The 119,649-nt window shown below is 45.5% G+C and overlaps 8 protein-coding genes and 1 long non-coding RNA gene across 20 annotated transcripts; 3 read left to right on the top strand and 6 right to left on the bottom strand.

The window, feature by feature from the left end:
• Positions 1–990: 990 nt before the first annotated feature.
• Positions 991–6,156, bottom strand: MLLT11 (MLLT11 transcription factor 7 cofactor). The gene is made up of 2 exons (XM_007178020.3): positions 5,971–6,156; positions 991–2,305 (listed from the first exon to the last, which is right to left on the bottom strand). Exon 2 carries the CDS (start codon positions 2,297–2,299, stop codon positions 2,027–2,029), a length of 273 nt encoding a protein of 90 aa, XP_007178082.1. The 5' UTR covers positions 2,300–2,305; positions 5,971–6,156; the 3' UTR covers positions 991–2,026.
• Positions 6,157–6,820: 664 nt separating this feature from the next.
• CDC42SE1 (CDC42 small effector 1) lies at positions 6,821–14,645 on the top strand. 2 transcript variants are annotated; one of them, XM_007178021.3, is made up of 5 exons: positions 6,821–7,006; positions 10,166–10,482; positions 11,012–11,122; positions 11,839–11,927; positions 12,203–14,645. In XM_007178021.3, exons 2-4 carry the CDS (start codon positions 10,429–10,431, stop codon positions 11,911–11,913), a joined length of 240 nt encoding a protein of 79 aa, XP_007178083.2. In that variant the 5' UTR covers positions 6,821–7,006; positions 10,166–10,428; the 3' UTR covers positions 11,914–11,927; positions 12,203–14,645. The 2 variants fall into 2 exon arrangements, with proteins under 2 accessions (XP_007178083.2, XP_007178084.2); XM_007178022.3 differs by lacking the exon at positions 6,821–7,006 and adding an exon at positions 7,034–7,184.
• A 441-nt stretch (positions 14,646–15,086) lies between these two features.
• On the bottom strand, positions 15,087–17,156 carry C1H1orf56 (chromosome 1 C1orf56 homolog). Its single transcript, XM_007178014.2, has 2 exons — positions 16,144–17,156; positions 15,087–15,199 (listed from the first exon to the last, which is right to left on the bottom strand). Exons 1-2 carry the CDS (start codon positions 17,149–17,151, stop codon positions 15,179–15,181), a joined length of 1,029 nt encoding a protein of 342 aa, XP_007178076.1. The 5' UTR covers positions 17,152–17,156; the 3' UTR covers positions 15,087–15,178.
• Positions 17,157–17,931: 775 nt separating this feature from the next.
• Positions 17,932–25,351, bottom strand: BNIPL (BCL2 interacting protein like). 3 transcript variants are annotated; one of them, XM_007178015.2, is made up of 10 exons: positions 24,768–25,351; positions 23,863–23,958; positions 23,593–23,657; positions 23,157–23,381; positions 20,433–20,615; positions 20,150–20,252; positions 19,854–19,985; positions 18,817–18,903; positions 18,529–18,627; positions 17,932–18,067 (listed from the first exon to the last, which is right to left on the bottom strand). In XM_007178015.2, the coding sequence occupies exons 1-10, from the start codon at positions 24,809–24,811 to the stop codon at positions 18,031–18,033; spliced, it is 1,071 nt and encodes a 356-aa protein (XP_007178077.2). In that variant the 5' UTR covers positions 24,812–25,351; the 3' UTR covers positions 17,932–18,030. The 3 variants fall into 3 exon arrangements, with proteins under 3 accessions (XP_007178077.2, XP_007178078.2, XP_057404960.1); XM_007178016.3 differs by having other exon boundaries at positions 23,863–23,969; positions 24,768–24,905; XM_057548977.1 differs by lacking the exon at positions 18,817–18,903.
• A 96-nt stretch (positions 25,352–25,447) lies between these two features.
• On the bottom strand, positions 25,448–50,479 carry PRUNE1 (prune exopolyphosphatase 1). 3 transcript variants are annotated; one of them, XM_007178017.3, is made up of 9 exons: positions 50,354–50,479; positions 48,941–49,858; positions 42,367–42,459; positions 41,308–41,510; positions 39,474–39,658; positions 38,573–38,731; positions 37,078–37,172; positions 34,618–34,776; positions 25,448–27,321 (listed from the first exon to the last, which is right to left on the bottom strand). In XM_007178017.3, exons 2-9 carry the CDS (start codon positions 48,977–48,979, stop codon positions 26,893–26,895), a joined length of 1,362 nt encoding a protein of 453 aa, XP_007178079.1. In that variant the 5' UTR covers positions 48,980–49,858; positions 50,354–50,479; the 3' UTR covers positions 25,448–26,892. The 3 variants fall into 3 exon arrangements, with proteins under 3 accessions (XP_007178079.1, XP_007178080.1, XP_028021213.1); XM_007178018.3 differs by lacking the exon at positions 34,618–34,776; XM_028165412.2 differs by lacking the exons at positions 38,573–38,731; positions 39,474–39,658; positions 42,367–42,459; positions 48,941–49,858; positions 50,354–50,479 and having other exon boundaries at positions 41,308–41,383.
• Positions 50,480–50,813: 334 nt separating this feature from the next.
• MINDY1 (MINDY lysine 48 deubiquitinase 1) lies at positions 50,814–59,247 on the top strand. The gene is made up of 10 exons (XM_007178019.3): positions 50,814–50,953; positions 53,147–53,957; positions 54,316–54,373; positions 54,770–54,834; positions 55,450–55,608; positions 55,944–56,046; positions 56,410–56,552; positions 57,627–57,818; positions 58,302–58,451; positions 58,727–59,247. The coding sequence occupies exons 2-10, from the start codon at positions 53,505–53,507 to the stop codon at positions 58,805–58,807; spliced, it is 1,404 nt and encodes a 467-aa protein (XP_007178081.2). The 5' UTR covers positions 50,814–50,953; positions 53,147–53,504; the 3' UTR covers positions 58,808–59,247.
• An 89-nt stretch (positions 59,248–59,336) lies between these two features.
• On the bottom strand, positions 59,337–65,377 carry LOC103010778 (uncharacterized). The gene is made up of 4 exons (XR_450607.2): positions 65,139–65,377; positions 64,926–65,012; positions 60,457–60,578; positions 59,337–60,230 (listed from the first exon to the last, which is right to left on the bottom strand). It is a non-coding gene; the product is annotated as an uncharacterized LOC103010778 (long non-coding RNA).
• Positions 65,378–72,092: 6,715 nt separating this feature from the next.
• On the top strand, positions 72,093–80,876 carry CERS2 (ceramide synthase 2). The gene is made up of 11 exons (XM_057550480.1): positions 72,093–72,245; positions 76,958–77,131; positions 77,560–77,677; positions 77,870–77,988; positions 78,216–78,273; positions 78,378–78,428; positions 78,665–78,757; positions 78,944–79,072; positions 79,299–79,405; positions 79,543–79,696; positions 79,876–80,876. The coding sequence occupies exons 2-11, from the start codon at positions 76,959–76,961 to the stop codon at positions 80,014–80,016; spliced, it is 1,143 nt and encodes a 380-aa protein (XP_057406463.1). The 5' UTR covers positions 72,093–72,245; position 76,958; the 3' UTR covers positions 80,017–80,876.
• A 73-nt stretch (positions 80,877–80,949) lies between these two features.
• On the bottom strand, positions 80,950–110,790 carry SETDB1 (SET domain bifurcated histone lysine methyltransferase 1). 7 transcript variants are annotated; one of them, XM_007178011.2, is made up of 22 exons: positions 110,652–110,790; positions 109,249–109,519; positions 108,402–108,553; positions 97,987–98,021; positions 96,944–97,043; positions 96,058–96,183; positions 95,689–95,890; positions 94,931–95,004; positions 93,801–93,991; positions 92,883–93,012; positions 92,038–92,203; positions 91,796–91,954; positions 90,541–91,164; positions 89,968–90,084; positions 85,446–85,615; positions 84,257–84,885; positions 83,418–83,446; positions 83,172–83,304; positions 82,732–82,897; positions 82,173–82,384; positions 81,837–81,925; positions 80,950–81,647 (listed from the first exon to the last, which is right to left on the bottom strand). In XM_007178011.2, exons 2-22 carry the CDS (start codon positions 109,506–109,508, stop codon positions 81,530–81,532), a joined length of 3,882 nt encoding a protein of 1,293 aa, XP_007178073.1. In that variant the 5' UTR covers positions 109,509–109,519; positions 110,652–110,790; the 3' UTR covers positions 80,950–81,529. The 7 variants fall into 7 exon arrangements, with proteins under 7 accessions (XP_007178073.1, XP_007178072.1, XP_007178075.1 ...); XM_007178010.3 differs by lacking the exon at positions 110,652–110,790 and adding an exon at positions 110,440–110,598; XM_007178013.3 differs by lacking the exon at positions 110,652–110,790 and adding an exon at positions 110,440–110,598 and having other exon boundaries at positions 91,796–91,951.
• Between the last annotated feature and the right edge of the window lie 8,859 nt (positions 110,791–119,649).

The raw sequence follows: 119,649 nt of genomic DNA, 5'->3' as shown, positions 1-119,649 counted from the left end.
TAAAGGACAGCGAGAAGTCGGGAAGGAAGACCTTCAAAAACAAGTAAAAATAGAGGACGTATCACTGCTCCACTCTTTATTCGATTTTGCCTTTTGTCGTTGATGGTGGGCCTTTCAAAGTCTACGGGGAAGATTTACATGAATCCTCCTTCTCTGGATTTCTTTCTTTTTTTGTAATTTATTTTATTGTAGTTGATTTACGATGTTGTGTTAATTTCTGCTGTACAGCAAAGTGATTCAATTGTACATATATATTTTTTATATTCTTTTCTATTCTGGTTTATCACAGGATATTGAATATAGTTCCCTGTGCTATACAGTGGGACCTTGTTGTTTATCCATTCTATATATAATAGTTTGCATCTGCTAATCCCAAACTACTAATCCACCCCTTTTCTGAATTTCTCTAGATCCTGTTCATGTACTTTAAAGGACTTACAGCATACTGCCCAAATTGGTATTTGCAGCTTCCCTTTTTGAGGGTCAAAATCATTGTCTCATTCTTGTTTGTAACCTCTCTGTTGTCCGACTCTGTCTCATATAGTAAGCACCCATAAACTACTTGTAAATTAGTACAAATAGTTTTTTTTTTTTTTTTAATGAGGTGAGTTATAAGTAAGCAGATAATGTATTTGGGTTAATTCGTTTATTTTGTTAGGCACCCAGGCTGAGATAATTCAGTGCAGATTTAATGCCATAGGTGCCTTATGAGGCATCTGGAATTGTTACCTCAAATACGTTGGTAGTCAGTGGGCAAGCACAAGAGTGGTTGGTTACAGCTTTCTCCCAAAATACTTTAAATAATTTTAAGCTGATTTCACCCTTGTTATCTATCTGTTCAACCTGAAATTCATCATTTTAATGTATAAAGGCTACTCAAACCCTCCTCAAAGTTGAATATTAGATAAAATATATAAGCTGAACTTGGAAGCAAGGCTAATTTTTGAGATCTATACTGCTTCCTTGTGAAGAGAGAAAACTAGAATCCAGTCCTGGGATTGAATGTCTTTATTAAAGAAGTGATTAAGTGGCAGCACAAATCAGCAGCAATAATTTCGGAAGGAATGGAGACAAGGTGTAGGGTCAGAGTTGATTGTTCATTTCATGGTATCAAGGTAGCTGAAGAACTGTGCCTGAGGCCCATTTGATCATTATTCTACATTGCAAATGCAGGAGGGCAAAACTCAAATACTAAGGACCAAACCCTACTACGCCTTTTAGAAACTGAATAAAACCCTACAAATTATCATAATAGTTAGCAGGATTGCCTCTTAAGATTTGAAATCCCAGTGGTTTTCCCTCAGCTAGAGTTTTCAGCCCACAGGAGCAAAATTGTAAAGTAAGCTTGAAGAAGGAAAAACCCTTTTGAGAGAGCATAGCTATTTCTGAAATGATTCAGTGCTTTCCCCTATTGTCATCTCCCAAGATGTATTATTTCCCCTTGTTTTAAACCTTTATCCCCAATTTCTCTGAGAAAAAGAGTGTATTACAAGAAGGAGCAGGATCGCCTTAGCCTTTTAGAGATCCTACAGTCTTATAGCAGATAATCTCAAACTAAAACTTACAGGGTTTTCATCAACCCTTGAAGAAATATTTGTGTTTACTGGCCTGGAGCAAGAAATTAGGAAGGTTTGAGCAATCTCTGAAGCTGATTAAAATGAAGTAAAAAAAAAAATCAGTCCTCCATTTTGCACTCCATACTACTCTCTGGTGCCCTCCTCGGACCTGTTTTCTGGAATTAATATCTGGGGGGAGGAAAGGAACCCCTGTGACCCAATACTCCATTGCTTGAACCCTTTACTTTGTGGCTTGATGGTTTTTGAGAGAAACTGATATGAAAGAAAAATAGGTAGATAAATTAAATAAATAAATAAATAAATAAATAAATCACAACTCTGGCAGATTCATCAGCACCACCTCAACACAATAGAGGGGAGAGAGCAATACTGATAGGGTAAAAGGGTGGAAAGGAGGGGCTTGAAAGGGCAGGAAAGGAGGGCAAGGTGGTGGGAGAGAGGTCTTGGGCTTAGAGCAAGTCCAATTCAAAGGAGTGGATGCTGGCAATGGGAGCTCTCCAGAAGTTGAAGGTGCTGTACTCGAGGAGGGCATCGCCTTCAGGGTTCTTCTCCTGCTGTGCTCCGGCTGCTTGCCCCGTCGTTTTGCCAACGCTGCTGTCCTTGATCTTGTAGGTGGACGTATCTGACAGACCCAGGCCTTCCAGCTCCGACAGATCCAGTTCTGGAATGGGCATCCTCCAGAAAAGAAAGGAGCTGTACTGGCTACTCACAGGGTCCCTCATAACTTCCTAGAAAGAAACCACTTATCAGTCTTCATGGTATTGCCACCTCTTTGCGGCCCATGGCCTTTCCTTACTGAGAAACTTTACATCCCCATTTGCCTCTGTACATAATCCAAGTTCCCTAGGACAAGCTTCAGGAATCTTCCTCTATTACCATTTTCTACCATTTCCTAACTCCTCCCCATCTTGGAATGACTTATTTACTGCCTACTGCTTGGGTCTGGTTTTCAAGGCCTTCCAGAATCTGGCCCCATTCTTCCTAGCAGTAGTACGTTCTCTGCTACAGCTATGCTTATTCCTGTCTTTCTTAACTCTCTCCACTCTCCACCTTAAAATACTATCCAAGTTTCAAGACTCCATTCAAGTCCCTAGAGGAATCTTTCCCCTGAACTCTTATTATATTTCATATTCTTGATTTCTTCCTGCCTTTGGTTTAATAGGTCATGGTACCTCTGAAAAGAGTTTCCATGATTTTTCTACTTTCTGTTTTCCTCCCTGCTTTCTAAACCCTACTGTAAACTCACCTCTTCCTGGACATCCTTAAACTTACTCAGCTCCATCTACCCTATTTCTTCCAGTATCTCCCACAATGCCTGTAGAGTTTTACCTGACTATATCAGTTTGGGGTTACAGATCACTGTTACATGTCTTGTATAGGGATAATCTTATCTCCTTCAAGAAACTGAGAGTTTCCCCAAGGGTAAAAACCAGTCTACTTTGTACCTTCTTCACAAGTGCTGGGCTTTAAACACAAAAAACACTCAAGGCTGCTGACTAATTTTCCCTTAGTATTTAATACAATGAATACCTTGCCACTCTCATTTATAACCCCACAGATAAACCTTAACAGCCTATCTATTTCTCTCTAGCCTACCTCCCCTTCAGAACAAAATGCAGGTGCTAAAAGAATTTTCCTATGCCATAACAGGATCGCTTCTCTGACCCAGTGCTAGAATACACCTGATGATAGAGCAAATGGATTGGAAATTTCGGGTAAGGAAAGTAAAGTTTAGATTCGAAGGAGAAAATCTTTTAACAGAATTAGATACTTTTCCATGTTTTAATGAGTACTTCTCTCACCTTTCCTGCCCGTTCCACCCACACCCTGAACTTAGACTATTATACCTCCCTGCAGCCTCCACCCTGCTGCTTACTAACCAAGGGAAGGGGCAAGAAGCATTAGTTGAAATGTTCCCAAAGGAGCAGAAAGAACATTCCACTGCCTCCAAAAATAGAACCCCCATTTCACAAGGCCTTCCTCCAACAGAGTCCATTGGCTCTCGCCAGGCCTTGAGACTCCTAAATAGTGGCCTTAAATAGGTTCCACAATGCACCCATATAATGTGGCAGAAAAAGTAGGCCTTAATCTAGAATTCAGTTATGTGTGAGTGTAGGGGCTTTAGGAATGGTAAGTGGGTAGACTAGGATGTTTTTAATGTTAGAGTTACTCTTTTTCTTCTTAGGTTCAAGCTCCAAAATAAACCCTGGGAACTGAGCATTACTCAGCAGACAAGCTGCTTAAAAGGAGGATAATTCGGGGGCTGGAAAAGGGTGGGGGAGCATGTTGAAAAGGTGAGGTCATCATCCTATGATATTCAGCCCTGATCATCTCCACAGTAATTTGCAGAGGCAAGTGCACAGAAAGCTACAAAAAATGTTGTTCCTATCAACCAGCCAACCCTGGCTTAGTCTGGGACTGTAGAGATTGTAAGAAGCAAACCTTAGGCGTCAGCAGCATTACTGACTTCTTCCCATGGGGATTTTTTTAAACTAACAGTACTAGTTGTTTCCCAATCTAGCTGGCTTCTTTTATATCCCCTCCCTTACCAGTCCCCTCCAGAGTGAGCTTAGTATAATGCTGGGCACATAATAGGCTCTTTAAAAAATAGAATCATAGGGGGGGAAAAAAAGCATAGAATTTTAAAACTAGAAAACACCTTAGAAATTATCCAGTCAGTTTGGATAGGGTCTCATAATTTCCAGTCTGATTCTTTTTTGATGTGTTGTACATAGATAGTTGCCTGCAGCTTTTTATAATCCTATACCAATATTCTCAAAACTTGCAAGAATTTTTAGTTCCTGAAGAACAGATATTCAGTGGGTTAAGTGTGATTCTGATATGAATGGTGAAAATGCAAAAGGCAGAAGAGAGGAAGATAGGATCTGAGAAAGGGAAAAAGCTCTTTGACAAACTGACTCCTTTTCTTCAAGCAGTATATGTATAAAAACAGTCCAAACAATTCTGAGTGTCTGGAAGAGCTTCTCTTGCAATTAAAAAAGGTAAAGGAAATTGTACAAAATATTAACTTAAAAGGCCCAAAATCTCTAGCCATGCCATTGATTCAGAGACATGTACAGAGTACCAAATGCATTTCGGAAAGGCACTCAATCAAGTATATACAGCATTTAAAATCAAGTCAAGAACATTGACTGCACCGAAAATTGACGCTAAAATACCCGAACATTTTAAATTTAACATAGTATGGATTTAATTCCCAAATACCCAAATTTTGCACAGGGTCCCTTTTCAGCTAGCTTTCTCTTCCCCAAATATTTTCTACCCATAGCTCATCTCTCTTTATATCTCTCATTTACTTATCTTAAAGGGCTTGGACAGTGCCTTGTACCACAATATATGTTCAATAAATGCTTCCCACTATCCTTCATTTTAAATTATTCAGGTATTTTAGGCAAAGGTAATTTCTAAATATCACTGTCTAGTCTTAGAGATACACAATTAGCAAATACATAGCATAAAGTGGCTCTCTCTGAGCCACACAGACACGCCCAGATACCCTTTGTCCAGATCCTCAGTGGGACTCTAGGGCCTACCCAACAGGGCCTTGCTGTGTCATGCTGCCACTGTAGAGGGGAGGACAAGGGATGGTGGTGGAGGGGAATGGAACCTCTCTGGCATCTCATTATATGTGTCTCATTCTGCTGCAAATAAGCATTCCTTTTCCAGAATCTGCCCCCATACCTAGCTCTTGTGGACTGTACTGCTTTCAATATGGGATCAGGCAGTTCTCCAGCACAGAAGCCCTTACCTTCCTACCTCAAACTGCCTCTTTCTTTGGAGAAAAGGTTTGGGAATGGGAGAAGGAGACTGTTAAAAGAAAGATCAGGATTAATCTCAATATTATCTCAATATTATCGCGTATCTCTCCCTCCAAACTCCTTCCTATGGAGACAAATAAGTTTGGGGTGAGGGTAGACACATCAGTGGAACACAACAGAAAACATTTGAAAATACAGGGAAGTAGAGGCTAGAGTGGTACAGTAGGACTAGAGATTCATCAAAAACCTGGAAGAACAAATTGACAGCTTGAAAAGGAAGATGTAGATTACTAAACTGAAGATAATAAAATTAATAATTTTATTATCTTCAGGACAATAAGTTATAGGCAAACTGACAATTGAAATAAGGAGATAAATGCTGAGAAATAACTACATGTAAATTGTTAGAAATTAATATCTGTGTAAAGGATTATAAGGCATGGATGGAGATCTTAGCAAAGATGTAAAACGGTGAACAAATAACTACCTATTGTTCACAGCGCCTTCGCTTCTCTTGAACTGTCCCCCAACCCCATCCTCATTTGGGGTCTTCAACCTAACTAGAAGCACCTACTATCTTTTCAGCCCCTTGCCGCCGCCCCGGTTTCGTTTACCTGTTATCAGTGAATTATTAGCTTGTTCCAAAGATGGAGGGAGTACTTCGGGGGCTCCGACGTCTGCTCTGGGCTGGAGAACAAGAAAGCTGTTGGGGCTTTGACGGCTTTGTCTTCTCACTCCCTCCCTGTTCGGTGACTGAGTCAGTCTGCTCAGCCTCCCCCTGCAATGCAGCCCCTCCTAAGAATGGCGGAAGGACTCCCCGCCCCCTCCCGGCCTGACTCGGCTAATTCAAATGATAGGTTCCAGAACACTTGAGGGAGGGAGACAGGACTAAAGCATCTCCGTAGGCTTATTGGTCTGATTCCCGAGCTCTTCCAGCTCCCCCGTGCAGACTGAGGGTGTAATGAATGAGTAGTTAATTGTCCTCTAATTTTAGATGTATGGATTAAAAGTCTTGACTCTAGACAACGTGGAGAAGAGGAGTGTCCCTTTATTCCCCAATTTAAGGATTTCAGGTTACCCGAAGTGTTTTTGAGACCACAAAAATTTTCCCTCCGTCCCTCCCGATTTGCCTTCCCACCCTCACAATGGGTAAATAAACCTAGCCCTATTGCATTTGCGGTAGGGCACAGGAACATCGGGGATGCGTGTGCTTCTGCCAATCTCTGAACTCGGTGGGGGTCGGAGGATTTGGGGGCTCCGCTTCCTTTCGCCCCGCAACGCCTGACGCGCAAACGGAACGCACGATTCTGGAGGGTCCAGCTTGGGTGCCAGGCCTTCCTCGAGGGTCCGCTTTCCCGGGTTTTCCCGGCAGGGGCGGCGGCCCTCGGGGGCTTCCGAGGCCCCTCCCACGTCCCTCCGTTGTGCAGCGCCACCTCAGTCCAGAGCGGGGCTGTGCGCCCGGCTCCCAGCCGGACGGGTTTCGTAATCGCGTCGCGGCCGTTTCCGCCCTCAGCCAGCCGCACCTCTGCCGCTCCGCCCTCGGCTCCCCCACCGCGCCGAGGAGCGAGCCCGGGAACCCCACGCTGGCGGGCACCGAGCGGGAGCCCCCCACCAGCTGGCGCCGGACGCCTGGATGCCGGAGCAGAGCAGGTGAGGCCTCGGGCTCGGTCCCTCGGCCCGTGCGCCCCGCCTGCCCAGTCAGGCGGAGACGCACCGGATGCTGGGGGTGGGGGAGGAGGGCGTCCACGGCTGTCGAGATGCTGGGTCGGTGGCGAAAGGGGTGCGCCGGCTGAGGAGCCGTCCCTGTCCGAGCTCCGGCGGTGCGCAGGTGAGGCCGGTGAAGAGCAGAAGGGAAGACGGGTCTGGAGTGTTGGGGGGGAGACGGGAGGTGGGAAGAAGGTCTTTTTTGAGACTCACCAACCTCGGTGCTGGCGTGTGCCAGCAAACTGAAGCAGAGCTGGTCCGGGAAGGTCTAAATCTGAGACAAGCAGCCACGCCAGACAGTGACAGAGTCGGAAGGATTCACAGAGAGGCCCAATGTTAGTTCAGCCTTGGGAGGAGCAGAGAATTTCTGGGTAGAGTCCGGGGGTGGGCAGAAATGGAGCCTATGTGACTGAACCTATTGGGCAGGGGGAGCTGAGGGCCTAGCCCTGTTTCCTCTTAAGCCTCCACAGGACCTTGCCTGGGGAAGGGCACGGTCGGTGCTGGGGCAAATGCCTGTCACTTGACTGAAAGTTGGGGGCCACCCCCACTTCTCTAGAGCCCCGCAGCAGCCCTCATGTCTGGAGGTCTCCATAGGGGACCAGCTGCAGCCCTGGGCTCATAGCCAGAATTGCCCGCTCCATTTTCTCAATTCTCTTTCTCTTTCTCTCCAGCTGCTTCTTGTGAAGGCTTGTCAGGCAGCGGGTAGGAGGCCTTGGGGCTGGAGTCAGCGGGACCGGGAAAACCGGTTTGGGGCTAGAACAGGACCAGGGAACTACCTCTGTACATCCTTCCTCCCTGGAACCTTTCTCCCATCCATTCTCCTGCTCACTCCCCAATAGTTTTAAAGCTCTTAAGCTCTACTGTGACCTTGGTGTCTTTTCCAGCTCTGTATTTCACCCTTCCTACTTGGGACTCAGGCCCAGGTCACAGCACTACTTGGCTGTCAGGGTATGGCCTTATACGATCTAATCCTGACCCCTCCTACTGTTTACCCAGCCCTTCTCCTTCATTGTGGAGTTGAAATAGTGTGTAGTGGGTTCAGGTGCCTCTTCTTCCTGGGCTGACCACTTGAGGACTTCATTTTTCCTCAACCCACTCTTCTCTAGATATTTTAAAGGAGAGTGGCAGCCAATCACTCTTACTTCCTTTTCTGGCCTGTTCCCCTCCCCCCTCACCACCACCACCACCACCACCACATTCACCCTGCCCAGTCTTCTCCTCACGCTGACCCCACCCCCAGGTTTCAGAGACCCTTATGTCCTGTGTCCTAGGGAATGGAATTTCCTGGTCACTTCTCATCATCATTGGTCATTTCATGCCAAGTCCCACACACACACTTTCCCTCCACCCAGCCCTGGCCAGGTCCCTGGAAAAGGAACAGAAACGTCCTTGTTCCCTCCACTGCCCCTTTCCCTCTCTCCTCCTCCCCCTCTTCTCTCCTTTTCCCTCCCACCATCCACTTCTGTTCACTCAGCTTTGAGCAAGGAGGGTGTTGGGGGAGAGTCCAGTCTCAGTACAGCGTGTCTTGGTAGTGTTGGGGGTTTCCTCTGATTCTTCATTGTTTTCTTCATCCCCTCCCACCCCCACCCCCAACCCTTACCACCCAACACCACCACCATCACGACAAACCCTGTGACTGACTGACTTCCCCACTGACCACAGCTCCCCTCTCTGGACAGCCGTGTTCTGACTTCCGCCCTGTCTCATTACTCCTCCCCTCCAGTGGTGGGAAGGGAAGTAAGAGAAAGCCTGGACTCTCGGGTCCTTCCATCCCTCAGAAGCTGTGTCACAGTGTTTGTGTGATCTCATCTCAAGGCTGAGAAAAAACCCTCTCAGTTCTTAGATCAGCGTAGGGTGCCAGAGCATCAGGGTTCCAATCTTGGAGGGAGGGGAGATTCCTATTCAGGCTAAAGTGTAAGGTGCATGAAACTGCCCTGTTTGGAATCTTTGAGGTTGGTTGTATTATAGGACTAGGGGAATGCAGTGAAAATAGAGGAAACCTATATGTGCCCTACCCTGGCTGGCAGTAATGAAGAGGGGAGGAAGTTCTTCCTTGGACACAAATGCTGTTGGGAAGTTCCTCATGTCTGGTTGGCTGATGAAGATTGGGGGTGGAAGTGGTAAGGAGGGAAGAGAGAACAGGTCACAGCATGAGGGGAGGAGGGAGGGAGGGAGGCCCAGGCCCTATGGGGTGTGAGACAGAGCAGAGTGGCACGACAGGACATGTGAAGAGGGTGGGGAGGCTGGAAGAAGATTCCTCATGGGACAGAAGATACCTGGCACGTGTACCCACAACCTGTGCACAGATGATCTCCACAAGACACACACATGGTGATAGGGTCATGCCACATATGTGCAAACAGAGGTGCACACAGAGGAGTGCATTGATACAGAACACAGATAAAACAGTGTAGGCAGCCCTCAGGAAGGATCTCAAGGTCAAGTAATAAAGAAACTGCTAAATGGCTTCTGGGAGGGGTTGGATCTCAGTTGAGGGAAATGAGGAGGAACAAGGGCAGGGAACGGAGAGGGAAGAAATTCCTCACTGTGGAAAGTCTTAGGTTCCAACCTGCTGCAGTTGGTCACCTAGGACCTAGGTAGTCAAGGCCTCTCTTGGTCTTAAAGAAAATCTAGGTGTTCAGAGTAAGGTAAGGAAAAAGGGAGGGTCAGGGGTGGAGGCCTTGTTTGTGAGAACAAAAAACCACCATTTCCTCTTCAAAGTCGCTTAAATGCCCCTCCCCTTCTGCCTTAAACCAAGGGAGAAGGGAGGTGGAGCTTGTAGCACCCCCAAACTTTGCTCATTTCTGCCAGTATCATTTAGTCCCCTCCCATCCTCTCTTCCTAGCTTCAAGCCCCCTTCCTCTCCCCTCCGTGGGTACCAGCAGCTACTGTTCCTTAACCCTTTGGTGCCCTTTTGGTTCTTTGCCTTTCTCTGAGAGTCAGACTTCGAGGTTCTTATGTTTGGAGAAGGTTAGTGTTGGTTGTAGGACTAGGGCCTTTACAGGGGAGCAAGAAGATATGGGCTCCTCAGGAGCCTTCTCAAAGAGTGGGGGAGTGGAGATTTCTCATTAACTTTTCTTCTCTCTTTACTTTCTGCTCATCCAGGGTTCCAGGTCTGTGGAAGACATAACCTTGTACCTGCTTGCCCACGCCACTCTCCGACCTTGCTAGTCTCTCAGGGTCTGAGACACTGACCTTCAGCGCTCAGCTTAAGGGCTCCGAGGACTCCACTTCTCTATTCCTGTCCAGCTGAGTAAACCCAGGGTGTTGTTACACCTGAGGGGAGTGAGGAGTGGGCGGTCAAGGCACCAGAGCAAGAGCCCTCTGGGGCCTTAGGCAGAGGCGTGAAACTGGAACCATCGGGGAACATGAGTGAATTTTGGCACAAACTGGGCTGCTGTGTGGTAGAGAAACCCCAGCCGGTAAGTCTCCCCCACCCCACCCCACCACACAGAAACCAGTTACTGTATACTGGGACGTAGATACGTCATTCTAGGATCCGCCGTCTAAAAAGCACACTTCTTGCCTCCTTCTCTGTCAGGATAGCTGCTGTGGCCTGGCAGGTGTGTACATGGAATGAAGGGGACTGGGTGAGGGAGGAAGTGAACAGTCCTAGCTATCACTTCTTTTTCCCGTCCATTTTGAGTTGGATGGGGGTTGTAGGTGGAGCTTAATACCTGTCAGTTTTCCCCACTGTTTCCTCATCAGCCAGAGGTGACTTTGACATGTCCTTTCTTTGTCCAGTGTTCACTCTGCAGGCCACTGCCCTTACCACCCTGCCTGTGTCCTCTCTCTGTTTATGTTGTTCTAACCTTGCCTTTCATACCCTAGTGATTTCCCTGTTATAATGCTGTATCCCCTTTCCCACCAGGCCCTTAGCTCTTCCCTTAGTGGTTTTCAACTCTTTTCCCTTTCTCCACTGTGACGTAACTCCCTGTCTTCTCCAATCAGAAGAAGAAGAGGAGACGGATTGACCGGACCATGATTGGGGAACCAATGAATTTTGTCCACCTGACTCACATTGGCTCTGGGGAGATGGGTGCCGGAGATGGACTTGGCATGGTAACAAGGGAATGGGGAGAGGTTGATATGAGGTTGTGGCCTAGAACTGTGCCCTTTTTTGAAAGTTTAAGCTGAGGGCATAACAGAATACTCGATGGGAAGCAAGAAGCTAGGATTCTAGTCCTGGTCACAGGCTGCATAAATCTGAGATCTGACATTTCAAGTCTCTGGCCTAGGCTCCCTCATCTTTACAATTAGCAGATTGTTCTTCATTGGATGGAGGATATATATGTCTTAATAGTTACTTGGAGGGCTTTTTTCCAAAAACCATAACCCTTCCTTCTATTAATTAAGAACTGCTGTCTCAGCGCCACAGTAAGTCATATTGTGGTTGGGAGTGTTGGGACAGGGAAGAGGCTGAGCACCTCTATCCTAAGTAATGTTTAATATGCATTTCTGCTCTCAAAATAAGGGAAATGGGCTTGGAGGTAGTGAAGGAATCTTTTCACCAGTTATGAAACACAGATAAATATGGGAGAGTCCTTTGTGAGAGGATCTTACTAGTAAAAGACCCACTTTGTCTCATCCTCATGAAGGTCATTGTGAAGGGAGGCATTGAGACTTCCCTTGGAGGAATAGAGATTAGTTTTAACCTTTTCAGATTGATTTTATTGTCAAGGAGATGGGGTCAACCTCTTCCCCGGAGGGCACAGGGGAGCTCTTTTACCATGCCATATGAAGATTTAGGAGAGGGTCTCACATGTGCTTTTTCACAGACAGGTGCAGTTCAGGAGCAGATGAGATCCAAGGGAAACCGAGACAGACCGTGGAGCAATTCTAGGGGCTTGTAGCTCCAATACGACTGGTGAGTGATTAGAGAAACCCATCCAACACCTCCAGCCCCCTGCCTCAGAACCGTGATCCTCTGCAAGAATGGGAAGTGAAGGGAGGAAGAAAGAATTAGAATGGAAGAGTCAAAAATGTAGGATCCAGAAAAGCAGAGAGAAAGGGATGTGCAGACAGATAGAAATAGAAAAAAAGAGTGCACTGTGGAAATAGTTAAGTGTGAACCAGGTGGTACCCTCTCCCTAAGGTTTTCTTCGAGGCTAATCTTCCTTCTTCTTTTTTTCCTTTAATCAGGTTCTGCTGTGTGTCCAGCCTTCACCCTGTCCAGCCCAGAAGAGATGCTGGCCCTACCAGTTTCCCTCCTAGAATCAGTAACCCCAGGGCCCCTCTTTTCCCTATCTGTCTAATAGTGCCTCAAATGGCTTGGGGGCTGGACTCCCTCTACTCCCTCTGGCTGTAGCCCCTCCTGGAGATGGGGTCAAGGCAGCAGGACTGACCAAGTGACTACTGGTTGGCCAGAAGGAGCTCAGCTGAAGCCCTGGACACTATCAGATCTGAGATAGGAGTTTTCTGGGAACTTGGAATGAGTTCCCTTCTCCTGAATGACGGTCTAGGTGCCATATGTTTTTAAACCCTTAACCTGGAACTCCTTAAATGTGGTGGGTAGGTGAGATTACCAAAGCTGAAGCCGGCTTTGCTAAGAAGCTCCCTACCTCCCTGCCCTTCTCTTTCGTCCTGGAATGAACTGAAGCAGACGTCAAGCAGGGTCTGGGAGGGCGACCACTGGCTAGTCTACTTTTTCTCTTTAGATCTCAGACTTGAAACTCAGTCCCTCTGTATCTCTCTGCCGATACCAGGGTCTTTCTCTAGGTAGGCCTCTAACCCTATGTTTCTGTAGCATTGCTGGCTCCCTAAGATCTTTCCTTTTTTTTTTAAATTAATTAAAAATTCAATTTAAGATGAGTTCTCTTAATTACCCCCATCCTGCTACTACCTCTATCCTTAACCCCATCCCTGTCAGGAGCCTTATTGTTTCCCACTGGATAAGAGTTAAGAGGTGGGTCTTAACCTGAAGTCTTGGGGATCTGCCCTCTGCCCACCTCCCTGCTGGCCTAGAGAGCAGGAAGAGGGATCTTGGAGAGAAACCCAGAATGCAGCAAAACTAGGAGTTATGTCTCAGGGTAGACTTACTGATCACTGAGAATGGGAGTGGTGGTGAAATAAATAGGTTGAAAACAATCATCCTTGAGTGATCTTAAGATTCTCCGGCATGAGAGCCGGAAGACCTCTAGAGCAAGTTTTCTCAAACTAGGCACTTTTGACATTTTGGGCTGGATAATTCTTGGTAGTGAGGGACTGTCCTGTGCATTATAGGATGTTTAGCAGCATACCTGGCCCACCCTAGTTATAACAACAACAAATGTCCCCACATATGGCCAAATGTCTCCGAGGGGGCAAAATCACCCCCAGTTGAGAGCCACTGTGCTATAGAGTCGAGATATTTTTCTCTCAGATGATTTCCACGTGTTCATCCTAAGCCTGAGTCATGGATGAACTAGGGCCCTGTGTAAAGTAGGCTCAATAAGGCTGCACGTAATCTCCAAACACTTCTTTATTGTGTTGCTTGTGCTTGCATGGGTTCATGTCTCTGTGATGGACGTGTACTGTGCTTCTCCATCCTTATGCTCTCTGGAGGAGGGGTTCCTGCAATGTGGAGACATGAACAGGGTATCGGGGGATTGGGGAAGGAAGGGAGTGAAAAACAGTAGAGCCATAGATACCCCAGCTTATCCTCCCCAAATTTTAAGCTCTGTTTCTGTGCCCTAGTCCTAGAACCAGACACAAATAAGACTCAGGGAGTTTTGTCTGAAGACCAGGTCCCACTGCCCACCTGGCTGAAGAGTCTGCTTTAGGTGGGAAAATAATGTAGGAGTAGGGTCTTCAGGCATTTTCAGTTTTCTCAGGTGTTTTGTTCTGGCCCCTTTCTTGCAGGGTGATTAGGAGGGCAGAACAGATGAGCTCCTGCCTGCTCTGAGATGAGAAGGCGGGGGTCTCATTAGCTCAGTAACAGGAAGAATCCTGTTTAATGGTAGTGGGGGTCAGGAATGTGAGAACTAAGATCCACTCTGCTGATTCCACCATCCATCCAGTTTGCCCCCACCTATAGTGACTGAGGTTCTAATTTCAGTGTATTTCCTGCAGATTTTTTTTTTAGTGTTTAAGCTTGGTTATAGAGATACATTCCCAATGTACTCAATTCCAGTCTAGCTAGTTGCTCTGAAAGTAGCTCATCTTGTTGGCCTAAAGTAGCTGAATAGCCTGAGGGTTATACTAGATCTAAAGGGTTAACAGGATAGGGCAGAAAGATGGGGGAACTCCTGGAATCTCCGGTCACCCTGATCTTGAGCCTTATTGTACTGCCTATTCTTTTCTTTTTGGCCACGCCACGCGGCACGCGGGATCTTAGTTCCCAGGCCAGGGATGGAACCCACACCCCCTGCAGTGGAAGCAGGAGTCTCAACCACTGGACGGCCAGGGAAGTCCCTCTACTGCCTATTCTTTAGACACAATCTTTTCTTTGGTGCTCTCTCACCTTTAGCTACCTTCTCTAATGTGTATGCTACCATCACTTTAACAATATTTAGAGTGATGGGAATGGGTTTGAGAGTCATAATTTATATTAAAAATTGTTGGACTTCTAAATACATTTTCAAATAAAAAAAGTTTAAGCAAAATAGTCCCAGAGTAATCACTACAGGTGTGTGTTGGGTTAAAGGGTAGACGTGGTTAATGAAGGCAACTCCTAGAAAGTGGCTGTCATGGAATTTTGTGCCAACCTTGCCCTTTCTGAGGAGAGAAGGCCAAGTGTCATGAAGGCAAGGAGAAGATAACCATCACCTCCCAAGGGCTCAACTCATTGTTCTTCCTGTTCCTTTTTCTTGGCATTCATCTGAGATTTTTCAAGTCTTTAAAGAAGTACTTGTTTAAAAACAACTTTGGAAATGAAGAAGATGAGCAATATCAACATTTTTATCCTGGGGGACAGTGGAAGGGACCAAGCCAGATGCTGCTAGTACACAGTTCAGTCTTAAGGTTCAAGAGATTTATGGTCTCCCCTCCCTCAGGTACCTCTGTAGAAAGACACAAGACCAAAAAATGTTTTTTTTTCTAGTTTTGTTTTTCTGTACTAAAAATATCCAGTGGGTGCTGGGATTGAAAGGGGAAGAGAGGTTGAGATGCTGACACCTCCTCTTGTGGTTGAAGTGGCCATTACCTCTGATTTCTGTTTATCTGGGTAAGGAAACAAAATAGAGAAAAGGGAAAATATAACCACATCCATATTCTTTTCCCCTCCTTGCCTCATCTCCCTCTCCCCACAAACCCTCATTCCCTTAACACTGCTGCCCACTATTTATGCTTCTTTTTTATATTGAATAATGGTATTAGACACAGCAAGGAGAGAGACAAAAACAGAAACTGACAGAATGACCAAGTATATATTTTATTGTCCTTCTCCTTTCCCCAAAGGTCCTGTCATCCTGAGACCTTGAGAATATTTTATCAGGTCGATCAGGAACTTTGGTAGCTCTTTTGGTGTAGTAGAGGACTATCCTTCCCTGAGAATTCTTAAGTTTCTGGGAATAATCCCAGGAGGACAGTTCTTTGGGTTAGTAGTGGTTAAGAGCATTGGCACTAAAAAAAAAAAAAAAAAAAAAAAGAGCATTGGCACTAGTGTCAAACAAACCTGGTTTAAATCCTGCTGTGACCACTACTTACTAACTTTGTAAACCCCCTGTTTCTTCATCTGTAAAGTGGTAATAATAATACCATAGAGTTGTTGTGAGGACTGATCCAGGTAGAGTGCACATAAGACCTCAGATATTGGCAGCTGTTACTGTTAAGCTGCGTTAATAAGCTGAAAACTACGAAATCTTCCACATCCATCAACTATCTCCACATCAAGAGTTCTTTATATATCTACAATCTTAACAGTTTGGTCAGTAATCATCTAATGACCTACATGTTGCCTAATTGCCAAACAGCAGTTGCTCAAGAAATGATAGGTGGAATCAATGGCTAACAATAATGTGAATAACCAATGCATTTTATGAATCAATAACCAAACATAAGCAACAGTTCACGCAGACACACTGGCTGGCTTAGCAACAGGGTTCTGGATATCAGGACTTTTCAGATGCCTTAACAAAGATGCTGGCTCATCACTAGACACTTACTGGTTGCATCTCTGTGAACACTGTAGACAGACTGTTCCAAATATCCTCCAGCCCAGTCCTGACCCTTTTCCAAAAAGCAAGGGCTGGGTTGGGCCTGAGACTGGGGATGAAGGGGGTGGGTCTGAGTCGGCTGACTAGTGGGGGAAAGGGAGTAGCGGTGGTGGCCCTGGTGGTGGTCTGAGTGGTGCAGCTGGTGTCAGGACAGAGACCTGCATCGAGGGGGCACTCCTCCCGCTCGCGGTTGCAGGGGCATTGGTGGTAGGTGCAAGGCCGGTGCTCAGTGCGGAGTTGGCTCAGCGCCCCAACTCGCAGGCGCCCCGAAAGGCCACGCAGTTTCCCGGCCCGGGTCCGGCTCATGGTGCCGGACTTGCAGTGGCAGTGCCACGGGCCCCAGGGCATCAGCACCAGCCGCAGATCCTCGGGAGCTGGCATGGCTGTGGGCGAGGGCGGTGGCCACTGGTTCCGGGTGGACCGTGCTGTTGACCACTGGTTCAGGGTAGTGTCGGAGAGCAGCTGGTCCACGTTAGCCTTCCAGGTGGAGGGCCGCTGGCTTGAACTCATCCTGATTTCGGAATACTGGTCATTCGCTGTAAACCCTGGGCTAGGCCCCCCAGGTGTACTGGAAGTCGTATTGTGAGTCTCCAACTCGGTGTTATTCTTTCTGGCGTAAATCACAACCCCCTCTTCCAAAGACCCATCCTCCTCCGCCGACAAACGCGACCGGCTACCTGTGGACACCGTGGAGGCCAAGAGCTCGGCAGCGGCCGGGCCTGCCAAGCTGTCGGCCACGGCCACGACGTCGTCCTCATCCTCCATTGTTACCCTCATCTTCTGGGAAACAACGCTCCGGGTGCTCCGGGCGGTGGTCCGGTAGCTGCGGGTCATAGGGCCCCCGAAGCGGAGACTGTTCCGCGGCATCGCGGTCGAAGTCAGGCCTTCGGCCCCCGCCGCCCGGGGCCCCAGACTCAGCAGCAGGGCCCAAAGCAGCGCGCCGGCGGCGGGGACCATGGGGCTGGACGGTGTGGGGCTGGGAGGGAGGCCAGTGAGGAAGGCCGGGGCTCCTACCTTCTCTCCCTCCCTTCGGCTCTCGACCCACCGGGTCGTTAGAACCGAGGCCCGCGGGGGAGGGGAGGGGGGCTCTGACGCTTGCGCCACGCCCCTCCCCCAGGCCCTCTCCCCGAGGGTCAGCTCCGGCAGGCACAGGGGCTCAGCTGAAAATCCCAGGGAACCTCTGCAGCAAGAACTCCTGTGCCAGAACCGACAGACGGATTGTGATGTAAGGGGCTGGGGAAAGAGTAGTACACTTCCTCGGCGCGGCGCTTGAATCTCTCATCGCAGTTTATTAATCGCTACGGATCTGAATTTACTAAAGAGGACAAAATACAGGTTTTGAAAATGCCCCTCCCCAGGCTCACAGGCAGCAGATGAGACTACTGAAGGAAAGAGGGAAACAGAATGGTTCTTCATCATTTAGGGCACTGACTCCTGGCTCCCAGCAGGAGCCCTGCCCTCCCCATCCACCCCTCACCTTCACAGACTGCTAGAATACCCCAGGTGGAAAGGATCTCAGACTCAAAGAGAGGAGGTTATTTGCCCAAGGTTCTACAGCTAAAGCAGCACAGCTTTGCACTGTCCTATATAAAATGCCACAACATGCACCCCTCCAGCTGAAATGAAAGTCACCCAGCACATCAGGTTCCCAACCTCAGAGCCCTGCTTTGAAGTCAGGGTCATGGAAGGAACGACATCCCATTGAGATGTGAAGATCCAGTGGTACTGGGATTGAGGATGAGTTGATTTACAAAACAGCTCAGATGTTTCAGGGTTTAGGGTGTAAGCAGATCAATATCTTTGCTTGGTTCTTAAGCTCATTATTCCAGTCCTATGCTAGGTCCCTCCTGAGCCATGGAGATCCTGGTCCAGCCTAGGAGAAAGAGAGGGAAAAAAAGTGGTATAGGAGCAGACTGGGTTTTACTCAGGGGTTTAAGGAGAGAAGCCAGGTGAACTGGAAGAGGTAGATTAGATGCTTGGGTCGGTCATCATGTAGGATCCTTTGCTCTCTAGCAACCCTCCCCCACTGGATATTCTCTCCTATTCACTGCCAATATATCCCTTCTTAATTTCTAGGGCTGGTCTGAATTTCCTCTAAATTCTGTGCTGTGATTACTCCTTTATTCCTTGATGCACTTGTAGGATTAATTTTTTTCATTTGTTCTTGTTGGATACAGTAGTGTCCTGCATGTATGGAGTCTTCCCAGATACACTGAAGCCTCTGAAAGCAGAGCCTCTGTCTTTTAGTTCCTTTGTTCCAACAAGGCATTAAGAAAGTGGGAGTTGGCTCTTACACATCCCATCCCAAACTTTTATCCTTAAGCCAGGACTCACCGTCTGACAGCTTCTGGGATGTGGACCTGATCCAAGGAGATGAGTTGGGCCAGCTCTCCAAGGCTGTTCAGAAAACGGATCTTCCGTGTGAACTTGGAACTAAAAAGAGAGGATCAACCAAGTGTGTTTTATATGGGGAAGAGGGCTCCTGGAGATCCTTACAAAGGGAAACATAATAAGTAGAGAGTGGTTAAGGCTAGAAAGAGTCAGGGTGGGGCAAGAAGTTCTTAATCTTGATTGTGAAAATGGGGAGAGCGGAAACGGGGTCTTTGTCCCCCAAGCTAGTACCTGATGAAGGGCCGAAGCAGTGTCAGGAATGCCTTCACATACCATGTAGCATGGACAACCACCAGGGCATGCAGGTTTTTCCGGAGCCTGAAGAACATGAGACCATTCCACTCTCCTTCCACCTTCATGCCTGAAGATCAGGTGGAGCTACCTTCTGTACTTTAACTTCCTTCCCTTCTTCTCTAATTTCTAGATTTCTCTGATAGTTGGGTCGAATCCCCATTCCTTTAACTACAATCTCAGCTCCATCCATCTTGCTTAGCCTCCTCATTTTTAGGAAACTCTCCTCTTGGAATACCTTAGCCTGGCCTTCTCTACCCCACTTCTTTCCTGTGCCCTACGCTCCCGTAGTTCCTTTTGTATACTCCTCCATCCCTCCATGATCAGGTGAAGACCAATGAGGAGAAAAAAAAAGGAACAAGAAGAGAAAAGTGAGCAAATGGAAGATGGAGGGAAGAAAGGAAACAAGAAAAGGGATATCAAGGAAAAAAGGCATAAGGGTCAGGGATGAAGGCAGACAAGAAAAGAAGACAATGGAGATGTGAAAAGTGAAATAAATGGCAAGACTATGAGAAAAGGAAGGGCTGCCTTCCATGTGCCAGGCAATGCGCCATGTTGATTTGATTCAAATACTCAGTGGCAAAGGTATTATCATTGACATTTTACAGAGAAGGAAACTGAGTCCCAGAAAGTTACGTGACTTGTCCACAGTCATAAAGGTAGTAAGTGATAAAGGCAAGATTTGAAACTAGATTTCCATGACTCCAAGAGAGGACAGAAGATAGGAGAGGCTTGGAGAGGGGTATAGAGGGACAAAGAAAAGTGGAAGAGGGAGTTCCCTGGTGGCCAAGTGGTTAGGATTCCGAACTTTCACTGACAGGGCCCCGGTTCAATCCCTGGTCAGGGAGCTGAGATCCTGCAAACCACATGGCGCGGTCAAAAAAAAAGTGGAAGAGATTGAATGGAAGAAAGTATGGAAAGATGGAAAAGAAAAAGATAAGATAGAGCGTGGTAGCCCTCTTATCCTAGAGGCTCACCGCCGATCCAGGGTGTGGTAACACTGGCGTATCCAGCTCAGAGGTGGAACTTGGGCCCTACTTGTGCCTCCACTCAGGTGAACAAGCAGATAATTTTCAGCTATCAGCAGCTCCAGAGTACCCACCATATACCTGGGGAGATGAAATTGTCAGGGAAGGTATGCGTTTGGGGTTGTGGGGAGTGAGAGGCACATTACTGTAGACTCTACAATCAGTTACTGATCAGAGAAGAGGTTTCTTTTGAATGTTTCCCTCTCTAACATCCACTCTGGAGCACTTTAAGCCTTCCACCTCACCTAAACAAGTGTTCCATGACATAGGTGTAGTCGGGGATGCTGCTTCTGGGTAGATAACAGGAAGCAAAGAGGATGACAACATTGAGGCCATCACCATGGTAGCCTGGGGAGGAGAAGGGGAAAACTCATTCAGTCAACAAATAAGTATTGATGGACAGTACATCTGTTTAGGTTGAGAGACTCTGAGGGTCTCTAGAAGTTGCAGGAAGGATTCTGAACCCATAACTGAATTTCCAGCTTTGGCATTTTACTTAAGAAGTCACAGTTCTTACCCCTCCATTACCTCCATGAGATAGGACTTTCTTATAGGGCTCAATGACGGTCATGTCCACTCGCTGCTCCCGCTGTCCTGTTCGGAACACCCTCCAGCAATGACCGTCTTCTCCAGCCACATCCCACATACAACCCTGGCCCAGCCTTTCAGCTGCCTCACTGGCCCCCAGGCCCTCTGCCTGGGGCAGCTCATCTAAAAAAGAGGGATGGGGAAGGATCAACAAGGCAGAATACATACCTTCAGTATCTTGTAAGTTCCTCAGATTCTTAGAGTTTATTACCTCAACATCTAATTCCTCATTTTTTACCCATGACTCTAGCCCTAGTTTGTCCAATCAACACAACCCCTTGCTGGTTTCTCTTTCCTGTGACTCATTATCTTCACTTTTTCACTAGACAATGGCCTGGAGGTAACCTTACACTATGGTAGGTTGATGGCCCTTGCCATTTTTCCAGATTCTTTCTGCCCATGCTTTTCCTTCCTTGGGTGAGCTCGTTTATTCCCATGTCTTCAATTACTGCCAGTAAGGCGATGATTCCTTTCTAACCCAGACTTCTCTCCTACCACCAGACCCATATCCCTAAATGCCTAGAATGGACATCACTATTTTGTGTTTCTCTGTCACCTCCAAGTCACCAGACTCCAAGTGCAACTCAAACTCATTCTCTTCCTCCTCTCTCTCATATTCTTTCTTGATGAATGACACCATCCATCTAGTTTCCTGAGAGAGAAAACTCTTTGTCATCAGAGACTCTTTCTTCTCTACCAGCCGTCAAGCCAACAGGACCCCAGATCCTCCTCCATCTATCTCCATTATATCCTTTTATCATTCTTTCCACTATTAGTGTCCCGGTACAGGTTCTGAGCCTTTCTCATCTGGCCTTAGTACTAGCCTCCTAACTCGTCTCCCTGCCTCTTGTCTGTTTTCCTCCATTCTACCCTTTACACCACTGCTGGAGCAAGGTTTCTTTTCTTCTCTCCCTTTTTCACTCAAATGGCAATATACATAAAATACAATATACTATACTCACTAATTTTGCATGATCTTTCCATAGCAATAAAAAGAACTGCTGCATCTTAAAAAACAGTGCCTAGTATTTAGTATTCCATGGTATGGATGTACTGTAATATTGTAGAACTAACATCCTATTTATGGACCTTTAGGTTGTTTTCAATCTTTTGAAAGCCATCAAATCTGATCATGTTAGTCCCTTGATTAAAACCATTCAAGGGACTCCCCATTGCCTACAGGATAAAATCTAAACTCAATGTGGCAGCAAGGACCTCCATGATTTAACCCTTGCCTACTTAACAGTCTTTTGTCATTCTCTCTTCACCTCCCAGCCACAGAATATATATTATATTCTGTGATATAATAATATATATTTTGGTTTTGTTCCTGGCTTCTAAAACAGATCCTGATGATAAAGGTAAAAGAGGTATCTTTTCCTATTCATAGCAAGCCCCTTTCAACCACAGAAGTTTATATTAATGAGGTGACTTTGGAAAACTTCTGTGGATGAGTGGCTGGTTGCCAGGCCAACCAACCACATGATTAGAGGTTTGGAACTTTTACCCTCTGACCTCTGAGGAGGGGAGAGAGACTGGAGGTTGTGCTAAATCACTAATGGTCAGTGATTCAATCAATCATACCTACATATGAAGCCTCCATAAAAAAACCCTAACTGAAGGGGTTCTGAGAGGTTCTGTGTTGGTGAACACATGGAGGTGCTGGGAGGGTGGTGCACCCATGGAGCTCCACACCCCCTTTCACATGACTTGTCCTATGTATTGCTTCCTGCTGGCTGTTCCTGATCTGTATCCTCTTATAATAAACCTGTAATCTAGTAAGTAAACTGTTTCCCCAAGTTCTGTGAGCTGTTTTAGCACATTATCAAACCTGAGGAGGGGGTGGCAGGCACCTCTGATTTATCACCTGTCGGTCAGAAGCACAGGTGACAACCTGGACGTGGGATTGGTGTCTGAAGTCTGGGGCAGTCTTGTGGGTGAGCCCTTAACCTGTGGTGTCTGTGCTAACTCCAGTTAAGTGTCATGACTGAATTGTAGGACACCCAATTTGTGTCTGGAGAGTTGGAGAATTGGTTGGTGTGGGGAAAACCCATACATTTGGTGTCAAAAGTGCTGTGAGTAGAGAAGGAACAAAGTTTTCCTTAATACCTAAATAGTCATACTTAATACTCTGAATTCCCCACCATGCCATGCTATTGCCCAATTTGCTTCTTCCACCTAGAATGCCTCTCCAACTACCTGATAAGCTCAGAATGGCATCCTCTGTGAAGTCTTTTTTAACACCTCTCAGGTGGAACTGACCTTTGCCTTCTCCCTGCTTACACTGTACCCTATACACATGTAGATCATAACCTTTAACTGCATTTATTTGTATATGTGTTTATTTCATACTAAACAGAGAATTCCCTGAGGGTAGGGATTATCTTATTCATCTTTATAACTCAGTTCTAGCTCAATGATAGCAATATAACAGTTATTCAATAAAATTTCCCTCAATAAATGAAGTACCCCCTTCTCCCCCTATACTGACTACTCTCACATTGGACCAATAAGCTCTACCTTTCCATTCTGAGGAAATTTTGCTGGTCTTACCTCTTGGTCCCCACCTTATTAGTTCTAACTTCAGTCCCATTAAATCCATCCTGAGCTTTTTTAACACTGGCCTCTACTTCTACCAGCTCAGTCTTCAGCTTTCTTTCCCACCTTCCCGTTCAAATTCATGTCCACTGTCCAGCTGCTCCGAGTCTGAAGGTGTCTCCAACTCGTCTACCTCCAGGTCAGAACTGCCATCAGGAGAGGAAGGTACAGAGTGGGTGGGAGAAGCTCCGTTATCTCCAGGCCCCTTAGTCAGATTCAGTCGCAACTCTGGGGCACAAAGACGCTTACGCATGAGGCGCTGGCCACACGGGGCTAAAGTGCTGGGGGTTCCTGGGTTTGGAGGAGGGAAAAAAAAAGAAGAGAAAGATGGGTTTGTGTTGGTGGGGGATGTTAGAATTCCTGTCTATGTAAGTGATAATATGGGGTGAATTCTAAAGAAGGACTAACACGGGACATTTGGGAAGTAGAACCGCAAAGGGATAGGGTGGCATAACCCTTCGCTGGACCAGAATCAGGGAGGCCTGGGTTCTAATTTACGTACCTGCCTGTGAGTCTCTTTCAGGATTATGAGGATCTCCAGAAGGGTCAGCCTCTTCAGGAAGCAATCTAGAGGGGAAAAGATGAAAAGGGGGAAGAAATATAGGCTAAAGGCATTAAGCTGGTATCAACTTATCAATTCCATCTCCCCGCCATGATGTTATCACCTCTTCTTTCTTTTCCCCACCTCCTTCCTTCAAGTCCCAGTTTACCATCGCTGCCCTCCATTTGTGACCAGCCCTCCCTTTTCCCAGCCTCGCTCATACTTCCTCACCTAGGGAATTCTTCATCCTGCCAGTCTTCCTTCAGCTCCAGTTCCTCAAGTCTCAAGGATGCTCCTAGTACAGCTGTTTCTGCATTCTCCCCGACCCTATAGATAGTCTCCCAGAAAAAAAGATTATTATGAGACAAACCAGGCAGTGTCTTAAGGGAACTGGAATGAAGAGCAGTAATGAAGGTACAGAGCAGAGGGCAGGCCTTAAAAAGAAGTCAGATCTCATCTCCTAGATGTTTCTACCACCTTCACCACTTGTTAGAAAGCCATCACCCCTAGTTGGGTTTAGGAGCAGAGCAGGCATGGAAGGTAAAGCTAATTATTTTTACCTGTTGGCAGTTGCTCCACCTGCACAGTAGGGGTGAGAGGTATTTCACATTACATTTGGCTGGAACCTGACAGACCTGCCCAGCTGTCACTGGGCAAAGTTGGGGAAGATGTCACCTAGTCAGGCCTGCCTTTCCTCCACCACACTAGGGAGTGGTGAGGGGAAACCATGGCGGAGGGGTAGGGGAAGAAGGTAAGGAGGAAGAGAGATTTGCTGGGAAGGAGAACCTGGACCTTAACTTAGTTCTGGGTCAGCTTTCCTGATGGCCATTCTGGAGGGTGGGTATTAGAAAGCGGAAAACGGGGCAGATTTATCAAAAACAAAACATAGAAACTTCCTTAAAAAAAAAAAAAAAGCAATAGGGAATTATCCTGGAATCCCTTGTTCCCTAATTCCCATACCTCACTGATATTTCCTACCTAAAGCCACCTCCATCCCTTCTCTGCAAATTAATTCTCTTACAGTCTTATCTCCTCTAGGAACCCGAGATTTGACTTGGAAAGAGCTGGATGGTGGGAAAGTCCCTTAAGACTATTCACTCCTTGTTTCCAATCAAGTTAGCCAGCGTCTTCCTTACCTGAGATCTAATGTCTTTTCTCCTTCCTCTTGTACAGTTCCCATCTTCAGAAGTCTTCCTGTCGCCTTTAAACACTTGGAGTTGTCGGGGAGCCGGATGTCTCAGCTCCCCAACAGGTCTGTATCCCCTTTTTCCGTCTCAGCTGTTGTTGCTCTTGCCTCCAAGGAGGAGGGAAGGGTGGAAGGGAGGTAAGTAACCTCACCTTCAAACAGGTTTTGCCACCTCCCTTCCCAAGAAGCAGGTTTGCACAAAAGAGAAACCATGCCTATTGGGGCGGGTTCTGGGGAGGAGACTACATATTCTAAAGCGGCTAGTCTTGGGTGAGTCGAGGAAGGCAATTTTCTAGACTCCTTAAAACCTTCTGGAAGCTGCTTTAAAAAAAAAAAAAGTAATGGTAGCAACCATTTTAGTTGTAAGACTATCGTGGGCCTACTTCTCAAGCATAAGCAAAATCAAGGACACAGAAGTATGTTATAAAGAGGGTTCTGGAAGAAACAAACTAAAGGAAAGGCTGAGGATGAGGGGAGACATAAGACTGTTGCTCCTTATTCCCAAAAAGAGTCAACAGAAGGAAGACAGTAAGTACAGCAGAAAGAAGGGAAATGAATCTTGAGGAGGTTAAAACAATTATCAGAGGGAAAGGCCTGATTATAGTTGTAAAAAGAGACAATAAGGCCCCAAACAGGAAAAAAGTATTTAATACTTTAACAAAATGCAAAATAAAAGTACCCAAGTTACACAACATAAATTCCTTTGGTTCAGTAATCACGCCACTATTTTACCTTCCAATGGCTACAAACATCCCCTCAAAGTGAAGTCAGTTTCCCTCATATTAAGACATCATGCCAAAACCATCACATACCCCACTGTTCAGCGAAACTGTTGAAAACTTACAGGGAACAGAGCTGTGGGGTAGGAAAAGGGGGAACAGGTTGGTCTGAAGAGAAAAGGGAGACTCTACACATGCAGAACAAGTCAGTGGGAGGGAGCTCTTTGCTGGGTCACTATGGTATGAATCATACCCCTGTACATGCTACATGAGGCTGAGTACCTTGGTACAATCACAAATAAACAGACAATTCAGTGACCCTGAGCATTCCCAGGGAAACAGAAACAAACAAACAAACAAAAAACCAGAGAAGCGGAGGCAAGAAAGGACGGTGTGGCAACAGGCAGATCACAGAAACCAGGGAACATCAGTTTTGCAGACGGGGAAATGAGATCTAGAGGAGTGAGTGTCTGGACAAAAGACACACAGTTTATGGCACTCGGTATGAACTCCATGTTTCCTTCTACTATGCTCAAGGAGAAAATTAGATGGATAAGAAATCGACAGAGCCGGGGGTCTCATTGTAGTTCTACTGTCTTTTGCGAAGAGTGCCCATGAGGTCTTAAGGCTTTCCCAGGTGTCTCCTGAACTCTCAAGAACAAGGGGTCTTCTGGGTCTCTTCAGGGTCCCTGTGGCTCCGACACAGAGGGATCCAAAGAAACTGAGAGCCAGGCCAGCTGATCAGGACAGAAGATAATAGCCTCCAATCTGCTCCCAAACAATCCTGAAACAGTCACAATAAGCTCAGAATAGAAATTTAGCAAACTGGGAATCAGACACCATCACCTAACTGGGGGCAGAAAGAGGAGTCATGGAGGTGAAAATCAACTAAAGGCTAAAAACTGGAAGAAGCTAAAAGTAGGTATTGTGTTCAATAAATACTTGAATTCATAAGAAAATAAATGAACACTGGAGACAATGAATGTTTGGTTCCATAAGAAATACTGGTTCTGTTAAAAAGCCTGACTTAGGGCACTTTTGGGGTATACATTCTTTCTGTGCCACTCTGCTGGAACTGTGTATGTTATTACATCATGACCCTGGCAAATGGAATAGAGGAGAGTCAGTGCAGATTTAAGGAGTTAAATTAAATAATAAAATTTGTTTGATTGGTAGAGACTGTGGGGAAAAGGTAGAAAGCCAGCTCAGCTTTCTTTTACTTCTTTCTCCTCCTAGGTTTATGATAACAGCATACCAGATCCTGGAACAATGAAGACAAAATTGCTGAAACATCTCAAAACATGCATTCAGGGTGGTTCTAGCAATCTCTCTCACTTGCCCCTCCCCTCCCAACAGTCATTTCTTGGACCGGGAGGCAGTGGTAGATTCTGACAGCGAGATCTGACTACATTTCTCAAAGATGACCTCGGCTGAGAATTTCGGCAGCCCCTGATCCAGAGGGCACTCATCCACCAGGCTGTTCATGGGCGTGGGGGGCAGTGGAGGCTCCTCCTCATCTTGACTCAGTCCAGGAATCAGGGAGTTACCTGCCCTGTCCAATTCCTTGTCTACCTGCTCCCTGGACACACCCTCTGTCTCAGGCTGTCCTGAAGGGATGTTCGTGGAGTCAAAATATGCTGACAGGGCTTCCTGGAGCAGAGGCAGAAGTTTCTTTCGAGAGACCTGGGTGTTGCCTTGAAGATAGGCTTGGAGGTTAGGGTGGATGCTTGGGGCAGGGGTCAGCTTCAGGGACGGAGAGTGGGAGCGTTCCAGGACTCCACAGACCTAAAAAGGAGACAAGATGGGGAGGTGGTACATAAGGTGGTGAAGCAAAAAGCTGAGACTTCTAAGAGACTTCTCTTATAGAGGAGAAAAAATATATTTTTTTAATTAAGTCATTCAGGGTTGTTTTATTGCTTACAACAAAGGCACATCAGCTAATACACATAGTATTTTAGAAACAGAAGAAACATTTGAGATGATATATTTCATTTTATTAATAAGTAGACCAAAGCCCAGAGAGATTAAGTGCCTTGAATGTAGATGATGGTAGAGTCTGAACCAGAACCTGGGACTCCCAGCTCCTAGGATACTGTTATTTCCAAGGGTATTCCTGTGCTCAAAAACTTGAACTCTATCCTTAGCTGAAATGGGACAAGCATCTACTATACTGAGGTCAGGAGAACAATACAGGCAGAAAGAATAAATAGATCAAGTGGGGGTGGGAAGTATGCCAGGCATCATGCCACGTCTGGCCATTTTCAAATATTAATTTCCTCATTTAATCCTCACAACTACCTTACAGGTTGGTATTACTATTACCTTCATTTACAGGTAGGGAAACTGAGGATTAGATTAGGTAACTTGCCGAAGGTCAAGTTTTTTTTTTTTTTGAATTTTATTTTTTTTTTATACAGCAGGTTCTTGTTAATTATCTATTTTATACATATTAGTGTATATATGTCAATCCCAATCTCCCAATTCATCCCACCACCACCTCGCCCCCGCTGTCCCCCCTTGGTGTCCATACGTTTGTTCTCTACATCTGTGTCTCTATTTCTGCCTTGCAAACCAGTTCATCTGTACCATTTTTCTAGATTCCACATATATGTGTTAACATACGGTATTTGTTTTTCTCTTTCTGACTTACTTCACTCTGTATGACAGTCTCTAGGTCCATCCGTGTCTCTACAAATGACCCAGTTTTGTTCCTTTTTATGGCTGAGTAATATTCCATTGTATATATGTATCACATCTTCTGTATCCATTCATCTGTCGATGGACACAGGTTGCTTCCATGACCTGGCTATTGTAAGTAGTGCTGCAATGAACACTGGGGTGCATGTGTCTTTTTGAATTATGGTTTTCTCTGGGTATATGCTCAGTAGTGGAATTGCTGGGTCATATGGTAATTCTATGTTTAGTTTTTTAAGGAACCTCCATACTGTTCTCCATAGTGGCTGTATCAATTTACATTCCTACCAACAGTGTAGGAGGATTACCTTTTCTCCACACCCTCTCCAGCATTTGTTGTTTGTAGATTTTCTGATGATGCCCATTCTAACCGGTGTGAGGTAATACCTCATTGTAGTTTTGATCTGCATTTCTCTAACGATTAGTGATGTTGAGCAGGTTTTCATGTGCTTCTTGGCCATCTGTATGTCTTCTTTGAAGAAATGTCTATTTAGGTCTTCTGCCCATTTTTGGATTGGGTTATTTTTTTAATATTGAGCTGCATGAGCTGTTTATATATTTTGGAGATTAATCCTTTGTCCGTTGATTAGTTTACAAATATTTTCTCCCATTCTGAGGGTTGTCTTTTCATCTTGTTTATAGTTTCCTTTGCTGTGCAAAAGCTTTTAAGTTTCATTAGGTCCTATTTGTTTATTTTTGTTTTTATTTCCATTACTCTAGGAGGTGGGTCAGAAAAAGATCTTGCTGTGATTTATGTCAAAGAGTGTTTTTCCTATGTTTCCCTCTAAGAGTTTTATAGTGTCCGGTCTTACATTCAGGTCTTTAATACATTTGGAGTTTATTTTTGTGTATGGTGCTAGGATGTGTTCTAATTTCATTGTTTTACATGTAGCTGTCCAGTTTTCCCAGCACCACTTATTAAAGAGACTGTCTTTTCTCCATTGTATATCCGTGCCCCCTTTGTCATAGATTAGTTGACCGTAGGTGCTCAGGTTTATCTCTGGGATTTCTATCCTGTTCCATTGATCTATATTTGTTTTTGTGCCAGTACCATATTGTCCTGATTACTATAGCTTTGTAGTATAGTCTGAAGTCAGGGAGTCTGATTCCTCCAGCTCCACTTTTTTCCCTCAAGATCGCTTTGGCTATTTGGGGTCTTTTGGGTCTCCATAGAAATTTTAAGATTTTTTGTTCTAGTTCTGTAAAAAATGCCATTGGTAATTTGATAGGGATCGCATTGAATCTGTATATTGCTTTGGGTAGAATAGTCAATTTCACAATATTGATTCTTCCAATCCAAGAACATCGTATATCTCTCCATCTGTTTGTGTCATTGTTGATTTCTTTCATCTGTGTCTTATAGTTTTCTGAGTACAGGTCTTTTCCCTCCTCAGGTAGGTTTATTCCTAGGTATTTTATTCTTTTTGTTGCAATGGTGAATGGGACTGTTTCCTTAATTTCTCTTTCTGATCTATCATTGTTAATGTATAGGAATGCAAGAGATTTCTGTGCATTAATTTAGTATCCTGCAACTTTATCAAATTCATTGATTAGCTCTAGTAGTTTTCTGGTGGCATCTTTAGGATTTTCTATGTATACTATCATGTCGTCTGCAAACAGTGACAGGTTTACTTCTTCTTTTCCAATTTGTATTCCTTTTATTTCTTTTTCTTCTCTGATTGCCATGGCTAGGGCTTCCAAAACTATGTTGAATAATAGTGGCGAGAGTGGACGTCCTTGTCTTGTTCCTGATCTTAGAGGAAATGCTTCCAGTTTTTCACCATTGAGAATGATGTTTGCTGTGGGTTTGTCATATATGGCCTTTATTATGTTGAGGTAGGTTCCCTCTATGCCCACTTTCTGGAGAGTTTTTTATCATAAATCGGTGTTGAATTTTGTCAAAAACTTTTTCTGCATCTACTGAGATGATCGTATGGTTTTTATTCTTCAATTTGTTAATATGGTATATCACATTGATTGATTTGCGTATACTGAAGAATCCTTGCATCCCTGGGATAAATCCCACTTGATCATGGTGTATGAGCTTTTTAATGTGTTGTTGGATTCTGTTTGCTAGTATTTTGTTGAGGATTTTTGCATCTATATTCATCAGTGATATTGGTGTGTAATTTTCTTTTTTTGTAGCATCTTTGTCTGCTTTTGGAATCAGGGTGATGGTGGCCTCATAGAATGAGTTTGGGAGTGTTCCTTCCTCTGCAATTTTTGGGAAGAGTTTGAGAAGGATGGGTGTTAGTTCTTCTCTAAATGTTTGATAGAATTCACCTGTGAAGCCATCTGGTCCTGGACTTTTGTTTGTTGTAAGATTTTTAATCACAGTTTCAATTTCATTACTTCTGATTGGTCTGTTCATATTTTCTATTTCTTCCTGGTTCAGTCTCGGAAGGCTACATCTTTCTAAGAATTTGTCCATTTCTTCCAGGTTGTCCATTTTATTGGCGCAGAGTTGCCTGTAGTAGTCTCTTATGATGCTTTGTATTTCTGCGATGTCCGCTGTAACCTCTTTTTCATTTCTAATTTTATTTTTTTAAATTTATTTAATTTATTTATTTTTGGCTGCGTTGGATCTTCGTTGCTGCATGTGGGCTTTCTCTAGTTGCAGCAAGTGGGGGCTACTCTTCGTTGTGGTGCGTGGGCTTCTCATTGTGGTGGCTTCTCTTGTTGCAAAGCACAGGCTCTAGGCGCGTGGGCTTCAGTAGTTGTGGCACATGGGTTCAGTAATTGTGGCTTGTGGCCTCTAGAGCACAGGCTCAGCAGTTGTGGTGCACGGGCTTAGTTGCTCTGTGGTATGTGGGATCTTCCTGGAGCAGGGATCAAACCCTGCACTGGCAGATGGATTCTTTTTTTATTTTTTATTTATTTTTTCTTATTAGTCGTCCATTTTATACACATCAATGTATACATGTCAATCCCAATCTCCCAATTCATCACACCACAACCCCCACCCCCCCGCCGCTTTCCCCCCATGGTGTCCACACGTTTTTTCTCTACCTCTGTGTCTCAATTTCTGCTCTGCAAACCAGTTCATCTGTACCATTTTCTACAGTCCACATATATGCGTTAATACATGATATTTGTTTTTCTCTTTCTGACTTACTTCACTCTGTATGACAGTCTCCAGATGCATCTACGTCTCTACAAATGACCCAATTTCGTTCCTTTTTATGGCTGAGTAATATTCCATTGTATATATGTGCCACATCTTCTTTATCCATTCGTCTGTCGGTGGGCATTTATGGCAGGTGGATTCTTAACCACTGCTCCACCAGGGAAGTCCCTCATTTCTAATTTTATTGATTTGAGTCCTCTTCCTCTTTTTCTTGATGAGTCTGGCTAAAGGTTTATCAATTTTATTTTCTCAAAGAACCAGCTTTTAGTTTTATTGATCTTTGCTATTGTTTTCTTTGTTTTTATTTCATTTATTTCTGCTCTGATCTTTTTCTTTCCTTCTACTAACTTTGGGTTTTGCTTGTTCTTCTTTCTCTAGCTCCTTTAGGTGTAAGGTTAGATTGTTTACTTGAGATTTTTCTTGTTTCTTGAGGTAGTATTGTATTGCTATAAACTTCCCTCTTAGAACTGCTTTTGCTGCATCCCACAGGTTTTGGATCGTCGTGTTTTCATTGTCATTTGTATCTAGGTATTTTTTGATTTCCTCCTTGATTTCTTCAGTGATCTCTTGGTTATTTAGTAACGTATTGTTAAGCCTCCATGTGTTTGTGTTTTTTACATTTTTTTCCCTGTAACTTATTTCTAATGTCATACTGTTGTGGTCGGAAAAGATGCTTGATATGATTTCAATTTTCTTAAATTTACCGAGGCTTGATTTGTAACTCAAGGTGTGATCTATCCTGGAGAATGTTCTGTGTGCACTTAAGAAGGAAGTATAATCTGCTGTTTTCGAATGGAATGTCCTATAAATATCAATTAAATCTATCTGGTCTATTGTGTCATTTAAAGCTGTGTTTCCTTATTAATTTTCTGTCTGGATGATCTGTCCATTGGTGTAAGGGAGGTGTTAAAGTCGCCCACTATTATTGTGTTACTGTCGATTTTCTCTTTTAGAGCTGTTAGCATTTGCCTTATGTATTTAGGTGCTCCTATGTTGGGTGCATATATATCTATAATTGTTTTATCTTCTTCTTAGATTGATCCCTTGATCACTATGTAGTGTTCTTCCTTGTCTCTTGTAACATTCTTTATTTTAAAGTCTATTTTATCTGATATGAGTATTGCTACTCCAGCTTTCTTTTGATTTCCATTTGCATGGAATATCTTTTTCCATCCCCTCACTTTCAGTCTGTATGTGTCCCTAGGTCTGAAATGGGTCTCTTGTAGACAGCATATATATGGGTCTTGTTTTTGTATCCATTCAGCGAGCCTGTGTCTTTTGGTTGGAGCATTTAATCCATTCACATTTAAGGTAATTATTGATATGTATGTTCCTATTACCATTTTCTTAATTGTTTTGGGTTTGTTTCTGTAGGTCTTTTTCCTCTCTTGTGTTTCTCACCTAGAGAAATTCCTTTAGCGTTTGTTGTAGAGCTGGTTTGGTGGTGCTGAATTCTCTTAGCTTTTGCTTGTCTGTAAAGCTTTTGATTTCTCCATCGAATCTGAATGAGATCCTTGCCGGATAGAGTAATCTTGGTTGTACGTTCTTCCCTTTCATCATTTTAAATACATCGTGCCACTGCCTTGTTGCTTGTGGAGTTTCTGCTGAGAAATCAGCTGTTAAGCTTACGGGAGTTCCCTTGTATATTATTTGTCGTTTTTCCCTTGTTGTGTTTAATAGTTTTTCTTTGTCTTTAATTCTTGTCAGTTTGATTATTATGTGTCGCCAAAGGTCAAGTTTGAATGAAACAAAGCTGATATTTGAACTCAGGTCTGTCATCAGAGCTGGTGTTCTAAATTACTATATTATACTATTCCTAACAAAGGAGGATGAGAGGAAATGGTAGGGCAGACCGTGAAAAGAGGACTACCATTTCCCAGCACAGAGGCAGCCCGGGCAATGGTAGAGTTATCAGATACCTACAGAGTTCCAGAGGGACCATGGTGGGGAGAAGGAGGGGAGATTTCGGAAGGTGGGGAGAGGTACTTCTTACAGTCAAAGCACCCTTTCCTTCATGACATGATTAGTAAGAGAACATTGTGCCCAGCAATGAACCTTACATATGATATTATGTTTAATGATTACATCACACTAATTAGTAGGTGGTAATATGACATTTACAGAATCAGAAGTCAACTGACTTGCCTTTGGTCAAAGAGCAAGTAAGTGGCAAATCTGGGACAGAAAAGCCTATCTATCTGCCTTTATTAATTTATTTATTTATATTCATTTTTGGCTGTGTTGGGTCTTCGTTTCTGTGCGAGGGCTTTCCCCAGTTGCGGCGAGCGGGGGCCACTCTTCATCGCGGTGCGCGGGCCTCTCTCTGTCGCGGCCTCTCTTGTTGCGGAGCACAGGCTCCAGACGCGCAGGCTCAGTAGTTGTGGCTCACGGGCTTAGCTGCTCCGCGGCATGTGGGATCCTCCCAGACCAGGGCTCGAACCCGTGTCCCCCGCATTGGCAGGCAGATTCTTAACCACTGCGCCACCAGGGAAGCCCTCTATCTGCCTTTAAAAGCTGTAGTTCTTTCCACAATGCCAAACTACTTTCCACTGAATGAAATTACATTTGCTTCCTGGAGGAGAAGATAAAGGCAAAGAGAGGTGGGAAGGGGCAGACATACCTTTTATGCACAAAAAAGATTATCCAGCTGTATTCAGACCAGTCTGCAGCAGTCCTCACTGCTAAGAAATCCGAAGAATCCCTGGACTGCCTTAAGTCCACTTTTAAATTCTTCCCTGGGCTTATCAGTAACCAACAGAGGAAAAGAAAGGGGAGGAGGTGGGAAAGGTGGCCAAATGGAAGATCAGGGAAAAAAAAACAAACCTGCTCCTAGACCACTTCTCTACAGAGTTAGCACAAACTGGTTAAGTAGTAGAAAAGGTTTCTCGTCTGTTTCCGATTTTCAAGGCAATAAGGTAAAAAGAAAGGAATTGATTTTCAGGGGTGAGGAATTAATGATTAAACCAAGAATCAAGTTTTAACTCCAGATTTATAACACATCCTTTTAACCTGAGTTCAATTCCTTCTAAGTAGGAATTGTGTCTCCAGTTCTCTTTGGAATCTCCCTTTCTCAACAAGAGTACGATTAAGGATATTCACACATAGAGCGAATGGAAAAAAGCGGGTAGTGGAGATTCTGGAAACAGATCAAGGACCTCTGGATAAATACAAGAACGAAGGAGAGGTCTTTACAGCACAGGACAGTGCGTATAGGCAGAACTCTGTAGGGTCCTGAGGCTGGAGAAGGGACAGGGACTCACCGTCACTCGGAGTGCTGCGTGGGGACAGAAAACTGCCAACTGCCGCACTGGCTCATTGTAAGTGTTGAAAAAGATAGTCATGGCGACCAGGGCATCGTAGCTGTGAGCCTGGCAGAAGGCATGGAGATCTGCAATGAGGCCAGACCTCTGCAGAAAGGCCTAAAACAGAAGAAATGGACAGGGATGAGGGCTGCCGCTGGATCCTCATTATCACCCTCAACAGAAGATGCTTATGAAGGGTTTCTTTGCATGTTAACCTGGGACTTGTACTCCATAAAAAAGATATCTAATGTTTACTCTGTGCTATTTATGTGCTAGAAGGCAATATATAGAATGAGGAGAATGAGCCTTTCTATGAGGCCATTCTATGAGCCTCACAGAGTGAGGCTTCGGGTTCAGACAGAATTGGTTTGAAAATCAGCTCTGTTACCTATCAGCTATATGATCAAGGATCCCTGGACTTAAGTTTCCTCATCTGTAAAATGAGGATAAATCATTTACCAAACTTGATTGTTTTAAGAATTAAAAAATGATAATGGGGGCTTCCCTGGTGGTGCAGTGGTTGAGAATCTGCCTGCCAATGCAGGGCACACGGGTTCGAGCCCTGGTCTGGGAGGATCCCACGTGCCGCGGAGCAACTGTGCCCGTGAGCCACAATTACTGGGCCTGCGCGTCTGGAGCCTGTGCTCCGCAACAAGAGAGGCCGCGATAGTGAGAGGGCCTGTGAGCCACAATTACTGAGCCTGCGCGTCTGGAGCCTGTGCTCCGCAACAAGAGAGGCCTCGATAGTGAGAGGCCCGCGCACCGAGATGAGGAGTGGCCCCCGCTCGCCGCAACTAGAGAAAGCCCTCGCGCAGAAACGAAGACCCAACACAGCCATAAATAAATAAATTAAAAAAAAAAAAGATAATGTACGCAATGTGCCTGGTATGTCCAAGGCTATCCTGCTCTTGCAATCAATCAAGCAAGGTCTTTACCTTGAGGGTATTTTTATTCTAAAACAGAACAAGGGCGCATACAAATAAGTACAGACACATGACAACTGCATCCTTGGCTCTTCATTCTTTGTCTATCTATCTATATTCTTCTCCAAAATCTCACGCAGTATTTCCTCCAATGAATAATACTACCAGCTGCTTTAGATCAGGGCTTTTCTTTACCCTTAGCATTTCTAATGAGTCAACTTGTACTATGATTATGGTACTTGGCAAGCCTTTTGTGTTCTTATGTTTGGTTACCAAACTAGGTTATAAGTAGCAAGGGAAGAGGCCATGCTATTCTGTTTCAGTTAATTATTTAGTAAAAATTTTTACATGTTATTTAGGAGAAAGCTGTGCAGTCTATGAGAGTACGTGTTCAGATCAGTTGAATGATTTAAACCAATAAGATATGGAACCAGGTATTAAAATACCACTATCAGGGTTATAGTCACTCACCCATTTGACAAAATTCACTGAGCATCCACTATGTGCCAGGCATTGTCAAAGGTACTGGAGATACAGCAGAAACAAAAGAAATAGGGTCTCTGCTCTGGTGGAGCTGATAAACTAGCAGAGGAATATAGACAATAAACAAGGAAACCATGAAACATGATTATTTCAGTGTGCTAAGTGCTATGAAGAAAACAAAATGGGAATTCCCTGGCAGTCCGGTGGTTAGGACTCAGTACTTCCACTGCAGGGGGCCCAGGTTCAATCCCTGGTTAGGGAACTAAGATCCCACAAGCTGCATGTACAAAAAAAGAAGTAGTATTTAGAGATTTTTGAGCACGGAGGATATTACTTTAGTTAGGGTGGTCAGGAAAAACCTCTTAAAAGAGAAGACACCTGAGCTAAGTCCTGAATGAAAAGAGGGAGCCAGCTCTGCAAAAGGAATGCAAAGGCTCTGAGTTGAGAGCTAAGAGTGAACTTAATGGTTCTGAAAAACAGAAAGAAAACTGGGGTGGCTACAGTACTGTGAGTGTAGGAATGGGGCTGGAATGAAGAAGAAGTCAGAGAAAAGGACAAAGGCCTGATAAAGGAGGGCCCTATAAACCACTGTAAGGCCTTTAGATTTTATTAGAAGTGCAATGAAAAGGCAGTAAAGGGAGGGGGCCAATAGGATCTGACATATCTTTTTTTTTATCTCAGTTCCCCGACCAGGGACTGAACCCAGGCCACAGCAGTGAAAGCGTTGAGTCCTAACCACTAGACCACCAGGTTACTCCCCTGGATCTGACATGTCTTAAAGAGAGCACTCTGGCTGCTGTGGGGAGAACAGTTTGCAGGGGTCAAAAGTGGAGGCAGGGAAACCAGCATGGGCACCATTACAGTGGTGCAGTGAGAGACGATGGACTGTGGAGTAGAGATGGAGAAAAGGAGGGGTAAGATACATTTTGGAGGTGAGCCAGAAGTGAGGGGCAAGGTTACATACAAAACTAAAGGTTTTCTCTCTCCACCCACACCTACATCTTGCTCTTACCTCCAAATCCATATATATTGCACTAATGGCCACCTTAGTGCCTTGTCTGGAGATGGTCTTCTGGTCCTTTCTCAGCATCTGCTCTGTGGTCAGTCCTAGAAAGTGGATGTGAGACTAAGGGTGAAACAAAAGAACCAAGAGAACCCAGGGTCCCAAGACCAGGAAGGTGAGGACACCAAGACAGGTCAAGGAAGAGGAAAATCACAGCCTCTCTTTGGGGCAATGAACAGGGCTAGTAACTCAGGATGTAATTATATAATAGAAATTTATTTATTCATTTAAAATAATATTTATTTATTTATTTTGGCTGCACCGGGTCTTAGTTGTGGCATGCAGGATCTTCATTGTGGCATGCATGTGGGATCTAGTTCCCCGACCAGGGATCGAACCCGGGCCTCCTGCATTGGGAGCGTGGAGTCTTACCCACTGAACCACCAGGGAAGTCCCAATAGAAATTTACTCTAAATAAAAAATTACTTTCGAGGGCTTCCCTGGTGGCGCAGTGGTTGAGAATCTGCCTGCCAATGCAGGGGACACGGGTTCGAGCCCTGGTCTGGGAAGATCCCACATGCCGCGGAGCAACTGGGCCCGTGAGCCACAACTACTGAGCCTGCGCGTCTGGAGCCTGTGCTCCGCAACAAGAGAGGCCGCGATAGTGAGAGGCCCGCGCAGCGCGATGAAGAGTGGCCCCCACTTGCCGCAACTAGAGAAAGCCCTCGCACAGAAACTTAGACCCACCACAGCCAAAAATAAATATAAAAAAAAAAAAAAATTACTTTCGATTACTGGGTCACAATAGGTACCTTTAGAGCAAGGGACTCTGGGGAGAAGGGTAAATGGAAGAAGAGAGGCTTTTATTCCTGATTTTCCCCATTCTGTGTTGCTTTACTTTTCTAAAAGTACAAGTGGGACCTCTCTTTTTTTTTTTTTTACGTCAACAGGCGGTAGCTGGGTAACAAATCATGGAAGTTTTTTTGTTCTCTTCCTTCGTCCTTTGTATATTCACCCTAAATGTTTCTTCTGCTTCCCTAACTATTTATCTAGATCTCACTCTGATAATTCAGTAGAGTTGGCCCTCTGTATCCACAGGCTTCACATTCACGGATAAGGAGGGCCGACTGTATTCATTATACTATGCCATTTTACGTAAGGGGCTTGAGTATCCGAGGATTTTGGTATCTGTGGGGGATCCTGGAACCAATTCTCTGCAGATACCAAGGGACGACTGTATTCCCTCAGCATACTTTATTTATATGTCTATATTCTCTAATTAGACTGGAAACCTCTGAGACTCTTAATATATTCCTTCTCATCCACCCAATAGCCAGGATAGAACAATCCAGTAAATGACTGATTAATTCATGATCAGACTCACACACTACCTAGCTTCTTTCTGGTATAAAGCTTAAATCATTATGAACGCTCTGAAATTGTTTTGATGGTATACAAGAACATAATGAACAAGGCTTTTGTCCACCAGTTTAACACTTCATACCTGATACATCAAACTTTGCTTTTTGCAGAGAATCAAAGATATCGTTTCTGTTGGGCAGATCTGGGAAGAGGGCCTCTAGTTTCTCCACATACTGGTTGTCCTTTAGGGTTGCCTTTCCAATTTTAAGGTCCATGTTCACACAGTCCAGGATGATTGCTCCTGTGGAGAAGGAGGATGGCAGAACTCAAATCCTGTGGCCTCCATGCCTGACAACTAGAACACACATAACCCTCAAATCAAATGGACACAACACCAAAGGAGACTGTATGGCAACTCACTGAAGACAAAACAAACTGGGACAATGTCCTGAGTAAGACAGCCCAAATCCAAACTAAAATGTAGGCAGGGAAATGGGGAAAAGGTAGAAAGGAAGTGTAAATATCTCAATTCTTGGAGATTTTGAAACCTAGTCAGAGAGAGATGACCTCTCTTCCATAGGCCAAATTCCAGCTGGAAGAGATAGTCTAATCCAATTCTCTCTCTCTTTCTCTTTCTTTTTTTTTTTTACAAATGGAGAAAATAAGAACAAAAAAGGTTAAGAGATTTGCTCAAGGTCATATAACTACTTCCTGGGCAGAAATGGTATTAGAATTCATTTCCTGCTTCTTTGGCTAGTCCTCTTTCCATTATACAATGCTACTAATAGGCAGCTTCTAGGTCTGCTGTTCTGTGCTTCCTTTCTGCTTTCTCCAACAAAGTATTCCACAGGCCTTCAAAGGACAAAGTATCCCACAGCCTTTTTAATGCCTAACTGCCCCCTGAAAGAATCCCCTCCCTCATATCTACTAAATGGCTTTGAGAGGGTGTGGTCAGGCTGGAAGAGTCTAGACTTCTCCACTTTCCCTTCTCTGGCATGGGAATAAAGGAACTAATCAGGTCCCAACCCCCAAGCCACCCTCACCATGAAGAAGGGCTGCAGTTTGCCTGTCCAAGATCTCTGGTGCCCTCTGCAGGATTCTCTCGGCCACCAGGGTAGCGCAGGACCCCACCAGCTCAACTGAAACATGGCAGGGAGGGCAGTGTTTCTGATCGATGGGCCGATGGTCTAGCACCTCTGCTACTGCCTCCTCTAAGGCTGCGTCACTTCTGTGTGGGAAAGGGGGGAGGTGTGGGGGAAAAGAGAAAGAAAGATAGGTAAGGGCACTCCAGCTGCACCTCACTCATGAAGAAAACAGACATCTTAGGCAGACACTTAGACCTTTGATCACTTCTACCTCTGCCTCACTGCTCTCAGTTCTTCTCTTAAATATTATAACTGAAGCCATCTTTAAACATCGAATAGGTGAATTTGACGAAGTATCTGCTACCAGTATCTCACCCACATATTTGATATCCTTTAGGGTTGTCTTTCCAGTTGACACCTGGACACCCAACATCTAAATCTCTCCTGTTCCCTCAATTCACTTAATATCCAAATTTCACGCAGGTCACCTGTGGCTTCTGGCTCAATTCCCATCCATTCCCTCCTTTCCAACCCTCTGCTTCTGCCTTATTCTTGGCCCTCAACCTCTCTCATCTGAACTACTCCAATAGTTCCTTAACCAAACACCTCTTCCAGTGCCCTCCTAAACTGTCCTCCATAAGACTACCTGAAAGATCATTTGAAAAATGCAAATTTGGTTCTGCTAGGATCTGGAATAAATAGAATTAACAATAGTTCCCCACTGCTCAAAATAAAGTCTAATCTCCTTGGCAAGGCCTACAAGATCTCCATGATCTGGCCCCTGCCTACTTCTCTAGTCTTATCTTTTGTATGTCCTACTCCTCCCTCATATTTTATGTTCCAGTTATGCAAAACAAATCTCAGTTCTCCCAACTCACCATGCTATTTCATACCTGCCTGCGTTTTGCTTTTCTTAACTACCTCAACTCCTCATTCACCAAGCAAATACCTAGTCTTTCAAGACTGAGATCAAGGATCAACTCCATTAGGAAACCTTTCCTGACACTCCCCTCTACTCTCCTCTCGCATATTTAACCACTCCATCCTGCATGTAACTACTGTCCCCTAGAGTGACGGTCACCACTTACCTCTAACACCCATTACAATGACCTGTTTACCTAGTTCCCTCCTCTGACTGACAGCTTCTTGAGAACAGAGATTCTACCTCACCTTCGTCCTCTAAATAGAAATTTATTAATGAGCGAGTGGATAGATGGGTTAGTACCCTTAGGATGTCCTCTGTCAATGTCCTGCTATAACCAGTGTGCTTAAGAAAAAATATTCATATTACTATTAGCAGGAGCCAGACACACTTGGGAAGGTCTTGTACTTGTATTGCTTTGTTGGCAGTTTTTTTCCAGTCCTAAATTAGGGATGGGATTATCATAGATGTGTACGTTTGTTAAATAGCATTAAAGAGATATTGCTTTATGGAGGAAATGATATTGCTAACTTTTTAAAAGTTAAAAATGCAGTTGTAACCATTATTCAAAGGTTTCTATTGTAATAAATCTGCCATGAAATCTTAAAACAATGATACCAAAGGTAGATTTACAATATTTCTGAGTTATCCTTTAGTTTGAACTCTCCATGTTTCTATTTCTTTTTATTACTTGTATAACTAGAGAACTGACAATATTTTGTATTGTCTTTCTATATCTGATATCACCCATCAACAATGCTTAGCCTGTGAGATCCTGTGAGAAAACATTCTTTCTTCTACCCTTTAAAAACCTCACTCATCACAGCCCAGGGCACATGGTAAGTATCAGCTTAACTTTCTTCCACTTACTTGGGTAAGACATGATGGTCAACAAGGATGAGGGTGAGCTGGCCAGCCTGCTGCAATGCATGGAGGTCAATCTCATCCCGGAAAATCAAGAGGGACTCTGGAATGTGAGTCTTCTGAAGGAAGAAGACATTGTCACCTCGTAGAGGTAGCTCAGAACGTTTTATATTTAAAACTGGCACAAAGACTTCTTCAGCCTCAGTTGTCTAGAGAGGAAAGTGAAAAGAAGGTATGGCTATGTTATGTAATAGGACAGGAAAAGTCACAAGACTATTGGGACCAAGGGAGACATGATCTTGGGTAAGTTACTGCCTTCCTCAAAGCCGCAGTTACCCAGTCTTATCAAAATAAAAGGATGACTCTTGCCCTCTCTCCTTCTTAGCAATAGCATGAAGGTCAACAAGACAACTCATGGAAAAGACCTACTTCTAGATGCTGGAGAGAAGGCAGTATCAGTCCTCCAGAGCTGACATGGGCATGAGGAACATACACAGACCACTGATACCCATAAGGAATTCAATAATTAACTGTTTGAATATATTTTTTTTTAATTTATTTACTTATTTATTTATTTTGGCTGTGTTGGGTCTTCGTTTCTGTGCGAGGGCTTTCTCCAGTTGCGGCAATTGGGGGCCACTCTTCATCGCGGTGCGCGGGCCTCTCACTATCGCGGCCTCTCTTGTTGCGGAGCACAGGCTCCAGACGCGCAGGCTCAGTAATTGTGGCTCACGGGCCTAGTCGCTCCGCGGCATGTGGGATCTTCCCAGACCAGGGCTCGAACCCGTGTCCCCTGCATTGGCAGGCAGATTCTCAACCACTGCGCCACCAGGGAAGCCCCTGAATATTGTTTTATAGTTTACAAATTCTTCAAAATACATTTGTTCATTTGATCCTCACAGCAACACTGCAAAATATTACCATTTCAGATTTTATAGGTGGTGACAGGAGACTCAGCAAAGTTAAGGGATCTGACTTACCCAAGGCTAAATGCTGTTAAGTAGCAGAGCTGGGTCTTGAATCCAAATCTTTTCATTTTAAGGCACTCTGTTCCTAGGTACTCACCTTTGCCAGATAAAAAGCCAGGGCGAGAGCTGACACCATGGAGTCCAAGTCACAGGCTTCATTTCCCAGCACAACATGTATGGGTCGGGACTCCTAGAGAGGCAGGGCAGTGGGAAATTAACAGAAGCATCTCTATCCATTTCCTGTTACCTTATACTCATGTAGGGCTGCACACACATCCTCTCACTGATCTCCACAGAGGAGGTAGGTCATATAGTCTTATGGGTCCTCATTTCATGGATAAGGATATTAGCTAAGAGGGCATAAGTGTTTTAGCTAAGCTTTAAGCATTCCACGCATATCTAGTTAGTGGAAAAGTGCTCCTTCCTCTCTACTACACTGTCTCCTTGAATGTTAACTTTCAGAAGAACAGCAGTAAATCATTCTCTGATTCTTATGCTTCTTTGGGCACTTGGGGAGAAGTCAAAAGTAAAGCATCTGGGGTAGCTGATGTATTCAAACCATATCAACCCTGGTTTGTACTTTTCCCCCATTTTTAAAATAGGGAAAAGAATCCTTGTACTTCTAAATCATGAGAATAGGTGAACAGACTTTGAAAATAAAGGTAAAAATAAGATCTAGTCCATTATTTAGATATCTAGTCCATGAAAACTCCCCCTACCCAGAGGAGCTTCAACCATAACCAGATATAAACAACACTCTCACACCCAAGAAACAGACACTTTCTGCAGCAGGTTCAGATTAAAGCAAGAACAGTTGCTGCTGCTGCTGGAACTTTTATTTTTAAAGCTTTGGAAAGTTTCTGCTGATAAGAACTCTGAGGAGGGAGGCATATCTGTCGTTATTATTAATCTTGTTCCCTTGCATCTCCCTACCAGAATTTTAAATAAAATTCATTAAAACCTAAAGGTGCCCACAATAGCAAAGAGAGGGGTTTTGTTTTGAAATATCTATTGAGTGTGCCATGTATTAAAAAATTTTTTTTCGGCTGCGTTGGGTCTCTGTTGCTGTGTGAGGGCTTCCTCTAGGTGCGGCAAGCAGGGGCTACTCTTCATTGCGGTGCTTGGGCTTCTCATTGTGGTGGCTTCTCTAGTCGTGGAGCACGGGCTCTAGGCGCACGGGCTCAGTAGTTGTGGCGCGCGGGCTCCAGAGCGCAGGCTCAGTAGTTGTGGCGCGCGGGCTCTAGAGCCCAGGCTCAGTAGTTGTGGCGCAAGGGCTTTGTTGCTCCGCGGCATGTGGGGTCTTCCCGGACCAGGAATTGAACCCGTGTCCCCTGCATTGGCAGGCGGATTCTTAACCACTGCACCGCCAGGGAAGTCCCCCATGTACTGTTCTAATATTTTTACATGCATTAGCTAATCATTTAATCCTCAAAACAACCCAAGGGGTAGGCACTGTAAGAATTATTATTTCATCCCCAGTAGAAGCATTTGGCCAGGTGGAATGAGACTATACAGTCCATGGCTCAGCTTAGGCACAAGGATTCTATCTTACCAGTTTACTTCTGAATTTCTATCTCAGCCTACTCCTGAAAGAGAGGAAGGAATAAGAGAGACAAAAGTGACACACTAGTTTCTTGATTTCAGCACGGGGCTGCTGTCCTGTGCATTGCAGGGTGTGTGGCAGCATCCCCCAAACTCCACCCACTAGATGCTAGCAGCACCTCCAGTCATGACAATCAAAAATGTCTCCAGACTTTGCCAAATATTCCCTGCGGCGCAAAGTCACCCCCAGTTGAGAACTACTGGGTTACAGAAAGGTGAAAATCCACTCTGGCTTCTTCAATCAGGGAAGATTTGCTAGATAGAAGAGTTTAGAAAAGTGGGAAAGGTGTTCAGAGGAGTAAAACATAACAAGGAACAGTTTATCAAGTAATGTAACTTTAGGAAAAAAGAGAATCTAGGAGAACCTAGAATCATCTTCCTTGTATTGGCTGTTACCTACTCCCCTCACTTGCCCAGAAAGCCAAAGCCAGAAAGGGACAATTTTAGAAGACTTCTGGTGGTATAAATTGTCCTATCTCGTAACTAGAAAGGTTTTTATTTTTAAACCACCCTCTTCTCCATCTCCTACTCCCATCCCTAGAGAGAAGGACAAAAGGCAGAGGTTATCTGTCAAGGTTTTGGGCAAAGGGCCTCTGGGGAAAGTCTGCCCTTAGGTTCTCCCCTGTGCCCATTTCTCTAAGCCTATTTCAAGAGGGTGGCAGCCAAGACCCATTCATACTGAACAGCATGGGAGTGGGAAGATTCTTTTCAATATTAAACTCTTTGCCAACACAATATGAGAATTCTGTACCCAAGACCCAAGGCCTATATTAACTCCTCTGACTTGCAATTCGTCCTCCTGATACCAGAGGAGGCCCCTCTGTTTCCTGGATACCAAGAACTGCCCAGATGGCTGTGGACCAAAGTGGCAACAAAGCACTTGAGATAAGTGGCTGCTGAGATAACTTGATCACTGAAGCAGTAAGGGAGGGCACCATGTTCTCTAGAGAGGGAACTATACAAACATGAGAGGCCATATGGCCCTGACTCTGGAGAATAAAGGGAGGAGGAACAGAGAAAAGGCAGAGCAGGGAGAGAGGCCTATTGCTGGGCTTGAAGAGGCCCTCGGAGAATCTTTCCAAAACTCATGTTAGTGCTGTTTCATTCCAAGTGGCAGCCGAATCAGGATCAGTCAGATCCCCAGCACCAAGAGAAGATAAAGCAGAAAAGCAGAAAGTAGGGACCAAATGCAACTTCACGGCTCTGAGGGGAGGAGAAATGACCCCCAGAGGAAGGTGAATAACTAATCCCTTGTGCTCAGTCAAGCTCAGAGAACGACCAAAAGGAACTAACACGAAAGGAATACTCTGGGACTTTCAGCAAATCTTGGAACAGGAACAACCAAGGGAGGTGGTGGCATTCCTTTCCCCTGTCAGCACCCACCACTACCCCACCCTGACTGGTCCATTTGCCACCCACAATACATGACGTGCACATTCCCAGCTCTGTCCTTTGCACTATTTGTTCTTCTCTGTCTGAAAGCAGCAGAACTGCCACTTGAAAAGACCACAGACTGGAGCTGAATCTCAGCTCTGCTTCATGTTGTGGGACTTTGGCCTCTCTAAGCCTCTTTTTCCTCATATAAAAATAAGGATACTACTGTAACCAATTTCATGAAGTTGTTATGAGGATTAAATGAGATCGCACACAAGAGCCTACTCTGTAGTAGTACAGATGAGCTCCCTTCCGTCTTCTCCTTTCTCTAGCCCTTGCTGTCCAGTCAAGCCCGACCGAAAGCCCCTTCTCTCTGCGAAGCCTTCCCTGCACCCGGGCCACAGCAGTCTCTTCCCCTGCACTTCCAGCTTCTGGCACTTGGGATTCTCATACAGAACTTAACTATTACCTTAAGGAGCTCGCTATCTTTTCATGGGCATGTATCACAAATCCTTAACGTAGCATACAAGTTAGGTGACTATATACTTTGTTGTTCAAACCAGTACACTTTTGAGAATGAAAAGGGGTGCATTTAATGATTATGTCTCAATAAACTGACTGTCCTGGGCAAGTCGGGTATATGGATGCCTAACTTACAAGGTACCATTCTCCTCTTCGTTTAGGAAAAACATGTGTTAACTCTTAACCCCCACCCCATCCCCCACTAGCTGAAAGCACAAGCTTCAGTTTTCTGACCATCAGAGGAAGAGTTCAGGGCAAATATAGCTATACTTAGAGCATAAGGAAACCTGAGCTGCCAATGGAAGAAATACAATCTGACAGCCACCAGTAGATATAAACTTTTTTTCTTCTTTTAAAAAACCTGGGGCTTCCCTGGTGGAGCAGTGGTTAAGAAGCCGCCTGCCAGTGCAGGGGACACGGGTTCGAGCCCTGGTCCAGGAAGCTCCCACATGCCATGGAGCAACTAAGCCCATGCGCCACAACTACTGAGGCTGCGGTCTAGAGCCCGCGAGCCACCACTACTGAGCTTGCGTGCCACAACTACTGAAGCCTGCAAGCCTAGAGCCCGTGCTCCGCAACAAGAGAAGCCACTGCAATGAGAAGCCCGCACAGCACAACGAGGAGTAGCTCCCACTCACAACTAGAGAAAGCCCGCGCGCAGCAACAAAAACCCAACGCAGCCAAAACAAAACAAAACAACCCAAAAAACAAAGAAAAACCCACTAGCTGAAATGACTGTATCCTGATGTTCTTTGTGGCCTCAACACGGGGGGAGAGGGGATGGGTTTCAGGGCTGGCAAAGCCAACCACTTCCCTTCCAAGGCTGCATATGGTCTGATGCCTACTCTACAAATTAGTTAATGAGGGAGAAATAAAAAAAGGAGACAAGGAGCCAGAGATAGAGAAGCCTTCCCAGCAGGGAAAATGGGACTGACTGATACTGATGCAAGGACTGCAAATTTCTAAGGATAGTCAGCCACTCCTGATTCCTGCCTCATTCCTGAGAAGTGCAGACAACACAGATTATGCAAAGCTTCTGGATGAACACCTAAACTTGAATGCAGCCCCACCCTGAGCGAAGATTGTTTTTTCCCTACTAAAAGTGAAAGATGACTCACCATGAATAGGACATTAAGTTAAACAGGATTTCTTGTAAATGGAACAACCTACTATCATTGTGGCAGAGACTGTAGAAAATTTCTCTGGTATCAAAAGCTGAAAATATGGTATCAGCAGGAGAGGTGGCCGGTTTATCAGCTGTTTCTGTCTTGTGTAAAAGGCAAGCATTCACAATTTCCTAAAACTTATATGTGGTTTAATAGCAACACTCAAACTTAATAGTGTCTCTGTCTAAATCATGTCTTTCTTTACACAAGAAACAACAGTGTGGCCTCTGGGGAATTGGATAGGGAGAAGAAAAAGGATCTTTTTCTTTTTCTAATTTCATATCCTTTTTGTATTAACATTTTTCCCTATGTACATTTACTACTTCTATAATTAAAAGCAATTTAAATTGTTGGTGTCCACCTGTATGTCCTGCCACCAGTTCACCCACTAACATTGCTAGAGTCTAATTTTCTCATTTCTCCTGGCCCCGGCCAGGTTGTGTGGTAAGAGCGCTAAGATATGACCTCACCTTCAAAAGTTCACAAGTTCACAAGTTTGGAAAAAGGAAGATCTAGATCTTGCTCCTTGGGGGATGAATGCAGACAGAGAAAGGTCAGGATATCAGTAATACTGAAAAAATCCAGTATTTTTCAGCTTCATATTCCTGAGGAAGATATACTCTTAACCTGGGGCACTTCTGGAGGGTAGATGCTGTAGTCTAGATGCATGCAATGAAATGCTATCTGGTGAGGTTTCAGGTTCAAGGACTCTTTACCAAATGGTGGAAAACAGACTGGTCATTTGGGTTATTGGGGGAAACAAAATCCAACTTCTTGGCCCTTGGAATGGTGCCACAAAGATGCTATATTAGTCCTCCAATGAGTTCCCTGTGGTGGAAATCAGAGGTAACCAAAATGAATTGGTCCCAAATTGCCTTATGCATTAAAACAACTTTCCCCAAATTTGTATTTCACAAGGAAAATTTTGGTGTAATTGGTGTTAAAATTGAACTTCACTCCTATTCTTCAGGTGAGGACATTCATTTATGACAGCAGCTGAGTCTGCAGGAGGAATTCGGTGACTTTTAGGATTTGTTAAAGACCAGAATCTTATCGCCCAGGGGAGTTTGTAGAGTTTAAGATATTTAAAAAGGAAACAAAGTCAACCATCTGTCTAGGTTTCTCCAGCGGCAGTGTTACTTGAAGTAGTGGGGGCCAGGTGACCTCCTGGAGCCTCTCTCTGGCCAGCTTTTTGCTGCTAACTGCGGATAGCGGCTTAAGGCTGCATGACCAGTCAGCAAGGCTGGGAGATTCCAACTGGCTCAGAGAGTACCAAAAATAAGCCACAAAGCATTCAGGAGTCATGCTTATAGTTTTGATTCCAAACACACTTTGTGCTTATCCAGTCCAGGCCATGGATTTTTATGTAATTTGTGTGTGTTAAGGCCAAAGAAGAAAACTGGAGGCAAAGGAATGCAAGTTGTCGTCAACAGACATGCCTGCTGTATTGTGTGTGTTTACCTTAAAAACAGATTTAAAGCAAAACACCACGACCACTTTTAATTCAGAATGAGTTAGGCCCACCAGACAGAAACCGCCGTTCAGAGGCAACAAAGCCGTGGGCACAGCTTCCCTCGTACCCCCGGGGTTCACCAGTGGGCCAGGGAGGCCTCGTGAGCGGAGAACTGAAAGAGGGGCGGGGAGAAAGGAACAAATACACCTCGCGCAGGCACAGCTCCGATCCTTTTGACGGAACTGACCCAGCGGCAGCGAGCAGCGGCTCAGAGGCAGGACCCAGACCCACAGTTCCGCCTCCCCGCTCTCGGGCAGACCCCAAAGGCAGGAGCCCCCAGCTCAGAAGTGGGGTGACTGAGCAGCATTCCCACTCTCAAGGGCTAGGTTCTCGTTCCTCACTCCTCAGGCCCCAAGCCTGATCAGATCCCAAGCCCCCACCCCACAATTCCGCGTTCCCTCCACATAGACCCTCGGGGCTCCCCGGGTCCCACATCTTCGTCCTTCGGGGACCCCAGGATCCGTTCCTTACGATCACAGACAGGGGTCCGTTACCTGCAGAGCAGCTCGACAACCCTGCAGATAGTCCTCCATGGTGAAGCCCAAGGTGTGCCACCGCCCCTCGCCGCGGAGAGGTTAACTGGCGAATGAGCCCCGCCCCACGTTCAGGGGCTTGAGGCGAGTCGGGAGGTGGGACTCGAACCTGCCACAGCGCGACTCGGCCCGGACCCCGGGAGGAAGTGCGTAAGCAAGGGCCCCGGGAGTCCGACGTCGCCCCGCCCCCAGCGGCGGAGGCCGAGTTCTGCGCCCAGGGACTCACGGGAGGAGCGAAGTGGGGCCGGAGGCGCGAAATGGGGCGTGGTGAAGGGCGTCCTGGGAAATGTAGTCTCGAAGCGCCGAAATGGCCCCAAGAATTGAGGGAAGGAGAATTTTCTGAGATCACAAGTGTGTATGTGTCACATAACCTATCTTTGTGGCATCTGAACTTTCCCTCTTGAGTCAGGCTAAGTATAGCATCTTTCCGTATATTACACCGCCCATCTGGTTGACATCTTAAATTACACCGGGCAAAAACAGCACTCCATCTCTCTCTCGAATTCTCTTCCTTACCAAACTGACCCATTGCCACCAACTGCGTGATTATCCATGTTATAAAAACATTAGAATAGTCTTTGACCTCTCTTCTTTACTTAATACCTACAGTATCTCGCCAACTCCTGCTGCTTCTTTTCTGTAGCCTGTTTTTTTCTACAGCGTCGGCAAATGTCTCATTCTTTTCCTGGACTGTTGTAACCTGGGTTCTTTGCTCCCTGCCTCCCTCATTGTTTCAACTGCTCTTTCAGCCTTCGGAGTTGCTTGAAGTTTCATCCTGCGGCAGCCCTGTACGTAGAGCTTGGAGGGCCCTTCGGAATGTAGAGTAGGGTTCCAGCCTCCTTTAACTGCCACCTTCCAGCCCCAGGGTAGTGCAGAGTACTGCAAATAAAGGTATTCTCATCATCAAATGTTCCCCCATTTATTAATCCATCCCTTTATTTCCTACCACCAGCCTCACACCAGCTTTTCCTGCTCCCCAAGCTAGGAATTGAGAGGAGGTGACAGATGAGAAGCTGAGGCCCGTGGTGGGAACAAGGACTAGAGCACAGGGGTATTGGATCTCCTGCTTGCTCAGCTAGTTTTCTCCCTGCTGCACTCTTCCCAGAGCCTGGGGCTTCTTCCACACCTTCTGCATTACCCAGGCACAGCCCAACCGGTTTCATTTCTAGACTAAAAAAATGATACAGTAAGGACTTGGAAGGGATCGGGATTTTTTCACTTTATTTAATAAATATGGAAATATCACGCTCTTTGGCCCTGCTTCTGTGGATCCAGGGCAAAGGACTGCCATGCCCGGGGAGATCCAACAAGCTGCTGCTGTCCAGCCCTGCTCCTCCCCACTCTGCAAGGGCCCTTGCTCTTCCCTATTCTCACCAGAGAGGCACAAGTGCTCAGTCCCTTCCAGCGGCAGGCGGAGGGAAGAGAAAGGGTCTGTTGTTTTTCTCTCCTTGTTTCTCTCCCTCACTGCTGATCACCAAGCTGCTGACCAGGTCAGAAAGCCCTAATGGAAATCCTCCAGTGCTGCGCAGGCTCCTCCTCCTTTGGGGAGCTTGTCCTTGACTGATTTTTCTTTGTCCTGATGGGAAAAAAGAGAGAGAGAGAAAGAAGAAAAAAGAAAACCCACAAACTTCCTTTGAAAACCAGCTTGTAGACAGGGCCTGGAGCGCACGCCCTAGACTCGGCGACTCAGAAACCCCGAAGACGCTCTGAGCGACCTGGGAGCACCTGGGCTGCACCCCTGCCTGCCTGCACCCTCCTCCAGTGCCCCCCGGTCGTGGGCGTGAGTCCGGAAGTAGCCACAATCCAGCCAGGACCGCCGCTCGTAAACCTGGGTAAACCTGTATAAGCTCTGGCGTTGACAGCTGGAAGGCAGCTGGGACTGTGGCGGCGCCCCTCCCTGTACCCACCTCCGCCATCGCATTGCCAGAGTTGAACACCCCTTCTAAGTCCTGGAACAGCACCCACTTCTGTAAGGTAAAAACTGTTTTAACCATTTCCTTCGCCTTTTCTCCTAACCCCCACTGCTCTTTTTCCTCTCCAGCTCTGGGGAGGTGACACTGGCTGTCCTTCCACCTTGGATCTCTTTAAATCTGGATTTCGAGAGGAACTCAGGCAGGAGTATGTAAAAGAGATGCTGCTTGGTCCCTACACTTCCTCCTTTTAATGACACCTTCCCCCTCTCCCTTGCTAGCAAGTAGACAGGGCACTGTGGTTGCCTTATTCTGAGGGGAAAATCTACATCATTAGTTGCGTGAAGATTTGGGTCAGAGTGAGAGGGAGATTAGAGTGGCACAGTCAGGCACTTGAGGGGAGAGTAAAGTTCCTGGAGAGCCAGGGCAGGGGGCAAGGGTGTCTTCTTGAAGCTACATACCCGGTTTATATGCTTCTTCCAACTTTTGGCTATTTACTGCCTCTGGCTATAGGGAGGGGCCAGGGCTGTTTTGACTCCCTTACCGCCACCAGAGGATAATTCCAGCTGGAGAGAAAGTGTAGGACTTGAGTTAAGAAAAGAGGAAAAGCATGAAATCCTGATTTGTTTGAGTACCTATGAGTCTCAGAGTCTCTCCTGCTCTGAAATACTCCATGCCCAACCCACCAGGCATGCTTCCTGTAGAGTGGAACTCCTCCATCACACTTCTGGCCCCTCTTCTGAAGCCTTAGCCCACTTAGCTTTTTGCCCAGATTCTCTGAGACCCAGCTCCCTCTGGTATCCAGCTCCTGGGTTCTTTTGGCCCACTGGCCTGGCCAACTAGTGGCCCAACCCCCGCTTAATTATTGATCATTTCTGGCATTGGACAGAAAAGCTAAGAAATAAGTGCTGTTTTTCTCCAAGCTTTTAAAAAAGTGTCCCAGGCTCTGGTTTCTGCTTCTAAGACTCATCCTAAGTGTCATTTGGGAAGGGAGGAAAAAAGGAGAGAGAGGAAAAAAAAAGCATAAGGCCTGCAGGCAATTTTTGCTACTATGATTCTAAATCAACAACATGTAAATGAGATGCAGCTAGCATAAATTATATTCGAATCAGGAGGATGATCAATTTGGGTGACTAGGCTTATTTCGGTGACTTTTCTGTTCCTCAACTTCACCCCCCAGGCTTTACCCTAGCCCTAAATTCCTGCCAGATTGCAAAAGGAAGCATAGTTTCAGGTTAGGAGGAAGCAAGAGAAAAGATTTCTAACAAGTTTAATTTCTCCCCCTTTCTCACCCTGATCAAGGGGGCGAGGGGAGTAAGGAGGTTGAAGGGAGATGTTTTCCAGGGGGCAGGGTTTGTGGCTTTTTATTATCTACGATCCATGGTGTTAATTAAATGTCTATGCTTAGCGCTGGTAGAGAGCAGGTTAAACAGGTCCAGAGTTGACATCTAAAATGACCTAGATGGGAATAGATGGAAAGAACATATGCACAGGTAGAGGAGTGGAGACGGAGCATTTTTTGTTTTACAGAAATCAATAATCAGTATTTTCATATTCCATGTAGTGGGCAAGAGAGTATCTCTGGGTTTGGGCAGTTTTTGGAGCATAGAGGACCTGAGGAGACGTCGCTATCCCATCTCTAGCTGTCAAGAGAAGCTTACTGGAAGAAAGGGGTCGGGTGGGGGGTGTGTGTGTGTGTGTGTGTGTGTTTTGTACGTCTGATCTGAAATTACTTATCAGAACCGATCTCTGATTCAAGTCCCCATGGCCTGCATTTCCCCTCTCTAGCCTACAGGAAGCTCCTCCCAGGATCTTTTTGTTGTGGTTTGCGATTGTGTAAAGCTGGAGTTGTGAAGGTGGAGTCCTTTGAGGAGAGAGACTTCTTTCTCACCAGTGTTTTGCCTTTAGGGGCATGGTACTGACTCTCTTTATTCTTCACCCCAAGCACTATATTACTGTTCATCTTTTTGCCCTTGGGATGAGGCAGAGAGAAGATGGCCCTAAAGATATAAGCCATTTGTGCTCAGGATGTTTCCTGAACAGCCAAGGGACAGGGTTCGGGTAGGGCAGAGGAATTACTCTCATTCTGGCTATGGTGGGGTTTACTGACATGATGCCTATTACAGGGTGAGCTAAAGATCACTGTATTAATAATCATTAGTATAGTTTTAATATTTCTTTCTCCTCCTCTTTTTCTTCTTTCTCCTTTTACCCACCCTTTCTGTCTTGTCTCCATTCCTTGTCCTTCCTGTTTCAGGGAAGCTGACGCCACCCAATGTCTTCAGTCCCACCGGAATCATCCCCCCCAAGCCTGAAAGTCCTGTACCCTCGTTGGTCCTATCTGGTCACAGCAAGTTAGAGGTGAAAGAGCCTGGCCTGGGGCCCTTCTGTTTACCCCAAAGCTGTACTACCTGTAGCCAGGAGTGGCTAACAGACGCTAACCGAGCCTTCTGCACTACATTCCTTTTCCAAGACTTTTCTGGCTCTGTTTGCGTTCCAGCCCAATGATTTCCTTCTTATTGGATTGTTCTCTCTTTTGCATATCAAGCCTAGATTAAGCCAGTCCCTGAGGACAGTAAAGTCCTTTGGTGGCCCTCAGTTGACCCCTCCTGACCATGGAACACCATCAGCCTGAGCATCCAGTCCATGGTGAGGCCAGGACTGCAGAGGTGGTCAGCCCTGAAAACCACGAGGTCCTGTCAGAACCCAATGAGCCCCCTCAGGACAAGGATGCCGAAGAGGCTGCTGGGGCAGCTGGAGAACAGGAGCCAGTAGATGAAGCTTTGCTGCCGGCCCAGGGCCAGGATAACCTCGGGTCTCCTCCACCTGATGCTAGCTCAAGCCAGCAAGGGCCAGCCCAGGGGACACAGCCTGAGGTAGAGACAGTGGGGGCCTGCTGCTGGCCCCAAGAGCTTCCCCAGTCCCCCAGGGCCCGACAACCTGAGCTAGACTTCTACTGTGTAAAGTGGATCCCCTGGAAGGGAGAACGGACACCCATCATCACCCAGAGCGCTAACGGCCCTTGCCCTCTCATCGCCATCATGAACATCCTTTTTCTTCAGTGGAAGGTAAGAGAGAGCTTGGATGGGGGCTCAGAAAACCTTGATCATTCTGATTTTCTCAAACCAAACTTTCCAGATTATTCTTCCTATTTCTCCAGCTTGAACAAATGAGATAAGATATTCGTAAAAACAAAACAAAACAATTATCTGTCCTACTCCTCTGTCTTCTACTGTCTAGCAAATAGGAATGCCTTGCAGTTTTCCACATTCATTCCCTTGCTCCAGTTGCAAGCCTTTCTTTTCCACCACACCTGACTGCTGGACAACCCCTGCCCTCCCCCTGCCTTTCTATGGGTTCCTCCTTCAGTGCTCCATGAAGGAAAGCACACACCTGGCTAACACTTTGATCACTCTTTGCCTCCAGGTGAAGCTGCCACCTCAGAAGGAAGTGATCACATCAGATGAGCTCATGGCCCATCTTGGTGAGTGACGGGGCCTTGAAGAGCAATTACCCAAAAGCTTCCAGTGCTATCTACTCAGCCAGAAATCCAGAGTGTTGAGGGACTCCCCATTCGGGGATCTTATGTGGCAGGGAAGGTAAAGATCTGTGGGGCTTCTCTGCAAGGCTGGGGAATGAAAAGGAAAAGTCAAGGTGTCAGGAGTCCTGGGTCGTCACCCCAATTCTTCCCTTAGCTTTCACATGTGACCTTGCGTATACCCTTCACCTTTGTGGGCCCATTTCTTCCTCTGAGAAACTAAGGCCCTTTGCATCTCTGAAAATCTGTGGTTCTGTGACATTACCTCCATTCTCCTGGAGAAGAGGAAGCAGCTTTTGGGACTGTTGGCAGGGTAAGCTGATAAGGAATCCTGTCTTGTAGGAGACTGCCTTCTGTCCATCAAGCCCCAGGAGAAGTCAGAAGGACTTCAGCTTAATTTTCAGCAGGTGAGGCGAAAGGTCTGTGGACATGGGGGTTTGCAGGCTTATAAGGGGACACCCAGGCTATTAAGAGAGGCCTTTCTGATGCTTCTCAGGAGGGTTCCTTGAACCATAATTTCTTTCTGCAGGAGGGGTAGGGTGTATCTCTGTCCTAGAAAATATGTTCATTTACATAAGATAAAGAAGGGTTGAGACAAGGGAGGAATTTCCATTGTAAGAGAACACCAGGGAAGAAAAGTTACAAGATTAAAAATTTTTTTTTTTTCTGGAGGTGGGAGTAGAGTGGGGGGAGGGGAGGCTAGAATATCCATCATTTTCTTTTTTTTTCCAGTTTTACTGGGATTTAATTGACATATAACACTGTGTAAGGTTCTTTTTTTCCATTTTATTTTGTTTTTTAAATTGAAGTATAGTTGATTTATAATATTGTGTTAGTTTCAGGTGTACAGAGTAGTGATTCAGTATTTTGCACATTATATTCCATAATAGGTTATTATAAGATACTAGGTATAATTCCATGTGCTATACAGTATATCCTTGTTGTTTACCTATAGCACTGTGTAAGTTTAAAACATACAATGTGTTGATTTGATCTATCCATTATTTTCTTTTCTACCCCAGAATGTGGACGATGCAATGACAGTGCTGCCTAAACTGGCCACAGGTCTGGATGTCAATGTGCGATTCACAGGTGTCTCTGATTTTGAGTATACACCTGAGTGCAGCGTCTTTGACCTACTAGGCGTACCTCTGTACCATGGCTGGCTTGTTGATCCACAGGTGAGGGTAGGGGGCGCAAGTGAGACTCAGTCAGCTCAAGCTGAGAGAGAAGCAAAATTTTGTGTGGAGGGGTTTAGGGAGGTAGGGAGTAGATTGGCTTGGGAGGGGATTAGGGCTAAGAGGCTGGATCCAGTGCAGAATTCCTTTAATTTTCACCTTTTTGGGGGGTAACATTCAAATACAAGCAAACAATATGGAAATAGGTCAATTCTTCAGACCTCAAAAGTTTCAGGAAGCTTTGGTTGTAGGGTTGCTGTCCTTGTGGGCTTGCTTCATTTCCTTCCTGAAAAAGATCTCCATTTTTTTGGTACCACCCCACCCCGCTGCTCATGCAGAGTCCTGAGGCTGTGAGTGCAGTTGGGAAACTGAGTTACAACCAACTGGTAGAGAAGATCATCACCTGCAAGCACTCCAGTGACACCAACCTCGTGACAGAAGGTGACCTCCCTCCCTTCTCTTCTGTGGCTCTTATGTGGAGGGAATGATGGCTACTTAGGTTTAGTGTTTATTGTCTGTCTCCCCACCATCATGTCCCACTAGAATGTGAGCTCCATGAGAGGGAGTTTGGGGAATTGTCTATTTAGTTCACTGACGTATCCCCCGGTACCTAGTGCGATGCCTGGCAAAAAGTAGCTGCTCAGTTAGAATCTGTCGAATGAATGAATACAGCCAGGCTTCAAGGAAGCGATTTCACAAGATGAGACTGACCCCTAGGGCTTTGACAGGGGCTCTCTGGATGATCCTACCGTGGACTTTGCATTTAAGCCACCCGCCCCCCCCTTTCTTGTGCCCTGCTGCCAGGCCTGATTGCAGAGCAGTTCCTGGAGACCACCGCCGCACAGCTGACCTACCATGGTCTGTGTGAGCTAACAACAGCTGCCAAGGAGGGCGAACTTAGCGTCTTTTTCCGGAACAACCACTTTAGCACTATGACTAAGCACAAGGTGATGAGGGTTTAGGAGGTGGGGGGTTGGAGTGCTGTCATTCCCTCATGCCTTTTTCTTCTGGGTCAGTGTTTCAGTCAGGATAAGGTAGCTTAAGCTGTGATAACAAATGACCCCTGAATCCCTGTGATTTACTGCAACAAAGGTTTATTTCTTTTTTCAAAAAAATATTTATCTATCTATTTATTTATTTATTTTGGCTGTGCCGGTCTTAGTTGCGGCACACGGGATCTTCGTTGCAGCATGCAGACTTCTTAGTTGCGGTATGCGGACTCTTAGTTGCGGCATGTGTTCGGGATCTAGTTCCCCAACCAGGGATCAAACCTGGACCCCCTGCATTGGGAGCACGGAGTCTTACCCACTGGACCACCAGGGGAGTCCCCAAAGGTTTATTTCTCACTCATGTTGCACGTCCGCTGCAGATTGGCTGCAGCTCTGTCCCACATCATCTTCACTCTGGGGCCCAGGCTGACAAAACAGCCTTTATCTGGAACATAGGAGGGGAAAGTGCGGGGGTGGGGAACATACCGCGCGCGTGCTTTTAGTGCTTCTGCCTGGAAATGACAATGTCAGTTCTGCTAACATCTCACTGGCCAGAGCAAGCCATAAGGAGTAAGCCTGCCATCAGTGGGACAAGAAAGTGTAAATCCTCTCCCAGGACGGGGCAGTGGAATTTTTGAACAATACTATAGTTTTCCAAAGCTAAAAATTGTCTAAGCTCTCTAGGAATTGAGTAGAAGAGGGAAAGGTCTTTGGTTCTCAAAGGATTTATCCTTATAACCATCAGGCGAGCCCAGAGAACCATGGGAAGTAGGGTAGGAAGCAGGGTCGTATGCGGGACTTTAGCCCGAGGACTCCATGCTTGACCACAGTGACCACCATACTCACATCCAGCTGACCACGACTCAGACAGCCCTTCCTTCTCCCCACAGCTGCGCATATTTATAAAAGATCCCCATCCCCACACTGACACGTTCCAGCTAGCACACCGATTGATTCCAATGGTCTCTGTGCATCTCAGATAGGTGCCTCTGTCACCTGTCCCACCAATGCACTTTGTCCTCCTCTTTGCAGGGTCACTTGTACCTACTGGTCACCGACCAGGGCTTTCTACAGGAGGAGCAAGTGGTGTGGGAGAGCCTGCACAACGTGGACGGAGACAGCTGTTTCTGTGACTCTGACTTTCACCTAAGTCACTCCCTAGGCAAGGGACCTGGAGCAGAAGGTGGGAGTGGCTCCCCAGAAAAGCAGCGGCAGGTGGACCAGGTGTGTGGGGCCTCTGGGGAGGGTGCAGAGAGCATGTCCGCCTCAGAGAGCTTCTTGCCACAGGTGCGAGCTGCCTGCATCTTATTATCTAGAGACTGTGACGTATGACAGCCATGCCCCTCTCCTCTCTGTTACCTTTCGGACCATCTCAGCACTTGGTGTGTATTCTCTGGCACCAGAGGTAAAATACTTGGCTGTCTGTGTTGCTCTGGAGGAGAAGGAGCTGGAGAATTGGAAGGATGAGGAAAGGCTGCTTTTGTTGTTGTCGTTATTTATTTATTTATTTTTTTGGCCACACAGCTTGTGGGATCTTAGTTCCCTGACCAGGGATTGAACCCGTGCCCCCTGCCAGTGGAAGCTCAGAGTCCTAACCACTGGACTGCCAGGGAACTCCCAGGAAAGGCTGGGTTGGAAACCTAAACGCAGCCTGGACATCCCCCTGCCCCAGCCTCCCTCACCACCCCCGTCCTTTCCCCTCTCCAGGACTACCTGATCGCCTTGTCCCTGCAGCAGCAGCCGTCGCAAGGCACATTGGGTCTTAGCGACCTGGAGCTGGCCCAGCAACTTCAGCAAGAGGAGTACCAACAGCACCAAGCCGCCCAGCCCGCGGCAGCAAGGGCCCTGTCACCGCAGGTGGGTCTGCTCCCCCTGCCCTTAGCGCTGCCCCTCCAGCGTTCCCACATCCCCGGCGTGCCACTCCTGCTTCCCCTGGTCCGGACACTTGTTATTCCTGCCATGTCTCTTCACGGTTTCCCTCGGGGCCTTTCTCCTGTCTGTCCCTCTCCCCTGGGTCCCTTCCTGTCTTTCTCTCCCCACTGCCCCTCCCAACCTGACCCTGCTTCCATCTAGAGTCTCTGTCCTGGGCTCTTCCACAGTTGATGGGTGACCAATTGTTAAATCTGATACAGGGGAGAGGAGCTGCATTTGGACGCCCAGCTGCCGAGCGTCGGCAAAGGCCGAAGCAAGAGTCCGACTGTGTCCTCCTGTAGCCCCGCTCAGTGCCAGGCTGCCTTGCCTCCGCTTTCAGAGGCTGGGGCTATTTTGCTTGCTCCCCAGCTCAACTTGAGATATGCAGGGTAACTTATTTATGGAACGTTGGGGATCAGAGCAGGCAGTAAATGCCAAGGTCAGACTTGGTGACGTCTTTGCCCTCACGTGCTGCCTCCTCTTCCTCCCAACCATCCCGGGCAACATTGGGGTTGGTGGGGTGAGGATTTCTGATTCCCAACTCCCTTTCCCCAGAATAGTCACGTTAATATACAGACTCAGGCTCCAGGGTGAGGTCCCTGTCTAGAACCCATCTCCCCTACTTTCTGCTCCTGCAGGCCCACCCGTATCCATCCGTTTGTTTCAGGGTTTAATTTTGGGTTTCTATCTCCATTATTTGTAATGCCTTCCTAGGGGTTTGGAAATAAAACTTCTTTCCTGAGGTCTGTTGTTTGCCTTACCCTGCAGCTATGGGGTTAAGTATTTGACTCAATTGAGGAATGCAAAAAGGGGGAGGGGGAGGTAAAAAGATGTGGGGGGTGGCCTGTCATTTCTAATACAAGCAGCAGGGGGAGCCAAAGCCTGCTTTTTCCTTTTTTGTTTTTTCTCTGTTTTCGATAGGTCTTCTTTTGGAAGTAGTACTATAATTTGGGAGGTGGGTTTCCAAGTTCCTGCTTTGGACAGATGAATTTGGGGATTGTGCACCCTGCTAACCCAATCTTCCCATGCAGGGGAGGGGTAGCTTGATCCTCTGCTTGCTTCTCAGGTCATACAGATGGTCCTTTGCTACCTCTAACCATTTCTGACCTCATTGTGGTTCCTGGTTCTCAATTATTTTACCTGAAATTTCCTGGGGAAGAGAGATTAATGGGGGTGAGGGGAGACACCGAGGGGAGGGGGGTTGTTGACAACTGCAGTCTAGAGCCTCAAACAGGACTCCTGTTGAATATCCAAGTGCACATGAAAGGCACCTCCAGCTTCAAGGCCTCCTCCCAGCCCATGTCCTGCTCCACCCAAACTTCAATCAGGGAACACAAATGACAGTGAAGCTTGCCAAAAGAATCCAAATATCAGTGAGATGTGCTGGCCAGAATACGGAAAGAATGAGTAGAGCAGAAACTATCAAAGAGATCCCATTATCGCATACCCAAGACAGAGCTAGGGGACCCAGGTGCAGACATCACTTTGAGATGAGGGAAATTAAGGGATTTAAGAGGAACTTCGAGTTCCAGACTCCACAAGAAGCTGGAACATGTGGTGCTCAAGTGAGGGGTTATCTTATTTGGAGGCCCAGCTGGTCTCCTGCAGGCTCAGCCATCCATGGGAATCTCAGATCCTTGAAGGTCATGTGGGGATGAGGTCTCAAAGGTCTTCAGCCCTGCACAGGGCTAGTAGGGCTGACCGGCAGTTGCCTTTCACTGCATTCTGCAGACAAGAAAGTCAAGTATTAGAAAGACCCACCACCACTATGGCTCAGGTACTCTGTCCTCTCCCTCGTGCTGGCCCAGAGCTTGTGTGGTGCCTGGAGTCCTGCACTAACTTCACCAAAGACCCATGAGTTCTCCAGGACGTGACTATGCTCCACTGTGCGCAGTGTGGAGGTTAGGGGTGAAGCTCCGGGGCTCCAGGTTAAGAACCAGCGAAGTCTCACCTGGAGGGAAGAGTAGAGGGACTTCCCAAATTTCTTTTTGAACTCAGCTCGGATACTTAAAAGATCAGTCTCACTTTGAGAAATAAGGATGCGCATCAGGACTTGGTAATTGTCTCAGTTTCCTGGTGGAGGAAGAAACAGAATGTGGATGTGGTGGTAGTGACATTCTCACAGAGTAGGGATTGGACCGCATGGTGAATTATTCTAGGGAGTGTTGGTGAGGAGAGAGTCAAGGAAAAGAGAAATATGCATTATGTGAGGGTAAAAGTTATCTTTGTCCATCCTCATGGGAGGTGATGTGGCAGGAAAGATCGGTTGCTGTGGGGAATATTACTGGAATATTACTTGTTCCATCCATGTCTTTCCTGGCCCTGCCACTAGCTTAGAGCCTCGCTCCAAGGGCAGGTACTCAAGAAAAGATAGAGGAGACTGGCTACCTATAAAGACTTACAGCATGAGGAATTTCCCTAGTGGCACAGTGGTTAAGAATCCGCCTGCCAGTGCAGGGGACACGGGTTCGAGCCCTGGTCCAGGAAGATCCCACATGCGGAGCAACTAAGCCCATGCGCCACAACTACTGAGCCCACATGCCACAACTACTGAAGCCCGCACGCCTAGAGCCCATGCTCCGCAACAAGAGAAGCCACCGCAATGAGAAGCCCGTGCACCACAACGAAGAGTAGCTCCCGCTCCCCACAACCAGAGAAAGACTGCATGCAGCAACAAAGACTCAATGCAGCAAAAAAAAAAAAATCTTAAAAAAAAAAAAAAAGATTTACAGCATGAAATCCAGAAAGACTGTTTTTAACTTACAAGTTCGAGAAAGTCCAAGGAGGATACACCCACCCTGTCCTTAAACTGAGTTGATGGGGCTCTGATAGGGAGCAGGGTCATGTGACTTCCCGTTCTGATCCTGACCTACCAGGGTCGTCTTGTTATCCTCATTGTTATACATCAGTTTCTCCTGGTTGGACCCCTGGGGTTCAGCATCATTGTCCTTCTCTCATACCTGCACCAGGCCTCTTGCCTTTTGGTTAAAGATGGTAATGGAGGGTTCAGTTTAGAAATAATAGAGATATAGTACATATTCAAATCATGAGCTATAACTGATTATAATAAAATATTCTGGGGACTTCCCTGGTGGTCCAGTGGCTAAGACTCTACAATCCCAATGCAGGGGGCCCAGGTTCGATCCCTGGTCAGGGAACTAGATCCTGCATACTGCAACTAAGACCCAGTGCAGCCAAATAAATAAATAAATATTAAAAAAAAAAAAGGAAAGAAATGTTAAAAAAAATTTTTTTTTGGTTGCAAAAAACCTGTTTGTGTCATGAGCTGTGCACTGGTGCTGTCATCATTTCCTATTATCCTCTTTTTCAGAGTTTTCTCAGTCACTTGACTCCTGAGACCCTTCCCAGAACTGCCTGAAACCTACACTTAGGGCAACCCCACAGATCATAAACTCCCACAAAGAAACCAAAAATAAATGATGAAGTGAATACAGGATGCTATATTTTATTTGGACTCATTCATTACCTAATTGTCAGTGGTCCTGATGGCTACTCTTTGTTTTTTTTTGCACTTTAAATTAAATTTAATTAATTAATTAATTATTTGGCTGTGGCTTGTGGGATTTTAGTTCCCCGACCAGGGATGGAACCCAGGCCCTCAGCAGTGAGAACACGGAGCCCTAACTACTGGACCACCAGGGAATTCCCTGATGGCTACTCTTTTGAATTCCATGTATCATTGGTTTTATGTTGTGATGAAGACTGCCAAATGCTTCCCAGTATCCATTCTTCCCTTCTTCCAACTCTTGTTACTCCTTAGTTATAGAATTGGGGTAGGAGTCACTCATTAACTGAATATTCCCAATGGTGTACAAGTACCCTCTACACCAAACCTATATCAAACATAATTCTTGTCTTGTTACTTGAGAATATATTTGGCATCTCATACTACCCTAGGATCTTTTTTTTTTTTTTTTATAAATTTATTTATTTATGGCTGTGTTGGGTCTTCGTTTCTGTGCGAGGGCTTTCTCTAGTTGCGGCAAGCGGGGGCCACTCTTCATCGCGGTGCGCGGGCCTCTCACTATCGCGGCCTCTCTTGTTGCAGAGCACAGGCTCCAGACGCGCAGGCTCAGTAGTTGTGGCTCACGGGCCTAGTTGCTCCGTGGCATGTGGGATCTTCCCAGGCCAGGGCTCGAACCCGTGTCCCCTGCATTGACAGGCGGATTCTCAACCACTGCGCCACCAGGGAAGCCCTACCCTAGGATCTTTATAATGAGCCTTCATTTTATGGTTCAGATTGGTCTGAACTTGTCCTGAATCAGCTGTCATTTAAAGGTCATTTTTCTGAATAAATATTCATCACAATTATGTTTTCACATTTCTCTCATAAAAGAATAGTTTGGAAGTGTCTTGATTGAGTTTTTCCTTTTTAAAAATTTGTTCAGAAAAATAGGCCTGTATTATTTTTTGACTCCTACTTCTAAGATAAATCCGGCATTTACATCCAAGAGTCTAGGTCCTGTAATCCAAATACTCTACAATCATTTACTGCTGTGGTATAAGTTTGTTTTTATGACAGGAATTTAGATAACCACAACTCTTCAAATGAATCTTAGTGTTCACTCATTATAATAGTATAGGCTTTATTGGATGAGTACAGTAATCTACTGTCAAAATGGAAATCTCTGGATGATAAAATAAATGCTTCTATGTACTGTCTTGAATAGCTGTTAACAGGCATGATGGTTTCTCAACCAGTATACAAAAAGCTATTCCATCTTCAAATTTTTGGGGAGCTTTTTTATTTATAGGTTTTTGGGGACAGTTGTACTAGGAGACCTAGCTCAACGAGCACAATGACCGGATTCTGTTTACGAAATTACTCAAACCAAGATCACCAATTTAAGTTTGGATAACACGGAACAAAGTCTGACCAGTGTGGAGAAAGGTGGTCTTGGGTGCCAAGAGTATGCTATAGCTTATAGGATAGACCAACACCTATGATATAGACCAGGAGTTGATACATGGCAGTTACATGTCCTATAGGATCATTATGTGTATTGTAGGAGACTAGGTGACTTAATAGCTGTGTGACCTTGGGCAAGGTATTTAACCTCTCTGTACTTCAGTTTTTTCATCTATAAAACAAGGATGTGAGTGTGGATGTGAGGATTCACTGAAACGTGTAATGTGCTCGGCATAGGCCCTGGCACAAAAGGAGCCCCTAAGAAATGGTGGCTCTTTTGTTATTTTTTCTAGTGTTACCACCATCCTCATTCTGGCAACTGAATCCATATCTGTATTTGGCCACCTAGACATTAATTGGGCCAAAAATTTTAGCTTTGGTGCCCTGGTGGGTCAACTAACCTATCTCTAACCACAGCTCACTCCTCTACTCTTGACAAGACAGTTTGTAAACCTAGGAAAAGAGAGCTGCTCTATGTTTACAAAATAATATGAGATTGTTACATCAGCAGCAGTGTGAAACTTCCTCTCTCGTGCCCAGGAGATACTCTATTGAGTATTGTCAGTTCCTCCTTCCGGGCTCCTTCTCGGTCTACAGACTGGTTTCTAAAAGGTAATATGCCCAAGTGCAGAGGGAAGGGGCTCACCTTGGCCTGCAATGGCCCTCGGCAACCTCTGCACATCTTTGTCTATACTGAAGCTCAAGAAGGTTCTGAGGGTGCCCCAAGCTGCAGTCTGTAAGAGCATGGGGGTACCAGAGTCTGCCCGTTCCCCAGTGCCCCGGCCAGGCCTTGGGCATGGCCTCAGGGCCAGCTCTCCCTTTCCTATTCCCCGTCCCACCCCCCAGCCCCTGTGTTGACGTAATAAAAAAAAAGATTCCTACAATCCCAGCAGCGCCTACTGTGTTGGCAAGGCCCAGGTGGCTGAGGATCTCCTGAGCCAGGGATAGTCCCATCTTCCCGCTGGTCTCAGACATGGTGCGACTGGATGCCCTGGGGGGAGGGACACAGGAGCCAATTCAGGCGAACGTCCCAGCCTTTCTGGGCCGCTTTATGACCCCAGGTCCGGGAGCCTGGACTCCCTTTACCCATTCTTTTCCCTTGTTGCAGAAAAAAAGAACAACCTGCTTGGCAGGTTTGGGAGCCCAAGTGGGCTCGCCTCCACCTTCCCCACCACTCACCATCCTTCCGGAAGCAAGTTTGATCAGGGATGCTGCTAGAACTAGCACCAAACAAACCCTCCCAGACTCTAGGGTTGGTCCCAAGGCTCCCCAGCCCTTGGTCTGAGGTGGATGATCCCCTTCTGAGGTCACCTCCCTTCCTTCCATGGCCTGGCTGGGTATTCCTGGGGTAGTGTAAGGGAGGCGAGGCGAGGCAGCAGGATTAAGTATGTGCGGCGGGAGGTAACAGCATCTTCCCCCACCTTCAGCCCCAGCCTCCAAGTAAGCCCCCCGCCCTGCCCACAGAGCTTCCACCACTGTGCGCCTTTCACCCTCGGAGTCTCCAGCTGGGATCTTTAGGTCAGCAGGTGCAGTCTCTGAGCTGATATGAGTATGTGTTCTTGTGGGTACATGGGGGCCTGGAGAAGGAAGCAGGCACTCATGTTAGAAAAGGAAAACTCCTTTCTCCCTCGCTCAAGTGATCAACAAGTTCCTCCCTCCCCCCGCCCCCAGCCCCAGCATGAGAGCCCAGGTCCAGTGCTTACCGGAGGTGCTGGGGGTGAAGTGGGTGTCCTCAGAGCCCGGCGGCGCACCGGGTATGGGCACCAGCTCCTGTGTGGCCTGTACAGGGGAGGGTGTGTGTGCAGCCCAAGCTGAACAGCCGGTCAGAGGACCTCTCCAGCAGACCAGCCCAGCTATCCTCTCAGCCCCTCCCAAATGCTGGAGAGGACCAGGCTGCACCAGGTCCCACATGCCAACACCTCCCTACCCAGCATCTCTCCTCCCAGGAACTGGCCTTAACCCATGCGGAGAACTCCGCTGGCCTCTCAGCAGCTCAGCCCCGACACAGGAGGCTTTGTGCACTGCCGTCCCGGCGGGGCCAGGTGGGACCACAGAAGCCCAGTCTCTAAGTCCAGCTTCTGACCTGGCTCTGCCTCTGACTCCAGCTCCCTGGAAAGGGGGGTGGGGTGCAGGTCAGACAGCCTCCAGGCTGATTTGGAGGCTGGTACGGAAAAACCTGTTGGGGCACATACCAGCAGGGCACCCCAGCCTGCATCCCAGAGGGGTATTAGAGCAGTAGCGAGCGGGAGTGATTGGAAGAGAGTAGTAGAGTGAGGAGGCGGGGGGAGGGGACTGTGTAAATCTTCAGGGAAGGAAGGGCACAGGTATTCCGGGGATAGGAGCAGCTCAGAGTCAAGAGAGAAAAATGCACAGGGTGTTCCCTGTGGGCAGAAGCACCATGCTTCCAAAAGGCAACAGGGAGATGAAAGAGGCTCCCTGGGTCCCTGTGTCTTAGATTCCTTGTGTTGCCTTTTGGCCGCCAGGGCTGTTTTAGCTGCAGGTGATGCAACCCCAGCAGCTGGGCTGGAGGCTGTCTGTGCACAGAGCAGCAGGTAAACAGTCTTGGGGAGCCTCAGGGGCCCCTGAGTAGACAAGTACTCGAATCTCACAGCCAACTCCCTAGGGTCTGGGAGCAGTCTCCTTCCTGCTGCCCTAGACAGGTCTGCCGCGGGCTGGGCACAGAAGCCAGAGACCTGTCTCCACTCCTCTGTCACTCTCCCACCCTGGGAAGGTCCTCACTGGTTTTCTGAGGAGAGACCAGCAGCTCTTCCTCAGAGCAGACCAGGCCTAAGGAGATGCTATAAAGGGAGATTTCCACGGTGGCAATCACTGCTTCTCACTTTTCTTTCCTGTTAAAGTGGAAAACATGCACCAATTTTTGCTGGAGAATGTGGGTTCAGTCCCAGCTCTGCCACTTGTTATGTTCTGCAACCTCAGCTAGTCACTTCAGGTCTCTATCATGTCTCTGTTTCTTTTTCTTTTTTTTGGCCATGCCACGTGGCATGCGGGATCTTCCCTGACGAGGGATCGAACCTGTGCCCCCTGCGTTGGGTTCGCAGAGTCTTAACCATTGGATCGCCAGGAAAGTCCCTCTGTTTTCTTTACCTGAAAAAAAAAAAAGGGAATATTGGGAGAAGATGAAGTGTGGGGGGGTGGGGGTGGGGAGGGGGAATCCTGGGGCACCTGAGAATAGGCTTCCTGGGAGGATTAAATGAGGTAATATGTGTGATGGCATTTGGCAGAGAAAAGTGCCTTGTAAATTAGGGTTGCCTGATTTAGTAAATACAACACATAATTTGTTAGTATTAAGTATGACCCATATATTTCATAGGATATACTATGCTAATAAGTTATTTGCTGTTTGTCTGAAATTGTAATTTAACTGAGCATCCTATATTTTACCTGGCAACCTGAAAAATGGGATGCAGTTTCAGCATGGTGATTAAAAGCAAAGGTTCTGAAGCCAGGTTCCTTAGACTTAGAATTCTGGTCTGCGGTGTGACCTTGGCAACCACCTTAACCTTTCTGTGCTCAGTTTCCTCCTTGTCAAAATGGAGATAATAACAGTGTTTATATTATAGGCTATTGTGAGAATTAAATAAATTAATACATGTAAAGCACTTTAGAAGAGTGCTGGGCACAGAATGGTAGGTACACATGTCAAAATGTTAACTAATATGTAATAATTATATTGTTATGTTATTTTATAGAGATAACTGTTATTAGCATCTCCCTAAGAATTCCAACCTTGGCTCTCTTCTGCAACTTCTTTCTTGCCAATCCCCAATCTGGCCACAAGAGGCCATCGAAACCCACTGAGAGAGAGCCTCGAGACCCCTGGCGGCCACTTGAGGTCTCTGAGGCTCTGGCTCCACCCACAGATATCCAGGGGCTCTCTTGGCCCACTTGTTGGGAAGCGCAGTCTCCCGAGGACATCAGGTTACTAGGTGAACTTGGTGGGCAGGCAGGGTCGGGGAAGAGCCTCAGGTAGACATCTACGCAAGCAACCCTGCTGAGACAGACCTCAGGACACATGCAGGAGACTTCTAGGCTGGGTTACCGTAGTACAGCGGCTCCACAGCCAGGGTCCCTGTGCCTTTGGTTTTCTGTACCCTTCAGAATCTCTTTTGGGCACACGTTCCAAGTAGGCTTAGGGGGAAATGAAGGGCGAGAGAGGGCTCCTGTTTCCGCAGTCCAAACCTCTGCAAGGTACTGCTGGCTGACCTGCAAGGCTGAATCCTGAATTTGGAGGCAGAAGAGTGGTCCCAGTTGCCTAGGAGTGTGTGTGTGATGTGTTTACAAATGCTCGCCTGAAGCTGGTGGAATCTCACTCCTTTTGTCCCTGGGTTTTGTTTTGTTCAACTCCAGGGCCAGATTGAGGTTGTTTTCAGATTTACTAAATCACCCTCCACCCACGTGCTCTAAATTTTAGAATTTCAGAGTTGGAGGAGATCTTAGGGATGACCTGGTCTACCACCCTCTTGTTACTGACTCAAGGAGGCTGAGTGACTTCCAGAGCCCGTAGTGTTAGAACCAGAATCCAGGTCTCCTAACTTTTCAGTGTTTTCCTCATCACTCAGATGAGGGTGTCGACTGAAAAAAAACGCACAACGTAAAAGTTGGGAATTATGTTTTATTTGGCAGACAATACTGAGGGCTTAAGCCTGGGACGCAGCCTCTCAGACAGCTCTGAGGGACTGCTCTGAAGAGGTGAGGGAGGAGCAGGATATATAGGAGTTTTGTAACAAGAACCAGGCAGTCAGAATATCAAAAGAGGGACTTCCCTGGTGGCGCAGTGGTTAAGAATCCGCCTGCCAATGCAGGGGACATGGGTTCGAGCCGTGGTCTGGGAAGATCCCACATGCTGCGGAGCAACTAAGCCCGTGTGCCACAACTACTGAGGCTGCGCTCTAGAGCCCGCGAGCCACAGCTACTGAGCCTGCGTGCCACAACTACTGAAGCCCGCGCACCTAGAGCCCGTGCTCCACAGCAAGAGAAGCCACCACAATGAGAAGCCTGCGCACTGCAACGAAGACCCAACGCAGACAAATAAATAAATAATTAATTAAATTTATTTTAAAAAAAAGAATATCAAAAGATTACTGTTCATTAAAGAAAATAAGACATGTCAAGTTAATGAATTTAGCACTTTTCTATGTATGGAAAGATGCAAAAGTCTGGGCTCACTGAAATCATTCCTCTGATATGTATCTCAGCTATCTGGGGCCAGTATCCTGTGTTTTCCCATCCTGAGTCTCCTCAGGGTGCATTGTTGGGGGTGTGTGTGTGGCTGCAGTGGCTGATAGCTTGATGGTGGGCATCCCGTTTCCGTCCTGAGTTCTCTCAGGATTCACTGTCAGGGCAGCTGTAATGTGATGCCTTTTCTCTTTTTAAAAATTATTTATTTATTTATTTGGCTGCGTTGGGTCTTAGTTGAGGCATGCGGGATCTTCGTTGCGGTACGTGGGATCCAGTTCCCTGGCCAGGGATCGAACCCAGGCCGCCTGCATTGGGAGCTCAGAGTCTTAGCCACTGGACCACCAGGAAAGTCCCTGTAATGTGATGTCTTGCTGGCTGCAACATCCTTTGTTTACTGATATGGCAGGCAACATTTTTTCATTCACAAGGGCATGGCTGACTTGGGGTCCCTCTTAGTGGAATGCAGGAGGATAAGCAGTAAGTAACATACAGAGTCTTAGCTGTTGACTCATGAAAACTTGTTCAACTCTAAGTCCATATTGCTTTTCTGCAAATACTTTGCATTGCATGGTTTCAGAATACATAGAAACTCCTCCTGGCCATTTTTCCTCTTGTTATAAAACTTTTTCTCCCCAGAATTCCTGGCACCTCAATCCCTCTGCTCACGTACTAGCCACGCTCTACTCTTTTTTTTTTTTTTTTTTTAATTATTTATTTATTTATTTATTTATTTATGGCTGCGTTGGGTCTTCGTTTCTGCGCGAGGGCTTTCTCTAGTTGCGGCAAGCGGGGGCCACTCTTCATCGCGGTGCGCGGGCCTCTCACTATCGCGGCCTCTCTTGTTGCGGAGCACAGGCTCCAGACGCGCAGGCTCAGCAATTGTGGCTCACGGGCCCAGTTGCTCCGCGGCATGTGGGATCTTCCCAGACCAGGGCTCGAACCCGTGTCCCCTGCATTAGCAGGCGGATTCTCAACCACTGTGCCACCAGGGAAGCCCCACGCTCTACTCTTTTATCCAAATAGGTTTCTGTGTTGCACGAGCCAGCCTGACCTGGGAAGACCAAGATCCACTTTCCACAACTGGGGTCCATGTCTTTGCCTGTCCCAGATACCTAAATCCCAGGCCAAAGGCCTAGTTGTGTCCTCAGCCTCGCCTCCGGACACCTCAGCAGCCCATACAGAGGAAGTGAGTCACAACAAGGCGGGCAGCTTGGGGCACTGTGGGCGTGGCCATGCCAGCCCAGGGTGGTGGGGGATGGGTCAGAGTGATCTAAATCTCTTGGTCCAAAACAGGCAGAGAGAGAGAGAGAGAGGGAGGGAGAGAGGGAGAGAGAGAGTGTGTGTGTGTGTGTGTGTGTGTGTGTGTGTCTAAACTGGTAGCATCATTCTAATGCTGCCTGAGGCCGTTTCCCTTTCTCCATCCACCTTCTCCTTTGTCTCCTGGGGGAGGGGTACACCCTTTTATCTTTATTTTTCAGGCCTTGTCTATTCAGCTTCTGCCCCAAACTTCCCCTCCCACTGCTATCTTAAAAGAAAGTTAACTGGTCTTCAGTCCTCTGAGGAATCATTTAAAAAGTCTGGTGAGGACTTGGGAAAGTCTAGGAAAAACGCCTGAGAAAAGGGTTCAGAAACTAAAGGAGGGGAACCAAGTAGGACAGACATGGGGAGGGGGAAGAGGGGTACCCAAAGTTTAGCTGGGGCCCTAAGAGGAGACACTGGAACCCTGCTGGAAAAGGGAATCTGGGGAGGGCACTCAAGACAGATAGAGGGGACAGGAATTGGAAGGCAAAGGAAGGGGGGGTAGAAAGATATGATATGCTAATAAAGTTCAGCCTGGGGCAAAGAAATTAAGGGCTGGAGGGGTTGCTGGGAACTGGAAAATCAGGCAAGTCTGGGGCTGAAAAAAGGCTGGAGAGTCCCCTGGGTACCGGTTCAGGGGGCGAGGGGCCAGGGGCCAGGGGTTGGACCAAGTCTCATTTCCCCAATATAGGCCTGGGCCGGGGGTCCCACTGCAAAGAGCAAAGGAAAAGTTTTAAGTCAGTCAGCCTCTGCCTCTCTACCTCTCCAGATAGCGTCTTAAGCGAGGGCCAAGCTCTCAAACTGGATTAGTGGGAGGTCACATTCTTTCCTAAGAGAACTGTCAAAGCACCTGAACTTGTCTAGATAAACCATGAAACAAGCTACTGTCACAGGTTCTAACGGTGACAGTATAAAAACGCCATTTCATTAAGGTAAAAAAATAAGTTACCTCTACTAGGCGGGCTCTCTCTCTAAACAAACCCTCAAACACATCTTAGTCACACTCTGTCCTCATTAGGAATCAAGGCCAGTTTTCTAGGATAAACACGTTGCCTCTTCCTGAAACATCAGTTTTACCAGTCCAAGGGAAAAACATTTTAAAACATGAGTTTGAATACGGATAAACGTGGTCTAGATTTAAAACTCAAATACATTTTACACAACAAAAGTTGGGGTTTGGCTCCTTCAGAGTCTGCTACTGTAGGTTATGTGTGCCACTGGGGGTAGGTTTTACAGCACTTGGGTGGAAACACTGTGAGTTTTAAGGCAGGTCTTGGGTGGGGGACGCCCTAGGGATCGCAGGCTCTGCGCTGGGAAGGGCAGCCGATTCTCGAGGGTCCGCAGCCTGGGTCGGCCCTGGAGAGGTGCTCGGCCTCGGCGCGTGGCACTTGGGATGGATTCGCAGAGGCTGTGCCGGCCGGGAGCCGGGGAGCCCCCCTCCCTCCGCTGCCCAGTGGGGCTGGAGGGGGGAAGTGTGGCAATCGATCGGGCAGAGAGAATTGGGGGCCGCAGCCGGGAGGAGGTCGAGGACCTCAGTTGGGGGCGGGCGGAGTGGTGCAGCGGCCCGGCCGCTCCGCGCCCCGATCCCCGGGCACCTCGCGGGTCTGTCCCAGGGTGCCCGGGACTACAGCGCACCTCTAACGGAGAGACTGGGAGAGTCCCCACACTGCCCGCCCTCATCGGGGACTTCTCCCCCAGTGCGGTGATTCTACTGGGCTAGGCCGCCGGCCGGGCGCCGCGAGGGCTCGGGTCCTCGCCTCGGGCTCCGCCGCCCGCCCCGGGCCGCGGGCCGGGAAGGGGGCGGTGGCAGGCGGCGGGGGCTGGGCGCGGCTGTCCCGCGCCGAGGCCCCGGTCCCGCCGCCCGCCCTCCTTTCCCCTTTCGTCGCCGGGCCGCAGGCCCACGCCCAGTCTCCCGGCTCCTGTGTTGCTCGCGGCCTTTCTTTCCCAGGCTGCCTGGCTCGCTCTCAGCTCGGCTAGGCTCGGCGGGCGGGGGGAGGAGGGAGGAGGGAGGAGGGAGGAGGGAGGAGGGAGGAGGGAGGAGGGAGGAGAGAGGGAGGGAGGAGGGAGGAGGGAGGAGGGAGGAGGGAGGGAGGGAGGAGGGAGGGAGCGGGCAGGCGGGCGGGCGGAAGGGGGAGGAGGGAGGGAGCTGGCAGGCGGGCGGGCGGGCGGAAGGGGGAGGAGAGGAGTGAGCGGAGCCAGTCCGGAGGGGGCTCGGAGCTCGGACGAGAGGAGAGACGGAGCAGCGGCTCCCGGCCCGGCCAGCTCCGCGACGCCGCTGCCGCTGCTGCCGCCGCCGCTGCCGCCGCCGCCGAGTGAGTCGGGACGGCCTCCCGGGACCCCGAGGCGCCGCGCGCAGGGGTGGGGCGGGACGCGGCGCGGAAAAAGTTGGGAGAACTGGGGGCCCGCGAGGACGCGGCTCCACGGACAGGGCCGGCGGGGAAGGCAGCGGGTCGAGGAGGGGAGAGGGGCCCGGGCGCGGGGCGCCGCAGCTGGCTCGGGGCCTCTGCCGGGCGCGCTCATGGCGGCGGGCCTGGGGGAGGGCGGGCCGGAGCGCCTCGCGGGAGCGGCCGGGCCCCCAGCGCCGTCCGAGGGCAGGCTGGCCGTGCGCCTGGGCGTCCCCGGGCGCGCCGCCCCGAGCCCGGAGGAGCCCTCCTGGGCAACAGGTAGGGGCCGGGAGGTGGGGACGCGGGGCTGCTCGCGGACAGCCGAGCCCCAGGCGCCCCTTTGTCGCGGGGTAGGCAGCTCCGGTGACCACTTGCATGAGAGCCCCCTGCCTGGCTGTGGGCCCGCGGCGTGGCCCCTGGCCCGGAGGGTCCCGTGGCTATAGAGTGGGAGGAGAGTGGAGGGTCTTGCTTTTTCTTACCGGTTCACTGTGCCCACTCCGGGAGGGAGGTCAGAGCGTCCATGTGCTTAACGGGAAACAGGAAGGTGCGGCTCTGAGTGTCTATCCCGGCCCCCCAAGGCTAAGGCTCTTATACCGTTATGGGGTGTGTGGGGCTGCGGTCGGGGGGAGCTGCTGGTGAAACTGGTTTTCTGGGCCTCACCTCCTGGCTAATTTTTGGCCCGGAAGCTCTCTGGTGAGTAGGTTAATTGCATGTGTGTGATTATAGTCTTTGGCCTCAGCTTAGGGGTTCACTTCCCAAGCCAGGTTCTTGGCATCAAAATCTGGTCTGTCACCTGAGTAGCCAGGTCCAGGAAGCAGGGGGTTCTGAGGATCCTGAGCAATGGATTGAGCCTCTCTTTGCAGAGAATTGAATCAGGGAAGGCTTCCAGCAGGCGATCACTCCCTCCCACATCTGTGTTGGAAGGGTTGCTGTCCCGTACCAGAGTCGAGGTGACTAGGCCCGATGTGGGTGGCTGACAGTGCTTGTGATGGGACTCCTAAGGGTAAGGGCTTGTCTGCAGCCTCCTCCCGCTGGGCCTGGCCCTAACCATACAGTGACCTGCACACCCTCTGTTTTGAAGAGAGAGGGTTCCTTGTCTGCCGTGATACCGCACAATCCACTCCCTTCACTGGGGCCTCTGGTCAGCTTTCCCCCTGGGAAGGAGGGCCACTTTCCCATGTCACTAGCCACAGGCTGGCTGATCCTTTACTGTGCCTTCTGCACACACCCCCTCCCACCTCCCATCTTCCTCTTCCACCTGCCCCTGGGGGCTGTAGTCTCATGCAGTATTTGGGTGTGTTGGGGCCTCTGGTGGGGCAGCCCAGAAAAACGAAAATGTTGGGACCTATACTGCAGCCTGGAGCAATGACACACCTCTTCTTGGCTTCATCCGTTGCTCACTGTCTTCTAGTTCATGACCTGCTGTCGCTCCCTGAAAAAGTTTTCAACAAGGAGGACTATTCAGGTCCTCTTTCACTTCTTTTTTGTAGTCCCTCAGGCTTCAGTGGAAGCTGGGAGTCTGTGGGACCCTCTCTTTGTCACTCTCTCTTCCCTTACTTACTGATCCTGTTATATTTTCCTCAATTATTCCTCCAACCTGAGAGCTGCTGGGACCGTTATCCCATTGAGTCTGTGAGATCCCTTCGTCCCAGACTCAAAACTTCTGCCCTCTTAGCCAGCTGGGTCTACAAGCCCCCATGGGGACTTTCTGCCCCTTTTCATCCATTGGTGAGGGTCTGGGATAGGTCAGTCAGAGTTGGGGCAAAAGTTGGGGGCTGGGCGGAGCCCTGTTCAAGTTGCTGGTAATCCAGTGCCCACGAAATCCCCGCTCTGCTGGCCCCTCTCCAGCCTGTGCCTCAGAAAGTGGTGTCTGGGTCTCTGGGGCAGAATGTGTGTCTGTGAGAGAGAGAGAGACAGAGACACGTACACACACACCCTATTGTCTTGTCGTGTGTGTGGGAGTAAATTCTATAAGTGGAAAAATATCTATAGGTGTGATTTTCTCCACCAGGAGATTAAGTAACATGACCCAGAAAAGCAGGGTTGTCTCCCTATCCTGAGGGAACATCCCCTTTTCTTGACCCAGCTTTTTGTTTGTGGGATCCCTTTACTTGGCTGGGTGTGCCAGGGATGCCACTGGGAGCAGACTGATTGGTTCTGTGGGGAAGTGTAAATGAGGCCGGCTGGGAGCCCCTGTTGTCTTCCCTTCCCCCTCACATGGAGTCAGAAGTCCTGACCCTGCTGAATCTGGTGCCTCTCCCTGCTGGGCTAGGCCCTGGGGGGTGACGGGCAGGGCTGGGGCAGTTGCTCCTCTGCTAATGGAAGTACTGGGTGGCAAGGGAGGGCTATGGTCACAGACAGCCTGAAACCCAGGTGTGAGAGAGCCCTCGTTCAGAATCTGCCTCTCTCAACTCCTGACACATCATGCCCTCCTGCTCACACCATCTTCCACTCTCCTTGCTTGGAGCAGGAAGGGGACAGGTGCTGTCTTGTGCTGGGGTTGAGATCTTGTCCAGGCGCTTGCCCTTGACCTCTCTCTGACCCTCTGCCTACTTCCCCAGCTCCTCACCTTCTTTGTAGGGATCAGACTGGCATAAGACATTCCTGGACCCCAGTAATCAGGGAGAGGGGCTCCACTCATACCCTCCAGGACCCCAGCCAGCCCTCTGAATCTTTAATCCTCAAAATATCTGTGATGAGAGAAACTTCCCTGCCGGTTTCCACTGACCGAAAACCAGGTCAGGGATGGGACCCAATTTCTAGGCCTGACAGTGCCCTTGGCTTTAAACCTCAATGCAGGAGAAGTTGGGCTCCAAGAGATATAGCAGTGAGGTGACTGGGGCAGGTCTATTTCCTCACCTCCAATCAAGCTAAGCAAAAAAGTTGGAAAAGAAGAGCCAGAGGTGTGCCACCACATCTAGGCATTCTGCCTTGTCCCTTCTCGACTAAATTTTTTACAACTTCTCTCCAGGAGAAGGGTGTGTGTGCGCACGCCTGGTTGCGTGGGGAGAGTTCTACTGTGGATAATTGTGTTTTAATTTTGTTCAGTTCAAAACGCTTCCATCTCTTTAACTAATTAAGTATTTCTTCTGGCTGAGGTGGAGGGGGAAGGGGCAGTACCCTCAGGAGCTGAGGCCTGGAATGTGTGTGTGTGTGTGTGTGTGTGTGTGTGTGTTGCTGGGGGCGGGTGGAGCTGAAGCTCCCTTACTGTCAGTGCTGACCTCCGAGAGAGCAGTGACCAGGAGTGGGGACAAGAGGGTAAAGTCCTTGAGCTGGAATACAGACCCGTGACAGGCTGAGAGGGATTTCGCAAGTGCTTCTGTGGTGGGTGGGGGCGGAGCCGTCGGAGGAGCAGCCCAGCTCAGCTGTGATATGATCAGCCTTCAGCTGGAGAGCGGCACCAATTGGTCTCCAGTTCACAGCAGAGAACAATCTCCCAACTCTCCTTCCTCCCTGACACCTTCCTTCTGTGTCAGCTTTTAGTTTCAAGGCCAGCCTGGATACCACCCACCGAGCCTCCCTCCTGGGAGGACGAGGGGTCGGGAGCCTGGCAGATTTGCCCTTGTCATCCTACTGGGTTCACTGCTGAGTCCCAGGACTGCCAGGTGTTGTGTGGTCCCAGCATCACTGTCTCTTCAGGATCATCTAGCTGCTTCTCTCAGCTCCAAGCAGCTGCTGTCCCCGCTTGGGCCCCAGATCATTCCCTTCTTCATTCAGGTATTCAAGTAGTCACTAACACCCTGTAGATCCTTTCTCTTTCAGTGGAGGAAAGGGGGGAGGCGGGGGAAAGCAGCAGCTCTTTCCTAGCTGAGGGTATTTGTGATGGGTGTTCCCCACGCAGACTAGTATTTTATTTTCTAGATGAGCCTTAATAAGAAATAGCTCCTAATTCTACCAGCTGTTAGTCTGCTGTCTCGACTCTCTGTCCCCCAATTCCTGACTCCCTGAAGCCTTGTCTTCATTTTGTTTCTGAGGATAGGCTTCAGATAGGGCTCTTCTGCCTTATGTTTAGGAACTGGATGGCTTGGCATGGGGTATTAATCTTGTGTGCAATATTTTGATGTCCATTGATTGTCCTGGAGCTCAGCATTCTTTGGGAGCATAATTTTGCTTTACTCAGGCCTCTTAATTTTCCCTAGGACCTGCTGCCTCAGTGGGTTATAGGGAAGGAGGAGGAAGGGTTTGCCCCAACCCTGCAATCCTTTCTTGGGCTTCCCTGGCAAGGAAGCTTCCAGTTATGGGTTGCTTGGGGGCACTAGGGGGAGGCTGGAGAGTGCGGGGAAGGGAGGATGCCTCTGACTTTAGTTAAGATTGTTGGCTACAGCTTCTAGGGTCAGACCCCGCCTGTCCTCCACGTGAGGATAGCAAAATGATGGAGAGACCCCAAGATTCTTAAGTCTAGGGAATCAGGACTTCTACGGGGTGTTAGCATCACCTTTGGTTGATGTGCATAGTAAATGTTAGAACTGGAAAGCCACCATATTTCGGATGGGGAAACTGATTTGTCCACACGGCCAGGACCAAAACCCAGGGCTTGAGTCTTTGCCCCTGCTCTTTCTGTTAACACTGAAAATTTTCATCTGTCTCTTCTTGCACTGCTGCCTGCTTTGATGCCCTCTACCTTCCCCTTCCTCACTCAGGATGCTCCAGACCTTATATGACTACTTCTGGTGGGAACGGCTGTGGCTCCCTGTGAACTTAACCTGGGCTGATCTAGAAGACCGAGATGGACGTGTCTACGCCAAAGCCTCAGACCTCTATATCACTCTACCCCTGGCCTTGCTCTTCCTCATCGTTCGATACTTCTTTGAGCTGTGAGCATACCAACATACCCCTATGCCTTCCCTGGCTGCCAGCCACACAGTTTCTTGTACTTCAAGTTTGTCTCTTGCTGTTTAATTGGTCCTGGACCCTGGTGTTCTCACCACCCAGGTCCCTGCCTACTGTGTGCCCCCCACTGAAGGCAGCATTGTCTTTCTGAGGGCTCAGCACCCCCAGGCCCTTTCCTTCAATGGTTATTTGTTCTCACCCTCCACCCGCCTGGTCGCTAGTGAACACAGGCAGCTTTGTCAGCTATGGGCAGCCCAAGGCAGCCAGAGAGGGGGTTGCCGGGAAACTGAGGCCCAGGATAAAGTTGTCTGAGCTTGCAGTCCCACCCCGCCAGCCCCCTAGCTTAGGGGCTACCAGGAGACTGAGGTGCTTCAAGAGAGCCCGACGGCCCTCACTCATATCCCTTCCCCAGTTACGTGGCTACACCACTGGCTGCCCTCCTGAATGTAAAAGAGAAAACTCGCCTGCGGGCACCTCTCAACCCCACTTTGGAGCATTTCTACCTGACCAGTGGCAAGCAGCCCAAACAGGTATGAGCTGCAGACCCTGTTCTGGGAGTTAAGAGTTCTGATGGGGAGTGAGGAGGAGATAGGGTTGGGATGCCAGCTCTGGTGGCGGAAGAGATGGGAAGGCAGTGGGGGCAACTTGGGTCATTACTGGCAGAGGGTGGGGTGCTGCTGAGTTCTGAAGCGGAGTGTAATGGGCTTCTTCACTACACTCAGGCAGAGGTAGAGCTTCTGTCACGGCAGAGCGGGCTTTCTGGCCGCCAGGTAGAGCGCTGGTTCCGCCGCCGCCGCAACCAGGACCGGCCCAGTCTGCTCAAGAAGTTCCGAGAAGCAAGGTAGGGGAGGTTGGAGCAAGAGAAACTGGGCGGCAGAGGAAGGTCTGATGTATTTTGCTGGGAGGGGTGGGTCATAGCTGTATGCAGGGAGATTATACCCGGCTGAGGAGGGAAATTTGGTTATTAATATCCGTGAGAGGGTATCTGGAGGGAGGTACTTGGGGGTTGGTTGTAGGGCTGTGCCATTCTCCCACCTCTCTCCTAGCTATTTCTGCTTCCTCTTCCAGCTGGAGATTCACGTTTTACCTGATAGCTTTCATTGCCGGCATGGCTGTCATTGTAGACGTGAGTGGGGATTCCTGGGAGATGGGAGTAGATTCTCTGGCAAGGTGGGATGAGGCCACAGAATTTGGGTCCTTCCTCCTTAACCTCTCACCATCTCTCTGCAGAAACCCTGGTTCTATGACATGAGGAAAGTTTGGGAGGGATATCCCATACAGGTACGAGATGGGTCCTGATTCCTTACACGGGGTGATTAAGAGAACCAGTGTAGGATAGGATTAGGACATACACATTCATGTGAAGAGATGATCTCGGAACATGTGACAGAAAGGACTGGAGTCATGGTGCTAAACATAACCTCAGGTTCTGGGAGGGCTGGGTTTGGAGAGGTGAGACCCTTGAGTCCAGTTGCTCTGGGGTCCCTTACCTTCCTCTTTTCTCTCCCCTCTCCCAGAGCCTCATCCCTTCCCAGTATTGGTACTACATGATTGAACTGTCTTTCTACTGGTCCCTGCTCTTCAGCATTGCTTCTGATGTCAAGCGAAAGGTGGGTCAAGGGGCTGTGCCATTAAGCCTAGGAGCCAAAATGAAGCCCTGGGATGAATAGCCTCCTCTTTGACTTCTGGGTGCTTTGGATGGAGTTGTGGGATAAGTAGAATTAAAGGTGAGGGGGAGGAAGAATGGAGGCTAGGGACCAGGAAAAGGTCCTCTGGAGGCTGCATCTTTTCTACAGGATTTCAAGGAACAGATCATCCACCACGTGGCCACCATCATCCTCATTAGCTTCTCCTGGTTTGCCAGTTACGTCCGAGCAGGGACTCTTATCATGGCTCTGCATGACTCTTCTGACTACCTGTTAGAGGTCAGGATTTCTGGGCATTTCTTCAAGCCTAGAGACCCTGGTGCAGGTTCTTCTGTCCCTCTATCCATTTTCGGTGGGGTGGGGGTGGGGGGGTAGTGGTTGGGGGGGGTGGATGTTCCTGGGATCAAGAAGCTGGGGGCACAGAGCCAGTGTGGTAACTGGGGCGTACATATGAACGTATACGGGAGAGTCGGGAGCTCATGATGGATGGGGGCTATCTACACAGTCAGCCAAGATGTTTAACTATGCGGGATGGAAAAACACGTGCAACAACATCTTCATCGTCTTCGCCATTGTCTTCATCATCACCCGACTGGTCATCCTGCCCTTCTGGTGAGTAGGAGGCCACACTATAGTCCTGTTTTCAAGAAATCAGGAGTCTCCCCGCTCCGCACCCACATTTTCAATCCTCCATCTTAACCCCTTCTTTTCTGTGTTCACAGTTCTTGTCTCTCCCTTTTCATCCCAAGGATCCTGCACTGCACCCTGGTGTACCCACTGGAGCTCTATCCTGCCTTCTTTGGCTATTACTTCTTCAATTTCATGATGGGAGTGCTACAGCTGCTGCATATCTTCTGGGCCTACCTCATTTTGCGCATGGCCCACAAGTTCATAACTGGAAAGGTGAAGCTTCTGTCCCCATTGTGTAGGCCCTACTCCCCTCAACTCTAGTACTGCCCAAATTCCCTTCCCGTATCAGCAACCCTCTAAAAACTACTGTGGGGCCCTGGGTGTAGCTGGAAAAAGCCTACGGAGAGAGGCAGTCCTTAGGGGTTTGTAACCCTTCCCATCCCTTTCCACAGCTGGTAGAAGATGAACGCAGTGACCGGGAAGAAACAGAGAGCTCAGAGGGGGAGGAGGCTGCAGCTGGGGGAGGAGCAAAGAGCCGGCCCCTAGCCAACGGCCACCCCATCCTCAATAACAACCATCGTAAGAATGACTGAACCGTTGTCCCTGCTGCCCCTCAGATTAAAGCATAAAGCCAAGGAACTACCCCACTCTCCCCACAGGGTCGCCTGAAGTTCTGGGGAGAAAGGAGAAAGCAAGAGGAGGGTGTTCTCTGTGCCCCCACCCCTGCTGCTTTTTCACCCAGTTGCCTTTAAACCAAATGCTAACCAGCCTATCCCCAGGGAAGGGGAGGCTGGTTATATCCTTGTTAGAGGGGGGGATGGTCTTATTTTCCTCTCTACTTTCCAAGTTGTCCTTTCTATTGCTTTCGAGACCTTTCCTCAGCTCCGGGGGTGGGTGTCACAACTCACATTCCGTATTCTTCAGAATCTGGCCCTAGCTGTCTGCCTTTGACTCCCAGACCTCCAGAGCCAGGGTCGTGCCTTACTGTCCCACCCGTGGGCCTCATTCTGCCAAAGTTGGACCAAGGCTCACCTTTCTAATCTCCCTAACTTGGACCAGAAACCAAAGCTGAGCTTTTAACTTTTTCCCTCCTAAGATACAAATGAACTGAGCGTAGGAGGGTGCACATGACCCTTATCCTACCTCTGCCAAAAAGTGGGGGCCACAATGGGGACTGTTCAGACAGTCTTTTGTTACTTCTCTGCCAGCTGTCCCTGTAGTCACAGGTCCAAGACCTTACTGCCTCCTTTCTCTGGCCTCTTTCCCTAGGCTAGCTGGTTTGGAATAGAATGGCAACTAGTTTTAATTTTTATTTATTAAATATTTGGGGTTTTGGTTTTAAAGCCAGAATTACAGCTAGCGCCTGGCATTTCAGCAGAGGGACCACTTCAGACCAAAATGTACTGTTAATGGTTTTTTTAATTAAAATATATTAAAGATTAAGTAAAACATGGCAACAAGTGTTTGAGACTCTTAAGAACTGAGAAGAGGGATCAACTAAATAAACTAAGGTAGTCTTCCTCATGCCTTCCTCACAGTTATGTAACATTTAAAAATTTCAGATGGCAAGTAAGAAAAAGCAAAAGTAGAGAAAGGTCAAGATTAATGACAGCTGCCCACTGGGAAGGATGGGGGCAAAACAGATCTTTCATCAAAAGACCCAGAATTGGGAGCTGAGGGAGAGAAATCAAATCACAATCTTAGTTTTAACATCTTGTTAAAAGACTTTCAAGAAACAATATAAACCAGGGATAATAAAATACACAGCCCTCATTCTAGGAATAAAGTCTGTTAGAAGCATGAACACGTGAACAAATGTAGGATGGGAGGGGTGAGCAACAGGAGGACTGAAGGGATGTCAGGCCCAGGTTAGAGAGTGGTGACGTCCCCCACCTCTGCGCCTCAGGCGGTGGGGGAGGGGCCCTGCCTGCTAGCACCACAGTGGAAGGGGTCTCCTGATCCAGAACCCCCATTTCTATCTACGAGGAGCTGGGGGAGTAGCCAGACTAGAGCCTTGGGGGTCAGAATTCATCAGTCAGGAAGACCCAGTTCCTGAGGAAAGGGCAGTTCAGGAAGGGTTGGGAAGGTTAGGAAGAAGGCTGTCCTCTAAAGAAGACGCCCTCTGCATTCGATGGCCCCACAGCAGCAAAGCAGCTCCTTGCCCTCCACGCTGCCCACCTCGTAGTTGTAGTCCCAGGTGAGTTCTGTCCCAGCCCGGATTCTCCTGAAGAGGAAGAAAAGGAAGGAGTGTGGTGAAACAGCAGATAACCCAGGCACCTGGGGTGACTGAGAATGCAGGTGGCGCTGGATCACAGATGGAGGAGCGGCCCTTCAAATTTCTGTAGTCCTTGCCCCTCCCCAACCTTGGGCTTCTTTTCCTACCCAACCATCCCCTTCCCTGACTCCCTCTTACTTGCTGGCAAAGAAGGCCACCCACGGGAAGCGAAGATCATGAGTATCCACGAAGACATTCTGGACAAACAGGTTGGGGCTGCAGCTGTGCTATAGGGTTAAGGACAGATTCAAATAAGAACTAAGGAAACAGAATCTGGCTTTGTGGGGTGAGTGAGAGTTGGATGAAAACAATGCCATTTGATCCTCCCCATCACAACAGAGAAGTTTTGAAAGATCCTTTGAGATCAAGAATTTATAACAAGAAAAGGTGGGTTTATATAGTTGTGTTAGAAGAACTAGAAATGTGAGGACCATGGGATTATCAGCACATACAGGTGAGGGAAAGGGGTCTCACGTTGAGGTAGCGGCCCAGGTTGCCTTCAAGCTTGGCATCGATGATGTAGCAAGACTCCTCCCCATCGTAGAACTGGCGTGTGTTCTTACGAACAGGTGCACTCTCCCCCTTTTCCACGGATGCCATGTTGGTTGATTTAATGGCAATCCCATGGGTTGATTTAAGAGCAAAACCCCGGGTTGATTTTACTGCCACTTGGCGCTTCATTGGACCTGGACAGGAAGGAGAATGGGGTTAGGCCTGTCCTGCCTCATGACTGGACATTCTACTTCCATTTTTATCCCACCCGGGGCAGCTCAGGAATACCAATAAGCTGGGACTCTGAGGCAAAGAGCCTAGGTGGCATTTTTTTCAAGCAGGATTAGATCTGCTGGATAAAGGAGCTGAGGGGAAAGAGTAGGGAACTGGGAAGAAGAGAGGGAAGGGATGTGTCAAACATTGATATTAACAGTTTAGGTGGGAGTCAGGGAGTCCTCCCAGAGATGCTTCAACTCTCAGGATCTGAATTTTCCCTCCAACTGGTTCTTTCCTACTACCCCCCCAAATTCTTCCAGACTACCAGACATGTTCTTCTTGTCCTCAAAGTCATCGCCTTCAGAGCCAGAGGAGATGGTCTGGATATCATCACTGTCAACGGCTGTGGCTGAAGTCTGACCAGCAGTGGGCTTTCGACTGGTCCCACTTTCCCCCTCACTTTCTGTGCTGCTGGACAGTGTCAGGATGTCCTGGGGAAGCGGAAGGGTGAAAAGAAGGAATAAGGGTAAATGGAGAGGGCCCTTTTGAATCCCTGCTTTTACCTATGGTTACGCAGAAAGGGGCTCAGACTATAGCAAGATTAGATGCTGGGTGAAGGAAAATGAGGCAGGAAGTCAAGGCAGAGAAATAAGATATGTAACAGTAATTATGGTGACAGACTTGATGAGGTGAGAATGTTCCTTTACTCAGACTCTGAATAAAACAGAAGGCTGGGTAAGGTACAGCTTGAGAAAGGTCACTTACGTCAGGGTTTGACTGAGCAGAGGCCATGAGTCGTCGGCTCTGATGCATGCTAGTCTTACTTGGTGGGCGGCGAAGTCCTTCAGCCTTCACGGGACAAGGATTGTAACCATAATTTCGAGAGCTTTCAGTAACTCTGATGGGAGAGGAAGACATGAGAGGGGTCAGGTTACTGGCTGTTTCTTAGGCTACTTCTGTAGGCTTTAGAGAAGGTAGACTTGGAAAAAGGTCAAAGAGAGAGGCACTTACATTGACATCTTGTTTCGGTCATCAGGGTCCTGGAAAAGAGAGCAAGTGAAGGGTTAAATGTTTTCATAGTCCTGGATAACAAACCCAACGATGACAGACTTCACCTCAAATGACCTCCAAAGACATTAGCCAGTAAGAGGTACACTATCTAAAGTGGGGTGTGTGTGAAGAAATTACTCTGCAAGTTAAGAGTAACAATCATTCTCATCAGAAAGCCCCCCTGGGAGGGGTCTTTAACCCTTCCCAGCAATAGGGCATTAATGTACACGGAAAACACCATGGGCAGAATCTTACGAGGACAAGGGACAGTTCACCACCTGTAATGTGCTAAATTTCAACATCATTAAAAATACACGTAAGATCAATTCTTGTAAGATCATTCTACTATACAATTCACGTAAGATCATTCTACTGTAATAAAAGAAAGCAATGATGTAGATAACTTGAAATAGCAATTAAAAAAATTACTTATAAACCCTTCACTTTGGAATAAATCAGATACTTTCCCCCCAGCAGGCTGATTTTAAAATAATTTGGTTCTTTAAACCAACACTAGGAATGTATTAGGGGTAGGTTAATCAGATTTGCCACAGAAATATCCATCAAGTAAATAATCTGCATGTGAAGACTCATGAGGGAATTCCCTGGCGGTCCAGTGGTTAGAACTCCACGCTTCCACTGCAGGGGGCACAGGTTTGATATCTGGTCAGGGAACTAAGATCCCGCAAGCCGCGTGGCACGGCCAAAAAAAAAAAAAAGACTCATGGTGAGACTACATTGTTACCACAAAAACGTTATACAAAAGCCACAATTCTCAAGAGTTTCCTGCCACTGCTTACCTCTTTCTTGGGCTGCTTGATGTCTCCCTCATCCTTGAAGCCCAGCCCTGAGGTGGAAGCCTTCTCAGCCTCCCCTCTGCCTCCCCCAGCGTGACCTTCCCCACCTTCACTAGTTTTGAAGGATGAACGGCTATCAGAGTCAGCAAAGCCACCTTCACTGACACTATTGCAGCTCAACCACGAGGCCACTTTGTTCTTGGGTGTCTCTTCAGAGGAAGGTGGATTGCAGCCACCTACAGGGATAGATGGAGGGACAGGAACACGTGGGGGCCCAAGGTCTGGGGGGCGAGAGTCCTTGGAAGGCATCTCAGACAATCCATTCTCCTTCTGGCCCCGGGTCTGCCGCCGGGTAGCATAGCTGCGCCACACCGAGCTGGTGCTGAAGTCCTCATCCTTACAGAAGTTATCATCTGAGCTATCGTCATTGGACTCTTCGGGGTCCTCTGTACCGCTGTTGCCATCTTCCTGGTCCTTCAAGTCTACACCACTGCTGTCAGAGGAACAGGGGGCATCACTCTCATATCCTTCCTTGAAGTTCTCCACGCTCTCGATATGGTCCAGATTGGCAAAATACTCATCACCCATTTCCAGGCCCTCCTTGTCGGCAAAGTCATCTGTCAGGATTTTGCCTGGGAATGAAGAGAAAGGCCTTCTAGGGTTATGAGGTGCTTTTAGAAAGAAAGTTCATTCCATCAATATCCAGCCCACCAGCAAAGAGAGTCAAATCGCCTCCATTATGGTGTCTCATTTCTCTTTGATGATACCTCCTTCTTAGTGTCTTAACTATGAGAGTAAAGGGAACTTACTATAGTTTTAAATCTTGCCCTTTCTGCCATCCCATTCTTCCTCTTTACTTTGTTTACCAAAAGAGAGTTCTTCAGTTATGCTAAATCTCTGGGTGGAGTGGAGTGATGTGGGAAAAAATGACACACTGGACTCTACTATCATGTCTCTCTGCTGAAACATCATGTCCACAATTTCATCCCTTTTTGTTCTCATCCTCCTGAAGCACTTTTGTCCCTTCTTGATCCACCCAGACAGGCACATCGCTCATGTTCTTTATAGAAGAAAATCCTGGCTTCCCCTCCCCCAGTTCACATGTTAAGCATTCTTAAGTTCAACTTGTCTATGATTCAATGTCCCACCATGTCCTAACCCCAGAAAGCAACCCTTTCATTTCATCACCAACCTGCATAAATACAGACAAAGGAGCCTTTGGCAATGTCATCCAAGCAGCGGATACCCCAGCCCTTGTTCTGGGTCTTGAAGAGCTGCAGTCGAACCTGCAGTCCATGCTGCACCAACCGGTTTGTGCACATGTTTGGGTCACATTTGCAGCGTTTGTTACACTCATAAACTCTGGGAGGAGGTCACAATAAAATCAATCATAACACGATCACTAGAGCATCCATTACATCCACAGAACTTTTATAATTTTTAAGGTGTCATCATTTATCAGGTAATGATCTAAACGAGCAGACTTACTGAACTGTCTATGCTCTTTGATTCATTTGGGAATATAGCCCAAAGAAATAACTCAGAAGGGGGAAAAGTGACTGATACAGATATTTATAGCACTACAGATAGTAACAGTGAATGACAGAATGCCTAACAACTGGAGAAAAGCTAAGCAAACTATGAGGTGAATATGGATTCAGAGCCATTAAAATAAGTCAATTTGTAGAAATAGATACATAAAATAAACACATTTAAGGGACTTCCCTGGTGGTCCAGTGGTTAAGAATCCACCTTACAATGCAGGGAACGCAGGTTCGATCCCTGGTTAGGGAACTAAGATCCCACATGCTGCGGGGCAACTAAGCCTGTGCACCACAACTACTGAGCTCGCGCACCTCAACTAGAGCTCATGTGCCACCAACTACAGAGCCCACGCGCCCTGGAGCCTGTGTGCCACAACTAGAGAAAGAATAAAACCCTGCACGCCACAACTAGAGAGAAGTCTATGTGCTGCTACAAAGAGCCCATGCGCTGCAACTAAGACCCGATGCAGCCAAAAATAAATGAAAATAAATAAATCTTAAAAAAAAAAAAGAAACAAAACATCTTTGTTAGGTCCCTTAAAACCCCACCGGGGTTGGGAAGGTATTAGCGCTCATATCCTCTGTTTAGAGCTGATAAAACAGGATCAGCTTGGAAGCAACAAGGCCAGAATTTGAACTCAGGTCTAACCACATGAGATTTTCAGAGTAGCTATACTGAGTATCATTCATTCATTCATTCAACAAAATTTGAATGGTTACTATATGCCATACACTGGGTAAATTAGCTGCTGGTGATACAATGGTGAGCAAGAGAGACAAGGTTCCTGCCCTCATGGAGATTACCTTCTAGCAGAAAAGAGAACAAAAACAAGTCAACAAATAAAATAAAGTTGTCACAGATACTAAAGGACACACTCTCAATGAGAGAATTAAGGGAGTGAAAATGACCTAGTTTTAGAGTGACCAGGAAAGGCTCCTCTGAGGAGGTGAGATTAAAGCTGAGAACTCAAGGTTAAAGAAGATAATCATGCAAACAACAGTGGAAGGATGCCCAGAAGAGGGCACAGTACGTACAAAGCCTCTTGAGGTAGGCTGGCAAACACTGGGTGAACTGGATCCAGGCACTGAAGAATATCAGTGTGGTTGGAACAGTTTTCGAAGTAGAGAGATAGGAAGGGGCCAGATAGTACATTGTCTTGTGATCCAAGATTAAGAGTTAGAATAATATCCAAAGTGCAGTGGAAAGCTTTTAAAGAGTTTTAAGCAGGGGAGTGACATATTTGTGGTTATTTGAAAATATTCTTATGAAACATTTCAAACATGTAAAAAAGATATAATGAACAGGCACCTACTACTCAGCATTATCCAATCTAAATGTTGTTAAAAGATTCAATTTTCTTTGTTTATAATTAAAACATAAATGATACAATGCAGCTAAAGCTAACAGGTGTCTTTTCCTTTGTTTAGTTTTCAATATGCACTCAGCTCAAATTTATGTCCTGATTTTCCCAGTAGTCTCAATCTCCTCTGAAGATACTCAAACCCATCAGGTTTTCTATCAAACCCCCTTTCCCAGAAGTCTCTCCTGCAGCCAAATCTGACCTGCTCTGACACTGGCTGTTCTCTACATCTGGTGCACAGCTGTCAGCCTGGAAGCCCCCCTGACTTCCCTATCATGTGGGATTCCCCTCACTCCTCTTTTGAGCTGGAGCCTCTGTTTCCTGGATCAGTATATGCCTTCTGCTCTCTTGTCTTTTTCCCCCATTTTAGTAAACATTTCCAGTAATTTTCTGAGAGGGAAAATAATGGAAAATTTTGAGGTATTTCATGTCTAAAAAATGTCTTTAGGGACTCCCCTGGTGGTGCAGTGGTTAACAATCTGCCTGCCAATGCAGGAGACAAAGGTTTGATCCCTGGTCCGGGAAGATCCCACATGCCACGGAGCAACTAAGCCCATGTACCACAACTACTGAGCCTGTGCTCTAGAGCCCACAAGCCACAACTATTGAGCCTGCGTGCCACAACTACTGAAGCCCACGAGCCCTAGAGCCCGCGCACCCCAACTACCGAAGCCTACGCGCTCTAAGGCCCACGTGCCACAACTACTGAGCCTGCGTGCTGCAACAATTGAAGCCCGCGTGTGTAGAGTCCGCGCTCCGCAACAAAAGAAGCCTGCGGAACACAATGAAGAGTAGCCCCCGCTCGCCACAACTAGAGAAAGCCTGTGTGCAGCAACGAAGACCCAACGCAGCCAAAACCAAATAAATCAAAAAAAAAAAAAAAAAAAAAAAGGCTTTAGCCTACTTTAACCAACAACTGATAGCTTTCCTGGGTTTAGAACTCTAGGTTAGAAATAATTTTCCTTAGAATTCTGAACAGATTCCTTAATTGCCATCTAGCTTCCAATGTTATTTTGAGAAGGCCGAAGTCACTTTGAATTCTTTTCTTTTTTTTTTTGAATTCTTGTTTCTTTTGTGGTCTCTTTCTCTTCTCTAGAAGGTTTTAGTATTTTCTTTTTGTCCTCAGTGTTCTGTGGACACAACGATCACATTTTATCATCATGTGTTTTAGTGGGGATCTATTTTCATCCGTTATGCTAGGACCTGATTGGCCTTTTCACTTTGGAAACACAGTCCCTTCCATTATGGGAAAACATCTGAATTATTTCACTGATGATTCTTTCCTTTTCTGTCCTCTCTGTTAATTATGTATCTTGAGCACTAGGCTAATTAGTTCACATATTCATATAGACCCAGCTTACCACATTATATCCCACTTTTTTCACTGTCCTCCTCTTTCCCTGACCTGTCCTTCTCAATCTCACATGCTGGCTCCACCTCCTCTGCTCAATTTCTAGTTGGAGAGCCCAGGGCTTACTCTGTGCCCCTTTTCTTTTCTATTATCAATAATCTCTCTAGATGAACTCGTCCAGGCTTTAACTACCACTCCTGAGCTGATGACTCCTAATTCTTTATGCCCAATCCTTACACTTCTCTTCAGAAGTCTCAATGCCTTTTTTTCTTAAAAGAAAAAAAATTAAATAAATAAATTTATTTGGCTGCGTTGGGTCTTTGTTGCTGCGCGCAGGCTTTCTCTAGTTGCAGCGAGTGGGGGCTACTCTTTGTTGCGGTGTGCGGGCTTCTCATTGTGGTGGCTTCTCTTGTTGCTGAGCACGGGCTCTAGGCTCGCGGGTTTCGGTAGTTGTGGCACATGGTCTCAGTAGTTGTGGCTCACGGGCTCTAGAGTGCCAGCTCAGTAGTTGTGGCGCATGGGCTTAGTTGCTCTGCGGCATGTGGGATCTTCCCGGGGCAGGGCTCGAACCTGTGTCCCCTGCACTGGCAGCCGGATTCTTAACCACTGCACCACCAGGGAAGTCCTCAATGCCTTCTTGACATTTCCACTTGGGTTGCCTGACGGGCATCTCAGACTTAACATGGCCAGAACAGAAGCTGAATTTTACTCAGACCTGACACTCTAGCTCTAGTCTTCCATCTCGGTAAAAAGCACCAGCATCCACTTAGTTGCTCAAGTATAAAATTTAGGACTTGTCCTTGATTCTGTTCTTTCCCTCCCATTCCGCAATCTATGAAGTTCTGCAGCTCTACCTCCAAGTGCATCCCCAAGTGTATCCGCTTTCATCTCTACTGCCACCTTCATTCTAGTACAAGCCCCAGCAACCACCACTTCTTACCTATGTTCCTGAAAGTATCTAATTGGTCTACCAAATTCTACTTTTGCTGCCCTAAAGACTTATCTTTCATAGAGAAGTCAGAGTAATCTTTGAAAGGCAGATCACATCATTTGCCTGCTTAAAATTCTCTAACAGCTTCCCATCACATCATGAATTTGACTCTAATTTTTATTCGGATTTACAAAGTCCTATATAATCAGGTCTCCTCTCTGAACACATCTTGCTTGCCAGAGTTAACCACAATCTGTTAGAATAATCGTACAGCTCTGAAATCAAGGTGATCTTTTACTGCAACAAAAAATTGCTAGATACTATTCAATCATTATATGTATTCATTTCGAGGAAAGCTCAAGGAAGAAACATGTGCTGGGAATTCAGTAACTAAGGCTTAATTGATAAAATGTCTGTATCACTTATCCTATTTTTGGCTCCAATTTTTAGAATTCTGATGGTTGTTACAAGCACAGAAAAACAAGAATTCAGTCTCTGAGGTGCTTCACTTTCCCCTGACTACTTACCCTGTGGGCAGACACTCTTCTAGTCTCTTGTACTGGTAGCCAGAGTTAGGGTTGATTTGGCCGCCTGGGGTGCAGGCTGTAGCCTGGATAGTTAGCTGATGGCAGGCACACTTAGACCTGTATAAAATAGAAGGGTACAACAGCTACAGCTGTGAGACTTTCTTTAGAGGCAGGACGTTACTACTGATAAAAGGATGGTGATAAAGTAGTGAAATTTCTTTTTCTTCTTGCATACATGTAAATGAGAAAGGAAAAGACAGTAAGAATATGACAGAGTGAGAATAAGATAAAGAGACAGAGAACAAAACAAGTGGCAACCAAAAGCATAATGGAGGGAAGCAAAAGAAAAGGAGAATCAGAGAAACGAACATAAGACACATGCACCCAAGGTTAAGCTGTGGGGCCCCAGCCTCTCAGTCTCATAGTTTTCATGGAGGCCTTATGGCAGGAGTTCCAGCTAAGGAGGTAAAGGGAGGTGAGGAAAGGAGGAGTGCAGTATAAGGCAAAGAAGTGGAAAGAAAGACAATCACAACAAAGTTGGAGGCATGGCCAGCAATTCCTTAACCAACTCACTTGTCCCGGCACCCATCTTTGCAGTCACAGCCAACCAGAAATTCAGGGCCTGTGTTAATGAAAACACCCTTGCCCGGGATTCGTTCCTTGCTGTAGGCCACCTGAGGTGGGGGAGTTGTGTCAATCTCATTGACACAGGACAGAGGAACATCTTCCTTCCCATAGGTGATGTCCAAAATATAGTAAAAAGGCTTATAGGGCTGAAACTTTCGGTCCACAAGAACATATGGATCCAAACAGAACATCTCCAGGAAGAGGAAGTCACAGCCAGTCTCAAAAAGGTAGCGCTCAATCTCTTGCATTGTCCGAAGGCAGAGGCCACAGGGTGTCTTATAGATAACATGAAAGCCCATCTTGCGGTTAACTCGGCGCCGGGCTGTCATCCGCCGGAAGTCATAGAGTAGTGGGACTAGGAGAGGGTTCTTGCCCCGATACTGCTCATTTCTCATAGGTCTGACTCGAGACAGACAAGTATAGCTGCAGACATGAGGTAAGTAGAAAAGCTTCTCCATGGGGGCGCGGTAGGAGGGCTCTGCCGGGGCCCGCTCCAGCATGCCATGGAAGGCTGGGGGTGCTGGGGGAGCTGGGGGTGCTGGGGCAGAGGTTGTGGATCCTAAAGGTGATCTGCAAATGAGATGCAAGAATTCAGATAAGAAAGCAATAGCACCTCTCTGGTGTACACTTAGCCCATCAGCTGGCTCAACCACTTCTCTAACCTTTCAAATAGCTGTCCTCTTAAAGCTAAAGATGATACAAGAAAGTCAAATTTCCCCTTGCCTTACTAAACCTGGACAATGACACGCTCTGGTTACTCTTCAGCGACTGATAATATCTCTATTTCAACAGCATACATTTTCCTAAAATTTTTTTGCCTGTGACTTAAGGAAGTAGAGTCCAGTCTTCTACTAATGCTAGTTTTTCCTGCTATGTGTCCTATAAATGCCCTGACTCCCACGATTCAAGGAAAGAGGCTACAGAGTTCCCTTTCTATTGTATCAATGATGACACCATATTCAATAAGCAATCTTAACAAATGACTTTCTGGTGATTGTATTTTTAGGCACCTAGTTTCTAATTCAATTATTTTTACATTCTGTTTCCTGGAAACGTCCAAGGTTAAAGCTTCCTTTTCAAGTTCAAACTTCTCACCATCATAATCTTAACTAGACCCCTTGTGGCCAAGGAACCTCCCTATACAGTGACCACTCAGTCCACACTGCCAACACCCCCAACAGAGAGCCTGAGATTTTCTCACCTATGTGTCTGACTGATCCCAGGTTTCCCACCAGGGGCATTTTCACTGAGTGCAGGGGATGTAGGGGAGGAATGACCAGAGCCCACAGATCCTGGCCGGAAGGATGTGCTTTTTTTGGCTACCTGCTTCCGAGATTGGGCAAGCTGGCTTTCCAAGCTTCTAGGAGATTAGAGATCATATAGTAAGGGATACAGAAAATACAATACGAAAGAAACCGGCAAAAAAGAAGGAATAGCACTCACTCACTGTCACCTGCCTGGGGAGACAGAGGTGGACCAGGTGGGGCAGGTGGGGCAGGTGGGGCAGGTGGAGCTGTAGGCTGAGGGGGCTCCACTGGCTTGAACTGGGTGCCAGTACTGGTCAGATCCTGAGTGTACTGGACCACGGGACCTTTGCTCCTCACAGCACCTATAGGAAAAAGGAAATTGACCATTGAGAAGATGAAAGCTGTGTCATTTATATTCATGCACACATCTAATCCTCAATTTATATAATCTAAAAAAGCAACAATGGAAACATTTTGACTAAGTGCTAAGACTGTCAGATCTCACTATTTACACCAATGAGTGGGAATATTGGCACAGGCTGACTTTTACTTAAATAACAAGATTTTACCTTCCTGCCTCAGACGATTTACATTAGTAATTATGTTATACTTTGGTAAAATTTTTCAAAAACGCATTCTTCGATCAACTAATGTTGTCAGGAAAAATTAACCAGAAAGTATGCCAGGAATATATAAAAACAAAAACAAAACCGGTTTGGGCTTTAAAAAAATTGACCACAGATAACACACAAAGCATATAATCTTCACGTGGATAACAGAGGTAATTACTACCAACAATACCCCTAACCTAAGCCAGTTGTTTCAGATTTTTATGTGTTTTTTAGAACAAATCAGAGCCATAGCATGTGGAGGCAGCATCACAAATCCATCACCACTACTGGAAACAATTCAGGGCACATGTCCTGTTTTCAGTGAGTCAGTAGTGTCATCCTGGCAAACAAAGGATATAGCCGTTGTACATACACCCCTTTGCTGCTCTGTCCATTTCTTCCTTCTCCCAGGGTATCTTTCAGGACATACCCATATTTGGACGTGTCCTGAGCTGTCCGCCTTGCTTCTTCTCTAGTGCAGAGGCTGAGGATGTCTTCATGCTGAACATGGGCTCCAGCCGTGTGGAGCCTCGATAGATCCATTCACATCTTTTGTCATCCTGGGGGATTGGGAGGAAGGAAAGGTGGCGGGGGGAATGGGTTAAAGGCTAGAATCTACACCACCGCTTGTGAAGAATATATACTATGTGCCTCCCTTGGGCGAAATCTCCCTGATGGGCCCTGAATTCCCTATCTATTCAATAAACTTATGTGCCAGGCTCCATGACAGGCATCAGGAATTCAACAACAACAAAAAACAAAAAAAAACCCCCAAAACAAAAACACATACATTCCTTGTGTAAAAAATTATAAGAGGGATAGATGTTTATATGAGTATAAGAAGTGTAACAAGGATCATAAGGCCTTAGGATCAAAGGGCTGAAATAGTTCAGACAAGAAATATAATTCTAAGAAAGGCATGCGACAGAAGAAAAGGATAGGTATAGAAGATCTAAGAGTTAAACTGGGCCTTGAAAGATCATTAAGATCTTGAATTCACTGATCCTTCTTTTTTGTCCCACTATGCTATCAAAGCCCTAACCCTGGCAAACAGAACTAGCTGCCTTCTCTGTACCTACATGCATTGTGGATACTCCTGGAGAAAAACAAAAACACTGTCATGCAGATTAGTGTCATAATTAAATTCAGGGAAATTATTTTTAATAACCACTCATACAGGAGCCAAAAAAGAGATAAAGTAAAATTTGACCCAAAACAGCAAGAACAGGTAAGCAGGTAAGAAAGAGGAAAACTATGGCATTTCTACAAAATCATCATCATTATTGCCTCTTATGCTCCCCCATCTCACCCATATCCCTGCCTCTAAAACTCTAGGGAAGAAGAGTACCAGGAAGAGGATCCTGACTAGGCTGCCGTCCACCTCCTCAACTCGGGACTTCCACCACGTGCCTTCCCACTCAGTCTTGATAAGCTGTCCACTCTTGAGCAAAACCATGGGGCGGTTGGGGTAAGCAGTGATATACTCCTCTATGAAGTCTCGGCAGGAGATGTCTTCTATGTCCTCCCAAGTCTTTTTCACTGTCCCAAGGAAGAAGTAGGGCTGAGAGAGGGCAGGTAGGGCATGTCTTGATAGGGGAAAATGGTTGGCAAGGAGACGTTTGGTATTTTTCAGGTTGGGAGGGAGAGAAAAAATAAACGAAGAAATCATAACCTCAAGGGAAGCAAAACCAAGATCACCTAAAAGTATTGAACCTAATGTGTAGATATACACTCAAATCAAGTAAATACTAGATAAGCAATATGAAAACATAGGTGAGGCACTAATTTCATAAAAATGGATGTTTCTTCTTAGGAAAAGTCAAGTGGAAATTCTTGCTAACTTGGTAAGTCTAAAGGTAAATCAAAAAGAATCAGGTGGCACCATGAAATTGATTTAAAAAAACCTGTCCTTCCTTCTCATGCTCTATCAGGCTTTTAAGGGACCCTGAATGTATTTACTGCCATGTTATGTGGAAACACAGCCATGTTAGTTGACTCTTCTGCAATTAAAAACAGTCGCTTCTGTTAAGAGTCTCTCCCAAGCCAGAGTCACAAGTATAGAGGACACTATGAAGCCCCCATCTAATACAGCTTCTATAGAAAGCACCATGAGAAAGTGCTATGAAAGCACTATGCAGACTACAGATTTATACAAATGTTAGATTAAGCATGAGACTAGGAAAGAAGTAATATCTTCTCAAACCTAAATCACTCAGAAATGAAATCAAAAGACATCTGTAATATGAGCATCCACTCAAGGTCAGTCATGATCTTCTAGTGTCTGACTCTTTGGCTGCAAAGACCCAGCACTAGAGATGAGCAAATAAAACTGCAACTCTCAAAGGACATTAATCAAACTTATCCTCTTTGAGACTAAAGCACCAAAAACATTAGGGCCTTTTAATTGGTTGTCTTAAGAAGAAATACAAGGTAAAGGAGGAAATGGATAGAACTAAGGAAGAAAGGAGGGACACTCACGTGGCCGGCAAATGGGATACAGTTCAGACTGTGTAACATAGGAAGCGTAGCCATCATCAAAGAAAATGAGAAACCTATAAGGAAAGAGTGATGGTAGAAAGATTGGGGGTTATGATATTTAACATGACCGACAGAAATTATCTTATCATAGCTTCCACGCCTCTGGATCACAAACAGGACACACTCCAGGGAAGATGTTTGGGGCACTACTTTCTTCCTACTATTCTCTCTTCACACCCCAAGAGTTAAGAATTCTCCCTTAGGTTAGCAGATGCAAACTATTACATATAGAATGGATAAACAATAAGGTCCTACTGTATGGCACAGGGAACTATATTTAATATCTTGTGATAAACCATAATGGAAAAGAATATTAGAATTCTCCCTTAATCTAACCAACATATCCCCACTTTCCCAAAAGCTATTTATTCTCATTACGCTGTCGGATTCCTGCACTGCTGAAAAACATTTAGTCTCCATTTCTTCCTTCTATATGTATTCTCTATTCCCCCTAACCATTAATCAATCTGAATTATTCTCCCCTACCTAGTTTTCTCCTTGAGAAAAGGAGAAAAAAGGGGTGGGGGGGGGGGGAAGCGAGAAAGAATCATCCACATGACTCTATGGCAAAGAAAGCGTTTCTGGCCACTGGGGACTAAGAACACAAAAGCTAATTGTGAGATCTGGACTGTGGCTTGAACAGGGCAGGTGCTGTGCTCCCGGCTCCCCACTCTCTTTACAATCCTCTGTCCAGGTACCTGAGCTTGTTTTTGACGTTTGGTGTCTCAGCTACAATGCCAGCGTAGAGCCAGACCTGATTCCCATCTTTGTATTTGGCCACTACTCGACTGCCCACATACAGCTTGTCAGCAGGAGGGTGGTAATCATAGGCAATATGGTTCCCTGACAGAAGACTCTTTCCTTTGTTGTCAAATTTCACCTTGTACTTCTTTCCTGGCCCTGAGTAAAAGGGAAAGATAAACAAAAAATTTTAAAAACCATCAGTTTCTGTGTGAATCCTGGTTGCTACGTGAGAGACAAAAGGCAAGGCTATGGGGAAAAGAAACAATCAGCATTGGAGACCTGCAGGTTGTCTTTCATTAGTTCTTCCTCTAGCTTGAACATACCAACCGTCTGGATGGCAATAAGGGTGCCTTTGTGCCACGTCTTAGTTCTCTTCTTGCCCAGAATGCGCATGCTAACTACCAGGTCACCATCTTTACTCAATTCTCCAGACATTTGACTCAAGGTTCCTAGGAAGAAAGCATAAAGAGATATGGCATAGACTGGGGAAAGAATGGAAAAATAAAGAGAGTACTGGGTTATTGGGGCAAGTGGGGTAATCTTTTGATCCTTAGCCACTTTTACTGCTCTCTTGGCCAAGGGCAGAAATGTAAGACACAGCCGAATCAACTGTTTATGCTAACACGAAAAACTTGAATTGAAATTCACATGTAACTCAAGACCATCTCACTTTAACCAAATATTTCCAACTCCTTATTAATAACATTAATTACCACTCATTAAATGCCACGTAGCATTTTATAAAACATTTTCCTGGGAGGGATCTCTTAACAGCCACACTCTACAAACAAAGTTTCCCTCAGACCTCTTTTTAAGGGTTTGAGTTACTCTCTTCTCTTTAACCTTCATCTGGAAGAAGAAATCACGAGCATGGAGCTAAAAAGGTATTTGGACAAAGCCATCACACAGTAGAAAACCAGCAGACAAAAGACTTAAGCCAAGGGACTTCCCCGGTGGTCCAGTGGTTAGGACTCCGCACTTTCACTGCCGTGGGCCTAGGTTCAATACCTGGTTGGGGAACTAAGATCCCGTAAGCTATTCAGCGGGGGGAGAAAAGACAAGCAGACAGCAAGGAAAATCTGTGGTGTTAAAAGAACCAAACAGAGGTGGAGAAGGATTCTGAAATGCTAAAACAAAGCCAGTTATCCATGAAATCTCTGTGTAGGATTTCACGCCCGCACCTATACCAAGGTGCCTCCTGACTCTAACCTTTGTGTAGATCCTGGGAACTGCTCTTCTTGTTGACAGCATCCATGAACTTCTGGACATCTTGAGCTGACTTTCTTAAGGCAGCCATAGCTTCACGGAGCTGTAAGGAAGGGGATGAGGGAAACAAGTTTTAAAATAGTAGCACCGGTTCTTTTTTAACATCTTTATTGGAATATAATTGCTTTACAATGTTGTGTTAGTTTCTGCTGTACAACAAAGTGAATCAGCTGTATGTATACATATATCACCATATCCCCTCCCTCTTGCGTCTCCCTCCCACCCTCCCTATCCCCCCCCACCAGGTGGTCACAAATCACCAAGCTGATCTCCCTGTGCAATGCAGCTGCTTCCCACTAGCCATCTATTTTACATTTGGTAGGGTATGTATGTCAATGCCACTCTCTCACTTCATCCCAGTTTACCCTTCCCCCTCTCTGTGTCCTCACATCCATTCTCTACGTCTGCGTCTTTACTCCTGTCCTGACCCTAGGTTCATCAGAACCATTCTTTTTTTTTTTAGATTCCATATATATGTGTTGGCATACAGTATTTGTTTTTCTCTTTCTGATTTACTTCACTCTGTATGACAGACTCTAGGTCCACCCACCTCACTACAAATAACTCAATTTCGTTTCTTTTTATGGCTGAGTAATATTCCATTGTATATATGTAGCACCAGTTCTCGAGAATAAGAACTTGTCTTTTAAAAAGCAAAATAGAATGAGTTATGTTTAGAAGCTTATAGTTACTTTATCAGGTAAAACCTGCCCTTTCTTACAAATCTGGTTCAGAAATCAGCTTTAGGAAGCTATCCTTGATTAATTTAACTGCCAAATTCTACATTCATATAGCACTCAGTGCATGCATCTATAAGAAACTTTTGCATTCTTTTAACACCTATTAGAGAACTGCAACCCATAGGGCTGATTATGAAGGGTGAATGATAATATGTTGATGGCTGAACTGACTGAATGGTCAGGCCAAAAGTTTCTCCCATTTTCATAGTCTTATCTCTCACCCTTCTCTTACCCATCCCAACTTACCTTCTGGTCTTTTGGAGTTCTGCTCCCAGCATCACCTACAGATGAGAAAAACTCTGAGTGTAAGGGACTTACACATAAGAATTTCCAAGAAATCAAGAACTAAGCTACTTAACAGGATTACCATGGAAACATTATTGATAACAACTGAAAACTAGATATAGATATACATATCTATGTGAAAGTACCAAAAGCATTCAGAAAGATACACAGCAAATAGGTAACAGTGCTTACCTGGGGATAAAGTACTGGGACAGGTGATATTCTGTGGGATTTGGGGTTTTCAAATATTTGAATTCTTTTTTTTAAAATTTATTTGTTTATTTTTATTTTTTGGCTGTGTTGGGTCTTCGTTGCTATGCGCAGCCTTTCTCTAGCTGCGGCGAGCGGGGGCTACTCTTCGTTGCGGTGCATGGGCTTCTCATTGTGGTGGCTTCTCTTGTTGAGGAACACAGGCTCTAGGCACTTGGGCTTCAGTAGTTGTGGCACACGGGCTCAGGAGTTGTGGCTCGCGGGCTCTAGAGCACAGGCTCAGCAGTTGTGGCACATGGGCTTAGTTGCTCCACGGCATGTGGGATCTTCCCAGACCAGGGCTCGAACCCGTGTCCCCTGCATTGGCAGGTGGATTCTTAACCACTGCGCCACCAGGGAAGCCCAAATATTTGAATTCTTATAACAATAATTTATTTATGGGTTATTTGAATGATTTGAAAAATGAAATATAGTCAGTGAATTAAGCAAAAATGTTTCTTCTTGAGTAGTGCTGTCCAACAGAACTTCCTGCCATGATAAACATGTTCTGTATCTACACTGTCCAATATGTTAAAATTTGGCTACTAAGCACGTGAAATGAATTTTAAATTTTACTAAAAAATTTTTAAAAATCAGGTATAATTCACTGACCAAGAAATTTACCCATTTAAAATGTTTAATTCAGTGGTTTTTAGTGTATTCACAAGGTTGTACAACCACCACCACTATCTAATTCTAGAACATTTTCATCACCCTGAAAAGAAACCCCACTAACGAGTATGGGGTTTCTTTTCGGAGTGATGAAAATACCCATTAGCACTCACTCCCCATTCCACTCTTCCCACAACCCCCAGCAACCATTAATCTACTTTGTGTCTCTATGGATTTGCCTATTCTGGATATTTCATATAAACGGAGTCATATTATATGTGGTGCATCATATCAGATTCATCTATGTTGCAACATTTATCAGCACTTCATTCCTTTATATGATTGAATAATATTCCATTGTATGGCTATGCCATATTTTATTTATCCATTCATCAGTTGATGGACATTTGGGTTGTTTCCGCTTTTTGGCTATTATGAATAATGTTGATAGGCACATTTGAATATCAGTTTTTATGTGGGCATATGTTCTCATTTCTCTTGGGTATATGGCTAGGAGTGGAATTGCTAGGCCATAAGGTTTAACCTTTTGGGGAACTGAAAGATTTGTCCAAACTGGCTGTACCATTTTACATTCCCACAAGCAATTCAGAGGGTTCCAATTTCTCCACATCCTTGTCAACACTTATTACTGTCTATCTTTTTAACTGCAGCTATCCTAATAAGTATAAAGTAGTTTTGACTTGCCTTTCCTTAACAACTAATGATGTTGAACATCTTTTCATATACTTATTGGTCATTTTCACATCTTCTTTGAAGAAATATCTATTCAAATCTTTTGCCCATTTTTAATTGGGTCATTTGTCTTTTTACTCTTGAGTTGTAAGAGTTCTTTATACATTCTGGAAAATACTAGGCTTCACATTTCACATAATTTATTTTTTTATTTTTGGCCACACCACGTGGCTTGCGGGATCTTAGTTCCCTGACCAGGGATTGAACCTGGGCCCTTGGCAGTGAAAGTGTGGAGTTCTAACCACTGGACTGCCAGGGAATTCCCACATTTCACATAATTTAAATAGCCACATGTGGATAGTGGCTACTGTATCGTACAGTGAAATTTTAGATATTTATAACATATATTTAAAAATGGGGGGACTTCCTTGGTGGTCCAATGGTTAAGAATCCGCCTTCCAATGCAGGGGACGCAGGTTTGATCCTGGTCGGGGAACTAAGATCCCACATGCTGTGGAGCAACTAAACCTGCACACTGCAACTACTGAGCCTGTGCGCTCTGTAGCCCACACACCACAACTAGAGAGAAGCCCGCACACTGTGACGAAAGATCCTGCATGCTGCAATGAAGATCCCATGAGCCACAACTAAGACCTGACGCAGCCAAATAATAAATTAAAAAAAAAAAAGGAAGGCAATGGTGGTAATCATTTTGCAATAAACATACATATCAAATCATTATGTCTTATACCTTAAACTAATACTGTATTATTTGTCAATTATATCTCAATAAAACTGGGGGGGGGGAGTAGCAAAAATAAATAAATAAATAAAAACAAAAATGGAAAGCAATGTAAATTTCTGAAAATAACAAAAATAGTTAAATAAACTACAACATATCTAAATGAGGTTCATAAAGAATCTTCAATAACGCGAGGCAATGCTAATGATATATATTAAGTTTTAAAAGTTAGGATACGAAATTATTTATTTGATATGAACTCAACCTTGGAGAGAATACACAGACACACCTGTGCATGTGCACACATTCCTCAAAGAACTGTGACTATGGCATATGATTAATACCTGTTATCTTAGAACTCCACAACTGTAAAAGGCTTCAAAACACATGTTCTATATTTGAGGACAAATTAAGGAAGAACGGTTATTAATCTTGCAGGGATTTTTACCTTTAAAATATATTTAGATACATTCATGTGGTAAAAAATTCAAACATTATAAAAGGACAATCAAAAATAAGTCTCCCTCCCACCACTGCTTCTCGTTACTTGCCTCAGAAATAACCAATATTAACAGTATCTTTTGCAGCCAAAGATATTCTGCAAAGTTACATATGTATTCTAGCCTGCCTTCATCCTTTTACTCACACTCAACATGCAGTTTTTTTTAAAATAAATTTATTTTTTTATGTATGTATGTATGTATGTCTGTCTGTCTGCACTGGGTCTTTGTTGCTGCGTGCAGGCTTTCTCTATTTGTGGCAAGCGGGGGTTACTCTTTGTTGCAGTGCGCGGGTTTCTCATTGCAATGACTTCTCTTGTTGTGGAGCATGGGCTCTAGGTGCGTGGGCTTCAGTAGTTGTGGCACACAGGCTCAGTAGTTGTGGCTCGCGGGCTCTAGAGCACAGGCTCAGGAATTGTGGCGCATGGGCTTAGTTGCTCCATGGCATGTGGGATCTTCCCAGACAAGGGCTCGAACCCGTGTCCTCTGCATTGGCAGGCAGATTCTTAACCACTGCGCCACCAGGGAAGTCCCAACATGCAGTTTTTTTGTTTTTATTTTTGGCTGCATTGGGTCTTAGCTGCAGCATGCAGGATCTTTGTTGTGGCATGCAGGATCTTTCGTTACGGTGCGTGGGCTCTTCGTTGTGGCACACGGGATTCTCTAGTTGTGGTGCACAGGCTCCAGAGCGTGCATGCTCTAGAGCTCGTGGGCTCTGTAGTTTGCGGCACACGGGCTCTCTCGTTGAGGCGCACAGGCTTAGCTGCCCCATGGCATGTGGGATCTTAGTTCCCCAACCAGGGATTGAACCTGCATCCCCTGCATTGGAAGGCGTATTCTTAACCACTGGACCACCAGGGAAGTCCCCTTCACGCAGTTTTTATGTTGCTTTTTATCTCCACCCTTAAAATAACTAGGAAAGTATTCCCTATCAGGACCTACAAATCTGATTCTTTTTTCCCCCAATTTTTTTTATTGTGGCAAAATACACATAACACAGAATTTACCACCTTAACCATTTTTAAGTGCACAGTTCAGTGGTATTAAGTACATTCATGTCACTGTGCAACTATTACCATCAGTCATCTCCAGAACTCTAAGTCACCAAGTTAAGACATGAGGAACAGGACAGAGGGAGCATGAGGGAGTATAGTCATCTGCATGAAAGGTCTGAATTAAATGGCCAGCTTTGCTAAATATAAGCAGAAACTTTACACCAATAAATTAAATACTTAAGAAAAAATATAAATTACTAGAAAATTACAAGTTACCAAATCTGACTCAAAGAAATAGAAAAGCTTTGCGCAAAGTAAATAGATTCCTAGATGGCTTCACAGGCAAATTCTATCAAACACTCAAGGGATACATAATTCCAATTTTGCAAACACTTCCCAAAAATTAAAAGGAGAAATACTGCCTATTCCATTCTACAAGGCCACCAAAATCTCAATATTGAAATCACAGAAGGGCAGTACCAAAAAAAAAAAAAAAAATTATAGGCCTATCTCTCTTATAAAAGTGAAGATGCAAAAATCCTAAATATCAGCACAACAAATCCAGAAATGTTTAAAAAAGATATATTTAGTTGGAGCCATCCAAGGACTATAAGGTTGGAAAACTTAGTGATTTAAAGAAAAATATCCACATAATAATTTTACTAGATATATAAGGTATGTTCAATAAAATCAACATCTACTCATGATAAAAACTCCCAGCAAACTAAGAATACGGGACAAGTTCTATTACCTGACAAATGACATCTTCGAAAAACCTGTAACAAGCTATCAGCCTTAATAGTATAAGATGAAAACATGCCCTTTAAAACAAGCCACAAGGGCCGCTCTCGCCTTCTGAGATGGCCCACACTCTGTCTGTGGACTGTGTTTCTCTCTAAATAAATCCACTTCTTACCTATCAAAAACAAAACAACCAAAAAAAACCACCAAACAAGCCACAAGACAAGGAAGTCCTTGTCATCATCATCACTCCCATTTAACATTATAATGAAGGTCTTAGCTGGTGAAATATGACAAGAAAAACAAGACTTATCTGCCGTAAGTATAGGAAAGGAGGAAAAACTGCAATTATTTTCAGATGACAGTCTACATAGAAAACTTAAATGAAATCATAGAAATAAAAATTTAGTAAGATTGCTAGATACAAAAATCTATATGCAAAAGTCAACTGCATGTCTATATACCAGCAGCAACTAGTTGGAAATGTATTTTCTTAAAAAAGATATTTTTTGTGGCTACTGAAAATGGTAGTTGGGAATAAATCTGACAAAAGATGTGCAAGCTTTCCGTGGAGAAAATTAATCAACTCTCCTGAAAAATGTTAAGGACTACATAAATGATCTTTGTATAGGAGAGTCAAATACTATGAATTTATCAACTATTCCTAAGTTGATCTTGTGATAATGTCAATGGTTTGGGAGTTTTTATTGGTGGTGGGGGGGGAAATGGGGAACATGACAAGCTACCTCTCAAATATAAATATAAGCACAACAGGTGAAAAAGAACCAAGACATCTGTGAAGAAGAACAAGAAACTGAGGTTACTAGAGTTAAAAGATATTATAAAGCCACAGTGATAGGCTCTATAGAAACAGGAGGAAATGACAGACCAGTGAAACAGAACAGAAAGTCCAGAAACAAACCCACACAAATATATGGAAATAATTTATGATAGAGTAGGCAATGTAAATCAATAGGAGGGGACGCATTTCAATAATGGTGCTGGAAAACTGTTTAAGAACAACATAAAAAAAGAAAATACCTTGAATATTACACAAAAAATAAATTCCATTTGGAATTAAGACTTAAATGTGAAAGACAAAACTATGAAACTTTCAAAGGCAATGTAAAAGAAGATCTTTATAGACTCAGGGTAGTAAGGATATAAAAAGCAATGACCATAAAAGAAAATGTTAACGTTAGAACTTCTGTTTATTAACAAATAACATAAAAAGTAAAGACAAAACATAAGCTTGGAGTGATATGTGCATTTTATAACTGCAAAGGATTAGTAATTATAATTATAGGAATAATAGGTAGACTTCCTATGAATTAAAAAAAAGTTGAGCAAATGAGCAAGATACATGAACAGACATAAAAAAGAAAACCTACAGATGACTCACAAACACATGAAAAGATTCCCAAGTTCATCTGTAGACAGGGAAATCAAATTTTAAAACGACAGTGCTAAGTGTTGTCAAGGATGTGGAACACAGGCCACTCTCAGCCACTGGTGGTATAAATATAAATTGGCACAACCACTTTGGAAAGCTGTTTGGTCACTAATTATCCAGTAAGGTTGAAAATTCCATATCCTATCTTACAGTACCCTAGGATAACCTAAAAAGATTCTTGCACATGTGCATCAAGAATCATTTACAAGAATATTTAGGGCATTATTTACAATTGCAAAAAAACTGAAAACAAATGAAATGTCAAGTGTTCAGAGACTAGATAAACTGTGGCATATTCACATAATGGAACACCATACTGCAGTAGCAACTGAACCAAGCATCACACATCAGCATGATGTTGAAGAAGTCATTGAAGAATGCATACAGTGTCTAAGATTCCATTTGTACAGTTCAAAAATAGGCAAAACTACAGCACTTCTGGTAATAGTGATGTGACAAGATTGGACAATCCCCCTATGCAGAAAACAAGTATAAAACCAGACAAAATTGTCAAAAGCAATCATTTCAGGACATCCCTGGTGGTGCAGTGGTTAAGAATCCCCTTGCCAATGCATGGGATTGATCCCTGGTCCGGGAAGATCCCACACGCCGCAGAGCAACTAAGCCCATGCACCACAACTACTGAGCCTGAGCTCTAGAGCCTGCGAGCCACAACTACTGAGCCCACGCACCGCAACTACTGAAGCCTGTGCGCCTAGCGCCCGTGCTCTGCAACAAGAGAAGCCACCACAGTGAGAAGCCCATGCACTGCAATGAAGAGTAGCCCCTGCTCGCTGCAACTAGAGGAAGTCTGTGTGCAGCAACGAAGATCCAATGTAGCCAAAAAATTTTAAAAAAAATCATTTTAGGACACTGGAAATTTGACCAAAGGCAAACAATAGATTGATAAGTATTCCTGAAAAACTGCTAAAGCTTCTGGTAACAAAGGTGGGAGTCTATGGATCTCTTGCCTGGGGCAGCTCCCATCCCTGCTCCACCTCTAGCTTGGTGGGCAAAAACTGTAGCTTTATCACTGAGGTGCTAGCCGTAACAAGCAGCTTTGCTAATTTGAGGTTGTAACTCTTGTTTAGGGTAAGCAGCAAACCAGTAAATTTAACGAGGAGATTCTGAAAATGAGAGAGCCACAGACAGGCTTAGATAAATTCTCTATACATTTTTGGGTAACTGCTAAAATATGCATATGCAAAGAGGACCCAAGAGTGCCTGGTTAAAAATGAAACCCAAGGTCAAAGAAAAAAATCACAAAGGAAATTAAAATTTATGAGTTACATGAAAATGAAAATTCAACATATAAAAATTTATGAGATGCAGCAAAGCAATGCTCAGAGGGAAATTTATAGCTTTAAATGTTTATATTAGAAAGGAAGAAAGGTCTAAAGTCAATAGTCTCAGCTTTGACTTTAAGAAACTAGAAAAAGAAGAGCAAATGAAACCCAAAAAAAGTGGAAGGAAGAAAATAGAGATCAGAGTAGAAATCGATGAAATAGAAAAGAGAAACAGTAGCAAAAATAAATCAATGAATCCCCAATACTGGTTCCTTGTAAAAGAACAAAAATTGATAAACCTGTATCTAGACTAATCAAGAAAAAAAAGAGGAGATCTAAATAACCAATATCAGGAATGAACGGGACATCACTACAGAACCTATAGAAATTAAAAAGGATCATAAGGGAATACTATGAACAACTTTATGGCAATAATTTAGACAACTTTGATAAAGTGAACAAATTCCTAGAAAGACACAAATGAACAAAATCAACTTGAGAAGAAACAGAAAATCTAAATAGATATATCAGGTAAAGAAAATGGATTAGTGATTTATCTCCCCACGATAAATTCAATGTGATATCCTGGATTGGATCCTGGAACAGAAAAAGTCCACAAATTGAATAAAGTCTGGAGTTTAGATAAAAGTAATGTACCAATGTTTGTTTCTTAGTTTTGACCAATATATACCATGGTAACATTAACATAAGAAGAAACTGGTGAAAGGTATGCAGGAACTCTCTATTACCTTTGCAATTTTTCCATAAATCTAAAATGATTCCAAACTAAAAAGCTTATTTAAAAAAAATCTTTCCACAAAGAAAAGTCCAGGCCAAGATGGTCTCATTGCTTAATTTATCAAACATTTTAGGAAGAAATAATACCATTCCACACAACTCAGTGGAAGGAACACCTCCCAACTCATCTTATAAGGCCCATATTACCTGCTACCAAAGCCAAAGATATCACAATAAAACTATAAACCAATAGCCCTCAAACATATGTGCAAAAATTGTTAAAACATCTGCAAATCCAATACAGCAACATATAAAAAGGATTATACACTAAGACAAAGTGGGGGGTGGGGATGCGAGAGTTATTCCAGGAACAAAAGATTGGTTTAACATATAAAAAATAATTATTGTAATACATCCTATTAATAGGATAAAGGACAAAAGCCATATGATCACCTGAGGACAACAGAGAAAAAGCAGCTGACAAAATCTGAAATCGAATCCAGCTATTATAAAAACTCTCAGCAAACTAGGAATAGAAGCAACTTCTCTCAACCCGATAAAGGATACCTACAGCTCACATCATAATTAATGCCTAAACATAAAATGCTTCCCTGACAAAATCAGGAACAAGGAAAGGATGTCTGCTCTTCTTTCAACATCATACTGGAGGTTCTAGCAAGCATAATAAGGCAAGGGAAAAACACAAGACATCTAGATTAGAAAGGAAGAAGTAAAATGACTATTTGCAGACAGCATGGTCTAATACATAGAAAATCCTAAGGGAGCCACAAAAAACGTCTAGGAAACTGATAAGCTGATGCTAAAATTTATTTGGATTATATATGAAATACAAATGAATTTGGAGGACTTTCACTAAGTGATTTTAATACTTACTGTAAAGCTACAGTAATTAAGACAGTGTGGTGCTGGTATAAAAATAAACATTTAGTTCAATGTGACCCTCAAATACAACATATGGCCAGCTGATTTTTGACAAGGATACCAAAAGAATAGTCTTTTCAACAAATGGTGGTGGAACAACTGGATAGCCATAAGCAAAACAAACCAACCAACTACCCTCAACTCTTACGTTAAGAATTTTTATTCTTCAAAAGACACCATTAAGAAAATGAAAAGACCACATCTGGGAAAATGTTTGTAAAATAGATCTGATAAATGAATTGTACCTAAAGTATAATAAGTCAGAAGACTTATATATTGATTTAGAAAAGTCAATAATAAAAAGACAACCCAATTTTTTAAAAAAGGCAAAACGATTTGAATAGATATTTCCTCAAAGAACATACATAAATGGCAAATAAGTATGTGAAAAGATGCTCAATGTCTTTAGGAACATGCAAACTACAATCACAATGTGAGGGAGTCCCCTAGTGGCCTAATGGTTAGGATTCCGGCTTTCACTGCTGTGGCCGGGGTTCAGTCCCTGGTTGGAGAGCAGAGATCCCACAAGCCACGCAGCATGGCCAAAAAAAAAAAAAGCTACAATCCCACTTTGCTAGTGGGAATGTAAAATGATATGGCCACTTTGGAAAACACAATAGCGGTTTCTTAAAAACTCAAACATACACTTACCTAAGACTTAGCAATTCCACTCCTAGGTGGAGTATCCAACAGACATGAAACATAACGTGGACATTAAGACTTACACACTAGGGACTTCCCTGGTGGCGCAGTGGTTAAGAATCCACCTGCCAATGCAGGAGGCACGGGTTTGATCCCTGGTCCGGGAAGATCCCAAGTCGCACGGGGCAACCAAGCCCATGCGCCACAACTACTGAGCCTGCGCTCTACAGCCTGCGAGCCACAACTACTGAGCCTGTGTGTCACAACTACTGAAGCCCGTGTGCCTAGAGAGCCTGTGCTCCACAACACAGAAAAGCCACCACAATGAGAAGCCCGCATACTGCAACAAAGAGTAGCTCCTGCTCACCGCAACTAGAGAAAGCCCGTGCGCAGCAACCAAGACCCAACACAGCCAAAAATAAATTAATAAACTAAAAACAAACAAACAAAAAACTGTTAAAGAATAGACAAAACCAAATAATCTGTTTTGAGATATATACATAGGTGCTAATGCCACCTATAAAGAAAAGCAAGGGAATTCAGAATACAGGTTACATAGAATGGGGAAAGGAGAATAATTCAATCAGGAAGTAGCAAGAAGTGAAAATCTATGATATCAATACTAACAATCTTCTATTTTTTTTTCTGTAACAGACAAGTCCAACAGTTAGGAATATGGAGTTAGTGAGAATGGTTTCTCCTCTCTTTTATCTTCTATTTGCTCATCTTCCCACGTTTCAATTTTAATCCTGAGACTTTCCTGTCCATAGCCTCATCTCTTACCTGAATCAATACTGAGGACATCATCATCTTCATCAGGAATCTCAATTATTTCTGTAGGCCGGGAAGCTTCATCTTCAGAGCTACTGTCCCGGTACTGTAGTCCCAGTTTGGAGTAAAAGTCCTTCACCAAAGACTCACAATTAGTCACTGCCCTAATATTGGAACACACGTAGAAAAGGTCAAAGCCAGCAGAAGCAGGTGTAAAAGCTATTAGAATTTATATATATTTCAGTATACACTGACCTCTATTTAAACAGGCCATATTCCAAAGAGTTTCTGTTTTGAATTTTAAATGCTTATCCCATAGAAAAATGTTTAAATAGTGGTTTCCAGACTAGTTCTTCAAAAATCCAAAATAAGCCCAAAGCACGGTCCTTTCAACCTTACCTCATTATTTACCTTGTTGTTATTTGGAAATATGTTCTAAGTGACAACTAGGGCAGGAGAAACAAATCTTCTGGGGGTTTAGGAGTAGAAACAGGGCTCTAGGAACTTATTAAAGCTTCTCAGTTACATAAAACAGCAAGTCTTTATAATATGCACTCCCTAGATGATTCTACTAAGAAAACAAAACAATTGCTCTGAAGTAGAGTGACGTATAAAGAAGGGGAAGGGAGTCAAGACTTGGACTCCCCTACTGTTGAGCATATTAGCCTCTGATAGATGAATATTATATTATATGGGTGGTTGTGAGGTCAGATTATGGTCCTTAACCCTTGAGGAAGAGTAAGGTTCTACATATCTGTACCTTCTAAAGTACAAAGTGCACAATGTCATGAACAATTATACTACTTTTAAAATGTCTGCCAATAGGTAGATTTCCTCCTATTTCCTACGTGGTTCTTACCTGGATGCATCATCAAAGAGCTGGTCAACATGGGCCACCTCGGATTCCTTCTGTATTACCCACGTCTCCAACTCTGCTAGCTGCTTCTTGCGCTGCTGTATACAGTCCATCTTTTCCAGTTCGTCATCAATGAACTGCCGAAGTTCCTCCATAGAGATACCCAGCTCCTCAACCACTGCTTGTTGCAGCTCTGCAATCTCTTCAGACTCCACTGCAGCTGTTGCTGCATCCAAACCAATGCACCCAGGGAGGGAGGACATACTGTTGTCCTCTACATGGAGCAGGAAACTAGAATTACTTTTGGAGTTATTATGACTGCAATAGAGAATTTCAGTCCCCTAATAAAACTCATTCCTACTCCGCTACTTGTTACTCAAATATACGTAGTTAGGTTTAATTCTATGTTCTCTTTCCCCATTCTCCAGTATCTGAAGCTGAGATTTTGTAGAGTTCTCATCTCCTGTAGGCTATAGACTATCGGCCTGAATAAAATGTAAAAGTTTGAGAGGGCACGGAAGACATATATTATGCAACAGGGAGCTACCGAAAATAATGTTTTAGGAAACTAAAGAGAACCAATTTATTGAGGAAGATATTTCTGTGGTCTGTGTTCTTTAACTGACTAATGAGATAAATCTTTGTTTGCACGCTCTGCCTAATTTGAACAAATACTCCCCACCTGGAGGGGAGGGTTTGGTCTACAACTCCCTAATTCGTTGTTTTCTCTTTAATTACTTTTCCCCTTACATTACTTTGCTTTTGTGTGGAAATTTCCTGTTTGAAAAGTCTATAATACTTAAGGACACAAAAGCTTGCAGCAAAGAGGTTTCCCCAAAGTAAAAGGAAATAAAGCAATTTGGGAATAAAAACGTGGCTACCTAAAATCGACAATTCAAATACTCCCACATACAACTCACATTGGTGTTAACTGCTTTTTCGATCAAACGGTTAAAGCAAAACTGATGCCATAACGCCGTGCGACCCCAGCGCCAGTTCTCACTGCCTCCATTTTTCTTTGGCCCACACACCGCCCCACCCCCGCGCTATCCATTTTAGGGGTGCGTCCCACCCACCCGCAAAGCCAGCTCAACCCCGCCCCCGCTAGTCTCCCGGGGAAGACCTCCTTCCCACCCTCGCCCGACCTCCTACCACAAACAAAACATTCCATACAAGCCCTTGGTCTCCAAATACCTCAATTAACAGTATTTCCCACACCTCCCAGCTTCCAGCTATGATGGCTCTTTCTCACCAACCAGAGCCCAGACTCACGACTCAGGGGTCGGCCTCGGTAGGAAAGAACGAAACCAAAGGGAAAAGGGAGCAGGGGGAGGGGAAGAAGCGTGAGGGAAGGAAGGGGAAGCAAAAAAAAAAAAAAAAAAAAAAAAAAGACGCCGGAAGCAAACCTGAGGTGCCGTTCCGGTTGTCGCGACGGTAGCCTGACGGGGTCAAACCCAAAGGTGCAGGGCGCCCCTCAAAGGCTGGGCAAACTCAGGCGAGTACGCATGCGTCGAGGCAGAGCCCTCCAGGGCACACGTGAGAAACGGCTGGCCGGGTAAAGTGGGCGTGGCCTAGAGTATATTACAGAAGCTCCGCCTCTTCCACCACCCCCAACTGGTGGCAGCAATACTAAGTTTATTGTGTAAAGGCTCAGTTGGCAAACACTCTTAGGTTTAGAATTGTTTCTCACTTTTACTTGAGTTTGTTTTATTACGTAAGTTGTACAAATTGTAACAAGTCGAATATTAAGATGTAATAAGAAAAATATGAAAATTTCCTCTCCACCCCATCACTTAACCATCCCTTGCTCCTTTGAGATAAAACAGCTTACTTTTCTAGGCTTGGGTGTACAAGGTCAAACATGTGGATTTTTTTGTTATGTTTTGTTTTCATTTAACATGTGGACATCACATGAAGTCAATAAAAAGGATAAAAGTTGTCTTTTTAACAGTTGCATAATATTTCATAATATGGCTAAACCATATTTAGGAATTTAGATTGTTTTCAATTTTTAGGCACTACAAATAACTCAACAATAAACATTAACATCTGTTTGCAGTAGTACTTTAATTTCTGTGAAAGAGATTCCCCAAAATGGAATCTGAGTAAAAAAATAATGTACTTTCTCCCATTTTTATTAGGATCTGCTGTCAAATTACTTTTCAAAAGGTTGAAACAATTTTTACTTCCACTAGCAAATCTGTGAAAGTATCTCTTTCCCCCACACCCTCATTAGGACTATTTGTTAACTATTTATTAAAAATATTTATTTGGTTGCACCAGGTCTTAGTTGCGGCAGGTGGGCTCCTTAGTTGTGGCATGCGAACTCTTAGTTGCTGCATGCATGTGGGATCTAGCTCCCTGACCAGAGATTGAACCCAGGCTCCTTGCATTGGGAGCACGGAGTCCTATCCACTGCGTCACCAGGGAAGTCCCTGGTAACTGTTTAGTTTTTAAGAATTTTATATGTGTTTAAATAGTATCTGTATCAGGATAGACCATGCTATGTGCAGAAACAACTCCAAAAGCTTAAAACAAAAACACATATTACTTGCTCACACCACATAATCATCTCTAGAAAGTTGACAGTGGAGCTCTGCTCATGATAGCTACTCAGAAACCCAGGCTGATGAGCTGTCCTGCCAAAAGGAGAGAACACTAGAGGGTCTCACGTTGGCAATTACAGTGACTCAGGACACTTTAATTTTCAACTCATTGGCTTGAATGAGTCATAAGGCCCTACCCAAACACAAGGGGGCCAGGAGGAACAGTCACGTCTCATCTCTGGAAGGAGGGAGAAGCAGATGTATTTGATGAATTAGCACTATTGACTACCACAGACTCTCATTATTGCTTTAATTTGTTCAGCTATATTTACACTAACTGCATCTAACTTCATTTAAAAAGTATAAAACAGAACCTCCTTCCTTTTTTTTTTTGGCCGTGCCGCATGCATGTGGGATCTTAGTTTCCCAACTAGGGATAGAACCCGTGCCCCCAGCATTGGAAGCCTGGAGTGTTAACAACTGGACCACCAGGGAAGTCCCCAGAACCTGCTCTGTAAGACTGGAAATAGGCCTTGAGCAGCCAGGATCATCAGAGTTTTAAAAATCCTCTCCTGGTAACCACACTTTCACCTATGCTCATATCACCTGCCCACCAGTTTCCTGGGACCACGCTAAGTGCCTATTTCTAATTGTTAAGACACCAGGAATTGAGGTACAGAGAAATAAATGTCTCCTCTAGATATTTGAAATTCAGAATATTCCAGACTCACCTCATGATCGTATTATTTTCTAACCTGAGCTAGAAATTTTAGACATATTACTCCTTATAAACACACACACACACACACACACACACACACACACACACACACGATATCTATTGAGTGTTTACTTCATACCAGGCACTGTTCTAAGCACTTTACAGTCATTAATTTAATGCTCATAATAATCCTATGAGGTAGGAACTGTTATTATTGTCTCCTTTTTTTAAATTAAATTTTTAAAACTGAGGTATAATTGACTTACAACGTTATGTTAGTTCCAGGTGTCTCAAATAATTTTTTTGATATTTGTGTATATTGCAAAATGATCACCACAATAATTCTAGTTAACATGCTACCATACATAATTTTTTCTTGTGATGAGAAATTTTACGATTTTTTTTCTTAGCAACTTTCAAATATGCAATACAGTATTATTAACTATAGTAGCCATGCTGTATATTACATCACCATGACTTCTTTATTTTATAACTAGAAGTTTGTACCTTTCAACTCCCTTCACCCATTTCACCTAACCACCCCCCCCGACCCCCACCATGTCTGGAAACCATCAATTTGTTCTCTGTACAAATTGGTTTTTGGTGGTCTTTTTTTTTTTTTATGATTCCACATATAAATGAGATTATACAGTATTTGTCTTTCTCTGTCTGAATTACTTCACTTAGCATTATGCCCTCAGGTCCATTCATATTGTCTCAAATGGCAAGATTTCATCCATTTTTATGGGTGAATAACATTCCATTGTATATATTATTGTCTCTTTTTTTATGGATGAGAAAACTGAGGCACAGAATTAAATAAATTTCCCAAAGCCACAAAGTTAAAAAGTGTCAGAGCACGGCAGTTTGGCCTTACAGCTTGTGGTTTTAAACCTTTATACAATACAGCTTGTTTATCCTAGCTTATGAATGCTTTTTATATCTTTTCCTCCTTTCTTTTCCTATTCTACTGCCTTTATTTTGTTCTTCTTTCTTTCTATTTTTTTTTGGACACACCACGCAGCATGTGGGATCTTAGTTCCCCAACCAGGGATTGAACCCGCGCCCCTTGCATTGAAAGCCTAGAGTCTTAACCACTGGACCACCAGGGAAGTCCCCTAGATCTTATTTCTTGCCAGGACAAAATAGTCTCCTAATTGATAGGCCTTATTGTAGATCAGTTCTATCAGTAGCTCTGATCATGTCACTCCCCTGCTTTAAAACTGTTTTCTTTATGTTTAAACTTTACAGTATAAAATTTGAGGCTCTTCATAATTTGGCCCCAATTTACCTCTCAGGCCATGTTTCCCATTTCTCCTTTCACACTCCTGATTATGTGCTATTTACCCAACAAGTTTATGCGTTTCACTTATATATCTTCATACTTTTGTTTACTGTGATCTATATCCTGGAATGACCCTTCCCTTTCTGTTGGTGAAATATTAATTCTCTAAGGTCCAACTCAAATGTCTTCTCTGTGAAGTTTTCATAGACCAGCAGTTGTCAAACTTTAGTATGTATCAGAATCACCCGGAGGGCTTGTTAAACCACAGATTGCTGTCCCCACACCACACTTGGAGTAGGTCTGGGTGGAGTCTGAGAATTTGCATGTCTAAGATTTTCCCAGTTGATGCCCATGCCATTGGTACTGGGACCAGAGTTTAAGAATCATTGTTCTAGGGACTTCCCTGGTGGCACAGTGGTTAAGAATCTGCCTGCCAATGCAGGAGACACGGGTTCAATCCCTGGTCTGGGAAGATCCCACATGCCGCAGAGCAACTAAGCCCCTGCCCCGCAACTACTGAGCCTGCGCTCTAGAGCCCGCATGCCACAACTACTGAGCCTGCGAGCCACAACTACTGAAGCCCGCGCGCCTGGAGCCCATACTCCGCAACAAGAGAAGCCACCGCAATGAAAAGTGCACGCACCACAAGGAAGAGTACGCCCTGATCACTGCAGTTAGAGAAAGCCCATGCACAGCAACAAAGCCCCAACACAGCCAAAAAAAAAAAATCATTGTTCTAGACCATCATTTACCCCCTGCAGAATTAACTCTTGCCTCTGTTCTTCTGTTACCTTAGTTCCTTTCCACTTGTCTGTTATCTGTGTATGTGTGTTTCCTCTGCTGGTTTGAGATCATCTCAAGGCTGAGTTCCTATCTTAATCATCTTTGTGTCCCCTAGCAACTGACCTATTGCCCCGTACATGCGGTGCTCTGTAATGTGTGATGATTAAAGGGAAATCTTTGCTCTGCCCTGATTATGTTTCTATTAGTTAGATTCCTTCAGCTTTCTGATGTGTGTATGGCTGGGCTGGGGGTGGAAATGAGGAATGGGGATGTTGAAGAGAAACAGGGGCTATTTGGAGCATCACATTCCAGTCTGATTTCTTCATTGCCCTGAGGAGGTGAAGTGATCAGTTCAGTAGATCAGCAGTGGGACTCAGGGAAGTGTCTTCTAAGGACTTGTTGCTAAACATGCAATCATGGAGCCTGCTAGAGACCTAAATCTCTGGCCCCACTCCGGATGTACTGACTCAGAATCTGAATTTTAATAAGACCTCCAAGTAATTTGTTTGCTCACTAAAATTTGAGAAGCACTATAGGAAAGGCAAGTTTGAGCTGTATAATCCTTTCCAGGGCAATATTTAGGGAGCCAAGCTCTGGCTTCGTTTTTGTTAAGTATTGAAGACTAACTCTTGTCAGAGATGATGAGGCCCTGATATAAATGACTCACATTATTAAAATTTACAAATTATTGAAGTAGACAGCTTATTGTCAGCTTAATAATATGAAGTAATAAATAACTGATACACCAATTGGAATGCTCATGTTGGTGTGCTCAGCATATTCACTCCTGTAATCTATTGTGATATGTTGAAAAATCACAACCATATGCTACTTAGTACTTGATCATGAGAAATCATAGTATGGGGACCAGAACCTTGGAATGCCAAATGATCCTTTCCTTGGAGACAGAGCTTGGGGAAATTAGATCATAATCTGAAGGTTACTGTGTGATCTCAGAATCAAAACAAAGGAACATAGGGATTAAAAACTCAGAGGGTTTCAGGCATCAGGAAAGTATTGTAAAGGAGCAAAATGGGGTGAGTGAGGACTGTGGTCACCTGGGAAATACGTGTCTCACCTACAGGGAGCAGTTGATGATATTTAGCTCTAGCTAATTTTTGTCCTGTGTGACACATACAATGCTGCCAGATCTCCAATTTTTCAAGTGAACTTAAAAACCCATCTTTTTTTTAATGAAAGCTTCTGAGTTTTTTTTTTTTTTTAATTTTTAATTAATTAATTTATTTTTGGCTGTGTTGGGCTTCGTTTCTGTGTGAGGGCTTTCTCCAGTTGTGGCAAGTGGGGGCCACTCTTCATCGCGGTGCGCGGGCCTCTCACTATCGCGGCCTCTCTTGTTGCGGAGCACAAGCTCCAGACGCGCAGGCTCAGTAGTCGTGGCTCACGGGCCCAGCTGCTCCGCGGCATGTGGGATCTTCCGGGACCAGGGCTCGAACCCGTGTCCCCTGCATTGGCAGGCGGATTCTTAACCACTGCGCCACCAGGGAAGCCCCAGCTTCTGAGTTTTGAATATTGGCAACTAATTCAAAAATTTTGTAAATTCTGCAATACTCTGAATCAGCATTCAAATTCTAGGAATTAAAATACATACCTTTGAAATGACATGCAGTGCTAAATTATCTTCTGCAACATTGTTTGAAATAACAAAATATTTAGAAACAAAATAAATTTTCATCAGCAAGTGTTGCTTAAACAAACTATGGCACACCGAAACGGGTGTACTTTTCAGCTGTGTTTTTAAAAAAAGGCTAAGGAAGCTCTTTGTGTATTAATATGAAGTGATCTTTAAGATACTTTATTAAATGAGAAAAACAAGTGCAGAACATGGTATACACCACGCTATTAGTTGTTAAATAATAGTAAAAATATACATTTTTATACATATACATAAAATATCACTGGATGGATACCTAAGAAATTAACACTGGTTGTCTCTGAGAGGGCAAATGGAAGGGTGGGGGACAAGAGTGAGAGTAAGAGTTTTTACAGTACACCATTTTATACCTTTTGAATTTTGAAACATGAAAATAGATAGTTTATTCAAAAATATTACTTTAAAAAATAAAAGGAAAAGAAGAATGTCTGGAAAGATACACATATATGCAAAAACAAACTACTTTAATTGCAGTTAGCTCTAGAAAGAAGGATTGGGAAACAAGGCAATGTCTAGGAACTTTCTGCATTTTTATCCTTAGGTAATGATTGAAAAAAAAATTTTTTTTATTATGTGCATTTGTTACTTTTACAATAATAATTTTAAAATGTCAACTCAAAAAGCAAATATAAAACCCAACACACAACCACACACGCTTTGTAGATTACACTGGAGGGGGTCTGGCCCAATAAAACTTCTTTGCAGACCCACTGGATTTCTAAGCCACCAGTTTAAGGTAAGTGAAAGGAATGTTTAAGGACACCAGATTAACAGAGATAATGTGGGCAATAAAACCAGACAGACCCAAGGTCTGTGGGCTGCAGCTCCCTGAATGTCCACACCAAGGACTATCTGGCTACTGAGCCTAGAAATACTCAGCTGTCCAATGGCTAATTGCCTTCTTTCCTGAACAGCATTCACACTGGCCCTGTGTGAGTTTGCCTTGGGTTGCTCCTCTTTTTCTGCTTCCACATATGATCCATTTCTTCTGACTGATGCATTTTTTTTTCCCCTTGGATAGGTTACTGGAGAAAGTAGGATAACAGTCAAACCTGTCACTCTCTAGTGACTATATATGGATGCTCTCATTAACCATGTGTTTGTCTTGCATTTTATTTTAGAAGGCGGAGAAAAGGTTAATTTCTGAGCTTCTGGAGGGGAACACATGTAACCCTCAAGTACTGCTTCAATCTTAATCTGCTTTCATTTTACCCTAACCTGCACCTTGCCCTGAATTTCTTTTCATCCAATAAGGGTACAATCATCTCTTTCTCTCTTTCTCCAGTTTAACCAATACAGCACCATCTGTTCTGGTGAAGGCAAAGTCTAGTATCTCCAGTGGAAGGCTCCAGTTTCCCTGCCTCCATTTTCAAATAATCCTGAGCATTTACTCAGGCCAAGCAGGGGGGCAGCCCTGCTTCCAGGAATCAGGAACACAGACAATTATCAAGTCTCTGCTAACAGTGCATGGCTAGAGTTATGTCTCCATACCATTTCGTATTGCTGCTAAAGCCTGGTTCAGCATGGTCCCAAGCATACAAGTCTCCTCTGAAGTGACTGCATGCTGGTACAAGTCCCTGCACAAGCCCAAGTGATGCCCCACACTTAGATTCCAAGGTAATGACTCTCTTAGTTCACATTCCTGTGCGAGGTCACTGTTGCCTAGAACATTTGGCCAGCCTGGCTGGACTTGAGAGCTTTAGTCTCTATTACTTACTGTGCTAGAACCAATTCTCTTCAGCCAAACCTGTGTTGAGCCTTGGTCAGTGGCCTAGATGCGTCCTTTCCTTCTAGTGAATTGTCTTATAGACTTTCCTGCCGGTTAGCCCTAGTTCACTCTACCAAATTTCCGTAACTTCAGACTTTGGAGAGTAGGCATTATGATTTCCTTCTCTTTTCTCTTAAAAGGTCCCTGGGATGCTGATTGTGACACTCATCATCATCATCATCATGTATTATATATTAACTTCCTGTGACTGCCATAACAAATTATCACAAACTAGGTGGCTTAAAACAATAGAATTTTGTCTCAGAGTTCTGGAGCCTGGAGGTCCAAAATCAAGGTGTTGGCAGGGCTGCACTCCCTCCAAAGGCTCTGAGGAGAATACTTCCTTGCCTCTTCTAGCTTCTGATGGCTCCCACCAAGGATTCTTTAGCTGTGGTTGCAGAACTCCAATCTCTGCTCTCATCTTCACATGACCTTTTCATCTCTCTCTCTCTCTCTCTGTGTCTTCTCTTCTGTCTTTTATAAAGACACTTGTCATTGGATTTAGGGCTCACCCCACTAATCCAAGTTGAGTTCATGTTGAGATCCTTAACTTTCCATCTGCAAAGACCCTTTATCCAAATAAGGTCACATTCATAGATTTCAGGGGTAAGGACATGGACATATCATTTTGAGGGCCTCTTTTCTACCCACTAGATGTTATTTTATAAATGAGCAAATGAGGAAATGTAGGCTGAGGGAGATTAAGGGTCTCACCCAAGGCAAATTTGTTGCCCTCTACCACAGAGCTCTGCCTGCTTGAGAAGGGCATCAGCTTTTTTTTTTTTTTTTTTTTTTTTGGCTGTGTTGGGTCTTCGTTGCTGCGCACGGGCTTTCTCTAGTTGCAGCGAGTGGGGGCTACTCTCCGTTGCGGTGCGTGGTCTTTTCATTGCAGTGGCTTCTCTTGTTGAGGAGCTCGGGGTCTAGGCGCATGGGCTTCAGTAGCTGTGGCTCGCGGGCTCTAGGTGCGCGGGCTCAGTAGTTGTGGTGCATGGCTTAGTTGTTCCGCGGCACGTGGGATCTTCCCGGACCAGGGCTTGAACCCGTGACCCCTGCACTGGCAGGCAGATTCTCAACCACTGTGCCACCAGGGAAGCCCCAGGGCATCACCTTTTATAAAACCTCACACACTAAAAAGGTCCTGTAAGACTCTTATCTTATAAGGTTCCTGCTGGCCTTATATTTGCATAACTAAAGGGACTTCCTAGGGCCACCTCTAGGAGGGCTTCTAGTTTTAGATGCACCTTACCAAGCATCATGATATTATATTACATTACCTCATAAAATTATGGCCAACTGTCTTATCTTAAGAATATTAGATACTGGAGGATTGAAACCCATGGCCTTATTTTAATCAATAAGTTCAACCTGTCTCTGTCCCACTTTGGTAACTATTTTCCTGAATAGGAACAACACAGACTGGCTTGTGTTTCATCCTTGTTATTATTCTCAACTTAACCTCATGTGCCTATTGTGGAATGCAAGAGTGAGAAGGCTGAGAAATAGGGAGGTGAAATAATAAAAAGTCTGTTTCATAAATGTCTGTATAAAAGATTTCAAATCTCCTGTGAAGGGAGGTCTACCAGGCTTTTTCATAGTTCAGCTCAGAGATGGTTCTGTGGTTGTAGAGCT

This window comes from Balaenoptera acutorostrata, chromosome 1 (assembly GCF_949987535.1).
Source record: "Balaenoptera acutorostrata chromosome 1, mBalAcu1.1, whole genome shotgun sequence".
Lineage (NCBI taxonomy): Eukaryota > Metazoa > Chordata > Mammalia > Artiodactyla > Balaenopteridae > Balaenoptera > Balaenoptera acutorostrata.
Note: the sequence above shows the minus strand (reverse complement) of the source record. Positions and strands in the feature narration are given on the sequence as shown.

Excerpts from the sequence above, each read along its gene's own strand:
- MLLT11 (XM_007178020.3), bottom strand. The coding sequence starts at position 2,299 with ATGAGGGACCCTGTGAGTAGCCAGTACAGCTCCTTTCTTTTCTGGAGG.
- CDC42SE1 (XM_007178021.3), top strand. The coding sequence starts at position 10,429 with ATGAGTGAATTTTGGCACAAACTGGGCTGCTGTGTGGTAGAGAAACCC. Across the intron at positions 10,483-11,011 it reads TGGTAGAGAAACCCCAGCCG|AAGAAGAAGAGGAGACGGAT; the intron begins GTAAGTCTCCCC and ends TTCTCCAATCAG. Across the intron at positions 11,123-11,838 it reads CCGGAGATGGACTTGGCATG|ACAGGTGCAGTTCAGGAGCA; the intron begins GTAACAAGGGAA and ends GCTTTTTCACAG.
- C1H1orf56 (XM_007178014.2), bottom strand. The coding sequence starts at position 17,151 with ATGGTCCCCGCCGCCGGCGCGCTGCTTTGGGCCCTGCTGCTGAGTCTG. Across the intron at positions 15,200-16,143 it reads TGTTCACAGAGATGCAACCA|ATAAACAGAAATCAGAGGTA; the intron begins GTAAGTGTCTAG and ends TTCCTTACCCAG.
- BNIPL (XM_007178015.2), bottom strand. The coding sequence starts at position 24,811 with ATGGGAACTGTACAAGAGGAAGGAGAAAAGACATTAGATCTCAG. Across the intron at positions 23,382-23,592 it reads TGAAAGAGACTCACAGGCAG|GAACCCCCAGCACTTTAGCC; the intron begins GTACGTAAATTA and ends CTCCAAACCCAG. Across the intron at positions 18,628-18,816 it reads CTGCTTCGGCCCTTCATCAG|TTCCAAGTTCACACGGAAGA; the intron begins GTACTAGCTTGG and ends CTCTCTTTTTAG.
- PRUNE1 (XM_007178017.3), bottom strand. The coding sequence starts at position 48,979 with ATGGAGGACTATCTGCAGGGTTGTCGAGCTGCTCTGCAG. Across the intron at positions 42,460-48,940 it reads GTTGTCGAGCTGCTCTGCAG|GAGTCCCGACCCATACATGT; the intron begins GTAACGGACCCC and ends CTGCCTCTCTAG. Across the intron at positions 41,511-42,366 it reads TGGCTTTTTATCTGGCAAAG|ACAACTGAGGCTGAAGAAGT; the intron begins GTGAGTACCTAG and ends TTTCCTCTCTAG.
- MINDY1 (XM_007178019.3), top strand. The coding sequence starts at position 53,505 with ATGGAACACCATCAGCCTGAGCATCCAGTCCATGGTGAGGCCAGGACT. Across the intron at positions 54,835-55,449 it reads TTCAGCTTAATTTTCAGCAG|AATGTGGACGATGCAATGAC; the intron begins GTGAGGCGAAAG and ends TTTCTACCCCAG. Across the intron at positions 57,819-58,301 it reads AGCAGCGGCAGGTGGACCAG|GACTACCTGATCGCCTTGTC; the intron begins GTGTGTGGGGCC and ends TCCCCTCTCCAG.
- CERS2 (XM_057550480.1), top strand. The coding sequence starts at position 76,959 with ATGCTCCAGACCTTATATGACTACTTCTGGTGGGAACGGCTGTGGCTC. Across the intron at positions 77,132-77,559 it reads GTTCGATACTTCTTTGAGCT|TTACGTGGCTACACCACTGG; the intron begins GTGAGCATACCA and ends TCCCTTCCCCAG. Across the intron at positions 78,274-78,377 it reads GCATGGCTGTCATTGTAGAC|AAACCCTGGTTCTATGACAT; the intron begins GTGAGTGGGGAT and ends ATCTCTCTGCAG.
- SETDB1 (XM_007178011.2), bottom strand. The coding sequence starts at position 109,508 with ATGTCCTCCCTCCCTGGGTGCATTGGTTTGGATGCAGCAACAGCTGCA. Across the intron at positions 108,554-109,248 it reads CTCTTTGATGATGCATCCAG|GGCAGTGACTAATTGTGAGT; the intron begins GTAAGAACCACG and ends TTCCAATATTAG. Across the intron at positions 84,886-85,445 it reads CTTTGTCTGTATTTATGCAG|GCAAAATCCTGACAGATGAC; the intron begins GTTGGTGATGAA and ends CTTCATTCCCAG.